This window comes from Coturnix japonica, chromosome Z, assembly GCF_001577835.2.
Source record: "Coturnix japonica isolate 7356 chromosome Z, Coturnix japonica 2.1, whole genome shotgun sequence".
NCBI classification, from domain to species: domain Eukaryota; kingdom Metazoa; phylum Chordata; class Aves; order Galliformes; family Phasianidae; genus Coturnix; species Coturnix japonica.
This window is the reverse complement of record NC_029547.1, coordinates 64,646,275-64,755,277: the sequence shown is the minus strand read 5'-3', so window position 1 is coordinate 64,755,277 and position 109,003 is coordinate 64,646,275. Positions and strand designations below refer to the sequence as shown.

The 109,003-nt window shown below is 38.8% G+C and overlaps 1 protein-coding gene across 5 annotated transcripts; it reads left to right on the top strand.

Moving 5' to 3' along the window:
- The first annotated feature begins 39,298 nt into the window (after positions 1 to 39,298).
- On the top strand, positions 39,299 to 97,618 carry KCNN2 (potassium calcium-activated channel subfamily N member 2). Of its 5 annotated transcripts, XM_015850014.2 has the most exons (9): positions 39,299 to 40,576; positions 40,715 to 40,810; positions 54,142 to 54,560; positions 76,510 to 76,651; positions 89,181 to 89,291; positions 91,109 to 91,236; positions 93,705 to 93,713; positions 95,293 to 95,362; positions 96,722 to 97,618. In XM_015850014.2, the coding sequence occupies exons 1-9, from the start codon at positions 39,506 to 39,508 to the stop codon at positions 97,007 to 97,009; spliced, it is 2,334 nt and encodes a 777-aa protein (XP_015705500.1). In that variant the 5' UTR covers positions 39,299 to 39,505; the 3' UTR covers positions 97,010 to 97,618. The 5 variants fall into 5 exon arrangements, 3 of the variants coding, with proteins under 3 accessions (XP_015705500.1, XP_032297198.1, XP_015705503.1); XR_001552239.2 differs by lacking the exons at positions 93,705 to 93,713; positions 96,722 to 97,618 and adding an exon at positions 92,276 to 92,382 and having other exon boundaries at positions 39,418 to 40,576; XM_015850017.2 differs by lacking the exon at positions 89,181 to 89,291 and having other exon boundaries at positions 39,420 to 40,576.
- The last annotated feature ends 11,385 nt before the right edge of the window (positions 97,619 to 109,003 follow it).

Genomic DNA, 109,003 nt, shown 5'->3' with positions numbered 1-109,003 from the left:
GACTGCCTTGGGAAAAACTGTAGAAAACAGAATGTGACATGTAAAATGAAGCAAAAATCTGTTTTGAGAGAATGTATTGACTTGTGGAATCAAACTCAATAATCACAAAGCAGTTATAAAGTAGGTATGTTTATTGTACACTGGGTGCAGGGGGATATCGCTCCTCCCTAACATGTACACCAACAGCAGGTAAGTACCTTTATTTATAGAGCAAATACACGCATGTTCATAATATTTCTATGCAAAGATTTGGTTATTACAGTTATTTTTGGGGCTTCATTACAATACTATGCACCCATTCTACGACCCGAACTCCACCCCTAATTAATGCTTACACACATGTGTGGTGCCTCCTGCTGGTCGTCTCCATGGTTGTAAGGATGAAGCCTGCAGAGAACTATCAGTTAAGCAGTGGCTGCAATGCTAAAGAGTCAGCTTCAGTCATTTGGATGCTGCTTTGTGTTTTTTGAGCTCGTGAAGACACAGCTCTGGTTCTCTTTGACAGCTGTGACACCTTCTGAGGGACCTGTGTTGACCAGATGCACGTTGCAGTGCTCAGCAAGCAGATAGATTGCATCCCATTGCAGCTCATCTTTTTGATATTTTCCCCCAGGTTTTGAATAAAGCTCCAATATACACAATCAGCAGAACCTCTGGGCAAAATGCTTATTTGAAGTGGCTGGTTACACATGATCAAAGAAGTCTGCTTATTAATCTTGACTGAATTTTTACTTGATAAATTATTCAGTTATAAAGAAAAAAAGAGCACTGTGCTTAGAGAGGTGTTTGCTACTGGATTAGTAAGTAAAAGCAATACTAATAATTGCTTTGGCAAGGAAGTGCTACAGTGATTGGGCTTTCCTGGTATCTACCTACACATTATTTCAGTGGTGTGTTAACTGCAGTGTGGAGGCAGCACTGGTCTGCACAGTGGCAATGGTTCTGCTTTTCAAATGCTTTTATCCCCTTGTGCATGCATAAAACAATACTCATACATGAGTGATTCTTACCCAGTAAGTGCACAGGGAAATAGGTAGTTGTGGAATCTGCAAATGCACAGGAATAAACTTCTATTTCTTCCAGTTGCCTGCATTATATCTGACAAAGCAGCATAGTTATATCCACCTGTTTTGCAGAAGTCTTTAAGTGATCAAAGGGATTTTGTCTGATCATCTCTATTTTGTTGTTGCGCTCTTGTACACGTTCTTTTTTTGAAGCTGTATGCTGAGCTGCAATCTGTACGTTCTAACATCTTAAGAAACACTAAGAGTTACCACTCATAAAATCAAGAGTTTTGTTTTGAGTCAAATACTTTGCTTCAGCTGATTAGTTGCGATGTGTAGCGATAACAGAAGATGGTAATGTTAGGACAAACACAGGGAGGAATTAGTGAATTTTCACATTTTGCTCAGTAAAAGTGAGCGAGTATCGAAGACTATGAAAGCTCATATCATTCTGCAGAGGTTAGTAAGGAGTTTATTAACAGAGAAAAAAGCCAAGTTTTGAGAAACAGTGCAGCAATTTGTTAACAGAGTATTATACATAGTAGTCTGTTGGAGAAGCAAAATTATCTGCTCACTGGGAATTTCTCGTGCAGACAAATATTGCATGAATGTTATTTTATAAGAGAATATATGCAAAGCTTGTTTATGTTTTATGTGTCAATTACCATCTTTAATTTTTTCCTCGTGTCCCCTAAACAGTGAAGATGTTCATAAAGCAAATTATATCCATGTCTGCAATTTTGTTTCTCCAGCCTTTTCCCATGAATCACCAGTGAACAACATTCAGTGCATAGAAATGTGTGGGAGAGCAGCCTAAAGAGAGAAGAAAAAGAGTAAGAATAGTACAGAAAGTAAATGGCAGAAATACAGCTCAGCTGTATTCTTCTGTTCTTTTCTTGATTTATTGATTGACTTTTATTTAGTTTAGTTTATTTAGTTTGTTAAGTATAAAAGACCAATGCTAATTCTTGGGAAATAAAGAAAAGATAACAGTTGTTAGTGTGTAATGCAGTGCTCTCTGAAATTTGTGAAGAAAACTCTCTAACTCCCATATGGAACTAGAAAGCAGAGTTCCTTTATTCCTTGTGATGTGTACTGGCAACCTGGCAAGTCAGGTGTGTGCTCTCAGAGTTCAAGTTCTACAGTTGAGATGCACATATGCAGTGCACTGGCATATATATCCATTATTTCTCAGGAACTCATCAATATATGCTAATGTCCCTCTGGGCATGCATGGTAGGGACCTCTGGTGGTCTTAGACCACTTACTTCCTCCTCATTTTTCCATCATCACCTTCATCACATTCAGGCTACCTTTAGCTGTTCTTCTCCAATTTGACAAGTTTCCATTGCTTGTCAAGCCATAATGAGCAACTTTCTATCTTGGTGTACCACAACTCCAAACAACATACATGAAATCCAAGGGAAAAGTCCTTGTGCCTGCACAAATGAAGACAAAGAATATTTGTCTGTAGATATGACTTTATTCTACTGGTGGGCACTTCCTCAGGAATGAGAGATTCAATAAAAAAAATTATTTTGGTTTCCAGTTCCTAGGTAGGGTTATAATTTATTTTTTAATGAAACTGGGCTATGAGCCATGAAGAAACTAATGAGACTTTCACTAAATCTGGGAGGAAGAGATTTTGGTGCCAGCATCATTATTAGCTGGCAGCTAAGGCATGTGCCTAGGTGATGATGGTTAGAAAGAGAAGGCTTTAAACAAAGCAGAGAGCAAACCTGAACTCAGATTTTCTGTGAGATGGAGGCATGATCAACACAGTAGGCTGAAAAGGAGCACTCTTTTCTCTTTAATGTTAACTAAATATCTTCTAAGTCTGTCCCCAATTAATTTACATTTTGAAACGTGAAAGCAAGGTGCTTTTATGTATTTGTTTCTGTTTAATATCTGTTCTAAACTTCATGATTTTCACTTAAGATCAAAGCAAAATATCCATGCAGTTTTGCTTTGAACAGAACATTGTCTGAAAAGGTGGGATTATGATGTCTGGGAAAGCACTCTTTTCACAACAGTTTTCTAAATGGATTTTCTATGCTTATTTGTTATCTACATCTTGTGTTACTGAAGTGTGACCACAGAAGAAACCCGTAGTTTTGTGATTAATCAGTTTTGAAAGAAGGAGGTATGAAGGAAGAAACCAGAGGTAGGCTGCTGTTATTCTACTGGCTCCTGAAAACTTGTCTTGCTCAGGGTCCTCCAGCAAGCAACTTATAATGCCAAAGTCTACTGGGTCCATCCCATACATTCACTGGTCATCCTACCTTCACTGACTTGTCAGCTTAGAGCCAATTTACTAAAAGGCTGTGCCTATTGTTACAGAATGTATGCAGCAAGCATGATAGAAACATTAATAGAATAGTATGTGAAGCAATGAATGTATGTTTTCAAGTGTCCCACTGTGTTAGAGAATATTAAATTACCTGTTCAGGATATAAATTCTTTATATAGCACTTTCAGCACTGTGCTAACAGTTCAGTTCAATTTAATGAGTGAGATATTTTAAATATAACAGGATGGAAGCCATTTAAATAACCTTAAGTAGCTATTGGAAAGTTATATTCTAAAGCTAAGTGACAATAGAGTAAGATAATTTGGACTAACTTTAAACTAAGAGATCTGTGTAAACAGCCATTTCCTGACTATAGCAATTGTTCTAAATGGCTTCCCCATGTTGTGGTTTAAGCCAGAGGGTAGCAAAGCACTGCACAGTCCTTTTCATTCTCCCTGTGCTCCCAGTGGGATGGAGGACAGAATCAGAAAAAGAAACACAAAGTAGAACTGTGGGTTGAGGTGGAAACTATTTGCTACAGTAGAGAAAAGGAAGAGGATATTAGTTATGATGATGATGATAATAATACATATACCCAAAGCAAATGATGCACCAGCAATTGTGCACCACAGGCTGACTGATGTCCAGCTAGTTCCCAAGCAGTAGCTGGCTTCCTGACCAACTCCCACAGCTTTTAAGCTTTTTTTTTTGGCACATGATATTATGTGGCACACCAAATTGCTTTGCCCAGTTTAGTTCAGCTGTCCTGATTGTGTCACCATTGTTCCCCACTCCACCCTCACCATTGGCAGGACACTATTAGGTGCTGTAGCCCTGCTGAGAAGGACTTTATTAGAAAGGCAGTCCTACAGAGTACTTCAGATGGCTTACAGTTACAAATATCACAGCTCCTGTTTTTAAATCTTAGAATATATTTAATGCTACAAGCAAGACAATTACACTCAATACATTAAAAGCGGAGAATCTGTATTTTGAACAATAACTTCATGCTAAGTTTGCACATGTACAGAGATCTTCTTGAGAATGAGCAGAGAGCTGCTGTTGGATCAGGTTGGGCAGAACATCTAGTTCTGTTGGTGGAGAATGGTATGCCCTGGGCATCCTACACAACCATCCATAGCAGCAATGCTTGGTTCTCTGTGACAAAAAGAAATACTTGTCCTTTCTTTTACTCGGTCTATGCTCTTCTGCCAGAATTTCTGCTGCTCTTTTAGTCTTGTGCTACCTGGGATATAGCTCAGCATGTACAAACCTGCTGTTATGAAATACTGCCAATATCATACACCTATTCTATACAATTGGGATAGGTATTGGGAAATAAGCAATTTTTTCCAGTAATATTTATGGAGCTGTGAACAAACTTGTGAGAAAGTGGCTCGTGGCAAACAATAATAATGAGGTGACAACTTAGGTAATTCTGGCTTTCTGCTTGGATGCAAGGGACGCTTTGTCTTTAACAAAAGGTTTCTCTATAAATCAAATGGATGGATTAGTATGGGAGGCATCTTACCCTGTAAGAGAGCATTTATAGTCAGCTGAGGGAGATTACTGCTATTCACAGTGAGCATCTCCATCTCTCTGGGAGAAAAACAGCATGAATAGAGGCATAAAGTTAAGTGCATATTAGGATAGCCAGTGTTCTGTAATTTCATGTGCATTTGGAGTGCATGTCATCAGTTTCTCTGCCTGGATTGAATCCTGTTGATCTCCCTGGATTATGAACATGTTGTCTCTGCTACTGCACAGTCAGAGGAGTTTTGTGAGCACTACAGCATTAATCAACTACTTGAGATGTTTCACAGGTATTCACAATATTCCACATCAGAGATGATCTGGTCATTAAAGTCTCCTGCAGTCTGGCATTTATTCATGACTTTTGTCTCCTTCATGAAGCGATTATAAAAAGAAACATCTGACAGCAAAACAGAAGTCTTTATGGCATACATCCCAGGAGAATTTTGCTATTGCAAAGGCCTGGCAATAACTTAATGGATGCACTGCAGGTCCTCTTTCACGGGCCTGAGCTATCTTTGGTACTGTGTTTGCCTTCCAGGCTCACATCCAGAACAAGAACTGGAAAGCAATAGTACTGGAACATATTCTTATCTTTCAGTTATGGATTAATTCAGATTAATTAAGGCTGTCTCCCAGTGCTGCTTGGTAATGGGCAGACAATAAATACATCTAGCAAAACGTGATGTGGATGTATGAAGTGCATGAATTAAGTTCTACTTGTTTTATGGAACTGGTCATTTTAATCCAGGGCCTTACCTGACTACCCTCGATATTACCAGAAGATTGCAGCATTTAGACAGATCTTCCTCTGATGTAAAGGGGCTTAGCATTGTGATTCTGTGGGATGACAAACCGCATGATACAGCAATATCACCATTGCTGAGGTTCAGAGGCCTAAAGATCCTTCAGCAGCACCAAGCTAAAACAACTCTCACTGTGTCTCTAGTGCACTGAAATGCAATAGACAATCAAAGGTGAGCTAAAGTAGAACATGCGGGACATTGCGAGACCTTTACTGTTGCTCATTTACCTGGGATAAGCTTTACATGTCTTAATTCAGGTTGTTTTCTATTGATTACTTCTGCCTTTAGGATTTTGTGTTCTTGTGCAAAATCCAAATTTATTTACTTCAGGCAATTTTTGCTGAGCTCTTTTTAATTCAACTGTCCTTTCAATGAAGTATGAAAGATGAAAGTAAGTGATGTTATTATAAGAGCCCTAAAACAAATAGAGAGAGCTCAGTTCTACTCAGTTATACATGAAGTTTTCTGTGAATCTGGAGGACTGTTGATTTCATTGTAGTCACTGCTTGTAATTGCCTGGTGTGAACAGTAATGGTTGGGTTAGATGAGTAAACTCTACTGGTTGCAGCGGTTCTGCAGGAAGAAAATGTGTGCAAGAAGTTTTCTTTACCTCAGGAATCATTCCAGGAGATCTTTGAGGTCAGTTGTAAACACTGACATTATTGATTTATCTATTCACTGCCATGGAGGGGCACCATTAACACAGCTGTGTGGTGAAATAATTTCTGACAACTGAAGCCCAGGAAAGTTCAGTTGACAATGTAGAAGGAATTAACTATTTGTTCCAACAAAGAAAGGAAGCATTCAACAGTGAGGTTAAAAATAATCCTTAATTGTATAGTGTAGACAAAGACAGTGGAAAATGAGTGCTCTTGAGCTAATGCCACTGAAATGAGTAAGTTTGAAATGCCTGCATGCATACTGAAAAGAGCACGGAGGAGGGAAATGTGTGACATCTTTTAAGCAGTTAGTTAATTCCTTTTGATTCTTTAAAGTAACATTCTTCCTCTCTCCTCCTCTCTTTTCCCTGCACCTCCTGGAAAAGTAGTTTATATTTGTTACATTTTATAGTTGAAATTTCCCCACTTTTATTTTAAAACTCTTCTCCTTTGTCCTACCATGATCAGGTATTGTGAAAAGTTGCTCTCCCTCCTACTTATGAGCTCCTATTAGGTACTGGCTTGTTACAATGATGTCTCCCTGTAGCCTTCTATTCTCCAGAGTGAACAACCCCCAGCTCCCTCAGCCTTTATTCCTATGAGAGGTTTGGAGAGGTTTGGAATGTCTTCTCTGCATCAACAGGGCCTATGATGAAACAGGAAAGTCAAGCATTAATAAAAATATAAACAAGTGGAATGGGATATGAATTCATGTAGGTAACAGGAGACTGGCTCAGCAGCTATGTGGTTTCTCCCAGAGCTATGTCCTAGTCAAACCATTTGAAGTATTTTAAATGCAAACAGCAGAATGACAGTGTTTTGTAGCAGAACAAGGAACGTGTGAACAAGGGTACTGGGCTATGTAAGGTATTATAATGGCTGTTTTCTGTATTACTTAAGAAACATGTCATTATTCTGCATCTTGTGTCCTTGGAATTCTAGGTGGGGGTCAGACGAGTGAAATCTTCCCAGTGTAAGAGCAGAGCAAGTTCAAGAGCATCTCATGACTCTGAATGTGGACAAGCCCATGGATTTGGATGACGCACATTCCAGTGTGATGCAGTAACCACTGATCACTGGTTGATGCAGTGGTGAGTAGTGTTCCCCAATGATTCCTCTTGGGATTGGTACTCTTTAAGATCTTTGTCAGTGACATAGACAGTGGGGTCAAGGGCACCCTCAGCAAACTAGCAGATGACACCAAGCTGAGTGGTGCAGTTGACACAGCAGAAGGAAGGAATCCTATTCAAAGAGACCTGGACAGGCTCGAAGAGTGGGTCTGCATGTACCATGTATCTGCTTATAGTGGGTTTTACGTTCCTACAACTTTCTATTATTCCTCATTGCAAAGAGGAATTCCAAAGAGTGACTTGTCTTTTTTGACATTTTTGACAGTGATAAAAGATGGAAGTTAGAAATCTCGGATCAATGTCTTGAAAAGAAAAAAAAATAAGAGATAAAATGAGCAAAACTAAATAGATTGTTGTGACAGTGTAAAACATAGCAGTCCTCCGCATGTTTTTCAGCTCATTATTGAAGTAGGAATCATTAATAACTGTTGCAGCTATGTGATATCCTACAAGTTAACCTAAAATTACCTTAGAAGAATTCCTAGGGTAGTATTTAGATATATTTCTAAAATTTTGAAGACTCAGTATGTAAATAATTCTTTAATTATACTAATGAGAAGATAAGTTAAAATACCAACGTCAAGGTTTGGGTTACTTTGATTCACCAGCTTTTGTAAAGATAAAAGTGAAGTTGATGCATTTCTATTTTGTGCCTTCTTTTGCTGAGAGTGAATGAATACAGCCTTCATCATACTGCCATATTTACCCAGTATCTTGTCACGATTTCCTACCCAATTCAGAACTTCATATCCAGAGACTGAGGGAAGAACAGCATGGTGCTGTTTCTGGCAGTAATGTCCTAGCAGATGCACAGGCTTCTGTTGAAGGGACATGTGCGCGGCTGTGTAAGCAATAGAGTGTTCATAGAGTGCACTATAGAGTGTACAATTTCTGCTGTGAAGGCCCTAATTTCAGAAAAGGCTTTCCCATTAGGAGAGCATTACTTATAGTCTTTTTTTGCTGAGAGTGTAAGCATTTCATTTGGCTCCGCTGTGAACTTCACCAACATTTCATTCTGTGTGCAATGTGTATGCTTGATTCCTACTTCCCATGTTAAACGAACACCAGAAAAATTATCTTCAGGGGTAACCAATTGGGTCAAATGTATGCATCTGATATATTTCGAAGAATAGCTATCTCAGGCATTGCAGCCCTGTAAGCAGTTTTCTATAAGAGAGAGAAATATTCCAAACAAATAATTTTATTCAAGTCACAAAGCTATACATATATCAGGAGTCTGCTGTAGCACAGATGTAAATCTTCAAGTAATGAATAGAAGCCTGGGAGGTAAGTTGTCACAGCCATTCATCACAGGCTATTTTTAATTAGGCTCAAAGAGGCTCAAGAATTTTTGAATGCCTATAGAAATAAATTGGCTTCCCCTAAATAGTTATTCTGGGGCACAAATAGGTTCTGTTGAAATGATGTGGTGATTTAGCTGTGCTCTGCATGAGTTCATTTTTCTTCACTGATCATGCCCCAGGAAGAGGCAAATGTATCAGAAATGGAAATTGGCTGTCAGTATGCAAATTGTTCCTGAATCTGTTTCCAGCTAACATATTACGACATTATTGATTCAAAGCTGGACAGGATGCATCACTGAGAAAGACCTCAGCATGTTTCACAGCAGAAGTGTCCTCTCCACAGTCTCACAAGTTTATAAATATTTAACATTATTAGGCAATTTTTAAGGATATATTTCATGGATTAACTTTGTGTAGCTAAAATGTGGACTGCACAGATCACATCAAAATGCTGTGGAGGGGAGGGAGCAGTGCAGTGCTAACTCTGCCTCTCCTGCTCACCACACACACTCAGATCAAAACCAACTTGTATTACACTTGACATGCACTTGTACCACTTGTGAGTATAGCACAGTGATTACTAATGAAAAGTCTTCCAACCTATCTACGTGTGTGTGATTGTGGAGATGTACATTTCTTGTTAATAAGAGGACATGAAAGTCTATAAAGCTGTGAGATGCTGGCTGGGGCAGGCAGCTGGCCAAGGGTGTTGGTGGGTGGGTAGTGAGACGTGTTGTGGAGAGACATATATATATGTGTATATAAATATATATAGTTATGTAGTTAAGTAGAATTATCATCACTTCTGTTTTGTTTTGTTTCTATTTTTCTTTTCTGTCTCAGTAAATATGTTTTTTAATCTTAACCCACAGTTCCTATTTTGTTTCCAGTTCTCTTCGTCATTAGTACGGGGAGGAGTAATTGGATGGCAGTGTGGTGCTTTGCTTCATCCCAGGTGAAACCATAACAGTGCAGTGCTGACAAATTTTGTCATTATCTATGTCTAACAAGCTCACACAAAAATATAAAGTAATATCTGTGATACATTTAAAAGTAGTTTTGTCATATGCATTTAATTTGCATTTCCTGCTATCCTTTCATAATCCCTGTCTTACCAGAGAAAAATATCCCTTGCTTCACAATCATGCCTTGCTCATGTCATCACTTTCTGACAATATTTACATTTTGTGAACAACCGTTTCCAAGGAAAAAGTACAGGAAAAGTATCAAAAATCTCTATAGAGTGCCCTGAAAATTCACTGAGAATTGCAGTCCCTTCCATCAAACCAGACTTAGTTTCACAAAACCAAGGTTAAATATCCCACTACTTTTACGTTTTCATTGCCATCTCTTTCTTCATGTTTTTATTAAAAAAATATATGAAAAAGATATATTAAAAAAGAAATTTTGTTACTTATATGCATTAACTATATTATAACATTTGCATACGGCCCAATATAACTCTTCTTCACTATGTGTGCCCCAGTCAAGCCCAAAGATTTAATACTCATGTTTTACAGCACGATGGATAACTTCCTACTTCAGGATGTTGCACGGAACCAGCCTGTTGCCCAGCAATCTGCAGGCAGTTCCTGAGCATGTCCTGGACTGTGCACAGGTTCTTTCTCCTCTCAGCACCCTTCTCCTACAGAAAGAAAGCTCTGGATTGTGTATGCAGAATACATCCTTCCCAATAGCAGCAAGGCAAGACCAATAAGCTGCCCTTAAAGGCAGGCTATGAGACTCCTAATTGCAGGGTGCCATTATAAACTCTAACTGTTTTTATTAGCATCCTGGGAATAGCTGCCAGAGTCACAGTAATTATCACTATCTTTCATTTATTGATGCACAAGGCAAGCCATTGGTCAGAACCCAATCAGAAATACTGGAATCTTTTTATCACAAGCATGAAATTTTATTTAAAAAAATAGTAATAGTGATCTAATAAAATTCTTTAGTTTCTCTGTTTATAAAATATGTGAAACGTGAATTATGAATTAGGACAAATCAGCTGCTTTTTTCGTGCAGAAAGGCCTCTCCTGTACAACAGCCTTTTCTTGAAAGAGGTAAATGGATTATTCTGCTTCAAAACTGTTAAAAAACACACAAGCAAATAGAAACTTTGCTAGCAAATTACCTTAAGCACAGCATATCACTACTAATGCATTCAAATAAAAGAGTGCCTTCATTAGTGTTCTCAGCATGTGAGAGTAAGATATGAGAATGACTAAGTATATTGAAATGAAAAAAAGCAGATCTGCAAGTGAACAGCAGTGGTTTCTGTCACCTGCTAACCATTATATCAGCGATGTAAGATGGTTTCCAGAAAGTAAAGTAGGACATTCCCAACTGAAATGCTTGAGCGCTACTTTTGAAGCTGTGAGAAAAGCCTGGGAATCTGAATGTTGTCAGACAGGTTAACAGATGCTTAACATGACCTGAGTCAGATCATAATTATTTTTCCCCCCAAAAATCCAAAAGACTTCAAAGCTCAATTTCAAACTGTCCTTCTCAAGTTCATATTTTTACTACGTGGCTTCTTCTGTTCATAACCAGCGAGGGATATTATAGTACCTGATACTTCTATTTCAGCAGCATGCATTAGAAATAATACTCCTGAACTAAATTAAGCAGACCACTAATATAAAATTGATGGCAGTCAGAAATCAGTGTAGATAGAATACCATCAACTTGCCCTTTCCAAGGGATAAGTGCTGATTTCAACATTCAGATGCAAAGTGACCAGGTACAACCACTATGCTCTATCAGTTTCTTGACAGCTTTATTTTTCCTTCTCACTTGTGTCATTTTTGTTTGAATAGCTCCAGCAATGGAGATGAGTTTCCACTTGGAAAGCTTGCTTTATCTGAATTCACATTGCCCTGGATAGGTAATTTTATAAGGAGATGATCTAGAGATGATATTTAATAATGCTACTAAAAGATACACAAAACAGAGCGTTACTTTAATCTGAGTTTATAGTGAGCACTTTCCCAGGAAACTTAGAAATCTCTACAGAATTGTTCCATGATTTAACATCTTCATGCCAGATGTACTGTTCATGTTACTGTACTCACTCATACTCTGCAGACAGTGTATTTATCACTTGCAATCCAAAAGAATCTATTGCTCCAGTACAATAACTTAACTAAGCTAAATTAATAATTCTCAATAAGCATTGGCAAAACTCCTCAAGGCTGGTGCTGAGAGACTATTTGAATGTGACTGGTCTTGTAGCACCAGACTGAGTATATACCCTTTATTACAACACCAGCAGAGTTCAACTTGTCCAAGGCAAAACCAAGCCGAACGGTGCTTTTGTATATGGTGTGTTAATAAGCACGTGTATTGGAATCTGTTCTGTCTGTACTAATGAGGAGGTTACCAGGGATCAAAATGCAAGTCAGTACCCTACATGTAAAGTACCCTATTTGTCACTGAAATCCTAATAAGAATAGGAAGCCAAAATTCTACATTATATACATGAGCCTTAGTTACCCAATCATTAAAGAATGAATGAATTCAAGTTTTGTATGGTGGCTAAGATAGTTACTGTGGTGTTGGTACAGATCAGTCTGCACTGGACATGTCACAAATTGTCCTTGGTTTTTCCACTCTGCTGCATTATGGGATTCAAAAAAGACTCTTAACCACAGATGATACTCCTTACCATCTTATTTCCTTCCCTCATGAAAGAACAACAAAAATGTAGTGACTCTACTGTATAAATTAATAGCATTGTCTGTAATACGTTAATGATTAAATGCAAAACTTCGGGGTCATTGCTATTATTTATTATAATTTCATAAGAATGCTAGCAAGAATTTGCTTTTGCATGAGTGTTAAATATCACTTAATCTCCTGTCAGGATAAAACCTTACTGCCTCATCTTTCATGATAACAACACAAATTCTCATGCAATTATCTTCTCTTGAGTGTAACTAAGCTGGTTTTATATCCCAGGAGTGTTTTTTCAAAAGAGAAGTGAATGAGAGATTTTAGTTCTTTTATCAAAGTGAACCTGTGTTCACTGTGTGGGCACCGATGTGTTTTCTAAGGAAATGTCCTTTGTTTGCACAGGTGCCCAGAATTTGAATAGTTATTTTGTCAAGTATATGTGCATTTCAAAAGGAACCTATAGCTCTCTACAGCTATAGAAACATGTCTTACATTTGGGCAGAAGCTGTAGCAAAAAGAGCCAGTAGTCACTCTTTCTTCCGCTGGGGCAACTAGAAGATAAATACAAGACCAGGCACTGAAATATTGCTTTGGCAATATATTATTTGTCAATAAGCAGCAGGCTGAACAGAGCAGAGCTTCTGCAATGACGTATGCCTATCCTACCCTTTTAACTTAGAAAAGCACATCAGATGGTTCAACTTCTTATTAACTCACCAAAACCTTCTACAGTGGGGACAGGCAGCTAGAGGTGCACTCTGCCTTCCCTCCCCATTGGGAACCATTCTATAGAAATCTTGCTCAGCCACAGGAGGGGCAAGTGGAGAAACCACCACAGCTCTTGAGGATTGTATCCAAAAAACCTCTTACAGCCTCTTTCTTCATTTCATGCCTGTGAGGGATTTTTAAGTGCAACCCTATTAACAGAAAATGCCACATAAATGAATCTGCATATACAGGGATGCTACAAAAGTAGTTTATCCTATTTTATTTTGTTGGCCTACAATATGAACAGTGGATGATGGCTACATGGCAATAGAGGTTGACCCTTGTTGCCAATATTCCATTACATTTTGTTCCCTTGCAACAGCTGGAAACAGAGGAGCAGTGTTTAAGATGGCATCTGACATAGAATTGTGTATGAAGGTCTCAACGTGGAAATAACTGCACCCACTGAAATTGACTGGTGATAGCTGAATGTTTATCAAGTCCCAGGAGTGAGTGTGAGCACAGTGAGTTGGGGGGTGGTGTGTTTCAGCAGCAATGACAGTGACAGATGATCACTTCTGGTGCAGATTTTCACAAGTGCATCATGCGGGCTCCCATTCTTTGTGGTAAAAATGCATAGCTGATGGTTTTGACTATGACATATGAAATAACTGAAGAGCATAAAAACATGCTAAGTGGCTTCCTGAGCTACTATAGGATTCCTGAGCTACTATAGGATTCCAGTAAGGAATTTTGTAATGTGATGGAGGTTCTCCCACTGTCTATTCAATCATATATGTAAAACACAGTATTTGAGAAAATTTACTGGAATGTCACAGAATTACTTTTGAATTTCCATTTCCAGTGTGATTAAAGATTGCAAGTTGGAACTATAGATTTCAATTTAGATGGTCACCGGTTATCTTTCACTTTGCTAGGGAACATGTAGTGGACATAGTCTTGAATCCCACCGAGAACTAGAAAACCTCAGTGTCACTGCTGATGCTGTGCATTATTGAGATACCAAGCTAAAGTTACAAGTGCTAAGAAAATATACTGAGACATAATTATCAGTGTGCTTTAAATTCAAGATGAGAAGTGATGTGTAAGTTACATTTAGTTGAATTATTCAGGAACTTGTTGATACCAGGAAATTAAGTGATGCAGTACATTAGGTGACTTGTATTCAGGTTAGATCCAAACAAGGATATTAATTCCTGGCTAAATTGTTTTTCATTTTGAATAGGACTCACATATAGATGTTATGCTTGAATACTGGGGTATCACTAGTTACTCCAGAAGGGCTATGCCATTCATTTTAGATAGATAGACAGATTTATTAGTATTACTTCAGGAAATCTGTCAACAAAATCCCCTGTCAGGAAGCTTTCCTCAGAGCACAAGACCTCTCCATCCCCAAGTATAGCAAGTCAGGAAAGGAAGGAAAGAGACTGGCTGAACTGAGATCTGCTGGCTAAATTGGAAAGCAAGAAGAAAATGCACAGGCAACAGAAGGGACAATAGTAAAGGGATGCTGCTAGTCTGTGCAGGGATGGGGTCAGGAAGGTGGAAGTCCAAATGGAACTGGACTTGAAGTGGAATGAAAACAAGAGGAGGAAAGGCTTCTGCGTGTATGTAGACCAGAAAAGTAAATCCAAGGGAGTGTACCTCACCCAAAAAGCAATATAGACATGCTGGTAACAATGGACAAGAACTCAACAGCATTTTTGCCTTAGTCTTTAGAGGAAACAGCTCTGTACAGACTCAGTGAGTGGGGGGTTTTGAAAGGTTGGGACAGGGGGAGCAAAGTCCATCCTGCTGTAAGTAAAGATGAGGTTTTTGACTTCTTGTAGGACCTGAACGTCCATAAGTCTACGGTTCCTGAAGAGATGCTTCCAGAGTCCTGATGGAATTGGCTGATGTGGTTGCTTTCCCTAAGAGAAAGCTGAGGCTTCTCATCCTGGAGAAAAGAAGGCTCTGGTGAGAGCACAGAGCACCTTTTTTCAGTATCTAAAGTGGAGTTACAAGAAAGAAAGGAACAGACTCTTTAGCAGTGTTGGTTGTGACAGGATTCTACAATTCAATGATTCTACATAGGGTTTGGACTCTGCTTTTTCTGTGTGGAGCCAGTGATTGGACCTGATGGTCCTTATGGGTCCTTTCCTACTTGGTGTGTTCTATGATTCTATGGTTCTACTGACTCTAATACATTCTTCATACTCTTCACAGTGTTAAGTGTAGCAAACCATAAGTCTAAGGCACTGCAGCAGAAGAATATTTGTGTTTCAGGACCTTTTCCTTGCAATATTTCTCTCTTTGTCTTTTCTAGCTCTTATTTTAACTTAAGTCTTAATTCCTAATCAGCTGTGGTTTTTTCTGTGATCAAATCCATCAGGATGTTCCAGAAGAGAAAAGCAGGATATAAAATGGATGTCTCACTTGAGTGATTCTCAAGAACACTTACCTTAAGATTATTTAAGTTGCAGATGTAATGTATCCATTAATTTCAACATTAATTTTCTGAGTTGTGAAAAACTAAGAATTCAACACGGCCGTTTAGATGACCAAAAGAAAGAGGACAGCACTCAAACCAAATGCTGCTGAGACTAGTGCTTTGCAGAGTTCTATGCCTTGCTGGACACCAAAATATTTTCAGTGATACTGCAAACAAATACAAGTTTTGGTTTCCATGACTTTCTTGTATATATCCTTCAAAAGCTACTCTTGCGTCTTTTTCTCCCTGACTTGTAGGGTCAGAGCTGAATGCATCTGCATCCTATCTTTGCTTCCACTTGCTTGGCTGCCTGGGAACAGGGCCAAGACTAAGAAGACAGCTATGCATTTAGCCTTCCAGGAGGTTTGAGAGGCCCTGGTTAGGGATCTCACAGTCCCTTCTCTCAGAGCAGGCTTCTGGGTTGAGCTCTTTGGTTCCCACCTGAGCTGCATTGCAGGGACTTGTGCCCTTACATTGCTTTTCTTATGTGGCCCTGTAGGAGCTGTACCCTTGTTGATGAGTCACTGCCTCTGTTGCCCTTGTGGTGCTTGGTTGTGGTTTGTCTTCCTTGCAGAACAGCCTGACCTTGCTGCTTCTGGACATGCGGGTGCAAAACTGCCAACAGGAACGAATCAGTTTAAAGCGGTGAACACTGTCTAAGAGAAGCAGAAGTGCTTATTAATGCACTATTCCTAAGTATGTAGCCAGGAAGAGCAAAAGGGCAGAAGAGTGAGATCCATTTTATTATTTTTCTGAGTTGGCTGTTAGCACCTGGCAAGCAAATCAGGTCTATTTTGAAAGATTTTAATTTCCTTTATTTTCTTTCTTTCTTTTTTTTTTTTCATGTAAGTTTTTTTATTTGGTTGGTTGGTTGGCTGGTTGTTTTTTGACACTGGAAGTATGGTTTGGTGAGCTAACTATTGTATGAAACATACAGGGAGCTTCAGGGAAGACTTTTTCTTTAAATTTGGCGTTTTTCCTCCATGGAGGATTCTAGAAGATGAGGAAGAACCATTATTCATGGGATATGCAAACTGAAATGTCATCCTTCATTTGAATTTAATCTTTGACATTTCCCTTTTAAAGAGACTGCAGTTGGATATTAGCACAAGTTGACAAAGGTCTGCAATAATTAATATGTATGAGAGAAGATGCTAACAAAACAAAAAAGGAAATAGCTTGTAAATATTAAACTCGAAAGGGACTTTGATATAACAGTTGATGACAACACCTGATTACTGATGGGAAAACTGAATAGCAGCGAAAGGAAGAGTAAGACTGTATTTGTCTTAACTTTTTCTACTCATAATAAATTTTCATTTACTAGTCAAAATTGATGCCTACAGATATTAAGCAGGAGGGCAAATAAAGCTTATTTTTTTCGAAAGCCCCTATATTTCAGAGCTTTTGTTGAAGGTTTGGTTAGATGCAGTTACGTACACTGATCCAAAATGCACATTCAGCATTGTGTTACCAGAAAGCTGAGATGCCTGGTGACCTTTAGTACTCTATCATGGTACCTTTGTAGGGAAAAATCTGGAAGGGAGGGAGGACTGCTTGTTCTTACCTCTTGACTTGATGGCCACGCTTAACTATAGATATTATTTTCTTGATCAAATGTGAGATGGATGTCAGGCTGTCCATCACAGCAGCTTTGCACAGACATTAAGGGCCCTCAATCCTTCTTTTTATGACCACCTCTTTATTCCTTTATTTTTTTCCAGCTCAAATTATATGTACATACATGCATACTCCTTTGCACATCTGATGGAAATAAGATATTTTTGCATCTGAATTTGTCAGTGGATCACCCAGATAGAGTTTCACTTAGCCACAATGCATTATTGTCTTCTGGAATGCTAATGGGGGAATAAGAATTATGTGAAAAATAACTGTCTGTCTAGGCATGTAGTCTACTAAACCTGGAGTCTTTTGATTTTCAGTGTATTTTATAGGCGTACATCTGATCTCATTTACGGATATGTGCAGTGAAACAATGGTGGTGGAATAACTGGGAAATAAATTTCATCTTTCATGTTCTCTGGATAACGTTCCCTATGAAGGTAGAACCTAGAACTATTTGTGAATGAAGTTGATGTCAATTTCAGATAACGAGTCAAGCCAACAAGTGTTTGATTATCTGACTATATCACTGACTTAGAGAAAAAGGAACTTTTTGGCAGCCCCCAGGTGATCTAAAACCAGATTGATTTCTGGCATTCAAAAATTACACAGTCCTAATAAAACCATAAGCTTCAATAAGTAAGTGTTCTTGTTATCAGAAGCAATTTCCAATTCAATAGAAGCCCTTTGTGCATTTCGAATTTTGTAATTATTCTGCAAGCTTTAAGTTGATGAAGTATCTACATTCCTCTGCTTTTGAATAGTTTTGTTCTTGGCACATTTCTCTGATGCAGAGTATACATTTCCCTGTGGAAATTCAAATGTGACTGGGAAATTTATGTATGGAATAGAGTTTTACGGATCAGCTTATCCAGTGCGGTGAGAATAAAAAAGCAGTATGTAAAGACTGAGTGACAAAGCTCACAGGTGCTGTGACTAATTACTGAATGACTGATGTGGATGAGAATAGAAGGTTGGTTATCTTTGATAGGAATGATTTCAAGGAGGAAGTACGGGTATCAGACTCTCTTAACAAGAAGGCTGGATAAAGTAAATGTTTTCAGACTGAAAGAGGGGAGATTTAGACTGAATTTAAAGAGGAAGTCTTTACTATAAGGGTAGTGAAGCAGTGGAACAGGTTTCCCAGAAAACTGGTGGATGTCCAGTCCCTGGAGACATTCAAAGCCATGCTGGACCAGGCTCTGGGCCACCTAATGGACCTGCGGATGTCCTTGATCATAAGAGGGGAGTTGGACTAAATGATTTTTCTTTCAACCTGAATGATTCTATGATTCTATAATTCTTTATTCAGGCATTTCAATCTCCCAACATAAAAAGAACATGTTCAGTCTTAAGAACTGTAGCATTCATTGATTTGGTTATGTTTATAACAATTTGGCTATCTTTGAATGTTGTTAGCTGATGTATATGCTGATACTGACTGGGAAGAAGGGGGTTTTCAGCTTACACTGACTCTTTTATAGCAGGTGATAATGAAATACTGAAGTTATGTTTATCTTTATTTTACACTTTCTTTGTGTCATACAAATTCTGTATTAACACTCCACAGTGCAGAAGTGTACCATGGGGATATATCCTTTTTTCCCTCCTCCAGGAGAATAACTGCCCAGGGTTGCAAAAACTCCATCTGCTGTAGGGAACAGAGCCAAACAATTGCATAATTTATAACTTGGCTCTATTGGAATTACCTGCTTCTTCTTCTTCTTTTTTTTTTTTTTTTCCCCTTTTTCTTTTTTTTTTCTCTATTTATGGTTCCCTTTTGAAAAACTGTTCTTTTCCTCACTTTCAATTTTTTCCTTTTCTTCCTGACAGTAGATCTGACCTTCCTTCCTAACTCAGCTAATATAGAACTACACGGAGTAAGTAAAACAATGAGCAATACAGAATGGATTATATTAGGATTAGTTTTATTTCTCAAAACAATTTTTTTTTTTTATTATTCCCCTTGGATCAGAGATCTTTGGTAATACAAAGAAAAGTCTGGCAGGCTGTTGCATCAATACAGAGGGGCAGGAAGGATGAGAGATTCTGTATGATTTATCAGATAGTACAGTTTTTACTCTTTTCTTTCCTGACTGTAAATACCCACCTTCCCAGCCTGCTAGAATTGACCACAAGTTATGGACATCAGTGTGGACCAGAGGTCTCTTATTATCTTTTTTTTTCTTTTTTTGAAAGAAACAAACTATTATGAGAAGTGTAATGGCTGCTGCAATTGATATATTCTTCTTCGTTTTTTGCTATTGCAGTATTCAGATACCCTTACTGAATCCATGGCATTTAACAAAGGCCACGTAGAATTACTTAATCAGTTAAAAAGGTTTTTCCTACTGGGTAATAATAGGAAATAGCTCTCTATCCTCTCCCTTTCTCTCCTTTCTCTCCTTTCTCTCCTTTCTCTCCTTTCTCTCTTTCCTTCCTTCCTTCCTTCCTTCCTTCCTTCCTTCCTTCCTTCCTTCCTTCCTTCCTTCCTTCCTCCTTCCTTCCATTCTTCCTTCCTTCCTTCCTTCCTTCCTTCCTGTCCTTCCTTCCTTCCTTCCTTCCTTCCTTCCTTCTTCCTTCCTTCCTTCCATTTCCTTTCCTTTCCTTCTCTCCTTCCTTCCTTCCTTCTTCCTTCCTTCCTTCCTTCCTTCCTCCTTCCTTCCCTTCCTTCCTTCTTCCTTTTCCTTTCCTTCCTTCCTTCCTTCCTTTCCTTCCTTCCTTCCTATCCTTCCTTCCTTCCTTCCTTCCTTCCTTCCTTCCTTCCTTCCTTCCTTCCTTCCACTTCACTCCACTTCACTTCACTTCACTTCACTTCACTTCACTTCACTTCACTTCACTTCACTTCACTTCACTTCACTTCACTTCACTTCACTCTGCCTCTCTGAGCAAACATAGAACTCTGAGGAACGGTTGTAATAACTAGAGTTTACATGAAAACTACAGCAGATAGAAAGACTGTTTTATCTGACTGCCCTTCTGCTGCCACCTATTGCATGGCAACAAAATATAACAAGGATACTGGTGGAAAGACTCAACATCTGCTGTTGCACTACCAACGCCCATCTCTGACATCCCAGGCCAATAAAATAAAATAGGAGGCATTACTTTTGGAATGTCCCAGTGCACTGTGTGTATTTGTATATATCTGTATGAGCTGTTATTCATTTACTAATAATCTGTTTTTGGACAGGCAGGCCCAGTGCCTTCTGGGCATTATTTGTTCCTTGTTCTTCAGACTTTGCAATTCCTCCCTGAGGGTTTGGGGTGTCTTTCCTGACAGTGTGGAAGTTAAAGTCCTTCCAGGGTATCTCATCTCTGTGATGCTTTTTAGACTTAAGCTAATGCCAACAGGTCGATTGTAAATCTTGTCCCTAGGATTACCTAAGGTTTAGGCTTTCTGATTTCACGAATAGTACTTTCTATTGATGCAGGAGATTATAGACTCTTTTTGTATCACAGATGATAAATACACTGACTGCTGAGTATGTGTGTGTTCTGGTTTCACCTGGGACAGAGTTGATTTTTTTTCCTTCAAACCATGCATCAGCTTTGGGGGAATAAAAGGCAGCGTTGAAAACACAGCAACATTTTTGTTGTTACTGAGTAGTGCTGCAGGGAGCCAAGGACACGACAACTTCTTATACTGCTCTACCAGTAAAGAATGCTGAGGGGGCACAAGGAGCTGGGAGGGGACACAGCAAGGACAGCTGACCCAAACTGGCAAAAGGGATATTCCACACCATATGATGCAACACAAATAAAAAACCCAACAAACCCCAAATCATTAAAATCAATGGGAAGTTGGCAGGGGGTAGGGAAGCAGCAGCTGCTCAGGGGCTGCATGGACATTGGCCAGTGGGTGTTGAGCAATTGCACTGCACTTCACTCATTCTGGAAACAGATATTATGTTGTTATAATTACTATTATTTTCCTTCACTTTTCCTATTCTGTATTAGTATCTCTCACTTTAGAAACATATTATATTATTATAATTACTATTATTTTGCTTTTTCTCTTCCTTTTCTGTATTATTAAGTAGATTTTATCTCAATACAAGTTGTAATTTGTTGGGTTTTCTTTCCAGTTCTCTGCCCTGTCCCAGGGGTGATGAGGAGTGAGCAAACGTGTGGTGCTCAGCTGCCTGCTGGGTTTAAATGACAATAGTCTTTTTGGCTCCGAGTTTGGGGATTGAAGGGTAGAAATAATGACAGATCTGGCTAGAGAGCATTAAAAGAGGATTGTTATAAACATTGCAGTAGTTTAATAACTGGTGATCGCGATCTTATTTTTCAGTTATTTTTTAGAGTTTGTTTGCTTTCAGAATCCTTTATTGAAACTATATTATGTATATAATGTTCCCCGTTGTACTGTTTATCGTCTCTGGATAGGTATGAATGGCAGACAGTCTGGAATGGTACTGGCAGGTACTCAGAGTGGTGGACACTCCCAGTGTTTTGGAATTTCATTCCTGAACAACTGCAGAACCCTGAAAAACTGATATAATATTTGGAAAAGGTGTGGTGTGGCCCTGGTGTTTCTAGAGAGGCACAGATCACTGCACTGTGCTGTGGACTGGCCCATGCCAACGCTATTTGACACTCCCAGAGGAAAGAGAACACCTCTGGATCTGATGACAATGCGATGGGCTGCTCCAGTCCCTGTGATGGGCCTTGTGGTTCTCCCAGCTCTTGCAGCTGGCCTTGCAGTTCAGCCACAGAACTAACCTGTGCCAGTATCAGTTCTGACTATACATAAGAGAAAAAAATGACTGTGAAAATCAGCTTGTTTAGTGAGGAAAGAAATTCCTACTTAGATGGGATAAGAGATGAAAATGAGGCAGGACTGTCACAAGAATGGGAGCGGGGAGAGGAAGAGCACATAAAGGAGGCAATATTAGAAGTAAGGGCTCCTCTGCTTAAGAGAAAAAAGACATAGTGGGTACACATCACGTACCAGTGTGTGGATTTACCTGCATGACCATGGAGAGGATATGAGGAAGTGGGATGGAAAACCCACCTCAAACAATGGGACATAAGTATGTAAGTTGCAAGGAATAAATAGTGGCAAAAAAGTATAATCCCTGGCAGTTCCAATTTATTTCAGTTTGTCCTCCAGTGTCCATGCCTCCACGTGGAGGAAGACAACTTGTGCCTACTGCAATATCTGACATAACTGTGCTTCTCTCTCTTAATGGCTCTTTTTGAGAGGAATGCTGCTGGATTTGGACAGTCACATTAAATTCATTAGTACTTGACCACACAGGATAGCATTCTCACTATTTTAACTTTCCTTGTTTATCTGAAATTTTTGTTTGCTTGTTTCTATTTCTGTCCTGTTGCAAGGTTATTTACAACCAAAGCCAAGTTTTCCAGTGAAATGTTATCTGTCTCTTGCTCTTTGCTTAATCTATTTAATCAGTTTCTATTCTTGCTAAATTCAGCTTCTGAGGGGAGGACAGGGAAATATTTGCAGTTCTGCTGCTGAAGCAATGCAAGCTTGACCCCTACAAGAATCACTGCAAGAAGAATTACTGAGGAGACAAGATAGAACTGCAAGCCAGGTCCCTCTCCTCCCAGTAGCTAGATGCAGATGCTTATTGAAATATTCATCACCAAAAGAAAACCAGCTTTAGGTCTTCATATCTATTGCAGCTTGGATGGCCAACTGTGTGCTGGGCTGCATTAAAAAGGGGTGGCCAGCAGGGAGAGGGAGGTGATTGTCCCCCTCTACTCAGCTCTTGTGAGGCCCCATCTGCAGTGCTGCATCCAGGCCTGGGGTCCCAGCACAGGAAGGATGTGGAGCTTTTGGGGTGGGTCCAGAGGAGGCCACTAAGATGATCAGAGGGCTGGAGCAGCTCTCCTATGAGGAAAGGTTGAGGGAACTGGGCTTGTTTAGCTTGGAGAAGGCTCCAGGGAGACCTCATTGTGGCTTTCCAGTCAGTACTTGTAGGGAGAGTTTAAACAGGAGGGGTAAATGGCTGTTCCCGGTCAACAAGTTTAAATGGACCAACTCTGCATCATGTCTGTGAGCCTCAAAGAAAGGAGTCACACTCCTGACCTGCTTTGCTCAGTGGCAAATGTGCTTTGACTTTCTTAGTATCCCCACACTGCTGGCACACTGTGAGGCTGTTGCATGGTGTAGCTCACTCCTCTGCCTCTCTGTCTGGTCAAGGACAAGGGGAGCACCCCAGCTGTTGTTATATTAAATGTCAGAGGCTTGTATAAACAGGCTGCTGGAAACAGCGGGCTTAGGAGCACTGCATTTTGAACCTGACATTTTCTCCATCTTTTTTCTTGAATCACTGATGATATTTCCCATGTGTTCTTCTAAAAAGCTACTTGTAAAACACTTCATCAGCACACTGTGGGCATCTGTACCTCTGGGATTTCAGCGGTGGGTTGTACTGCTTTATTACTGGAGTCCCAAGTTTTGCTAAATTTAACTACTGTTAACCTAATTTCAGGACAGCTGACCTGCTTTTATGTCACTTTTGTTCCCATGTTGTACTGTTTCTTTTACTTTTTCCTTTTTATCTCAGCCTTCACAGGAGACAGGTTTCTCCATTGCACTGAATTTTCTTTGCTAAGCACTTCCTTTCCAGATTTGCTGCTTTGCATTTGGATTTGGGCTTATTTGCATTTGTTTCTTTGTTTGTTTTACTTCTGGCTCAGAGGTTTATTATTAGTTAGTATCTTCCACTTTTGTTGTCAGCCTATTTTTACCAAATGGCTTTCTTTCATTTGTTTATTTCAGGAATCTCCAGAAGTTATTCAGCTTTCCTTGGTCTAAAAATGTACAGAAAAAAGAGTAGACTCATTGAGAAATGAATTTATGATTACTGTAGAAAATAAAACCTATGATCATTAAAAGGGAAAAAGAGTTCTGTGCAGCCCACTGAAATATGGCATCTTAAATGACAGGCCTGCTAATAGTTGTTTCCACCAGGAAGTTGATTGGTGTCTTATCTCAAACATAATAGCTGTCACAGTACAGTGATTACCTTGCTTGGCAGGGATAGAAATCAGCAGAAGGGTTTTCATCGAGAGCACTTTGAGTGTAAGGAGACAATGACAAAAGTCAGTGAAATACAGAACAGTCTGTATTGTTAACTTGCTGAGGAACTCAAGAAGTAACTGATTTGTATTTATTTATTTGTTGAAAGAGTATTTTCTTTTTGTTGGCAATCCTGACTAGTTTTTAAATATAATTGGGTGGGAGGTTACGTTTCTGGGTAGTCTGTGTGACAAATGGCAGACTGGACTCCTGACAACAGGCCAAGGTTTTCCTTTAGCTTTAAGCAAGTACTTATAGCCAGATGCTGCACTCTCTCAATGAGAATTTCAAATGGTTTAAGCATCTCTACTGAATCTATGACAACACTTGATACAAGATAGGTCACAGAAAGATAGGAAACACTGATTTGTTGGAGCAGTTTAGAAGCCAAAGAGACATCACTTCTTAAGGATATGAAAACAATGGTTATTTTTATATCCAGGTGCAGTTGTAGGACAAAGAACAGAAATCAAAAGGAAAATGGTTCTTCAGGCTGCCAGTCATGCAAATGTTTTTATAGCCATCCCCCTCCACTTCAATAAGCTGTTTTCCTGTCAGATCTCTCTCCCGAATGCACAGAAGTTCCCCAGTTCCCCATTGATATTTTTCCTTATTTCTCTCAGTAGGAGTTGATCAAATCTGAAAGAAGCTGGTCTTATTTCTCAGAAGGTTTTACTATTACCTTTTATTTATTTATTTTTTATAAAAGAAAACAAATTTACATCTTGTGTACAACTGATCACTTTTTCTTCACCTGCTGTTTTTTCACCACAAGGAGACAAGATAATGCTTCAGTTGGAAATGGGGAGTGGGTGAAGTAAACCTACAGGTTATACCCCCTTGCACTCTCACAGGGAGCTCCTTAAGCCACAGATGCATGAGGAAACTGGAAGGCTGTGCATGGTGGAAGAGGCTGCATCCTATGGTTAGTCACCATATGCTGGGAGTAGGAGCTCTTAGGGGACAGTCTGACCAGTCTCTAAGTGGAAAGACAAGGTGTCAGAACAGGACCGCTCTGGACTGACAGTGGGGCAAACAGGTAAGCTGAGAGATGATTTCATATTTAGGTAAATGTAGAGTTTGCCAGTTAGTTCTTTTTATCAGCTGAAATGTCTTTTGAGGTGAAGGCTTACACAAGGGAGAACTGGGTTATATAATTCTTACTTACATTCCTCTTGAGCATTTGTTATTATTGTGCAATCTATTTTTTCCTAAGGCACATCCAGCTCATTGCTTATCTGCTGTTCATATAATTTGAATGTGATTTACTTGTTAAGATTTTCCTTTTCCAAATCTGTGTTTCTTCTATGTGTTGAGGTGAGAAAGGATCTCTGGATTGTGGGGTGCTTTTCATACAAGTGGAATGGCTGCTTTGGAGCCTTCCTGCATCAACAACACCTCTCAAATGTTAAAAAAAAAATATTGCTCAGTTTGTAAATAATGAGAGTACATTTATACAATAGCTGTATGTGTGGATAGCATCACCTCTAAATGTGTTGAATACTCTGTAACACAAGAGGAAGATGGAAAATATGGTCATTTATCTTGTATTAGCCTATGCCATTTATTTTCAGTCACAAAAGTTAAGTGATGAACTTTAAAAGTTCTTTTTTTCCCCTCTCAATTTAACTTGCGGAGAGGACGAAGGAAGCATTATGGGTGTTAGGAACTGTTACGAATGAAACAGAAACAACATGAATTTTCTTGCTAGGGGCATTCAGGCAATGGATATGATTTACTTTAAATTTAAAACAACACAAAGTTGTAATCACAAGATTAATTAATAAGTTTGATATCTTTACCTTTTGTTATGCCTCTACCTTGCTTGTTGAGAAACCATATCAGTTTTGTCACTGTAGACATTAGATTGTTTCCAACTAATTAATGTATACACCAACATTATTCTCTGTCTTGTAGTCTCAACACAAACTTATCTTGACCAAACTTAATTTCATCCTGATGTCACTTTTCCATGGTCTTCTGTAATTCTGAGCCTTCATACACTGCTATAAGATTAAAGATATTCTGTTGCCCAAGGATTCAAACAAGATCAAAGCTGTAACATGATGTTTGTGTTTGTCAGTCTGCTGAAAATGCATCTTACAAGATTTAATTTGCAGGAAATCACTTCCCAAATTGGGCCTCAGAATACATCCACAGAAGTTTTTATAGGTTTTGATTTCCACTGGTGTAGTACAGTGTGGTATACAGTATACTTTCATGGTGCTAACCTGATTGAGAATGCTTTCACTAATAACTTTTCATTATCAGTGGTCGCCATACAAACATATCTGTAAATTATTAGCACAGCTGCTACCACTTGTTCACTCTTAAAATCAGTTCAGTCATTTGTGCCCTACTAACAAGCACAACACATATTCTACCAAACAGAACCTGAGGGTATGGGAAATTTGGAACAAGTGCCTCACAGCCCGGTTCTTCCTCTGCTCTCAAGAAGTGCAGAAACCAATGGGCACTTGATGTGGTCAATGGCCATTTGCAATGCTGTAGTAGATTCTTGTGTTTTTCTGTGCTAGTGGATAGCTCAAAATGCCATAAGATGTCTTCATATTGCAGTGCCTGGCTATTTTGAAGCCCCTGTGTGCCAAGTATATGTATGGTGACTGCTTTTTGTTTGTTTGTTCGTTTTTTACTTATTTATTTTTTATTTGGCAGTATACTGTATTAGAAAAGTCAGTTATTGTGCTGCTATAGAGGAGAAAAAAACAACGCTGTAATAACTGCCAAAACAAATACCAGGGTTTCTATTGCATAACTGCATACAGGCTTTAGATATGTCATTCAAATCCCATCCTACTTAGTTTAAATATGCTGTGGCTGAGGTCTATTTTCTCCATCTTCTGACACAGATACCATTTTTCAACTATATGTAGTAAAAGTTAAGATATCTCTGTCTCATATCATAGGTGAAAACCTGGTGGCTGTTTAGAAGGTATGTAGAAACTTTCATAAAACCTAAGTTTTAAGGCCTTTTTCCTTTTTTAATCCACTCTTGCAACAGCTAGGTCTTTAGATTGGACTGCAGATGATAAATCTGAGTGTAAAAATAACAAAACGTTATTCTGGCATGGCTGCTCAACACTCTGCTATTTATATGAAATGTTGCTGATGTGGCCAATGTGCCAAAAGTACTTACTGAAATCAGCCTCTTCAGCCCTACCCATACGGTGCCAATGCAATGCTTCCTTTGACTTTGGTTGAAGCACCCGGAGTCACAGGTTAGCCTCAGCATTAGGGCTCTTGTCTACTGCTTCCTGTCTGTACTTTGATGATGTTTGAAATGATAATATGTAAAAAATATGCAATATTGTTCAAGTAATTTCACCAGAGCTCTGTGTGTGTACAGTTTGTCTGCAGCTGTTCTGCAGGTACCTTATGTAGGCATCCTGTATCTCAGACATCTCACTAAAAGATAACTTGTATTCAAAACTCACAGCATACAGGAGCTGATAGGGTTTTTTGGGGGAAGTTTTACCTAATCCCTAGAGATAACACTGTTCAAATACACTGTTTAAATATCAAATTAAGATAAAGTGACTGTCAGTGATCTTTGTATTAATACAGGAATTGATGTGCTTTCCCTGAAAGGAGAATGGTTTGCTTCAGGTGCAGTCGTAATGATGTGAGTGTCACATATTAGAAGCTGAGGACATCCTCAAACCTGTCACTTGTATTTCTTATGGACTCTCTGTGTCAGGTATTAAAACCAAGTTTCCTTTGAATTTTGTTTTGCACGTTATCTTCCCCTTTTACTTCCAGGTATAAATGATGAGTATGCTGCCAGGTTATCCACTATGTTAGCCAGCTGGTCATTATTAATTATAAGTTAGAATCATAGAATCATAGAATCACAGAATGGCCTGGGTTGAAAAGGCCCACAGTGCTCATCCAGTTCCAAACCCCTGCTATGTGCAGGGTCACCAACCACCAGACCAGGCTGCCCAGAGCCACATCCAGCCTGGCCTTAAATGCCTGCAGGGATGGGGCATCCACAGCCTCCTTAGGCAACATGTTCCAGTGTGTCACCACCCTCTGGTGCACTCCCTCTCTCCCTCCCTGTCTCCTTCTTCCTTCCTTCTCTGTCTTACTGAGTTTATAACTGTAGACAAACTGAAACGCCACCATTGGAGACTTCTACAATGACCACATTAGCAGTCAGCATCGTCTTTGCTTGGGAAAAGCTCATCATCATCAGTTTCATCATCAGCTTAGGAAAAGCTGATGTTGAAAATGCCTTTAGATGGAAAGTCATTACAAAACAAGCCCTCTCTACAATGACCTTTTATATATCTATATAGGCTGCATTTCCTTTTTAATAAGTTTATTATTGAAATACTGAAATAATATGTCATTATTATTATTATTGTTATTTATATTTCATTTTCCATTTCTAGAACTATACTAGAATACCAGTATTTGTCATGAAAACAGAAAAACAAAGGGTTTGTAAGTCCTGGGTGCTTTGTACATCAATATAAAAGCAGCAGACAGTCTCCTCTCAAGGAGTTTGTCATGGTTAGTCTACTATGGAGTTATTTCACCCCTTACCTCCTACTGTACTGCTTTACCTTCTAAGTTATAATATATTCTCTGATAAGATAGTTCTTGTTACTCCTCCTGAATCTCCTCTTTTTAATGACCATCCTACACCATCAGCTCCATTCGCTCTGGAATATCTCCAAACAACAACAAGAGAACAAAGCTGAAACACCAGTGGAATAAAATTGGCTGGTAAAATTAACAAAGTTCAGTGCACACCACCTGCTTTCCTGCAGAGCCTACAGTTCACTTAACACTGGCTGGACTGAGTTTAAGAGCACCTAAAGAAATGTAATTGCTGCTGCTGTGATGTCTGAGCATTTGGAATAGAATGGATTCCAACTGTGTTTGTGTCTTTTTTAATAACTCACAGTCTATTACACTCCAAGGCTACTTTATTCAAAAGTCTTTATATTTCTGAACCAATTTTCTGAATGCAGAAGAAGCCACATTTATAATTCAGAGGCACAATAACTCTGCTGCTCAAGGAAAAGCAGCCGTACTGGAAAGCCTTCCATGAACCCATGGTACTTTATTTCTTTTCTGAAGACGTGTGACCCAAAGCTGCCATGACCTGTGGTATTTTCTTCCTGTAGACTCATGGAAAAATGGCTTTTTTCAAGATGTATTCAATAAAAAATAATGTTCACATCACTGAAAATATGCCCACACAAGAATAATGTGCTCCTCCTTCTGACAGCTTTGGTGGGAGGTGTGTTTGAATCAGATTACGAATCTCTGTTGCTGTTCACTATTGGAAAATGATTATTTCTTTTTTTATCATGATAGTATGACAGGCACTATGAAATACTCCCTTTCTTCTCAACTCTGGCAATGATTCTGAATTCAGACAAGAAGCAACACTGTTTAATTCCATGCCAGATACTTCAAATAAGTTGCCAGTGTGGCTACTTACACACACCACAAGGTTATGAAGATGGTGATCAAATCTATTTCATGCTGTATATATTTGATTTAACCCATCATCTGTCAGCTATGAGCCCAGTGCCAGGCATTTCCTCTCCCTGCCCCCTGCATTTTATTATAATGCAGTTTAGAAAGCTGCAGTCCCTCCAATTTGTTATTGTCACTAGTAGCAAGGTGTTCGTGCTGGCATTTGGTTGTTAAATTAGGGTTGGTTCTGATAAATGTTTAACTACTTTTGTCACACATGATTTCAGGTTAGAAAGTAGAAGTATTATTTTCTGCTGGTCCCCTCCTAAAACTCCATGCTCAGGTATTGCTGAGCTTCAGTAACTCTGCCCTTTATCGCCTTCCCGTCCCTCAAACTCCATTGCAGGTGCAGTTTTTCAAATAAGTAGAAAATAATGAACATCAGCAAGGACAGTAGCACCTTAAGTCTCCCCAAACTTGTTTATTTTGTAGAGCTTTTTTTTTTTTTAATGATTCAGATAATAGGAACCTATTATGTATATTTTCCACCCACAGAACTGCAAGGAAGGAAAGCAAGCAGATGCAGAAATGTCCAGAATTTAGGACTTTCAGACAAGGAGTTTAAGTTTTGTTCTCTAATTTCTGTCAAGCTGTAAATCTTAAAGCCAGATTGTACTGAACGATTTTTTAGTTCAGCAGATATGTGTGACAGTTTGCTCTCAAATCTTGTTGGAGGAAAACTGATTCTATACAATAAAATGCACTTAGGTCAGGGAGAAATCAAAACTTGTTCTTCAAACTCCCACATCCCAGACTGATACTTAAGTAAATGCTTCTACCCCGTTTGTGTAGCACTACAGAGACATGGGTGAAGTTCTTGGGTATTCCGTCTCCCTATAGAGAGCTTGTGAGTGCAGGGTGTGAAAAGTAAAAGATCAAGCATGCAGCCCTCATGAAGCAAAGCTGCAACTGTTAATTATTTTTGATGGAGTTCCTTTCATGAGATGAGAAGACACATTAGCATTTTAATTTTTACTTTGATTGTTGGCTGATGCATGCACTTAATTAATTATTCTGCTTACCCATATGACAATTTCATCAAACAAATAAAAGAATGAGGCACGATGCAAAAGAAGAGGGGCTCCTTTAGAAAAAGTGTTTTCAGAGCAGCTGAAATGTCACTCAGGTTGTGGAAAATAAATGATGGAAAGTTTCAGCAGGGAGATGTAAATTCCTTTTTTGAGTGCTCAGATGAGACATCAGTGTGCAGAGAAACAACAAAATTAATGCTCTTCAGCTATGTAAATCTTAAACACACTTAGAAGGATAAAAATATGATAAGTAATTGTTATGTGTTGCAATATTGCCAGCGAGTGTTGGGTCAAAGACAATGGAAAAAGTTGATGATGTGTATCACGTTGCAGTAATGAATCTGCTCATTAGCACACACTTTTGTGTTCCAGCTTGTTGGCAGAATAAACAGTTCTCAGCAGAACTGCAAGAGGCCTCTATGCTCACAATTTGATTCTGAAGTACCCAATAAGTTGTTCCCCGCAGTGTTAATCTGCACTAGGAAATTTCTACAACAGCTGTCACCTAGGCAATACCCTAGCAAGCAAGGTTTACAAGGCAAGAATGTCTGGTGAGCTGTGAAGAACTTCGTTGTTTCGCTCTTTGCTTGAAGGATGTGCTTCCAAAGCAACTGCATCTTTGAAAATCTGCAGTGAAAACAAACCAGAAATCTTTCAGCCAAATTCTTGTCAGGTTGTGCAATAAACTTTCCACATTTCTATTCATTTCTAGATGTATGTTATTATGTTTCTGATTTCTTTTCATTGTATGGTGCTTTCCACCCTCCTGGATAGAGAAGATGTGTGTGGCAAGATCAAGGTGGTTCTCTTTGAGGATTAGTAGTTTCTAGGCAAACAGAGATAAAGGGTAGCTGTGCCATTAGTATCATACCACTGCTTTCGTTTACTGTTGCACTTCATTCCTTTTTCATAAATGTAAGCAAATTGCACAAGTTGAGTTTGCATTTTAACTAGTTATTGTTTGTTTCAGGTTTGTTAAGCAAACCTGGCTTGACTGATATGGAAATATTAGGTATTTCAGCAAGGTTTCTTCATATAGGAGCACTGAACTTAGAATGAATTAAGCAAATGAACATAACGAATGCTTATACGTGTAGCAGGATAGAAAATACACCATGTCATGCAGCTCTGAGTTTATGAAGAGATCTAGAAAAACTACCCAGTTCTCTGATGCCTCAGTAATTTTCAATTAACCTCCTCTAAATTGAAACCAAAGCTTTTGCAACTCATCTGCAGAAACAAATAAAGATGTATAGAAGTAGAAAGCAGGTGGGTTTTTGTTTTTTGGGTTTTTTTTTGTTTTTTTTTTTTCAGCAATACTGAGTGCTACAAAAGCTGTAACTAATGTAAAACAGATCCTTTTTGTTTGTTTTTGTACTTTGGTGTACAGCAAAACAAAGGGAACAGAGAACAATTTCCTGTATACTTATAGACTGGATATAAATAAACCAGCTGCAAATGTTAACGTTCAACTTTTTTTTTTTTCCATCTCTCCTTTATTTTTCAAAGGTCATAATTGGATTTGTGTAGGTTGCCAGATTAAATACAGAATTTGATGAAGAAACCAATGTGGAGAGTGGATTTGACTTACTTTCCATACCTCCAATACAGAAGAGGTTATCTTTCCAGAAAATCAGCATTTCTGAGTACTCTTCCTCTTTTTCTCTATCAGTAATCCTTTTACATCTTCCCTGTTAATATAATTCACAAAAAACATTCCCAAATCCATTTTTTCTAAAGGAGATTGTCTGCAATGGAAAAGCAGTAAAATCCTACAATCTGATTATTATTTTTTTTCCCCTTCATGGCAAGTACATGGTGGTGAGCATTAGATTCCCTTTTGGAATATGAAGAAAAATGTTTGCACATTTATGTAAATAAATACATAAAATAGGTGTACTGTATTTTAGGGCAAACCTTGTTAATATTCAGGTGCCTTTATTTGATATACAGCAGAGAAGACTACAAGGGCTGCTATGCATTCCCTTTGTACTTCCTAAAGTAATCTCAAAGCCCATATGCAGAAACAAAGAAACACTGAACAACCCCCTGCTAGAATTAGTGTTTGAAATGCTTTCTTGCAGTGACTCACTATTCTGCCTCAGTAAACAAGATTATTTAGTAAATATTAGTGCATTATGTAATAGTCTATTTTAATGCTGACGAAAAATTATACAGCGGGGGTGGGGACAGAATGATGCCTTGCTGCAGAAAGAAATTGATTTCAAGTTCTCTCTTGAACTGCCTTTTGAAAATCCAAGGATATTAAATGGTTCTCCTTTCTTAACACATTTCTGTTATTTTTATTTATTTTATTTTTTTTAGGGAAATCCATCAGATTTTTAAATATGTCTCCTCCTTAAGGGTTAGAGAAACTGCTGATTTTTTCCCAGCATCAAACGGATCTATGTGTAGACTACCTCCACCTTTTATTACTGTTTCCACTCAGTTTTGTTGTCCAGACATCAGGTTTTCTGGTCTGTTGTATCACTCTTCTTCCAAGGAACCTCAGAAACATATTGGCTGTTTGACAGCCGTATGGTGTTGACATGATACTAAGCACAAGGTTATATATTTAGCAGTTAGTAATTCAGCTATTTTGACCTGATCCACTGAGCACATATAGATAAATACTGACCTGTTATACCATTTTTGCACTGTGTGTGCCTTTTCAGGGAAAGTAACTGGGGATCCAAACATCAGTTTGGACGCCTTCTTTACTGAGGGCTTGCTGAAGTGTGTATGATCAGTATTCAAGGTTTCAAGGCCTTGGGTCTGGGAGTATCTAATAAATCCTGAATGTGATGATTAGATAAATCCCCAGCTTATGTCTCTGGCTGGCTGGAAACAAGCTTCTCTCAAAATTATGGCCAACCCCAATTTGTATAACTCACAGCTTAGTTTCTCTTCTCACGTTCTTCCTTCTTCAGAGGTACTGCTAGCCATTCCCCAAAATTTACCTATTAAATACTCCATATGGCTAGGTCTGTCCCCTAGCATCTCACGCCATATGATCATAGAATGGCTTGGCTTGGAAGGGACCCCAAGGATCATCAAGTTCCAACCCCCCTGCCACAGGCAGGGCTACCAACACCCAGATCTGGTACTAGGCCAGGATGTCATTTGCTTTCCAAGCTGCAAGAGCACACTGATGGTTCATGTTCAGTTTTTCACCTACCAGGATCCCCAGGTCCTTCTATGCAGGGCAACTCTCAAGGAGTCCTGCCAGTCTATAAACATACTTGGGATTACTCCCACTCAAGTGCAAAACCATGCACTTTGCTTTGTTGAACCTCACCATGCTGTATGTCTCTTCTGTGTGCTGACATCTTAAATCCCTCTGAGCTGAGTTCCCTAATTGTCAGAATATAAAGGTTTCCTCAATTACTCTTACTTTGAACAAAATAATTCAATAGCTGTTGCAAAGCTCTGCAGACTAATGGCTGAGGAAATTGCTTGGGTCTTGGAAGCCAGGATTCCTGTCACTGTACTAATGAGTGTTTAAATTATATGCTATTAATAGCCCAGTTTTAGAGGACTGTCTAGGTTAGTGGCTAGAGCAGTGAGCTACAAGATACACATTGCAGCTCATCAAGCAGAGGAAGATATTTGTTTTGCATCTTGGATGTGCGCTGAGCAGACAAAGCATGGTGCAGGCATCATCACATTGTATTCTTCCCTGCATTTTGTAGGGAGCAGCAATGAATACTGTGCCCCAGGAATCAGCTTGGATCTGGGAATGTATTCTGAGCACTGTGTGGTGCATTCTTCTTCCTTTAAGTGCCACAATCCTTCAAATGGAATTTCTTTGCTGAGGAGATCGGATTGCCATATTTCTTTTCAATTTCCCAGTTAGATGACTAACTCAAAGTTTATAGTTGCAACATACAAGTAAATATTATGGATCACATTAGGTGCCTGGACAACAGAGAAATGTTACAGTGCTGAGATATATGGCATTTAATTATATGGTTGGTGTGGTACAGAGTTAATAAACCTCTAGTTCTTGTCACAGAGGTTTAAGTGATTATCTCTGGAGCAGAATGGGTATTTTGAAGAGAAAAACATCACTAGTTAGACATTCTTGTATTAAATAGTTTGTGTTCTAGTGTAGTAGAGTTTTTGCACAGTTACTGCAAAGATTTCCTCAAGTGAGAGATAATTAAAAACAAACAAACAAAAAACACGATTAAAAAATCCATCTATGATGGAACATTTGGGTACCAGTAATTTACACCACAGAAGGTGCTGAGCTACTATGCAAAACAGCAAATGTTAAAGTAAGACAAGACATCCCAGGATACATATATTACATACATCTATCATAAATGAGCACCTTCTCAAATGAATTTTTGAAACCAAGTAAATACAGATTTGTAGATATTAGACAATAAGATTGTAAAATGTTACTGAGCTACTAATCTAGATTCTTCTGTGAATGGCTTCTAATACAGTGATGGAGTGGGGAGGGGTGAGCTGATCCTTTACCTTTTCAATGTTTCCCATTCATTTCCATGGAAACTTCAACAGATACAGTAATGAAAAAGAGCGTGCATACTGCAGTTGTAAATATCTGCATTGCCATCCAGAATGTAGCTTGTTTATAAGTTTCTGTCACAACCACTGAAACACACCATCCACTGTCTCAGTGTGCCCACATCCACTGTTTGGTCTCCATCAACATTCAGCAAGAACTGATGGATGATTATGGATGCAACTTTTTCTGCATGGAGGAATTCAGTTAGACACCTTTCCTTCACATACAAACCCATGTCAGACACTGTGCTGTCAGACTGCTCCTCTGCTGCCATCTGTACATGACAACAACGTGGAATGGAAAATACACAACGTGCACTCCTCACTCAGCTGTTCTGAGTCATCTTCTAAGTATCTGCTCTCTGTAATGTTAAATAATAAAGCCTAGGAGTAAAATACAAGTTACAGAAAAACAGAAGAGTGAGAAGTAATCCCTCTGCCTACTGCCAAGTCCTTAGTGCTCTTTTCCTTTGGAGTCAGATTATCTCCCAGGGGAGAGATACTCATCTAAACTTGTATTCTGGCCACAGAAGAGGAACAGTTTGGTGCTCATGAGATTTATCCATCCACCAAAACTGAGCAGAAGAGGAGGGATGTTGCAGCCCTCGCCTCTGCCTGCTCAGGACTAGGATTATTTGCGAAGTGGCAAGATCAAAGGTAGAACCATTTTCAGGAGAGCATATAACTTACGTCAGGCAAGCCAACTTTTGTTGCTCAGGACTTGGACCAAAATGATATTTGTATTCCACAGGGATAAAATCTGTTCCTAGAATGTGTCACTGTTATTTAATTACTGACATTCTTGTTGGTGGCACATCAAGATTAGACAGTTTCTTTTGTCTATGTGCTGTTCTTTTCACCAAAACATCACCTCTTTTTATAAATCTTTTAATCAATCTTTTTATAATTGCACTTTTCAATTCAAGTGTCCCAGATTTTTACTTTTTTTCCCCCAAACATCTGCTGTTACTCCCATTTTGGAATTGGCCTTGGCTGTGGCAGGGGGGTTGGATGATCCCTGGGTTCCTTTCCAACTCAAGCCATTCTGTTATCATAATGACTGTTGTCTTCATTCAATTTCTGTCTCCACTCTCATGTATTACTTTACCATTGCAGGCCAGAGATGAAGGAACAATGACCATCCATTTGGATTGATTGTAACTACTTATGAAGGTTTTTTTACAAGCATACATGTGGGCATTGCTGTGCAAGTGCATGTACTGCCTCACACAGCTGTTAAAATAGAGTCACTGGTGGTAAAGTACCAATGGAAAAGTATTTATTTTTCAAATAGGGGTAAATAAAAATTGTTTATTTAGGATCAATTGCAGCCTGAATTAGAAATGAAATGTAGGAGAAAAACACAGCTAATATTGGCTAATGCACTGCTGACTCTGAAAGGCACAATCTTATAATTAGATGAAAACACTCACTAGCCTTAATAGATAAAAATGTTTCTAGTACTGGAATCCATAAAGTTAAAGTTCTCACAGCTGATAACTGCTACACACTGAAGTCTCTGTGCGTAGGTTAAAGCAGAGATGGTGTATGATGTTAGGATTTCAGTAATTGTGCTGAGTCAAAGGCCTGTTACAAAACTGCAGTCAGATTAAAAGTAATGCAATAGTCCCCAGCTGAGCACCTGTGATGGCTGTGCAAGGAAGTATGAACTCTGATGCCTTTAGCTAGATGAGAAATACCTTGTAGATGGTAGTATTCCACAATAATTAAGGGGGAAAAACAGCAGGAATGTGAGAGGAAGTCATTAAGCTTGTGTGACATCCTAATAGTTTAAGAACACCCAGAATGCTCGGAGAAGTAACTTAAGGAAAAATACTTTCCCAAGATGTTTTGTGGACCCCATTTCCTATTTTCAAAGAGTTTAACAGTAATAAAAATTTTGCTGGAAGTAGAAATAAAATTAGTCCCTTTAGAGGGAAAGGCATACAGCAATTAGGGATATTTCTTCAACTGCAGCCCCAAGAATTAAGGATCTTGCAATATACTATTCCTGTTTGTGCTAGCTCTGTTTCTCTTACTGTGACTCTGCTTTCACCAAGGGAAGCTGTGTAAATGCTCAGCTATGTACCTGCTTGCTTTCTGTTTGCTTCAGTGATCTGCATTCCAGAAAACCCCAGGCCTTGTGAGTTTGAGATACTGAAGAAGGGAATTTCCTAGCTTTTTGTTGTTGTTTTTGTTCCTTTTGTCTCCTCCAATTTATTTAATTTTTACGTTCTTTGACATTTTTACAAGTGCAGAATTTTCCATAGTTTTAACAGGGGGCTGGCAGGAGTGCGGGCAACAGGATAACAGCCAGAATAGCTTTCTAGTACATTTCGTTGTGGCCTGCAGGTGTTCTGTCTTCATTGTATGCTATGTGAGCTTTTCAGATGACCAGCTAGAATGAATAGCTGCCACCTCAAATGCTTCACAGTGTTTTTTCCTCCCAGAAATATAATTGTTCCTGCATCTGTTGATCTTCCTGTCCCACTGTTTTTTTGCTTCAACAGCATTAATCTTCATCTGGCAATCAGCGAGTTTAGAAAAAATAAATCTGTTTTGCAAATATAGCCAATAATTATCATTACAGAATGAGAACTGCAGCAGCTGTCTTATTTCACACAAAGATGCATGTGCACACACTGACACACACGCAAATACGTGTGTACAAACTGCCTATTTGACAGAGCAGCAGCAGGACTTGGGATAATCAGTGAGAGCAGTTTCCTCCATTATATATATATAAAAAAAAGGTGGAAAAAAACACCCAACGGAGCCTCCAAGATTCATGTTTTATCACAGGGGCTCAGGGTTACTATTTCAGCATGCTTTAGCAGCTCAGAGCTGCTCATGTGAATTACTTTCTGACACAAATAAACACAGCAATGAAATTTGCGTGAAGAATGTATTCTATTTCTGAAGTTAAATACATCCGTTTTTAAAAAGTGAACTTTAAAATTGCTTCAAAAGGGGAGACATTTGATTAAACAGCATCTGTGTATTTACCTGTGTCATAAAGAGGAAGGCTCATCCCCTGCCTATGAAGAAGTGCTCTCATCAATTTTCACTATGGACCTTGAAACTGCGGTGTCCCAGACTTTAGAGCAGAACTGAAACAAAACCAGCAGCAGATTAGTTCCACAACATGCAGCATGATTAGTGTGACCTCTTGTGTTAAACATGGGAATATTCATTTGTTTAGTCACATAATGAATCCACCAAGCCAGCAGATTGAATATCCACAAGCAAGTAACAGCAGTGTCCGTGCCAGTTCTACTAGTAAACAGGATACCAGCAGGGCATTAAAACTGGGATTCGTAATTGATACATGTGAATCAGATAAACAAATGCAAATGTTTCAGTGTAGAGAACATAGCTATTCTGTATTTTAGTCCATCGAGACTCTAAAAAGATTTCTGTTCTTCAGGTTCTGTGTGGTTCGTGTATCTATGGAAACATAGACAAAATAGGATGACTGGGATGGAATTGAATCTGTTTTGTTGGTTTTCTTTTCTGACTTCCACAGAGAGCATCCGAATACAGCCTGACATAGTCTGAAAGCACAGAGCGAGATGTCTGGAAAGTCATTCACAGAAGAATGGCGGTGGATTCTTCTTCAGAACTTCATTGTTGAGGAGATGATGTATTATCACAAGGTGTTATGACACCCTATGCCACTATTGCGGGTGCTTCTTCCAAACAATCAACGCTATAACCAGGGATTTGAAAGCCTTCGGTCACCCTCAGAAGTAAATAAGTAAACTAAATATTGCAACAAAGCCGAACTCTGAAAGGATAACGAACTCTGGACGAGGTGCAGCAATTACACAGCTATGTGCTGACACCGGGTCGGAACCGAGCGGTTCTGCTGGACAGCTCCGGGGAGCGGCGCTGCGCCCTCGTTCCTCACACGGCGCAGACGTGAGCGGTGCCGGGCGGAGGGAGCCCCGTCCCCGTAGCGTTGCTGGCAGGGCGGGAGCTCCCGGGCTTCCTCGGCTCCGGGGCTCCCCGGGAGTGGCGGCGGGGCGGGGGCAGCCCTCATACGGGCGGCGGGATCCCGGCAGGGGCGGAGCCGAGCGGTCCCAGCGCCGCCCCAGCCGTCTCACGCCACGGCCGGTCCCCCCCGGCAGGTGACGCCATGCCTGTTGTTTTGGTCCGCCCAACCAATCGGACGAGGCGGCTGGATTCTACGGGAGCCGGGATGGGCCCGTCGTGGCGGCAGCGGGACTCTCCCTTACCGACCATAACGCATTGCGCAAGGTGCACCACCGTCCGGTCCTCCTGCGGCTTTAACGGCACGGACATGGAGGCGCCAAGACACTTCGCGCCGGGGTTCGGCCCCGACCACCAGCAGCAGCAGCGCCCGGCGGCGCCGCCGCACTGCCGGCAGAAGCAGGACAAGGCGAGTCTCCTCCTCCAGCAGCAGCAGCAGCAGCACAGCCCGTGCCTCCAGTGCAACAACTGCGCCTACTACGGGGCTGCGGCGGCGCCGACCGGCGGGGATAACCTGCCGCTGCTCCTCCGCGCCTCCTCGCCGCTCTCGGGCACGTTCCGCACCCGCTCGTCTCCGCTCTCGTCTGTCGCCTCCTCCCGGCAGGGCAGCCAGCTGAATGTCAGCGAGCTGCCCTCCTCCAGTCATGCTGGCGCAGCGAGGCAGCCTTCCCAGCACGCTCCACACCACCAGTGCCACAGCCTGCAGCAGGCAGCGAGTCCCGGCAGCAGCGGCAGCGGCGGCAGCGCCCACCACCACCACCACCACCAGCAGCAGCGCCGGGAGAGCAATCCCTTCACCGAAATAGCCATGAGCAGCTGCCGGTACAACGGCGGCGTCATGCGGCCGCTCAGCAACCTGAGCTCGTCCCGCAGGAACCTGCACGACATGGACGCTGAGTCGCAGCCGCTGCAGCCGCCGCTCTCCAGCCCCAACGCCGCCGGCCCGGAGGTCGTGGTGTCCAAACCCGAGCACAACAACTCCAACAACCTGGCGCTATACGGACCCGCCGGACCCGGACCCGGCCCGGGCGGCCCCAACAACGGCGGGAGCAAACCCAGCAAGAAGAAGAACCAGAACATCGGCTACAAGCTGGGACACCGCCGGGCTCTGTTCGAGAAGCGTAAGCGCCTCAGCGACTACGCGCTGATCTTCGGCATGTTCGGCATCGTGGTCATGGTCATCGAGACCGAGCTGTCCTGGGGCGCCTACACCAAGGTACTCGGCCCGGCTCCGGGTCGCTCGCTCTCCGCGGTCACGCCGCTCCGCAGCCCGGCCCGGCCGTCAGGCCACTGCGGGTTGGCGGCGGCCTCGAGCAGGGCCCCGCTGAGGGACCGTGGTGTTTTTGTGTTGCAGGAATCGCTGTATTCCCTCGCTCTGAAATGCCTTATCAGCCTCTCCACGATCATCTTGCTCGGACTCATCATTGTGTACCATGCACGGGAGATCCAGGTAATGTTTTCTTTGGGGCACGGCCGTGTCGGCGGGGCAAGGCGGTAAGTAGCCTCGGGAAGCACGAATTACCCGTAGGCACTAACAGGAATCCAGTGGAGAGAAGGGTGACAGGCAGCATGGTCACTCAGGTGCTGGGGAGCTTTGCCTCTCTGGAACTGGCAGCAGCAGTTACACTGTAGGACCACTACAGCCATAGGCTGTAACACTTTCTGTGTGCCGTGCCTGCTGCCTTCTGTACTATATATACAGCTACACTCTTAGTTTGTCAGTGAATAAATTCCATGCCCTGCATTTTTCTCTCGGTGGCAAGGTTAATCACCTGTGCTGTGTGAGTTATGTAATTTTTGCCGTGCTGTCTCGTGTACAACATACTTTAAGAGTATATTTATAATGAGGAGGAAGACTCGCATCTGACCTGCTTTATTTAGTGCCCGGGGATGGGATGAAGGAGAACTGTGAAAGGTAGGGAAACATACCAGCTGGAGCTGTATTAAGTCTAACAAATGCTGTTATAGATTCTGTCCGAGAGATATTATTTCTAATATCAGTTGTAAATATTATCAACCAAGAAATTAAAATTCAGTACTTCAGTTAAACCAAAACGTAAGATAGATAGGTTTCAAACTTCTGAAGTGAAAAATACCTTACTCATTGGTGCTTTCGATTTTTCTAATTAGAACTGCCTTCAGCTACAGGCTGAAATGACAGGTTTCAAGGGCAAAGATGGTTTTCAGTGGTAGCGATCAATAAAAAAGGAATTTGACAGATGAAAGGCCTGGTTAAAGTGTGAAGATTGGGGATAGCATTGGCTGCATCAACCATGAAGTAACGGAGGATCTTGCATGGGGGGAACAGAACAGTAAGTGGAATTGCAACCCTGGACTTCAAGAGAGACAACTTTGACCTCTTCAAGGACCTACTTGGAGGTATCCCATGGGTTAGAGCATTGGAAGATAAGGGAGCCTAAGAGAGTTGGTTGACATTCAAGCACCACTTCCTCCGTGCTCCAGCCTGGTGCATCCTTAAGAGTAAGACATCAGATAAAGACAGTAAGAGACCTCTGAAGATGAGTAAGGAGATAATGGAAAAAGTTCAAGTAGAAAATGAAACTTAATGAAACACGAGAAAAAGAATCTGACCACTTGGAAAGACAATAGGGATGTTGTCAGGACATGCAGGGATGCGATGAGGAAGGCTAAGGCCCACTTGGAATTAAATCTGACAAAGAAGGTTAACAATAAAAAGGGCTTATCTAAGTAGATCAGTAGCAAAAGGAAGACTAGGGAAAATGTGGATCTGCTGCTGAATGAGGTGGGTGCCCTGGTAACAGAGGACACTGAGAAGGTGGAGTTACTGAACACCTTCTTTGTTTCAGTCTTCACTGATAAGAGTGGCCTCAGGAGTTTCAGACCTTGGAGTTTAGAGAGGGAATCTGGAGAAAGGAAGACCTTCCCTTTGTCAGGGAGGATTTGGTCAGAGATCATCTAGGCAAACTCCATACACAGAAAAAATCCATGGACCTCAAAGGAATGCATTCAGAGGCATTTAGGGTGCTGATTGGAATTATTGCTGAACCACTCTGTTGTCTGGGCAAGGTCATGGAGAACAGAAAGGGTACCTGAAGACTGGAGGTAAGCCAGTATCACTGGCAAGAAGGAGGTCCCAGGAAGCTACAGGCCAGACAGGTTCACCTCTGTCCTTGGGAAGGTGATTGAGTTATTTATTGTGGATATCATCTCCAAGCAAGTGGAAGGAGGGAAGGTTATCAGCATGTCAACATGGGTTCACCTAGAGGAAATCATGCTTGACTTATATGATAGACTTCTGCGATGTCTGGCTGGGTAGATGAGAGGAGAGCAGTGATTGTTATGTAGCTTGACTTCTGCTAATGTTTTTTATATCATAAACATAGGAAGTGTGGGATAGATGAGTGAACAGTGAGGTAGTCTGAGAACTGGCTGACTGGCAGAGCTCAGAGGGTTGTGATCAGTGGTTCAAAGTCTAGGTGGACGCCTGTAGCTAGTGGTGTTCCCCAGTGGTTCGTACTTGTTTAACTGACTTCTTCATAAATGACCTGGATGAGGGGATGAGTGCACCTTCACAAAATTTGCTGATGATATAAAGCTGGGAGGAGTGGCTGACACACCAGAAAGTAGAACTGCTATTGAGAGAAAGCTGCATGGAGAGGAACTTTACAAGGCTCAGGAAGAGCAAAGGTAGAGTCCTGCATCTGGCAAGGAATAACCACACTCATCAGTGCGGGTTGGAGGCTGGCTTGCTGGGAAGGAGCTCTGCTGAGAAGGACCGGAGTGTCCTGATATGGAGCAGGTTGAACATGAGCCATTAGTGTGCTCATGGCCAAGAAGGCCAGGGGTATCCTGAAGAGAATTAAAAAGGCCGTAGCCAGCAAGTTGAGAGAGATTATCCTCCTACTCTTTGCTACCCCAAGAAGGCCTTTTCTGGAATACTTTGCCCAGCTGTGGAACTTCTAGAGGGAGTCCAGTGAAGGGCTACATAGATTTGTTAGGGGCCTGAACCTTGTAATGAAAGGCTGAGAGACCTAGGGCTGTTTATCCTGGAAAAGAGAAGATGGGATCTTACAATGCTTATAAATATTTAAGGTGCAGGTGTCAAGTGGAGGAGGCCAGAGTTTTCAGTGGTGCCCAGTAACAGGGCAAGGGTGACAGGGCCAAACTGGAACACAGGGAGTTCCACCTAGATGTGAAAAAGAACAGAGGTTTTGAGGGTGACAGAGCACTGGACTAAACTGCTTAGAGAGACTGTTAAGTCTCCTCTGGATATGATGGAAACCCACACAGACACTTTGCTTTATAACCTACTGTAGAGAACCTGCAGTGGAGTGGGAATAGACGGTCTCCAGAGGTTCTTTCCAACCCCTATGATTCTGTTTAATTCCCTTCTATGCAAATGAATGGTGTAGCTCCAGTGTTAGAGGGTATCATAGTCTTGTGCTATAAAGTTGGAGAAACATTTGCATTAGTATCATAGGTGTCAAAAGGTGTTTTATAATATAAGCAAATATTCTCCTGAAGTAGTATTTCTGTGAACTACTGACAGAGAAGGTTTTCTTAATCTGAATATTGCTGTTCCAGGGTGGGAGCCTTCCTTTCTGATGCACTGTCCTACAAGTGGTGCTGGAGGCATTAAGAACAAAGATTACAAGAAAGCACTGCAAGTAACTCAAAGCATTTCCCAGAAACTTTGGAAAATTTAATGCAAATAGTTGTAGGTCTCTATTTGCATCAGCTTTCACCACGTAGTTACTTTGAAACTTAGGTTGTGGGTTTTTTTCATTGTTTTGATTTATTTATTTATTTTTTTTCCCAGAGAAATAGTTATAGATTTTACGTTCTTTCAGAGATATGTCATGGATCGGAAGACAACAGTCTTTAAAAACTTTAATAGAAATTTATTTATTTATTGGTTTTTTCAAACAACTTCTGAAGAAGTTATGCTATCATGTGATTTAATCAAGGTTAACAATTTTCAGTGCTGCCTGACTTTGCGGAATGCAACTATACCTGCTGGTATAACAGTAGTGGCCTGTGTTTATGTCTGAGAGATTCTGAGGACTGCTGTAGCCATGGCAGGGCCTGGAATGAGCTGCAGGTCCCCAAAACTCTCATCATTCATCTTGAAAATAAAAGCTCTGTGTTCAAGGAGCCTGTTAGAAGGGAAGGTCATAACGTCCCCCTGAGCTGTCCAATATCTGACAGCTTTTTAATTTCAGAACAGTGTGCTTTTGTGCACAGATCTGACTTTTTACAAACAAGGTGAAGAAGATGCGGAGCAAAACTTAGACCACTCTACGCTGATAAATTCATGTTGTACATGGCATCTGAAAACAGGAAGTTCCTTTAAAATACTTAGGCTTAAATGGATATGGAGTCTAGTCTAGATGAAAGAAAATATTCTATAGCCATGATAGTTGGTGATTTTAAAATAATCTTTAAATCTGACTGTTTTCTGAAGGCATGCTCATTTTTTTTAATTCAAGCAAATGCATGAATTATCTGTAGAATCCTGCTCACAGATGGCTGCCTGTGTCCTAAAGGCACCAGGTTTCTGTTTTAAACTTTCTGTTCTCATTCTTTTCTGAAATAGACTTAGAAATTACAAGGGAATATTGTATAATCAGGATTGATCTGAGAGGAATTCTTCTGTAGAAGGAAAGAACGTCAGTATGTTCTGTTGAGCGTGGTATGTTTTTAATACTTGAGTAAAAACAAATCACCCTAGCTAAAAGTAGTTTTTTGTTTGTTTTTTTTTCAAAATACGATGAGTAATAAGGTGATGGTAGTAATTATTACTGCTTGCTGATATAATATTCAGCATTGGAAATTGGATTGATTGGAAATGCCCATTTGTGGCTACTCACTTCTCGATTCTTTTTAGTAGTCCATGACCTTAGTGAGGAAGGAAGTCCAACCTGCCGTGCTGCCAGCAAGTCAGTGGGAGTACCTAGCAGCACAGCAGGTGACTGCAGTCTTTCCACTAACATTCCACATACGTTTTGCTTTGGATACAGGTCAAGCAGGCAGCTAAACCAAACCCTTGGATTCACTTGCCTCAGACCTGTATTAGGGGTGTACTGGAAGGGAGATTTAAAAAGGCTTCCAGAGAGCTAGGAGTTTTACATGTGTGCGGAACACATTAGTGTTTTATTTATATATATATATATATATATATATATATTTTTTTTTCCTGCTTAGAGCGCAGTTGATGAGTGGTTGGGGAGCGGTAGGAACTCCGCAGCCTATCGTGGTGCTGAAAAGCACCACGGACAGCTCCGCGCTGTGCTTCGCTCGGCGCTGCCTGGCGGCGGCACAGCGCCGTCCCGCGGCTCACGCACCGCCGGCAGGGCGCCGTGGTTCTCCAGCTCCATCAACCTGTCCACAACTCTGCAGTGGGAAAAACAAAGTCTCCTGTGAAGTAGCAGTTTTCAGGCAAGAGGTATTTGGTCGCTGTGTTGTCCAGTGAAGTGCTGGGGATGCTAAAATATTTACTTCAGTATTGATGTTGAGTATAGGAGCAATCCCAAATTGGTTTGTTCTTTTAGCCCACTGATGTCGTGTTTGTAATGTTATAAAAACACCGATTTATGACACAAATTTATAACTGTCCTTCCAAACTTTTGTGGTTGATTAAGTTCTTCAAAGCAAGTGTCCTGCGTTTGGAAGATTGCTAGGAAAGATGTAAATCATCATTATTGCAGCCTGAAATGGGTTTTTCTCTTACTGTTACTTCAGTTGAGAGTTTGGAGGATATGGATGAGGGAAGAATAAAGAAAGCAGTGTGATCCAATTATCATAATAATGTACGCTGCTGTAATTACCCACTTAATGCATAAATAGTTTTTTTGCTTGAATGCTGTTTTACATAGCTAAAGCAGCAGTGTGTGACTTGGTTACAGCTACTGTTTCTCGACAACTTACTATTTTGTTCCACGTTTCTCTAATGGAATTTGCTTTTAGATTAATAAAGTGGAATTTAGAAAACTCATGTGGCAATTTAACATGCAGTTCACATAATAGAACTGCATGTCACTAGGTAGGAGGTATACATCCATGGAGATACTTTGCTTTGGTGGACTGCTTAGGTTATCCATTTTGTAAACATAGGGCTTTATGTGCCTTTTTGTTACATGTCCTGAATAACTTACCTGTGCTCTCCTGGACAGAATGTGAACCTCTTTTTCCATATTCCTGATATAAATGCTTCACATTGGTTGCTTATGCTGACTTTTTGCAAAAAGCAGTGGTCAGACATGCCTTTGCCTAGGTTATGCTGAGTTATGAGGGCTGACAGACACAGACTAAAATTTCTGCTGCTGCAAAAAACAAAGTGTGTTGAATAACAGGTGAAAATTAAGAAGTAAACTTTGATATTTCTCATCTAAATTCTGTTGAGAAGTAGTGATGTCTTTCTATTTACTATTGTTGATCTATGTTTCAGCAGGTTATTTTATTGACTTGAAAAACACTTTCTACTTGTCAACTTCCAGTCTGATTCTGTTTGTTTAATATACGTTCCATGTAAAAGAAAATCACATAGGATTCAAATTAATGCAGTGAGTATTTTGTGAGAAATACTTGGTTTTAGTTCTGTTCAATTCATTGTGGAGTACCATATGGCTTCAGAGCCTTTTGACCTGCAAGATGTTACAAGTTCCCGGTGTCTACAGAAAGGAGCACTATTCAGCACAAGGTGTGGAAGGCAGAATTTGAAACCCTTTAATGTTCAACATCTGAAAGGATTTGGAGGCCTTTTGCTCTGAAGCTATATATGTAAAATGCTTATTTCCTGCAGCCTCTTTTAGGATTTAGGAAGAGTTTGTTTATGATGTTCAGGCCACTTAATGGTTGGCTTGGCAGTTCTTATAACTATTCATACACACTTTTATTTTGAGCATCTCTAATGAGGAAGTGTCTCATGAAAAGAAGTTTGGCAGAAGGTAAACAACTTTGCTTTCCAGCTTTTTCTCAGATATGAGAGGGACTGGGGGTGGCTGAGATTAGAATTTGAGTGATACAGTTCAGTGAAGTAAATCAAAACTGCTGGCTTGGGAAGGCAAGGTCGTTTATCAGTTCCAGAAGCATCAGCAAGTCTTCATCCTTGCAGGATAATCATGGAGTTTGACCATGGGATTTCACCGCACTCCACACTGTCACAAAGTCACTGTCACATATCCTTACTAGAGGATGAATAACTGCTCTGAGCCCATGAAGTTCCTTTAAAAACATCAAACACCTCTCAAAGAAGAGGCTGTAATTGATGTTATAATTAGTTTTCAGGTAAACTGAGCACATTGTTCATTCCACAAACATTATTAGCTGACAAGAAACTCTAAAAGTTTGCAGAAAAACAAGTAATATTGTGGGGAAATAAATTATGTTCTGTTTAGTTGAAAAGAAAAATATTGTGTGTTATGACAACACAATGAAAAATAGTACTTAACTTTTTGTGATGTTTTTTTGTTGTTTGTTTGTTTATTTGTTTTTAATAATATGAGCTACACAGAATCAAAAATATGAATGGAAATAGTTCCATTCAGAAATATCATATGTGAAATATCTATATGTCAGTTTATTTTTATTAAAGTTGTGTAAATTGGTTTTGCCCAGTTATTTAAATGAAATCTGCATTGGGTAATTTCTTCTTAGGGCTATCAGAAGATCAAAATAGATAATCAGAAAGGTGAATCTGTAACTTGAAAAAAATTACTATGTAAAGAATGTGGTAAAACATATGCATTTTACGCTTGAAATTGTTGTATTTAGTAACCAAAAATGTTCAGTTAATATAAACACAACAATATTTTATGTAGTACAGTTTCAGTGTAGATGCTGGGCATCATACATTTGTAACTTACTGGATTCATTCAGCTCTTGTCTCCTGGTGACTTCAATTGCAATCATTCACTGCTGTCAAAAATGTTCCTTAATGAAAATAGTTTTATTTTGATATTTTAAGTTAGATACTCCATGAAAGAATGAATAGGGATGAATTCTGAAGAGAGATGTGCACTCCTAAGCTGCTTCATCATCTCATTCATTTCAGTGAGGAGTGACAGATTATTCATAATTAAATGCCTTTTGAAGAAATAAATACCAATCTTTTTTTTTTTTTTTTTTTTTTTTTTTTTGTGAATGAAATGAAATACATCTGTGAATTGCATGTAAATTAAAACCAATGGGTGGGCTTTTACTGTCTTTATGTTTTAGAATACCTACTCACTCTTAGTCTTCTTATGAATCATTTTCTGTGGTTTTTTTTTGTTTTTTTTTCCCCCTTAAAAGAAACAAATTTTTGAAAGAAAAGCTCATTCTGCCAAAGGGCCATCTTCTGAGCTTTTATGCTTGTTTATTTGTAGAGCTGTTGTAGTGAGAAGGGGTGAGCTGGGTTCTGTGTTTCTAAGCAGTAGGATAACTTAAATGATTTCTGATTGAATGCACATAACAAAGTTGCGGGCAGGAACAGGAGCTATGGGCATCTTAATAGATAGTTTAAAGGGTATTCAGGCATAATTCCCAGTGTAATATGTCTTACAAAACCACAGCCAGTGATAAGGATGCCACTTCAGGGAAGTATCAAGTTTGGTGCTGAGTCTGGTTATTTATGAGAGGATACCAGAGGCAAAGAAAGAGCTTAGGCTTTTAAGCAGCATATTTGAAATACAGATTGAGAAACAAATGTGTATGGGTTCCTATGGCTCCATTTTTATTGTCACCTGTGAGTGTTCACTGCTTATCATTGAACTTCTTATTGCTGTGTGCTGTCTTATGGAACATAATAGCTGTGAAAACAAAGCTGTTTAAAACATCTTGAGTAGCAACGTTTTGCTTAAGGCACTAAAGATAATGGTTTTGGTAGCACGCAGTTCAGGCTTGTTTCACTCATTTGATTGAAGGCTCTTTTGAAAAGTAGTAACTTAGGGGATGGATTATTTTTATTTCCTGTTAACCAGACAGATTTGATAAAGCTGTAACATTCAGATAATTAAAGGGCAGTAACCAGAATGATGTATGCCAAGGGGCGTTTGAATATGCTGGTTGTTCAGTTTTTTTGCTTCTGCTGTTTTTTGTTTTAAAGGTTTATTTTTTTATTGTTTGTTTGTTTATATTTTGTTTGGGTTGGTGAAGCAACTTCAGTCATAATTAGTAGTAATCAAATGAAAGAGCATTTTGCTTATGAACAAGTCTAGGTAAATACTTGTAAAGAAACTTGTGTTGATGTTATTTAACCCAATGTTGAAAGTTGCTTTTTTAAAGGTACTTTAACTTAATCTTTGAAGCAGCTTGAAGACTTTATCTGCTGCATGGTTTAGCCAGAAACTCACATCAGGCCTTCAGAAGTAAAAGGTATGAACTAAATAGTGGCTGTTTTTGCTTTGTCCCAGTTTTACCTGCCAGGGTGAATTATAGAGGCAATTGTTGCAGGGATGCCTCCATACAGTCAAGATTTGTGCATGACTTGGCTCAGGTAGATTTTTAAATTCAGAGATAAATCAAACTCCACTCTCACCTGCTGGCCACTTCTTGGTTTGCAGTAGTTGAGTACAATGCTTCGTATGCTTCTATATTTGGAGTTTCTTTAAAATTAATCTTAAATGAAGTTCCTGGTTTGAATGTTTCTGAGGTGGCAAAGGCACTGCCAAAGCAACTTTATGATTCCTGTGGTGCAGATATTTCCCGAATACCCAAAGAATTTATGTCAAATGTAAACAGAAGGGAATGGGAAGAGAAGACTGATACTTGTATATGCAGTGTGATACAATGTGTTGGAGCCAATTTTTCCTTAAAGACAGATTCTAACTTTAGAATTGCAGGTGCTCTCCCTTGGAAGAGTGAATGAGTAAGCTCATTTTATCGAGCTTCAGATTCAGTGGTTTGCTCTGTAATTTCCATGTCCCTTATGTGTGTACAAAAATAGTGCCAAAGTATTCAGCAAATGCATCCCTTTCTTAATGGGTTGCACTTTCCCTAGTAGTAAGCTGATCATGTTTGAAGATGGAGGCTTCTCTTGCATTGGAAACATTAGCAGATGGCAGCCATTTTGTGCAATGTCAGTTCTTCATGCACTTTTTTATCCTGGTGAAAGTGCAAAGAGAACCTAAGCGACTGATCCAATATTTCTTTGCAACTTTCTCTTTCAGGTGTAATGAAGCTGGCATAGCTCCTGTCTTGCTGGGCACTGAGAGCAAGCAAGGACCAGTCAGGAGAAGCAGAGTGTAGTATGGGGTGGTTACTGATGGGAGCTGGGTTTAGAGCAGGCTGTATTGTGGTTAGCTTAGCTGGTGATATATTTCCTGGGGTCCTGCTAGATCCAGACAGCCTTGTCTTATCCTTAGGTTGTTGGGAACAAAGCTAGGTTTTAAAACTGTGTATGTTTTTTTTTTTATTCTATCTCTGTTAAGTTTATTAAGCAGCTGTTCTGGATTGGTCTGGTTCACCCAATGTGTTCTCTAGTAAACATGTCTGTTACATAGTAACACACGTTTCTTTTTGTTTTCTTTTTCATTTCTTCCTTACTTTCTAAAACAAAGCAAGAAATGCTATAAATCAAGAAAACTGACTTTTTTAGTTTCACATTTTGCAAAGGGAAGAAGCAGAAGTGTAATCTCCACTCTTCTGAATTGCTCTTCCTGCTCTTATGCTGTTTTAAGATCTTCATTAGATGCTGGGAGAACATTTTTGACTGTCGGCCTCAGGCACAAGAACTTCTGGGAACCCTAGCTGCCACATAGAAGTCTGATTCTGTATTTGAAGAACATTGCTGGACACTGCTTAAGTGCTTACCTTGGATTTAAACACTGAAATAATAATTATGATAAATTGGAAAGCTATCAACAGATATAACATCTTAGACCTCAACTAGAGTTTGGCCTTGTCTGTGAAGTACTGGACTCAGTTCTATAGGAGGAGTTTGTTCTCTCCTTTGTTGTGTTCTCTTTTTTATTACTAGCATGATTCACCAATCAGTCAGGAGTAGTTTCTGAAAACTAATGCATGGTTGTTGCATGCATTATTATTAGGATGCATTATTATTATTAGGATTGACTGAAAGCAGCTGAGAGCGTTTGTGTGTTTATATGTGCTGTTCTTTCCCTTTTTATTCACTCACCTTTTTCCCATTCTGAATAGGAAATCCTCAAAAAAACCTGAAATTTGTATTTACTAGGTTACATAATTTCAAATGTATAAAATGTACAGGAAAACCTGCATATGCTATGTTTTTTTTTTTCTTCTGTCTGTCTCAATTTAATTGTTACTCTCAGCCTTTTTTTACAGGCCAGTATTAGTTTGTGAGCAATGGATAGCCATCATGGTTTGAATGTAGAGACGCAGAATTTTATGGAAATCTACCTAAAAACATGATTTTGAAATGTTACTATCTTTATGAAATATGAATGTTTATTATCTGCAGTCATTTGTAGCTTTTGCTGTTTTCTACCTTTCATGTTTTCGCCTTCTAAATGTCATTATATGATAACTGAAGATACTACCACTTTCAAGTGCTATTTATCTTAGAAGCAATTGGTACATCTGAGGTCAAGGGGAGTTGAGAGGCATCTTCAGTGCCTGCAAAGCAGAACCTATTCTGATGAGCAATATTGAGAAAATTCTTTTTTTCAGTATGTTAGGATTTATTCTACTGCCAAGCAAATATATTCTCAAGTATTTCAAAATGGCACTTCAAATCTGTTGTTTTTTCTTTTCCAAATCAGTGCTTAAATAACATTTTCTTCCATAAAGATGGTAAGGTCAACTTTTAATGTAGACATTCTTTTATTCTCATTTTTAAATTGAATCTATACTTAAGATACTGTTTTTCATCAACTGCTTCGTGTATATACTGTTCTTTTTGAAGACTGTGGAAAAGTTAGGTAAAAGGGGGCAGATGGGAGACCATTACATTTTTAAGCTGATTTTTTTAAAAGACATTTTAAAACACTGCCCATTTAGGGTATTCTTTAGAATACTTAACCCTTTTCATCAGAACACTGTACAATATTTGAGAGATTTGGCTCTATGTATATATTTATTCTTTTTTAACATAGGTCATTGTGAAGATAATGCGTCCTGTGTATTTCCATGGAAACTACAGCAAATACAAACACCACAATAACATTATTTAATACAGAGAATTCAGCTGCGGGACACTTTTTTCAACATAGCTACCACTATCAGCAATGTATTTCTGCCAGCAACAAGCAACAGCCTGTGTGATGCTCTCATAAAAATCTACATGAGCAGAGGTGACCCACAGTCACTCTCAGCTGAAACGCAGCACCCACCACCTCACTATGCTCACATCCAGCATAACCTCTCCGTAAATGTTCAGCAAGCACCAATATGTCAGTGGATACATCATTTATTTATTTATTTATTTCTGCATGGTGGAATTCAATTATTCACCTTTTTTCATGCATGCTTTCCTGTCACATGCCATTTTATCAGACTTCCCATCTGCTGCCATCTGTCGCGTGGCAACTTACTGTAATGGAATACTGGTGGGAAGGTTCAACCTCTACTGCCGTACCAACATCTGCCTTTGGCACTGGCCTGATGTAGTAGAATAGGAGGCATTACTTTCAAAGCAGCCCTCATGTAGTTAGTATCTGTCTGTATTACAGGTTCACCTCTTGATAGCTGTTTTACCACTGCTGTGATATGACTGGCCTTTAGAGGCTGATCACAGGAGCCAACTGGGCTTGAGCACTAATGTAATTTGAATAACAAATAGTACTTCCGCTAAGTTAATAAATAAATAAATAAATAGATTGGTCTTCCTACCAGCATCAATTTTACATCTGTTTCTAGTATACAAAATTGGCAGAATGGTCTCACATAAAAGAAGATGGCAAACACTAAACCAAGTGTGTTTCTTTAGCGTAATTTAACTCTTTGTGTTTCTTTGCTATTAATACTGTTGGAGCGGAGATAAGATCTATACATCAGAGCAAGGGGTATTTATGGGCTGAGATAACAAGGAGGTCACTTATCAGCTGTCACCACTGCCGAAATAGACTTGAATTAGGGAAAATTTGGTTTACTGTCTATTAAAAGTAGAGTAGGGTGTTAAGAAAGAAAGACTAAAACTGAAACCTCCCTTCCTGTTGATTCTTCTTTCTTGTATCTTACTTTGTTGTTATATTCCTTTTTTGGCACATAACCCATTTGCAAACTTTTACATAGCCCTACTCACTACTAGTGAAAAATATTAAGTAAGTATTTATTTAACAGTTTTCTAGGAATTTACTGGAATTTGCCCTGGTTATGCAAGAACCAACAGGTACAATTTGATTTTCGGTTGCTAATAGATACTACCTGGCTGCCTGGTCTGCCTTGGTGTTTGCAGGCTTTTCAGGTGTTCCTTGTGAGATATCTTTTTGAGTTGTTCAGCTTCTTTACCATAGAATGTTCACTTCTTTATTTACCTCTCCATCCTGAAAATAACTATTTCATTTTTTCACAAGTTTATGAACTTTAACAATTGATTTCAAGGTTTAATTGATACAGAGTTTTGTTTTATGATAAATGAAAAACAACGAGGAATTATATGTTAAAATACATTTTTTTTTTAATGTTTGGAAATATACAAATTTTAAAAAGGTGCAAAAATATTTTTGGCATAACCAAAGTTATGTTTCACTTCAAAGCAATGTCATAATGTGATTCATTGAAATGGCATACTTATTGTCTTTTTGTCAGTCTTTGGTAGCTCTGAAAGCTATGGTGTGTTAAAATGGAATTAATGATTTGTTAATGACATGCTAAAGTTAACTTTATATTTTATTATTTCAGTTGTTCATGGTGGACAATGGAGCAGATGACTGGAGAATAGCCATGACTTATGAGCGTATTTTCTTTATCTGCTTGGAAATACTGGTGTGTGCTATACATCCCATACCTGGGAACTATACGTTCACATGGACAGCCCGACTTGCCTTTTCTTACGCTCCATCCACAGCAACAGCTGATGTGGATATTATTTTATCTATACCAATGTTCTTAAGACTATATCTTATCGCCAGAGTTATGCTTTTGCATAGCAAACTTTTCACCGATGCCTCATCTAGAAGCATTGGAGCATTAAATAAGATAAACTTCAATACTCGTTTTGTTATGAAGACTCTAATGACAATATGTCCAGGAACTGTACTGTTGGTTTTTAGTATCTCATTGTGGATAATTGCTGCATGGACTGTCCGAGCTTGTGAAAGGTAAGGTTATTCTGCTTTTTTAGGTTTGTGGGTTTGTTTTTTTTTTTTCTTTGTATCTTAATCTCTTGTTTTGCTTTCTCAGTTTTTATTCTGGGGGACCTAAACATGAAATGGGATGGAACTTCTGGGTACTGCCTATTTGAAGTTCTGGCTATGTTTGGTCAGGAGCTCTTTGCCTTTTAATCTTAAGGAACTGTGGAAATAACTTGATGCTGCACTGTTTACAGCAGAATTGCAATTTGATTTCAATGTTTTTGTTTAACTTCGGATATGTTGACTAAAACACAAGGGACAGGTGCTATGTAGTGAATTTAATAGTAGTTGTTGGTATTCTGCATTGATATTTGCTTCTGTTTATTTGTGTATGAGCAGGAATTTATTGAGACTAAAGCCGCAGTGTAAAATTCCAATGAATATATTTTTGTACATGCATTTGTGTGGTTTTTGTCTTCATTCCTGAGTTTTATTGTCATGTTTAAAGAAAATAGAAAGGAAATATGTCCTTCTGGGAGCCGGCAAAATCAAGAAAGGGGAAGAGCAATAAGTTGCAATTATGTAACATTTCCTTCTTCCCTTAAAAATCAGAAGAATTGCATTTTGAGAGTTAGATTATTCATGTGACTTTTTTCTAACCTCCCCCTCTCACAGTCTTCAGTGTAGGTGCACAATCAGTTCTGCTGCCTTGATAATGAGTTTTTCTGAGCATACCTTTAACAACAACACCAAAAAAAGAAATTAACTTTTGATTGCATGGAATTGCCTAGGAGTATGAGAGCTAATTTTAAGGAGAAATGAGGATTCTTTCTGAGAGGCTTAACAGCTGGAGCAGTTGCTGTGATAAACTTCTGCTAATGTAGATTCTTCAACATATATAGGGCATTACTATTGCTGTTTGTTGACCATTTTGTTTTTCCTTTCCTTACCATGTCTGCCAATTTTGGAAACCAGGTAGGGGAGTTATTTGTGTAGTTACCACAATTAAAATCAGCAGCTAAGTTGTGTGCCAACTGCCAGGTTACTTGTGGATGTTATTCCTTGTGGTTTTATTCTCTTTGTAATAAATTAAGAAAAAAGAAAAAAGCCAGCAAAATACAACTGGAACAAGTTGAATATGGAAGCGAGTGTTAGATTGATATATCTGAAGCATAACTGTTATCAGTGGAATCTCGTCAAAGGTCATGCTTCTTCTAATTTGACTAAGTTGTCATTTTTATATTTCATGACACTAGAAGAGATATGTTTTGGCTTTTGGAATGAGTTACTTGTGTCATTCATAAACGTTTCATGCTCAGTTTTGTGTGATCTGCCTTGTAGTTTTCTTTCAGGTATTATGTAAGTATTTTTGCCAAATAAATGGTAATGGCTCTAGCTTCCAGTTACTAATTAGTCCACTGAAGAATAGTAAATTCATAGCCCATAGGTTTAAAAAACTCCACAACTTCCGTATGAGAAACTCCAGACCCCACACATGGGAATGCTCTCAGCACTCTGCTGCCTAAAGTGAAATGTCCTGTTTGGCATAGCTGTAGACAGATATAAATGCCATTTGTCATGGGAAAGGGCAAACATGGCCACTAAATCTATTTGCGCAGGGGCTACAGTTCCAGAGGATGTCCCCTGAGAGCTTAATGGCTTTGATTTGCTCCACAGTTAAAGTTTAGTTTACACTAATAAAATATATTTATTTCATCTGTTCTTTCCCCCCCCACCCTCCTCCACCCCTCAGTTTTAAATAGAGGAAATCTTTACAGGTTAGAGTGAGCTATTTTGTGTACACAAAATGACTCTGAAAACAAACGTGACCATTGTAATATTAAAGAAACATGAATAATATATTTATTTATTATTGTTTATTATTATATTGTTACATAATATAAATAGTGTGTAATTATATTATGTACTAATAGAAATAGATGTTACCACTGAAGTATTTGCCATTGTGTTTGACAGACAGACTATGTGGAACTGTAATGTGTTTTGCTACAGTTAGCAAGAAATAAGAAATAGCAAGCAGTTTGGTGCTTAATTTTCTTTTTTTGTGAGGGGGAAATTTATATCAAGTGGAGGTGAACAGTTCTGAAAATCACTCATATTGCTGCTGTGTAGTAGTTTTATGGAAAGCTTTGCACACGTTGTTTTTGTATTTCTGTCCATCCAAATCAGTGATATGACAGAGATAAGAGTTAATAGTCAGATTAAAGCTGTAACATGACTGAATAGAGATTTAAAATTCTTATGCTGTTTCCAGTATCTCTGATGAGGAGGCAGGTGGCTGCAATTAATGTCCTTACAGTGAAGCTGTGGGCTTTCAGCAGGTAGCCTTGTTACTGAATGACAGCAGGATTTTTAGGCTGTTGTTCTATTCAAAGTCAGATTTATGTCCTCGCAGGCTGTCCTTTGAGTAGGAAGAGACGTGGAAGCACTGCATTTCTTGGTGAGGAAGATAACACAAAGGTGCATCTTTATCTGTTTTTCCAGGGAGAGACAGTTGATGTGCTGAGGCAGATGAATTCACCTTCCTGTGTTGCTTTAAGTGAAGACCTCACTACTTTCATGATCATCTGACAGATCACTTGATGTATGCTGAACTAAGGCTGGGCATGTGTCTATCTCAGTGCCTTAATGGCTGTATTGTTAGCTCGCAGAATGCTAATTATAGCAAGTGACAGTTTGGGTTGATGAGCAAGGTATTTTCCAGGATTGCAGTTTAAGGTCATCCACAAGGGCAAGAATGTGGCTGAGATAATTATGGTGGACAGCCCTCATGCACATTGTGCAGCTGGGCTGCTAGGGCTCCAGAGTAAAATGCCTGCAGAGTCTGAGAGGAAAAGGTGCTGAAAACACTGAAGAGTCACTGTGTACTCCAAGTTGGGCACTCCTGCTTTTATGTCTCATTTACAGGGAAGATTACATTATATGTATAAAATATCTGCTTGTTTATTGCCAGCATTAATATATTGCCACCTACCATATGTGAACTTCATAACAAAAGCCTAATTTCTTATTAGTGCATACTCAGTTTAGATTGTTTATAAAATCTGTGAGACTCGTGATCAAGAATGCTTATGATACATTGCTTTTGTAGATAAATCATGAACTGGTAAGCAGTTTGCAGTCGCTTATACTTGTTACTGAAATACCTCTATGCATGGTAGTTAATTGTAGCAGTTAAAATAGAAGTATTTGGTTTCTCAAGAATTTGTGTAACTATGCATAGCGTTTATGCTTGAAAAGTCTGACAAATATGCTTTACACTTGTAGTAAAGTTACCTCGTATGTGAGATTTGTGTTTTCCTAGGTTAAGAGAGTGCAGTTGCTCTTTGCTTAAAAATAAACCCACAAAACCCTGCCTTCTAAATGCATATGTGGCTGTAACATACCCTGTGTATCAGGATGGCATGTACCACATTTGCCCACATTACACTGTTGTATGTCCATAATGGCTCATATCACATGCCCAGAGTTAGTGTGGATTTACAGTAGCAGAACTGAAAGCAGAACTGGATTTTCTGCTTCCCCAGAGACCTCATTTCTGGCACGATTTTTGGTTCTGTTTGTACCTCTCTCTGACACCTGGCAATGAAGTCACTTCAGACTAAGTTTTATGTTCAGTCAGCATTTTTTTCCCTATCAGCTTCTGCTATGTATTTTTTCCTCAGTTTAACAAAAGCAAACCAAAAGAAAGAAATCCATCAGTGCATGCAGGTGAAATCACATAATCATAGGAGCTGGAAGGACCCACTGGAGATCATCAAGCCCAACCCCGTGCTAAAGGAGGTTCCTTATAGTAGGTTGTATAGGAAAGCATCCGTATGGGTTTTGAATATCTCTGTAGAAGGATACTCTGCAATCTCTCTGGGACAGCAGTGCTGTCACCCTCACAATAAAGAATTTCTTCTTCATGTTTGTATGGAACTCCCCGTGTTCCAGCTTCTACCCATTGCCCTTTGTGCTGTTGCGGCGTGCCACTGAAATGAGCCTGTCCCCTTCCATGTGAGTTTGGCACTTAAACTACATATAAGCAGTGCTTAGATCTCCTCCCAGTCTTCCCTTCTCCAGGCTGAACAGTTCCAGGTTACTTATCCTTTCCTTGCAATGGAGATGCTCCAGACCCTGACCATCTTTGTAGCTCTCTGTTGGATCCTCCTTAGAAAATCCATGGCGTTCTTGAACTACAGAGCCCAGAACTGGATGCAGTATTCACAGCACTGTGATTTCATAGGTAAAAAGCTAAATATTAAAAAAAAAGTGAAACCCACTTTTTCTGTCCCAGAAGTTCAGAAGCAAAGATGTATTGTTTTAATTTATGGTAGCTAGTAAGTCTAATTACTGGCAGCAGATAAAATAATGTTTGTACATTGGTGATACTGTAAATTATTGCTGTTCTTTATCCTGTCTTGCTGAAACTAACGTATGCTACTTGTAGTCTGATATCTCCACTCAAGGTAAAAGTTAACTGTTTAAATATTCAACACAATGGTGATTCAGTATGGTTCATTATCATCTTTAATCTGTGCTATAAGAGGCTAAATTATTCTGTTTTTAGTCTTCATTTTTGTTTTTTCAAACTGAGTGCAGATTAGCTGTAAATGTTAGGTTAGCCTTTTATTGTATTTACATCTCAGACCAACTTCTAAATAAAAACAGAGGCAATTTTTAATAAAATTACCATTTTCTTTTAATGCCTGATATTAGCAATAGACATCAGGTTTATTGTTTGATCAAACAATGAAGGCAACAAAAGAGTTCATCATAGAAGTACTTCAGTGTATGTTCAATATATATAAACCAGGCCCAAAAGAGAAGAAGTGATCTAAATAAAAATTTTGTTTCCCCAGTGTATCCAGAAGGAATAACAGCTAATTAATAGTCTACAGCTTTTTGAAGGCAAGAAAATATTTCAATGGAAGAAACGGAGGCACCTACTTTTAGGCATGAAGAGTTTGACTACCACTCTTTTAAATGAGTTATTTTCTTTGCTGTTTGGGGGGACTTAAGAAGAATTTTGGCAATATAAGAACATATTCTTTAGTTCATTTGGATTTGTATGGTTAACCTTGCAATTGTGAAAAGTAGCAATAAGTGGTACAGTAAGTCAGGAGATACAGTCATCATCCTTAAGATTGTCAAACCAAGGTAGATGAGTCTTTCTGGAGTCAAAAATAGCAGGCCTACCTTGGGAGAATAGAGTGCAAAAGGCAAAATACAATAGAAAAAGAAGAACAAGCAGATCATACTCTGAAGAAGGAAGGTCTTATGACTGCTTTGTATGTTTTCAGGGTCATATATCTAGAGTAGGAAGACTTTCTATTTATTAATTTATTTAAGGTCAAATTCCCTTCTATTTACATGCAACATTATAATAACAGAATGAAGTGGGAGTGTGCAGACATAGCTGCAAGGTCTCATGATACTGTTTCTCCAACAGCATTAGGCTGAAGAGAATACCTATCAAGGGCTAATTATCAGCTTTCAAGGACAAAGTGCTTTTTTTTTTTTCCCCCCCCATTTGTCTGTAATCTGAAAAACATAATACAGGGAACGATCTATCTTCTGTAACAGTGGTCACTCTTGTAGCCTTTCCAAAAACTTTAAGATAAGACAGCAAGTTATGGACCTTTTTTTTTTTTTCTTTTTTTTTTTTTGTATCATCATATCATCATCAAAGATGGAACCTCTGGCTCTTGCATTGTTACAGTTTTAAATGGAGTAGTTCATTTTCTGACCCTCTCCTCCCCCGCCTACCCCATTCTAACCAACACATTAAATTAGTCAGAATGTCTTTCTTCAAAAGGAGTGTTATTTACTGTACTACTTTAAAAAAGCAGCCCTTAGAAAATATTGTCATACTGAAGCAGAAATCAGTTTATCACTTAAAAATTGATTTCTTGCTCTAGTAACTTAGTGCATTTGAAAATACACCAGAAATGGCTTTACCACTTGTTTCATTAGTTCCCTAATCTGGCTATCAGACTACAGTGAGAAGTTTGTATCATGGTAGTGAGTTCAAAGCTCACTCTATATATCAGAATGCTGGTTGAATTCAGACCGTAGGCATCCCTTATATTGAGAAATTCAGGTTCAATTGCATAAATCCAAGTCTGTAAGTTGAATTACTGATGAATTAGAGATGGTTGGTGTGGGAGGAGTTTAAAGAAATAAAACAAAGAAAGGAAACATTGGAAGGTGCTCTTAATATATTTGATATGTTCTTTATTTTCTTGTGCTCCCACTGGTTGTTTCAGCACATTCAGATATGCATTTTTTTTGTTGGCATTGTAAAGTTCAAAATCAGCTACTGTTCTTGCTACAGCTGATCAGCCAATTGGTAACTTATATTGCAGGCACGTCATTATAGTGGCCATCCTGCTTCCTACAGAAACAGCTGTAACAGTTAAGTATGGCTTCCTGTGTATTCCCCGTATAGTTAATGTATATGTATAAGTATGGTCCCATATATATGGAAAGTAAGTACAGCTTAGCAGATGGAACTTTGCTACCAATAATTCCCATAGCTTTATAGTTATATTTTGTGTATACGTATATATTCCCCCAAGAGCTTTCACTGACTTCAGGGGCCTGGAGGATGGAGCAAAAATGATTGCATCCTAACTATAAACATGCAGATCATGCCAGGTCATTGGGAAGAGCCTTGGATATAGATATAAGTATCTCTTGTAAGGAATTGTGTATAGATTTGAAAGCAGATGTTGCAATGCTAGGAAATAGGGATACATGATTGAAAAGATCTGCAATTTTCTTACTGGTACCAGTGTATATGATAGGCAGTTTATAATCACCTTGTGATGTCTGTGTGTATTTTGTGAGAGATAAGGGTGCCTGGCAGTAACATCTATTACTGCTAAACAGCTGTTTGGTTTCTATGTTGTTATTTTAAAAAGACTCATTTTTCCATTAATACCATAAGTATTTAACTAGGACTTGCAAGGCAGCTTAACAAGGTGAAAATAGTAAAAGTACTCAACAAAGGCTGTCTTTGATACGATAAAATGTTCTAATGCATAGAAAAGAAATGTCAAGCTGATTAAATATGTAACTAACTGCAAGACAGAAGATTTTTATTAATGTTAATGTAGTTTATGATCATGATCACCTACCGGTATAAACGAGTAATTCACTTAGTGGAAACTGAATGGGATTTATATTACCAAGTATTATGGCTATGCCAGGACTGCAAAATTATATCCCACTCTTTGGAGTGCATTAGATTGTTCACAGGTGTTTATTTTGTTTTGATGGCATAATAAAGCAGAGGGTCATCATGTTAGAGATTATTTTTAATAGTCGTAAGCTCAAGTAGATATAAATGTAGTCACTTAGCGTATGTTTTGTCTTATTGGACAGGTTGCACTAGTAATATTTCCAATTCTATGCAATTTTGGAGCACAAAGTTAAAAGGGTTTAAAACCCTAGGAATTTAGAATTGTATGGGCTGAACAAATGGATGTACCCTGACAAAGACCAGGATTTTGTAGAAGATTAGCATAGTAAAAGCTATCATTTCCTGTGTTTTTGCAATTCAGGGTATGTCACTGCAAGTATGCTTTAATTTCCTTACTGGAAGTGCTGTGACCCATCTTTTGGGTAAGATTATTTGGGCGTTGTCAGCAGGTGCAGAAACTCTGTAAGCAGGTTGTACAGTACTTGAAAGTGCAAAGCCTTTATTACTTGCTGGTGCACCAGAAGCTAGCTGGGCTTTAGTGCTCTGATAAACTAACAGTTGAGGTACTCACCACCTCAGAGAGACTCCTGAGGAGCATCTGCTGGCCAGGGAGCCACGAGTTAGATGAAGTGGTGAAGGGTCATCCTCCTCAGCACCCAGGAGTCGTCCTCTCTGCTGCTTCATTGCCACCTCCTGTTGTGGTACCAGTGCCAGTGGATGGACAACCCTTGCTGATCCCAACTAGACCACCAAGCTGGGCTGCCATCCTATTTCTGTCATATATTTTGCTTCTGTCAGTAGTTTGGCTTTCTCATGGCTCCTTTTTAGGAGCCTGGACCAGCAGAACACTACTTGGCTGCTTAGAAACTGCCACAGAGGCCACTAAACCCCAAGAGGAAGGATACCGTATGTGGATTACAACTGAAAGGAGATAATTTTCTGCCCTCAAACTCTTTCGTGTTTATAAAATAATCTCAGAGTGTTTTAAGTTGGATAATTTTATGACTGTTGGGAGACCGTGTGTTGTTAAACCTGATGGAGTTAATGAAAGGCTCCTTCACAAAAACCTTATTAATTTCACAAGAGAAGTTCCAAAATGGCAGCTGCCACTTCTCATGCCAGCTGTTTTGCATTAATGAAGTAACTGTAAAGGCAGAGTGTGGTTGCTGGCACTTATGTATTGGAATTCTAAGTATCCTATGTTGCTATGTCCTCTGAGAAACAAGAGTTGGCATGTAAATAAAATGTGTCCCTGTCTAATTTATCTCACTTGATGGCTCAAACATATTTTTGTGGGAAGTGTTTGTCTGCATTGAGCGTAATTTGTCTTAGGTCATAAAAATATGTCTTAGGAGCTGTAATTGGTAGGTGACAGCATTGTGAACTGCTGTTAGCATCAGGGGGTGTCAGTCCTGCTAGTTATAGGAAAACTTAGTTATTATGGCCCAAGACACAACTATATTATTTATGCCCATTTCAGAATGGGTGCTTCCATGTTTTTAATTTGTAGAAAAAGTATTTTGCATCTTATCACTCCAATGGAGTAGCAGAAATTGTGATTCCTTTCATCCTTGTATTTCTGATTGTTTCTTCCTTAGGATCAGTGACAGAGCAACAAAGCTGTGAGGCACACAGCCTCCCAGTCCTCAGGCTATTATGCAGTAGAGCAAATGGATAAAAATTTTTGTTAATTGTTTTAAAAGTCTGTGGCTTAAGTATAATAACATCCCATAATTTCTTTATTTACAAACATGAAAGTTATTGGGGGAAAAAAAAAAACAACCCCAACATTAAACCCTGGTTTAGTGTTGTAGTTTAACCCAACAGGTAGCTAAGCACCACACAGCCATTTGCCCACTCACCCCTCCATGTGGAATGAGAGAGAGAAGTGGAAGCAAAATAGAACTAGGAGCTGAGGAGTTTGGCTGGAGGCATTTACCTTTCTTTGACTTGTATTCTGCTGCACTCAAGGACTCACATAGGACATGATGTTCAAAGAGATTAAGTTGCTTCCTTTTTCCAACGTGGGAGAAGACCATTGAAGAGCATGGAAAGTACTTAGTTAATAATCAGTGGCTTTATTTTAGAGTTTACTATTTGTTTACTGAGGGTATCACTTAAAGGTGGGCTTATAAAACATTGCACCCCAGCCTTTGGTCTCACTGTGGTGAATGTGACACCCTGGTGAAGAATAAATGAGCTGTCCATCTGGTGCTTCAGGCTTGCTTCTGGTAGCTCGGGTTATTTTGTCTCTTGTTTTAATTAGTTTGACCTAAGAATTGTATAAAAAGTGGGGGTTTTTTTTGTGACCTTATGCCAATCTGGTGGCTGGACTGCATCTTTCTAGGCACACGGTAACATATCTATGACCCTGCACATGATTTTACACTGTGTCATCTAATGAAAGCAATTCTTCACTGTGTTTCAGAAAGTACAATGTAACCTGCAAAGGTTATATCCAAAGTCATAGAGATGCAGCATTGCCTGAAATTGGACTGTGAGATTTCAGATTAAGTATTCATGCTGAAGTACCTGTCTTTCTGTTTTTAATCATTCATCCCTTTGGAAAATCGTTATACGCCTTCAGACTGATAAGATGCTAAAACTGTAACCTTGACCATTTAATCTTCAGTGTTAAATTGCAGTAGATTTTTTTCAAAGGTATCCAAAAGAAAATTGTATTTTCTGTCTAGTTAATTTAACAATAATTTGTCAGCTCTCAGTAATATTTTCAGCATTACTTTTCTATCTGTTCTAAGCATACCAGCTTTTAACAAAGGTGGTGCACAGTAATTTTTAATATTACATGATATTTACTCAAAACAGTTGCATCTCCTTGCAGTCAGATTGATTTGCTTGCATCCTTTGTTCTTTGTGTGCTGGAAGGCAGAAGAACTGCTGATGCAATCAGTGTTCCACAGCAGGATGCTGTTGTCCTTCACTGATGTATTTCTGGAGGAAAGAAGTGTGATTTCTCTTAATTTTTAGAACAGGACATTTTGGCACAGATAACTCATCAAGAATCAAATGCCGTGGATGGATGTTCCAGTGTGTGTTGGGAGTACAACAATCTGTACCTGGAAATGCATATTGGATCAGCTCATTTTCATTTCCTTTTTAACAAAAATAAAAACTTATACTAGAAATAATGTTAGTGTAGCTTTAGTGTTATCAGTCCTGTTTGTTTTGCTGTTGTTGATGTAACAGGCTGTGTTGTGGGTAGGATAGAACATTGAATGAAGGTCTTAGTATACCAACATAAAAGTACACTGAACATATAGAAATAACTCATGCATTTCTAAAAATATAAAAATGTGAAAAACTTCAGTGGAAATTGCAGTTCTTTATTTGGAATATATAATATTTATTTAAGAATGAAAGGGAGAATCTGTTTTGTAGTACTGTTGTGACCTTGAACAAAGTCATTTAAGCATTTTGTGTCTCTTCCATGAAGAGAATCATATTTGCCATTTGGTGTGTTGTTTTTCCAGTGAATAACAAGATGGTTCAAACTTAACCAGCATAAAGTTCTACTGTTATGCTACATATGGGGTTGCACACCCAGTTTGCAATAAACCAGTTTTACATACAGATTTTTATTTATTTCGTATTTGTCCCAAGTTTGGTGCTAGGTGGGAATTCCACTAAGCCAGCACTTCTTAAGTTTCATTTTGTACCAGTTTCACAATGTTAGTTATAGCTAGGATCCACTCAGATATCTGGGTGATTAGTTCGTGATTTGCTCACAGTTAAAAAACTACATTTGCTCAGTATGTAAGGGTCTCTAGAGGTATAATTTTCATGGCAGAGTGAGCTATGTTCATCTAAAGGATACTACTTTAGAAGAATCCACCAAGCTTTCATAAACAGTATGGCTAATTAGGCAGTGCTTATCTGGTTTCTAGGACATACATCCTTCTGTTGTGCTACTTTAATAAACAGTGTCATCCTGACCCATACCTTACCCAAATGGTTTCAGTTTGGCAACACTTAAAGAATGTTAGAAGTGCTGGTGTTTTTATATTGTAGGTAATTTAATTTGTTCTGTACCTTTACTTTATGATTTCTCAGTCTTTGGGAAAAGACATTCAGAAAACATGGGCTATCCCAGGCAGGAAGCTTTGTGGCTGTACCTTAGCTCTGATCATACTTCTATTTTGTCACAGCTCATGTAGCTAAGGGAGGAGTTAAGAGGAGATGGGTGGTGTGGAGAATTAAGACACTGGATCTGATGTATTTCCCAGGGACTTTAAATTGGGTATCATTGAAGGTCTTTGTTCTTCTTCACTATGAAGAACTCATGATTCAATTGCTTGAATGCAAAAATCTAGACAAATCCAGGATCATTGCTCTAGAAGTTAAAATAAGAAGTAATTTGACTCAAATATTTTTTTTTACTTACTATGTCATATTAGTACATTTAAATAATGAACACTTTGTAACTGCAGAAATACAACTTAGGTATGAAGTGGTCCCAATAGCAAGGGAACATGCCTTGAATATATCTCGTTCTTTTCTTCCTCTACTAGAGCAAACATTGTCTGCTGTGCATATCTGATTATTTATTCTTTAATGTTATGGACTTCTATTGGAGTAAGGTGTCTTGGACCTCCATGTTGTTTGTCATCATTACTTACTTGAAATGAGAATCTAAATAAATAAATAAAAAGATTTTTTGCTGTTCTTTGGAATGCTTTCGAGCGATAAATATCAGAGAAGGACAGCTGAAAGTTAAGACACCACAAAAAGTTTTTCTGCAGCTGTGTATGTAGAGCTCCAAAATGACTTCTATTTATTTTTTCAGATGGATTCAGTTCCCTTTTTATGTCAAATCTTAGAGAAGGACAGTTCAGCCAGTGAACTGAGCGGAGGTGCTACTACTAGTTGTAGCTCCCCAGGGGCTGTTCTCTAGAACTAGACCTGCTCATGTGTATGCAGTTCCCTGTGTCTGTCCCATCCGTGAGCTCACCTCCTGTGTGGGGCTGAGAGACCACTGTAAATTAGATTTCAGATTTTAGCAGGTGTCTTCTTGCTCCTGCTGTGTTGAAATTTAATGCTTATTATGTTGACATCCTTAAAGAATGCAATCTGGAAAAGGAATAGTTAGCAACAGGTGAAACTAAAGAAAATATTCATATCAAACCAATAAAGGTGTAGAAAGATAACAAAGATGTGTTCCCACATGTGCATCCTTAGTTCATCAGGAACTAGTTTCCTTGTTTTGTGCTTTCTCACCTGAATCCTGTCCAGAGAGTTAAGTACGGAAGTATGATTTGCCTAGGAATTAGCTCTGTTGGAGAATCAATAGATGCTAGGTAAATTCTGTATCATTAGAGGATTTTACCAACACATTCAGCTTGTAAACCACAAAATGAATGCTATAGATGTTGATAGTGAAAAAGGTAAGCAAACTTCAGGTGACTGAAAAGTATACAGACTATATATTTGGAACTGCTTTTTGAATATGCAGTAAAATCTGTGTGCCTAGAACACTCTAATGAATCTAAGTATTTTTCTTTTAAATTCTGACGGAAATGATAAAATCTCTCAGACCTTGTTTTGGTCATCTGTTTACAACATGCTTTTCTTTAGAATAAGTACTTATGCTGATAACACTGTTGATGTTCTCATGCCATGAAATTTGGGCACATAGAATGGGCTTTTGTATTTCTTTTTGGTTAGAGGAAATACATCAGCTTCTGCTGTGAAAAGTAAGATACTGAAAAACAGTAATTTACATACTGAGAAATGCTATTAGTTCCATGGGAGCAAAACACCTTCAGTGTGCTTGGTTTGTCACAAAGCCTTCTTTGAGAATTTGGCATCATCTTTGCTCTGTAATTTGTAGTTCTCGTGTTTACTCCCGTTTACCCACATGCGTGTCCAGGAGAAAAGGAAGGCTGACCTTGACATTCTGGCAAATATGGCACAAAGGAAAGATAGTGGGCTTAATTTTAGGTGCATAAAGACTAATTCTGCAAGCTTCTACTTCTAAAATTTTTCTTCAGTAAATTACTTCATATTCTTTAGTCGTCAACTGATTGTATTTGGCATTCTGAACTTTAAAAATGAACCAACAACCAACAACAACAAATAAAACAAAGTGAAAACCTCCCAGTGGGGGCTTATGAATAAAATAGTATCAAGATGCAAAATAAAGGAAGACTTTAGCAAGGAATTAGTTGCTACTGAATATGAATATACAGAATGATTAATTTTAGAGCTCATTAAGAAGCTTCCTTTGATGTTTCAGAGATTGATATTTCAGTAATTATACAGCTTCATCTACTTCCATTATTAACTTTGAAAAACTGCAGCAAATCATTGAAATAATATTCATTCTTACTGTATCCCCAAATTTCAGACTTTATAAAACGAATGGCTGCGGAAGGGAAATATACATGAATGTGTGTCTTATTTTGTAAGACTACAAAATACAGCATTCAAAAGTTTTGCTCCAAGGTTGCTTTACTTTGGGCCAATTATATTCATGCATTAGAGCATTCTTTTAACTGAGTGTATGTTTACAGTAGCCTCTGTTACTGAACCTTGTTTGGTAACATATGATATACTGAACTATAGGAAAAGCATCTACCAGGTTTTGGTTTTTATTTTTATTAGCGAGTGTGTTTACAGTCTCAAGACTTTCTGGATTATTTTTTAAACTTGGCTTTGAAAGCAGAGCTGTTATTTGCCAAGAAGTGGTTTGTTAAGGTTTGGCACTTGTCATGGTTTTGTAAATACATCCTCTTCTAAGCATTTTAGGCAGTATCTCTCCAGTAGATTGAAGAGTCATCCTCTCTCCATCTTGAATTCAGCTCAAAGTTGAGGTAGCTTCAAAAAGACATCATGAGGTACTTTGACAACCTGTATCATTATGGGTAGAACAGTGAGGTGAAGATGTTGATATGACCCAGACTTGCCACTCATAGTGAAGGCTCTAGTTATTGACCTTGTAGGTACCAACTATTATCCTGCACCTGTGAGAAACCTAATTAATTGGTTCATCCCTATGCATCCTATTGATGCATGTTGCTTTACCTGTAGATACCTGAGCATCTTATGTATGACACAGCTCAAGAATTAATCTTATTGTGAAACTTCTGGATGTTTAGTTTAAGAAGTCAATTTTTAAACATACATGTTGTTATAGAGAACTTTGTTGGGTTTCATGCAGTTCTGAGCATCTGGGACTTTGGCAAGTCAAACTCCAAAGTGTGAAGGCTGAAAAATAGGATATGGTCATGAAGTTACAGTATGCACAACACATACACCAAAGATAATGCATTAAGGTTGTTCCAGACATTACCATAAGTATCAGAACCTGTAACTATTCTCAGTCCAAAACAATTCTAAATCCAGCTAACAATAATTATTAGAGTTCATCTCTTAGTGCTTCAGTGCTAAGAAGCACACTGAGTTTCTCTGCACAGTCTGAAGCAAAAACTGAATCCCTGAGCCTGCTCCATAGCATAAGCAAGTTAGATCTATTCAGAATAACACTGTTCAAATAAAATAAAACATACAACCCAAATAATAAACACTAGGCAAAATTTTACAGTAGGAATAGCCTATGTAAATTTTCTCTAATGGGAATAACCAGTCGTAACTGAATAATAGCTGCTACCGTTAGTCCCAGCTCTTCTGTCTGTTCCTACTGGACTTCCTTTTGTTTCTGTTTTGTTTGTGCATACTTTATTTAAATTGTCCTGTTCGGACACAGTGAACCTGATGCTTTTTCCTCTGCCTTTGATTGACATTCTTGTGAAGAAAAAGCAGCTTTAACACTTATGTTTTACTTCCACATCACCAGTGGAGCATGACTGAGGAAGGCTGGGAGAGTTATTTTGGTAATTTGAACAGCTGCATACAGTATTTAGAGGCGTTTTCTTTTTTTTACTGAGTTTGTGAGGTTGTGTTTCTACTGTTTATTCCTCTTGAGACGGATCACATAAGATCTCCAAATGAGACTTGTGAAGGAAAAGAATTCTGAAGTAAATGAACTGCATGAAAAACATAACTAATCCTGATACAAACTTCAGATGTTGATGATTCAGGATCAAAGAACCCTTTGAACCTGCAAAACTGGTTCTTGCTTATTTGAACATTCCACTTGGTGAGACCTGAGCCTACCATGCTTTTTTCAGGGGCACACTCATTAGGGTCAGACTACGGTGTTTGTCTTTCTCTTTTGTGCCAGGCACAACAGAACCTCACTCTCCTCTTCAGTCAACCTCTCTGTGTCCCTCAAACCTTTTCTATGTGGGTTGTGCCAGAGTCCCTATGCAGGCTGAGGGCCTCCTGGCTTCTGCTCACCACCTCCGTGAGCAAGTGTGGTGCCATGGATCTGGACCTTGCACTGCTAATAGCATAGGTTAGTCAGAAACAAGGCTGAGCCCCAGCCTTGTCTGTGGTGGTAAGCTCCTGCTTGCTTGTTCTGCCTTCCTGTTCTGTGCTGCAATGAACCCATACTTTTCAGTCTGTCTCCAGCACTGGACAGTGAAGATGATGCTTGCGATGCTGCTGCCCTGCCATGAGGTATAACTGTAGCTCACTCCTTCTGCCCATGCAGATAGTCATGTGTATTGTTCATTTTTAACATCACTTCTGCTTTAAGTGAAGTGTGAATCATAAAGAGATTAACAGATCCATCATATGTGTTTATAGGTATAACTTCATCCTAATGCCTGACATTTACCATTTGCCTTGCATTTGGAAATTTGAGGATTAATGTCTTGTATGCATTTTTGTCTTGCTACTGTAACCTTGGTTATTTTTGTTATTCATGTTACCAAATTCAGCTAGATATGTATAATTTCTGTAGATTCTTTTCATTTAAAACTGATAAAAATTGACACAGGCACATCTTAATAGAATCTTAGACAAAGCAAGTCTAAGATTAATATGGTATCACATGTGCTTGTCAAAATGTTCAAGTTTATATTCTTTTAGTTCATGCCTATATGGCAAATTGAGCCTGTATTGAAACTATAAGGAATATTTGTCGTTCATAGTAACCATTATCCTTCTCCTTATCCAAAAACAAATGGAGTTTTCTGCTGCATTAAAGTAGTAAGTGGAGAGGCACAGACAAAAGAGCAGGAAAAAAACAAAATAAAACAAACTCTGTTTGGATGGTGATGGTAGCTTTTCTTCTGTGGGCAATGACGTAGTCTGAGGAGGCAATGAGAGCTTGCTTTCTAGGGTGAAGTATGCTAAAGTTCCAGTAAAGTATTTCAGGAAGTTACACTAAAAATCCTTCTGATAATCATTTTTATCACTTATTAATATTTTTCTTCAGAGATTCAGCAGTAACATGACCAAAGATGTAATGTACCAAGAAGTGAAAGGGAAGTGAAAGCTGTTAACACATTGCTGTGGGAAGTGTGGGGGTAACAGAATTAATAGGGAGTAACAGTGCTGCTTCTTAACGGGTGCAACTGGATGACTCCAGGCAGTTTCTCAATGTGTTTTGTTTTGGACTGGTTTAAGACTTAGAAGATAGCTTTCCAAGATCCTTAACTTGTTCATCATTCTACTGAATCTCAAGTGCACTGGAAGTAATGATGTGTTGTAGTTAAGTCCCCAAATAAGCATTTTATTTTGTTCTTACACTTGTAAATGTTGAAGGGGAAAAGCATCAAATTTTACATTTCCTATAAACTGGAAGTTTAATTAGCTTAGCAGTTTTCTTGGAATGTTTCTTGATAAGCATACGCATAACAGTGGAGATTTCCTGGCTCAGAATGTGAGATGAAAAGAAAGGCATAGTAAAAGTTCTGAGATGATTGATCATGGAAGCACTGACTGGAAACATTTTAGAAGATGCTCAGCTGAAACTTTGACAAAAAGAAATTGAATTTCTATTCCCCATTCCCAGTGAAGGCAATGGGGATTTTGCACCTGACTTCAATGAAGATAAGGTTTCTCTTTGGTTGCACCACTACAAGAAACAAACAAGCTTGAAATTTTTACATTTATCTAAAGGTAAAGAAGAAAATGTAGGTAACATTTCAAATAACTTTAGTAACATTCATGTATTCAATTAGATTTGAAACCAAATGGCTCTTCTTGGAAAAACAGAAACTCTTTGCACCTCCTAGTGCTGCAGACAGGTATACCGATTTGGAAGAGCATCAGCTCTTCACAGTCCCAAGAAAGCAAGGCAAGACCTTCAGGAGTGTCAGTCAAATAACTTGTGTGCCTTCTGAAAAGAAAATGGCAAATAGTTTCTACTTCTCTACCCCATGCCCAAGCATTGATATATGAAGGCATTTAGGAGTTTAAATCCCTGTATGTCTCCCACTTATGTTTGAACTGTGATTTATATTCAAGAATAATGATAAACCTTCTTAAAACGTGCCTTTTCACCCTTCTGTTGTTGTGTTGATTTTTCTTTCTCTCTCCTCTGTCAGTTGATGTCTTTTAGATTATTGGTTCTCTCCAGCTTGTTAGTATAGTGCACATAATGCTCATATCACAGTGCTTACGTAACACTTCCCTGTTGGATTTGTTAATTTCACATGTATTTGTCCACTGACATTCTTAATAGTAAGATAATCATCATTTTAACCTCTGTAGAAGGCCTCCGGACTGCTTGATCACAGCACTTGTTTTGGTTGGGCTCAGTAGTGCTACCTGTGTGAATCTGCAATTGTGAAATGCAGGCAATTGCCATAGTGTTTTCCACTTCCATGGATTAAGTTTGTTGGTTTTCTGTGGTTTGTTTGTTTGTTTGACAAAACATTTTTGCTGCTGTTTATAAAACATTTGGAGACTTCAACAGATGTGACAGACAAAAAAGGAAAGGTGCAATATCCCCCCATAAAGTTAGGCCGCATTTCTGATAGTGACAGGGTTGGATGAGTCGATGTTCCTGTTTCATCCAAATGCAAAGATAGGTTCATTTTATTTTCTTCTTTATTTAAGCAGAAGGAAATTCTGTATTAATAGGAAAAAAAAAAAGGGGGGGGGGAAGTTACAAGTGTCTACTGCCTGAGACTAAACAGGCGCTTAGTAACAGAATGGCCCAGTACTGTAATTGAGTGCTAACAGATAGTTAAATCAATCAGCATCTGTAAGTACTGAAAATCATTATGCTGATAGTGAGAGCAGCAGAAAAGGGCTGTTGTTCAATAAGGAATCTGGAATATTGCTTTGACAACCCTAGCAGCTGAGGAATATATTTATATCTTCCTGAGATGAATGGTAAAACTCCCACGCAGTTTGGCTTGGAAGGGCATCAAGTTACTCTATTTTTGCACAAGTCTAACCATTCAGCTATTTTTGGTTTAAATTAGAGTAGTCTCAGGAATGATACATGCTAGTTAGTGAGAACTGACTGATGGCATTTCACAGGAGGCGGCTTTTCTGCAGAGTAGCAAGTTCCAGCTGTAGTGCCACCTGCCTGCCAGCACATTCGTTGTTGGAGAACGAAAGCAGAGGCGATAAATTACTCTTCTGCTTGTGCAACTTCAGCCAAGGATTTTCATGCCTCCAGGGAGTGCACAGCTTTACTAACGTCCCTTTATTCTGCTGCTCTGTGAGGCTGGATGTCATCCAGGAAACCTAAGTGTATATAGCTGCAGTTTTAACATAATTAAGTGCTAACTTCTATCTTCAATTTTAAGTGACTCACTGTGTTTCTAGTCCAAGTTTTTATTGACTAGGAATAGTGGAATTTAAATATTTTTTATAGTGATTAAAAAAAAGGAAAAAAAGAGCTATGTTAAACATAATAGCTTTTATCAAACTGAACTTTAATTCCTAAAAGCATAAGTTTTAGAGTTTGTTGCTTGGAACTTATTTTCTGAAAGAAGATTTTTCTTAATTTTTTATTTTATTCCTGAGCTTTTGAGTTTCCAGGTGGTTTTTTTTCATAGCACTCAGAGTGAATGGGTAGTTTAGGAAGAGTGTTTTTTGAATTCTAGTCTATTGTACCCACCTATCTTCCATGATCCATCCAGAATGAATAAATGTCTGTAGAGGTTGATGACAACTAACAGCGAGTGAGACAACGTTGTTCCAGCTGTTCGCTGTGGGTAGCTTTTATCCTCAGCATAGTCCATTGCACCAGTTCTGTTGGAGGTAGTCACAGCAGTGAATATACAGCGATATGGCTGGCTTTTCTCAAGCCTTGAGAGATAGAGGTGCACTGACAGATGAACATGCTTGTTTCCCTGCATGAACAGAGAAGTTCAGTCTTCATATTGTTGTAGTTTGAAAGCAAGTCAGAAGGGTAAATTTTCTGTCTGCCTCCTCAAAACAAAGCTGAAATGCCTCCAGTGTTTCTTTCCAGTGGCTCCCGTGGCTGTACAAATATATCATTGCAATTCCTTCTCTTTTAAGAAAATACTTTTCCTTTTTTTTGGATTCGGAAGTAATAATTCCATTGCAGACACAGTATAGCCAAAATCCAAATGTGCAGATTCTGATGTTGCTCCCACTCCACTGAATGGAGACTCCTGCCAGCTTGGTCTTGAATCCCAAGTAATCATGCTGCATAATGACACGACATAGCACTTAAAAGGATATTCTTGTCATCTTACCAAAATCAGAAGGGTTTATGCATGTGCCGGAACTGTTCACCACAGAGACGTAAAAATCATCAGACAGATTAGAGAGAAAAGAAAACAAAAAAAACCATGACAAAACCAGTCCATCTCCCTGTAAATCTGGCATAGACCAGGGCTATGGGACAGTAACTCTTCTTTACATTGCCTCAAATTACCTGAGGATGTTTGATATGAAAAGTTCCTCATTGTACAGCTGTGAGAGGCTTGTAGGTGGTGTGCTTTGCCATGCTTGAACAGTTGAGCACCAAGCAGGTGATAGGCAGTATTCTTTGCCTCTCAGTCACAACAAAATCACAAGGACTGATGATGATTTTTAAACAGTGTGTGTCATTTCTGAGCTATAACCTTAAAATCCTAATCAGATGAGAGATTCTGGCAGTTTATATGTCCTATCAACTTTTCTATAGTTAACACCACATAGTGCTGAAAGTTAAAAAGATGTAAAAATTCAGATAAGATGTAGGAAGCATGCATGTTCTCTTTGTAGGTTAACTGATTTCTATCTGAACTACAGAAATGACCAGGTTCAAGACCTGAAGATAAGTATTAGGGAAATGTGAGCATTTATTATTATGTAACTGACTTGCTAGCTGTGGAGTATGTGTTGTGGCTTCAGCTCACTTCTGTGAAGCTCATCCAAAGCCTCTGGGTCATATCACTTATGTGGTACTCCATAGGGACTTGCATGATGCAGGCTCTTTTCTTGCCTCCTGAATGGAATAAATGTGTCCCTCTCTCTCTCTGTGTGCGTATATTTTACAGCTGTTATATACTAAGTTTGCAAATCGAAGTTTGAAAGATGTGGCATTTAGTGCAGACTGGAAAAACGCAATGTCAGATCCCTTTTTGTTGTGCAGAGCTTAATGGAGTTGAGTTAAATCAAGTTTACAGCTCTGCTGTCATTACTGCCATTGTTGTTCTGTATTTATTTAAGTCACTCTTATCATTAGGAGCTATATACACTTCTCTAGATGCAAAACACATTCAAAAGTTTGTTTGAAGTGTGTGAGAAGAACAGCACTGACAGAGATGAGGACACAGGCAAACAGTGAAACAGATCAATTGGGATCAATTGATGTAGTTTCTGGAAGGTAAAGTGTTTGTAGATTGTTGTAATCATCAGTGCATAGGTGAGACTTCTAAGAAAATAACAAAGTCATTTTGCAGATACGTGCCGTAAATGTAAAGAGTTTTTCTGAATGCTTCTTTCTGCTTATTCTGCATTCCTGCTCCATTTCTGAGGGTGAGTTCCAGGAAGAAGAAGACTGAAGCAGTTATTTTGGTGGTCAGAAGCAGGTTGCTTTAAGGTTTATGAGCACATCCTCTGATGGCACTCGACCTCCTGATTTGGAAACTGGCTGAAATGATACTTGTGATGATCCAGTGGCATCAATAACTAACCTAATGTTTCACAGCAGCTGCAGGCATTGCAATTTTGAGGCTGCAGACACTATTGCAGATATGTTACCTATACAGCAGAGCAGCTCAGTCCATCTATGTTATGCTGTTATACCTTTTTCCCCCACAGGTTGAGTGTCAACCTGTTTTATTCCTAAATCAGTTTTATTCCTAAAATGTGCCATTATGGCTTCTCAGTTGATAAGATGTGTCATGTGAAAATGAACTTATTCATCAGAACTTGTCTTCTTTGAAGGAGACAAATAATTGTATTAAATTTGAATTCTAAAACTAAGACAAGAAATGGCACATAGGAAATTGTATTTAATAGCATAAGCGGGAGATTTTTGTAAATGTAAGGTGAAGATTTGCTTTGAGTTCAGCTTGCCCACACATCCTTTTCTGACTTCCTTGTATGTCTCTCACTGCAACAATAAGAGTAGACTGATCCTGCAGAGGATTAGCAGGTCTTGTGCCCCGGTGGAAAAAATAATAATTAAAACCAATAGATTTATGCTATTTTAAGGATAGTAACAGAATCTAATATAAATAAATACTAACGTACAAAATGTCTGAAGGATCGCTACTGCTTGTGCTGTTATTGTGTCTTCAGTTTCCTTACAACTTACCTTTTTTTAACAAGCATTTTATGAATTCTTTGTGGCTGTGTAAAAAAAACAAACAACTGTAGGATACAGGAGTGGTTATATGACCAGCTGCTGAGATTTCCTTATTATAGTACTAAAAATTAACTGAAATTTTTGTAATGAAGTCTCTGTTTTCTTCTTTCCAGGTACCATGATCAGCAAGATGTTACTAGTAACTTCCTTGGAGCCATGTGGTTGATTTCGATAACTTTTCTATCCATTGGATATGGTGACATGGTACCTAATACGTACTGTGGGAAAGGAGTCTGTTTACTCACTGGAATCATGGTGAGTGTTTTTGAATGTATTAGTTGGATATGAGATTGTTTACTGCAATTAATCCCAAAACGTGGTAGTCATAGAGAAATTTTTATTTGATAGCTTCTTAGAGTATGTAGACTCACTTGCATCCTTCTCATGGCCCTTCATCCCATGGTAATAAAGGGTTTACTTCCTCTTGAGGAAAAATTTAATATATGTGTAATGAAATACAGAGAAACAAATTCCACCATGACATAACTTTCATCTTAATCCTTTAATTAAGTAGTAGTAGATTGCATCTTCTCACTTGTCTTTGATGTGTGTAATTGGACTACTGCTACAATTCTGCTTTCTACTTCTGAAATTAGTTGCAAATATAGAAACATGATGGTTTGTATTCTGATAAAGCATCTTACTTGTGCCTAGTTTTTTGCAGTAGTTCTTATAATTTTTATGACATACTGTATGCAGTATTCATTGCTTTAAGTGGGCTTATGTAGTACAATTGTCAGTGTATGAGTTTTTGTTATCATTGAAACAATGCATCTGTTGCTAGGCCATGCATGTTTTCAGTATATTTATTAACTGTTCTGCATATGGATTTCAGTTTTTCTGTATTACACAGAATTAGTCAAACTTGGGGAGTCGGACAATATACGAGTACATATTACAGTGTCTGGTAAATCTATGCGTATCTACTGTAAATAAGAAAAGCTCCTGATCATGCCATTCTTATTTGTATTGACTCCTGTATAAATGTGACTGAGATGATCCCTGTATATATTATGTGTGACAGATACGTATGTGTTTTGTGAACTCCTGCCACTGATCAGAAACAATTGAGCTTGAGGATCTACCTTCTCTTAAAACAGATATATTGGGATTATGGCTGAAAACAAATGGTAGCAAAAAGAAAATTTTCTCAGCTAAACAAACTTTTTGAAAATCTCTTTTTTCTTTTCTTTTTTTTTTTTTTTTTTGGTAAAAGTGCATTTTATCTGCAAAGGGTAAAATGGATTAATGCATTTTTGTGATGTCTTACAGATCTTCCTTTTCTTAAAAGCAAGCAAAGAAAACATCTAATAGGCTTTGGGTCTCTGACCTTTACTACAAAATACTATCACCACATTTTTCTGGTAGAGGAAAATGCACGTCTCTTTAAATACAGAGTTTACAATTTATTTGGAAGATACAGCCTGAACAGAGAGGAATGACTCAGGTGGTTTTTAAAAGGTGGTTATCTAAACTCAGATCTGCCACCTTGTGGGTTGTCTTCCTTTCTTCCTCATTTTGAGCCAGATTTTAATGCCTAAAAGAATGAAAAGTGGTCAGAAGTTCATTAGGAAAGAAAAAGGACAAGCAGAAAATGTTGCCACGGGGATGGATACAGAATTGTCTCATAATTTCCTTCTTTCTAAGCACTATAGAGAAATTAGAAGCAAATGCTTCAAAATGCAGGTATCAGATCATTACTCCTCCTCATTATCATGTCTGGCTAGACTTTCTGATCAGAAGCAGCTAAATTCTGGGTTAGCTTGCAATGAATATGCACTCAGATTTTTCAGCACTTTTTCAGTATGAAAAAAATTACAGTAATAGAAATCTTACGAACTTCAGTGCTATGCAGAAGTGCAGGGAGAACTGATGCTAATCCAGGGGTTTCAGACTGCTATTGGGATTGTAGCAGTGTAAATGACAGCAGCATCCAATCTGTTATTTTACTGGCTGTAGGTCAGCGTATTTTTTTATTATGGTGAAAACAAGGTAAAAACAAAAACACAAGAACAGACTCCAGATTATTGCACATATTATTCTGTACACCTTTAATCAGATAGAAAGTGAACCAATAGGGCATATTTGTCATTCTAGTTTTCTCAGTACTGTTTACGTTCAGATGTGAAGTAATGTGTCTGTTGTTTTCATTGTTTGGGTGAAAAAAATGAAGTGCCATTTAGACGAAAAACATTTATTTTTTTCACAGCAGAAGTCAGATATGTTCCTTTGAAAACTAAGGCTGTAAAATGTTCTGACACCTTTTATTGGTTTTGGGTTGTATGGTTTTTTGTTTGTTTTTTCTTTTCTGGTTGTTTTGGGGTTTGGGTGTTGGGGTTTTTTTTGGTGATTAAATATTCTGCCAATACTTTGGAACTATTAAGTCTTTAATCAGGGTTGCATGGTAATGAGTTTGATATATTTAACTTCAAGAGAGATGTTCTTGACAAAACATTCTAAGGGGCAGAGTCACTGGTATGTTAAAACGTCTCTGAAAGCTTTACATCCCTAATTGCATTCTAGAAGACTGTCAGCAAAATGGCTTTGGCAAGTGATGATCTTTCAGAAGAAAATTACAGAGCAATGACAATTTCAGATCTTGGAATTACTCCTTTTCCTTTTTCAATATTTTTTATTTCCTGGGAAGGATCTGAAAGATATGAAGAATGACACATTGAATGTAATAATGAACTATTTTGCAGCCTAACTTGCTAAATACAAAAGCTTATATGTTTGAAGGTAGCTATTTAAATACAGCCACTCTTCAAAAGCACTTCTTGAAGCAAGCAATTTGTGTTTGTTGTGGAAAAAGCGGGATTTTAAAAGAACAGACTTGCCAATTCCTATTTCAGTGGGGATGATTGATAGTCTGCTTAAAAGATATACCAGAATAACAGTGACTGTCAGGAATAAAATCAAGCCAAACATGCTATTTGAAGAGGCGGAATATAACTCCTTTACATTCAGTAGCAAGTGCATTGTTAGACTGATGGACAACCAATGCAGTGTTCTTTTGGATAGGGTCCCTGTTAAAAAAATAAAATTAAATTAAATACATATATTAATATATATATAAAGGAGAATGAGTAGAAATACGAATGCAGATGAGTAGGCTGAGCTCAACAGCAATGGGAGCACTTTGTGCTGGTTTATGTTTGCAGCGTTTTCACTCACTTGATGACTTTACAGATGCAGTAAACCTCAGAGTGGTTTAAAGGAGATATTGGTAGAGGGAGAAAGTTTGAAAATGGATAAGAAGTTTTGTATTTAGTGACCAAGATGAAGAAGACTTTGAATCAATTAATGACCTCAAAGGATATTGAGTAGCACCTGCTCTCATATGACAACAGGGCATCTACTTTTATCAATTCATAGTTTTTATGTTTAGAAAAAGTAGAATTGACTCTTCCTGCTGTATTATTGCCATCGCATGGCAATTGTGGCACAATTGCTAGCAAGTATGTGTTTTGATTTGTTTTTTTAATAATATTACATGTAAAAACTGTATGATGGATTAAATAATAGCAGTCCATTCTTGTGACTGCAAGATACAAGCAACTGCTTGTAAGGTCTGAGGATTCTTTTCCTTTAATGTTGAGCAGTATGTAGTGAGCTTGTGCATGTGCTATATGATGCAGAGATGAGGATCCAGAATCTTCTTGAAGGGCCAGCTTCCCATAGTGGAAAAACCAGACATGCTGAACTGGTAGGCCAAATTTATCCTGCTGGAAGATTATAATTGGCAATTGTCCTGTTTCAGGGTATGCAAAGTTGTTGGCTGTGGCTGGGATAGAAGATTGCTTTAGATGAAATAACTGTTCTTTCAGAGTCTTGTTATGTTGTTGCCAAAACTGCAACTTAAATGGTTCTGTTATTGAAAGGAACTCCAAAGAGATCATTATCCCATGAAAGAAAAAATTCAATTATGAAGATTTTCTTAAATTTAAAAAAGTGGCTAAGATTAGATGTTTAATCTGGAACACTTTTAAGTAGCATCTTTTAACTGCTGAATTTGAACCCCATTTATCTGGGTGAAGAGTTCCTATTTGTGTAGTTACAGTGTAGTCAGTGTGTTTCTAGATTGTAGTATCTAAGTAAATAAGAAGCTGGTAGATAGCACAACTGTTTTATAGAACTTTCTATGGAAAATTTACTAAAATTGTGCATAGAGTTTCGCATAAAAATGCCTAATACATTGTGGGATGTTTTACCAAAATAATAATAATAATTAAAAAAAAATCTTTACATTGGTTCTGTGATGAGCTGCAGAATTACGTAATTTTTTATGAAATGCAGAAATGTGCTTTAAATTGCACACCTGTATGCTGCTTGGTGGGTTGAACTGATGGTTGATATATGGCTGAACTGGTAGAAGAAAGTCCATTTTTTTTATGGTAGCAGTACAGGAATAATAGTTTGTGTTTGCACTTAAAGGTTTTCCTAGAAGGAGGAAGCAGAAACAGAGATGAAATGTTATGTGCTGACTGCAGCCCCTAGCCTGTGTTCCCCTACACCACTCTGTCTTGCTGTGAGGCGGTGCAAGAGCACAACTGGGCAGGTGCCTGGTGAGCAGCCACAGTCAACCCAGCACAGGTTTCCAATTCTGCCTCTTTCACTGCAGAGCAAGGACATTTGTGAAGCGTGAGAGGACAGGAGAACTGATCCCCACTCATATCTCATTAGGATTTGTGAAGTTCATAGGCAGACATTTACTGACTAAAACGAGAAGCATTCTAGTTGTCCCACGATATCTTTATTTACATAAATATGACTGGAGCTGATTGTTGTAGGCTAACCTGTACTTTGTTTTCAAAAAGTATGTAAGTTGGCTTTGTTTCACCTGCAATAACTTCAGATTTAACACATTACTGAACTAATGTTTCCCATCAGCTTTGTAGGCTGATGAGCCTGCTTGTTGAGCGCAATGGAATTTTGTGTCCTTGCTCAGTAACAAGGTGCTTTTTTTTTCATGTTAAGTATGTAGCATCATGATGGCCAAAAGGGAGGTAGGTTTCCCAGGAATCCAGCCACCACAGTGCATTCAGTTGCTGGACTTGTCTGGGTTAGCACCACTGCCATTTATAGGTTCCCTCTTAGAAGTGAAATTATCTTTCTTTTTTCTGGAAGCCTTTCCCAGTACTCAACTTGCATTACTAAAGAAGAGTTCACTTCATCCCCCATTGCCACTTCCCCTTACCGTATAGGAACAGTGAATCAATTTCATTATTTCTGTATGACATGAAATTCTCATTATTTCTTTATTTATTGCAGCATTGCTGAAAATTTTATGGGCTAATGGGAAGTAAAAGAATCTGCTCATCTGCTGTTTCTGGATGAAAAATTTATATGTTCCAACAAAACTCTAGCTGCAGTGCATACTCCCCTGAAGACAACAGTAGCCGTGCAAATACTGAATATATGAAAGTATAAATAATGCAAAACTATTTTCAGTCATATTTTTGACTGAGACAGTATAGTTCTTGTCCTATTACTCATCCTCCTTTGGTTCAGTGTTGCAAGGTTACACATCTCTCCCAGTGAGCACTGACAGATGCAGAATACATCCATACAACACCTCTTCCATAGCCTCTTGTCTGTCTTGTGGATGGATTCCTCCCTCAACTTTTGCATTGCTTGTTTTGGAGAATTTTCTTTTTTTTTACTTCAAGCAAGATTTTTTTTTTCTCCCTTCCCCTGGTGGTCCACTAATTCCACCTTCCAGAGAGCCAAATAAACAGAGTATCTGTTTAAATTCTTACAGGCTTTTCATTTTATGCAGAGCAGCAGGAAGAATGTTGTGCCTTTTCTGGTGCAGAGCTAAATTTCCCACCAGAGCCATATGTCTGCAAAGCGGACCTTCTCTCTCCCACAGTGGATCCCAAGGGAAATGAGCAAGAAATGTGGCAGCTGTCTTCTTTCAGCTACAGGCAAGTATAGCAGGACGATTTAATGACATCTACAGCACTAAAGACTGCACTTCACTTCCAGTCCAGTAAACCAAAGCTGCCAGGAGACCTTTAGCTGAAACACTGATACACCATATTGCTTCCTTTCTCACCAGTAGCACCCTTCAGGCATATATATATATATGTGTGTATGTGTGTATATATATATATATATATGATCTCCAGGCTGTTGTAGAAATTTCTCAGTTCACTGTTGCCTTGTATTTTGGAACCTTACCGAAGAAAGAACCAACTGGAAATGCCAGATGCATTTACTTGAAGTATAGGGTTTCTCTGAATCATAGCCTTCAGAACGGCTGTTGTTTCAAGTGCAGTTTATCAGCCAGACTTTGAAAGTGATAACAATAGTAACCACCAAACATAACCCTTCAGCTGAAGATTTTCAGGAACCTCAGTTTTTCACTGGCTCGGGGCCCCTGTGGGCACTCATTGCAAGCACTAGATTTTATTGATTTTAATTTGCACTCTCCAGTTTTAGAGTCACTGTGTGTTGTGTCAGTTGGCTGGTAGGAAAGGCATGATCTCAGTCAAAACTTCGTAACCTCACTATCATCAGATCTGACTTCTGTCATGTTAGTCACTCTGGGCAACAATAAGTTTTACCTCTAGCTGCCATGGCTATGCCTGCTGTGGTTTGCCATAGTGTACAGTTTCCTACTGGAACATGAGGTTTGCCAGCTCAGGACAGGCAATCCTGATAAGCTGAGGGTGGGCTGCTTCAGCAAAGAGAATGATAGCTGCAAAAGGCATCTGCTGTATGTAAGAACATTGCAAAATCTCAGCAGGATCTCGAGGAGAAAAAAGACAGTCAGGTCTGGCATTATGATGTGTACAATGTGTATAATGATGTTGGTTAATACCCACCATATTCATGTACTGTCATTTATATCACTGCAACCCTTCAGTAGTTTAAACATGTTATCCTACTGATACTGTATAAAAATACTAAAAATAAGATACTCCAAGTTCCTGAACAGCTCAGCATCTTAGTTATGTAAAATGAATGGGGAATGAGGAGGTGGTATCTTAATAGTGATCTTAGTGTACTAGGATTCCTCAGTATTGTTTTGTTTGGGTTTGTAGTAATAGCCTAAAGAAGACTGGGATGCATGGTGGGGAGGATATAACTTGAAAGAAAACTACATATTGGATTTGGGCTTTTTGTAGCGAAGTTTTTTTAGCCAAGGGACAATGCAAAGAATTTTGTCTGAAAATGGGATTATCAGAACCACAATACATTGCTTCCATACTGATAAGTTGGAAGAGCCTAGAGGCGTAAAGTACCGAAAATGAGGTCAGACATTCTATGTATGATGCCATTGAGAAGGGAATTTGCTTTATTAAAGCAGATGAAGCAGTGCTTAGAATCATTCAGATCTAAATACTGAGAAGAGAGTTTTAACTGCCTGAGCAGTTAGGGAACGTTGCAGTTTGAGGTCCAGTGGCAAAGTGAAAGGCAGTGTCAAGTAACAGTTACTTTGTTCTGAAGAGAATATTTAGGGTTTTTTTGTTTATTTTTGTTTTTCAGTTGGTAAATTTAAAATATAGCTTAAAATTCAATAAATTTCACTTCTTTTTTCTTTTTTCTTTTTTCTTTTTTCTTTTTTCTTTTTTTTTCTTTTTTTCTTTTTTCTTTTTTCTTTTTTCTTTTTTCTTTTTTCTTTTTTCTTTTTTCTTTTTTCTTTTTTCTTTTTTCTTTTTTCTTTTTNTTTTTCTTTTTTCTTTTTTCTTTTTTCTTTTTTCTTTTTTCTTTTTTCTTTTTTCTTTTTTCTTTTTTCTTTTTTCTTTCTTTTTTCTTTTTTCTTTTTTCTCTTTTCTTTTTCCTTTTTTCTCTTTTCTTTTTTCTTTTTTCTTTTTTTCTTTTTTTCTTTTTTCCTTTTCTTTTTGTAATAGTATAAGCTTGATGGCAAAAAAGCCAAGGCCTGTTAACATACTGTATTTTTTTGTCTGAACTTACCCTATTTCTCCACTTCTTCAATCTTCATCTGCACTTGTGAAACTGCGAAAATAATTAGCCTACCAGTATTTAACAAGTGTGTAAGTCCATATATGAGTCCACATGTGTATAGCCACACACTTATATTCATGCAAATTTATTTTGATTACATGCACTAAAAATAGCTAAAGAGAGCTTTCCTGGACTATTGCTTACTTGTATGAGTATCTGAACTTGAGTTGTCATTCTTTGTCCTGGATAGGAGCAGCATGCTTAGAATTTAAGATACAAAGAGTGTCCTGAAGTTGTTTGCAGATAAATCGAATGTCTTCATACAAGACTGCAGCTAAAAGGATTGTCAGTCAAGGAGAGTTCTGCCCAGTGTAAGTGGCTGTAAATCTTATGCTTTAAGATTTTACGGATCATTAATGCAAGTTTTAAATTAAAAAGAAAAATCTGATGATCAAAAGGAGATATATGATGACACTGTGCAGTCAAATCCAGGCCAAGGTTTGCTGCTTAGCCCATTTGAAAGGCTTGAGGATGTGCTGTCTGTTTGTTTTCAGACTCTGTGCTTCGTGAATGCCAGCAGAGAATGTTTTGTATCAATCAAGCATTCAGGAAGTCTGTGTCCATCAGTGTTAGATCTTTACAATAATAGTGCAGGCTTTACTGAGTTCATTAGCAGAGTCCTTGTCAGTTTAGAGAAGCCAGTTTTCAGCTCAGATCTTTTATGCTTCTGCTGGCTTGGTAGGTAAGTTTGTTCAGCTAGCACATTTTTGTGAACATAAACAGATTCAACAAGGGCAGATGCAAGGTGTTGCACTTAGACTGGGGCAGTCCCAGGTATGTAGTATAACAAATTGTCAGTAGACGTATGGATAAAGATTTAGTGATCTTTAATCACTAAATCACTTTGATAAGGAACGTGAGCTGGGATTAGACCGTCGTGAGACAGGTTAGTTTTACCCTACTGATGATGTGTCTTTGCGCTAGTAATTCAGTGACTTGGGTAGTCACTGTTTCTTGGGTGATGCATGCTCCCAGCATCCCATTGACTTTGAAAGTCAGAATTGTCAGTGGATGAATTGTTTCATCCCTTTTCCCCTTCTCTGTGGTATAGTCATAAGTCAGGACTTGTTATTCTGACATACATGGTTATGAACAGTATTTAACAACCAGCATAAACTGATGCTTTTTGAACATCTAAAAAAAAATATAACATTTGCTTTTGCAAACTTTGCATTCTTCTTTTCCCCAAATTTTGATATACTGAAGTCCTACGTGCTCTTGAAGTTGATCTGCTAACCAAAAAAATCCAAACCAAAAAACCCCACACAACTAAGGAACAGGATGGGGGACTGAGTGAAGAATACAAGATCCAGACAGAATTAGTTATTGCCTTGGCACTTGGAAATATACACTTTTCAGCTTTTCTTCATTTTTACTTTTGTTGATATATAATTCCTCTGAAAGATATGCAGGAGTTTGAAGCAGTGATTTAGTCTATTATCTACTTTGAAACAGGATAAGAAGAGTGATTTAGCAATCAAGTATAGGGCTTATTTTAGAATTTTATTCTCAAAAGAGCCTCTCTTGCACTTAAAAAATCAGCATGATGTGGTTTCCTTCGAGGAAATCTGCAAAAACTAAGCATTCAGCATAGATTTCTCTTGTTTTGCAGAGATGCTAAAAGTGGTCGTTCTCATGTCCTATGAGCATGCCACATTCTCAAAAACCAAGTGGGGTAATTGCATCTAGAATACTGCACAGTTGCAAGAAACTGTTCAGGTGCTAAGGAAGACAGCGGCCCTAATGTGCCATTGAGGGAGCTTTCATTGCATGCCAGTGACACTGTTTTACTGCTGTAGGGGCTCTTACTCATGCGATATACAGCTACACTTTTCAGCAGCTTTTGGCCCATGTAACTGCTGTACCACTCTAGAGAGGTAATAGAATGGGTCTTAAAAGCTTAATTGCAACTCAAAGTATGTTCATATTGTCTGTTACCATTCTTCCAGACTTTTTATTTCGGGAGCAGTACATATGGGGAATCTAGCGTTTCTCTTTCCTTGTCATAAACAGCAGTTTTATATTAATTTGCCAGACCACGCTGTTTTAACCGCTGCAACCCATTTTAGCATTCTTACTGTAGGCAGGCAGGAATCAAATTACATCACTGGAGCAAAATTTGGCCTGTTATCCTGAGTGGGACAAAATATTTCTGTTCCCCCTCTCCCTCCCCCTTCTTCCTATTGTATGGAGTTGCTTTTATTGTTTTGCCCACAGGGAAGTGTCTTGCATTTTAGCAGTTCCCTCCTGCTGTCCTTCATAAGAAGGAGACTGGAAAAGAGCTGACTCTCTGTGGGGGGTGTAGGGCACACAGTAGAGCAGCTCCTGCCCAGACCCTGAAGAGCTGGGTGCATTTCTGAAGCCTTCAGTCTGCATTGTTAGCTGACTTCATACTTTCTGTCTCAGAATGGGATGTGGGGATGCAAAAAGAGTGTCCCTGTTTTGCCCTTGTCTCATGAAGAGAGAAAGAGACTTCAAATATATGAGAGGTTTGCTCAACACAGGGCTGGTGAGCAGAAGGAGAGGGCACAGCAAAGCTTGAAAGCTTGGGTGGAGGACAGAAAAGAAGCCAGGCAGAGAAATGCAGCAAAATCACAAGGGATAAATTGAAGAGAATGTTGAGTACTGTTGGGGGCAGAAGCTTTGCAAGGTAAGAAGTGATTGCAGAGTATCAGGTCTGTCTGAGAGAGCAGGTGATTTTCTTGGGATATCTATCATTGGAATGGAAGCTTAATTGGAGACACTGTGAATAAGGGTCCCAGGGAGTTAATTTATGTTCTGTTCTCTATGTGTTTAGTAGTGGAATCTGTACTTAGGAAGCTAGTTCCTGAGGTCTACTGTGCATCTTCTGAAGGCAGCAAGGCTGATACTGGAGCAGGGAGAAACTGACAGAATAAATGACTGAGAGAAATACAGAAAGTAGAAGGAAGTTTTGTGGTTGAAAATTGAGTAAGTTTGAATGTGCAACGAAGGACTGCTTTACACTGGAGAATAACTGATGTTACTGCTTGGAGGTTGGACTGAACATGCAATTTCAATGCAGCCTTATTTATTTAATGTGATTTTTACACTTAAAAAAAAGAAGAAAAAAAAAGGGGGAATGTAAAGATTTAAGACAAACAACAAATAAAAACCCCACAGACCCAGCTGATTTTAGTATTGATGTGCAAGTAAATGATACCTTGAGATGTGTATAATACACGCTGTTTCTCATTATGTGACGAATTGTTTTTCCAGTGTCCTTTCCAAGCACAAAGGACACCAATACCGAGTTTAAAAAGTGAGTTTATCTTTACTTACATTTAAAGCAATAAAATAATAAGTGAAATTATACAGCAAGAATAAAACAAAACAAGGTGAAATGAGACAGCAAGAATAAAACAGAACAAGGCAATGCACCTAATCATTACTACATAAGATTAACTATAGTGATTAAGAAAGATACATCACCAATTGCCCTTAATACTTTACCATCATCCAGATCCACAGTCACTGGGGTTAAAGCAAGAGTTTGGACAGTCTTTCCTAGTGACTGGGATGTCCTATATGATGTGTCCATCCATAGGTAAGGTCTCCTGCTTTACTGCAAGAGAGTCCAGCTTTTACACTGTTGAATAAACTTTCCATCACTTCAAGGACAGAAACATCTGGTTTCATTCTCCTTTTGGATTCCACCTCAAGCCTGGCCAGTTCTCAAGGAGGAGCCAAGGAAGTTTGTGTACTATGTCTTCTTAAGGCATTAGATACCGTACTTCTAAACAAGGAAAGGTTAATACATTCTCATAACATTTTATCTAAGCTACATCTCTTGCTAATGAGACATTTTATCTAAGATACGTATTTCACTAATGATCAGATAGTAATGTAATATAGTGCTTGGTTGTGAGGTTCATCTAGAGGTCAACTTTGGTTTGAGATATGTTGTTAAGGTTTTATTACATTACACATTTAAGTCAACTTATTCTTCCCATTAACCCCTTTAACCACCCTTCCCCACCCCCCAACCTCCATTAAAAAAAAATGTATATATATTTATATATATAATGGTAACAAGGATACTGCCTTTTCAAAGGAACTGACACTAGTTTAAGTCTGTTAGGAGCATGGATGTGCACATATGCATGTCTATGCATATGTACAGGCAGCACCAGTTAGGAACTTGGTATTTTCTCTGTTTCTAGTGAATGTGTTGTATACATGTGCTGTTTTAAATGGTGATAAGCAACGCAGAAGTATTGTAGGAAAAAGTCAGTGAAGCCTTCAGACAGCAAAATTAATAAATACTGCATTTATTGTAAGTTTATTTTTGGCCCATAAATCAAATTCTAAGAAACTTCTTGTTCGTTTGATTTGTTTTGGTTTTTTTTTGTTCTGGTGCCCTGGATGCTCATTTAATCCTATTTCATCTTTTGCAATTGCTGTAACTTTGAGACAGTTGTTAAGAGCAGGGTATATTTTGTATTTCTTTACTAACATTGTGGGTTTTAAAAGGTGTTTTGTTCACCAGCCTCCCTTTCTGATGCACTAGAAACGGGATGTATTCAAATTTTTGATCACTGCAGGAAAAAGAAAAAGCAGGATTTTTAAAGACGCTGCTCACTAATTGTTTCGATGCTTTGACAGTTTACCAGCCTGTAACTGCTGACTTTTTCTATTACTTTCAATAGAAATAGCTGTAGCATCTTCAGTGTATTTAACAGGCTTGAAATACCTGATTCTTGCTATATTTCTGCAACAAAGGAGAAACTTCCACTAAAAACTCTGCAAAATGCAGTAGTAACATTTTGGGGGTTTGTTTTATTGTTTTCAGGGTGCTGGGTGCACTGCACTGGTGGTAGCTGTGGTGGCAAGGAAGTTAGAACTTACCAAAGCTGAAAAACATGTGCATAATTTCATGATGGACACCCAGCTAACTAAAAGAGTAAGTCACACTTTATATTCACAACTGAAAAGGAAATGTATGTTAACTTATTTTTGCATTTGTTTTAAGTGGTCTCCTGCTCCATTCTTCTACTGGGCTTTTTCATAAGTGTGATTTTGAAAGGAGGAAATCAAATGCTCTGAGCTTTTATTGGAATTGAGGATAAATGCAGATTTTTGGTGATTTTAATATTCTTCTGTGGAGGGTCTTCCAGCTGTAAGATGTTTGAAGTAAACAACAGTACAATATGGTAAAAACAGTGAGTAATATGTTAAAGAAATCCATACAGCATAGGAGAAGGTTTATAGCTAAAATAGGTGAAATGACTAATAAGTAAGAATTTCAAACTATACAGGATATTCTTTTAAAAAAAATCCCTTTTCATACCTTGTGAACAAGGGAGTCTTTGCAATTGCTTGGTCTGCCTAGCACGGCACTTGTTCAGCTACACACATTCAGCTGAAGCACCCTGAAAGATGTCTCATGGATAACAGAAATACTTCAAGAGTGATCATTTAAAATAAAGTAAAATAAAATAATAAATAAATAAAACCTACAGAAATTGTTATAATTCATTATAGAAATGGCTATTTCAATTTGTATGAGACGTTCCTAATTTTTTAATTCACAAATAACATCTTGGGAAATGAAATAAGTCCTTTTTAAAAGAAAAAATACAGGCCACTGTTGAGGAAACACAAAAATGAGTTGGAGCTACAGACAGGTCCAGTGCTTACCCATGGTGAGGTAAGAACTTGCTGTTAGGGATATTTCTCAATTGAAACTGACAGTTGAACTCTTAATGTCCTTTAGGAGGAAAGAAGGCCTTGTGAAGATTGGCCAGATTTTGAGCCTTGTGTTCATTTGTGCCTTTTAAAGCTTTTCCTTCATGTAAATCTAATTATCAGTCTCATAGTGTGCCTGAGTGGTGCTTTGTAGCTTCAAACTCATGACACTCAAAGCTAATGCAAAACACATACAAGGTGGGAACCTCCTGCTGGGTGGAGCTACTGCATTGCATTCCTACTGTATGGTGGCTTTCTCTCATGCTGCAGCAACCTGGATAATATACAGTTGGAAGGATACAATATAAAGAAGGATAGCCTTTGCAACTAACCTACTAATTCTGTTAATAAATACTGCAGTGAAATTCTTTGTCTGTTGTTTTTAGCCATGAAAATATTGGAGGAAGGAACTGTAGGTACTCTTTAACATATTATGGAAAGCCTCATTAAAAAAAAAAACAAAAAACAAAATAAAAAAACCCTTAAGAAACAAAGCACTGCATACATTAATTAGGGAGAATGCTTTTTTCATCCCCTCTGAGGATGGTAAGAAGGAAACAAGATGGAAAAGATGTAAAGAATCAACAAAAACACACTCAAACAGCTCTGGATGTTTAAAAGGCTGTAAAACTGCAAAGAGAAATAAGGTACTAATAATACAAGAATAAGAAGAACTTTATGATCTGATAAAATACTGTAGTGAGTTACCATCCAAGTAATTATCAGTATTTTCTTGCTGTGGTTTGTATTGCCATAAATACCAGATGGTGCAAGCTCTGTTAAAGAAGGGCAGGTGATTCCCAGATGCAAAGATAGCTGGTGCCATTGTCATAAGTAACAGCACAGAAATTGCTCAGCAGTGCCTTGGTCCAGCTTCTGTTTTCTGCTGTTTCTGCTGCAGCTTCTTCGTGTACCCATTTCCCATGTTTTGGCAGGATCTTAAGTGTTACAGAAGAAGAATACGCTAGAAAAGATAAAACATGACATAATAGTATTTTTTTGTCAGGTTGGTGTTTTTCTTTTATTAAACAGGTGAAAAATGCAGCTGCCAATGTACTCAGGGAAACATGGTTAATTTATAAAAACACAAAGCTGGTTAAAAAGATAGACCATGCAAAAGTAAGGAAACATCAACGCAAATTCTTGCAAGCTATTCATCAGTAAGTACTATTTTGTTTTGGTTTTCCTTTTCAGCTGTTTTCTCTCCCTTTTCCCCTCCTTTTCTCTATTTATTTATTTTTTAGTTTCTGTTTCCTCCTCTCTCTTTCCCCCTTTTCACAAAGTATTGCTCCTGAGCTTTTTGTTTGAAAATGACAAAAAATAAGTTTTTACTGTAGTACCTGCTTACAACAGAAGGTATGTTGACTGTGTGTGCCCAGCACAAGTTAAATCAGAATTGTTTGTAGTTTTGTTAGTTTCCCATGCTTCCTGAAATAGCTAAGACATATTTGTCCTTTGCCACTGTAACTGTCCTTTGCTGTTATGTATCTGTTTACAGGTAGTAAAATACAAGCTACAACAGATAAAAGAAGAGAAAAAAAGTAATAGAAATCATTTGTACATTTGGTAATTTCAGATCAGAATGATATAGTGGAAGAGAGGCTATGAGTATGTATGTAGTATTTAATTAAGTTATGAATCAAGCTTCTTTCTTACAGCTCAACAGCAATTTCCTTATTTCCTCAGTAGATCAGGTCAGGTGTTGATATGTAAGGTATTAACCCAATATACAGAAAAATATCGTATTCCAACAGACATGGTACAACCCTTGAATACCTGTGCTGTAATTCTGATGAGTTCTTCCCCCCTAATGAATTCCCAGAGGCTTGAAGACAAGTATGAGAACTGTGAGCAGTAATATAATAACGCCAGACTTGAAATATTCAACTAAAATTCATAGTATGTATTCATCATAAAGCACATAAAGCCCAACAGACCTCTGTGATGATTGCTTTTCTGTGGACTATATGGGGGGCAAAGGAAAAAAGAGACTTTTGTCCACAGGAACTACAAGCTTATCCTAAGAAATGGTCAGCACCCGTGCTACTATTTATCCATTCTTCTAGATGTCTGTATCCAGTCTGAGGAAGCCATTTGTTGCATGGCCTATGAAATGGGTTTTCTGAGATACTTGGGGAAACGTAGATCAAGTATTTAAGGTTCATTTTGAACTGATATTTTGATAACTTCTGACAACAGTTAGTCTGTGTGAGCCAGCCTGCAAGGAGAGTGTCCAGGTGATCCACTTCTGTGCAGTAAAAGGATTCCCGTCTCATCTTCCACGAGGGAGAGAAAGAAAAAGACAGGTTATTTTACTTCCTCTTAGTAAATTTAGGCTTATTGACATTGCCTCTAAGTTTCATAACAATGTTTTAAATAGCTAAGCCTTGAAGGTATTAAGGTATTCAATAACCTTGATTACTATTTCATACTTAGCAATCTTGCAGGATTAAATGTTACTGTGCTGCAGGTATACTTGAGGCAATAAAAGGACTGCAAAAGCTGAGGCGTTTTTCTCATAAGTAAAAAGTGTATTAGCCTAGTTGAGTTATCCTTCTCAGCTTAAAGGACTGGGAGACAGTGAGAGGGTGGGCAGGGGTTTTAGGATAGAGGATGGCACGTCCCGTGTATCCTTTGCTGCATTTGAATGCCTTATTGCAAAGGTTATTCCTTAACATTTTAACCTTGCTATTTCTTGTGTGTATGTGTGTGTGCACATATGCAAAGAAGAATCTAAAAAGCACAGTAGGCCCAATCTGCAGCTCATATATCATTCAAATCCAGAAGAGCTTCATAGGGTGTAAACTGTTGTCCTGCACCTTCCTTAAAAATTCATTAATTGGGCTGGGTGGATAACGCAGCAGCAGTAAGTTTCTTCCTTGCTGTGCCAGCCAAACTTCAAACAGGTGTGTTAATAATACATATAGCTCTGCCCCCTAGCACTTTGTATCCCATTGCAAAATGTGTTCTATTCAACCACAAGAAATTAGACAGTTTTCTCAGTATGCTAAAGAATGCCTCATGGATGAAAACACTGCTCCAGCAGCTTGCTTTCCTCAAGCTGCAGCTGAGTAGCTGAATGTGGTTTATTTTCTGTCCCTTCACATCTCTGAACTTTCTTGAAGGGACCAAGAAATTCATGGTAGAATATGGTTCTCTTCTATCGTTATGGATTCTTAGGTTTTTTCTTTCCTGGTCCCCTTCCTTCAGCTTCCCAATCATTTGGCTGAAGACAGGAATAAAACAAATGAAGCTTCAGGGCCAGTTCCATATATGAAACCAGAGCAGATTGCGATAACAGTTTCAGACTCACAAGTTCAGTCCTAAAATGGTGTTCTCCATGACTGGCCTGGTTGATTTTTCTTCTCATGCATAGTAAATAAGGTGAATTAACATTTTGACTAAACAAATGTACAGATGATAGTTAATGGGGAGGTTTGAAGGTTCCTTCATCATGACTTCACCTGTGGCAATTACTGACTGGAAGCAGTGGCAACTCCCTAGTACTTCTCACTTGCTGAATTGAGCTCACTGTGCTCATCTGGTTGTTTTAGTATCTTTTACAGTTTTTGTTTTTTGTTTTTTTTTCCTTTTGTTTTGTCTTTTTATTTCAACAAAATGAAAATAGAGCTCGGAAGTAAGTTTTATGAGCTATTCCTTTCTAAACTTGCAGAATTTACCACTGTCTGCATGCAAAAAATAGAATTTTTATTTGTGAACTTCAGTGGTCTGATTGCTGCCATGGAAACGCGATACAGAATCATGATCTTTCGCTGTGATAAGTGAAGTTTATAATGTCAACATGTTTCATATTTCTTCCTAGTGAATTTAAGAACAAAAGTCTGACAGTTCTCTTTAAATCTGGCTGATGCAGCTAAAAACTTGCCATTACCTAAGGATATGTCTTCTGGGTTGGCTGTGGTTAGGAATTATCACACTGATCAAGTCATTACATACTTATCTATTCCTAGTTATCCTCCTCTGAGACTGTTATGATACACCTCCATGCTTGGGAGATACTTCCATATTTTTGCCTTAGAATACCTCCAGCTCATAGCCTCTGAGAGCACCATTCCTACAATCTGAATATGTGCGTAACTACAGATTTGAACAAAAGATTCCCAATTGTAGAGTATTTTGACGAAGACTTCCACTGGAAAAACATGTATCTTCATCTGCTTCTGAGTTATTTGGAGCCATCTTCCCCCACAGGAAAATAAAGCACCACAGGAACGGACACCAGTTCAGCCTCTAGATTAAAATAAAATAACTTAAAGCCCTCATAGAAACATAAAGCTACTGAAGATAAGACATGTTGTTTAGTTCCAGGGAACTGGTGAAACAGTTCTGATCCCAATGAAGACTTCAGCAGTTTTGTCATTAATTTAAAGGGGATCAGAATTTCATCCCCTACATTCAAAACACAACAAAGTCAAAATTTACTTTTACTCAGGGAATCTATAAAAAAGTTTGTGTGTGTATCTTCCAAATACTGTGCATTGCTAATTAGTAGTAATGCAGATAGCAAGGTATTAAAATCTTCTTATTGCATACTTTCTCAGTGTTCCAGTTTAAATAGCACCTTGTAGAGGAATGTCTAGTGTGAGTTTAAAATGTAAACATATTTAGATTCACAAGTTATGTAAGAAAATTGAGTGTATTGGCAAGTATGCTGGTTATTTAGCTGCTAGTCAGATGGAAGTTGTGTTTAACTAATGTGAAACTCACTTATCACTGTATTTCCATCAGGTTCGAACACTTGCTGATCCAATCCATTTCCGACAGAACAGGGCTAATACCTGTATCTAGTCATGTAGGCATGGGAAGATTCTTGTTTAATACAACACTGATGGAAAAGAAAAAAACAAGCAGTTGTTCTATGTTTCTTCCTATATCTACTTGTCACGATACTGAGGCTTTGAGGAATGTTCTGGCTTTCTTTCATGTAGTCTGGATAAACTGTTACCTCCCTTTTTGAACTTTGATCATGGCAAGCGGTTTTCTCAAGGACATCGCATTTCCTTGCTCTTTCCTTTTTTTGTGGTGTTGAAGAAGCATGCTTCCCATCGTAGCAGGCACATGAGCGGTTTTGACTTTACACAAAGTACTCAAGGCATTGTCCATGCAGTTACTTGTTCTTGTGAGTTTTATGCATGCTTTTTAGAAATCCCCATGTGATCTCTCAGACACGTCTGACTTAAAATTCCACTTTTTAGATTAAGAAGTGTAAAAATGGAGCAAAGGAAACTGAATGACCAAGCCAACACTTTGGTGGACCTGGCAAAGGTTAGTAGGCAATTGTTCTTGCTTTAATATTCATCCTTTCAAAATGTAAGGGTTTGCAAGTGCGGGTGTTGTTGACAAGTGTGTGTTGTGGGTTTTCTTTTGTAAAGAAGTAAAAATATGGCTTAGTTTGGGGTTAATCATCTTGTTTATGTCTCTGACCAAAATTCAAGTTCATCTTATTTATTTATTTATTTTGGATATTTGAAAAAGATTTCACAGTCAAGAGCGTGATCCTGAGAGCTGATGTGACTGCAGTGGTGGTGGTAAATACTGAACTGCAGCTGGGCCTCAGCAGTGCAGTACTGTGTATTGAAGAGGCTTCCTGTCCAGTGAAAGTGACTTTGCCTTGAGGAACCGTAGTATGTGGCCCCTCACACAGATATTAACAGTTCAGTCTTTATTTTTCCTTTGCTTTAGAGAGTCATCCGGCAATTTGAGTTACTGACAATACATTTCACTCTACTGCTTCTTGATAAGCAACTGATAAGGACTTTTTAGAGGTTATGTAACGTGGAATACTTTGCCTTTGGGGATCATGTTGGTATCTTGAAAAGAAGGGCAGAGAGATGAGTTATCTACACTCATCTGATGGTGAGGTACTTTATACTTCAGGCAGTCTGTCCTTCAGTTAATCTCTTTGGGTGGTTTGTAAACTTCAGCCAGTTTGTCTGTTGAATTACATGCACTTTTAGTTGGCCTTTATGATGTAAATTCTGCCGAACACTGTGCCATTTTAAAGTTCACCCTGTATAATTCCTGTAGCCATATGCTGTTTTGTCGAGGGAAGATGGATGGGAGAACACAGAAATGGAGGAGCACACAATTCAGTTGTACTCCTTGCACTGCAATTCAAGGCCAGCCCACTCAACTACTGTTACTACAGGCAGTACAAGGAACCTTGGTCAATTTAAGGAGAAAACAAATGAACAAAATTTCTGTTCTGCTTAAAAGAACAAAACCTTTTAAGATGAAATGCAGAAGAGTCAAGGGTACATAACTGCTTTGTCGTGCTCAGTCTTCTCATGGCTTACACTATTGACTTTGTTATCATCTCATTCTGGTGCATTTCTAAGCACCTGAGCTTCTGGGAAAAGGGCCTGGTGTTTTGTCTAATTCATTTACATTTTGACTTTCAAAGTACTTCTCAGAATACATTACATTTCTGTTCAGCAAACTTAGTAGGAAGTTTATACTGAATACTAAACAGTTTTCCTCCACAAGTACAATTGTTTCACAAAGCTCGTTATACTTTTCATTTCCTTTTTTTGCGTGTGTGTGGAGTGCATGAGTAGATTTTACTGCATGTCAGAATATTTGCAAGATCCATCTAAACCTTCGTTCACGTCCTTCTGCTTTCAGACTCAAAACATCATGTATGACATGATTTCTGACCTAAACGAAAGAAGTGAAGATTTTGAGAAGAGAATTGTTACTCTGGAAACTAAACTGGAAACTTTAATTGGTAGCATTCAAGCTCTCCCTGGACTGATTAGCCAGACGATCAGCCAGCAACACAGGGATTTCCTTGAGGCTCAGATACAAAATTATGACAAGCATGTTACCTACAGCGCTGAGCGATCACGATCTTTGTCAAGAAGAAGGAGATCTTCCTCCACAGCACCACCAACTTCATCGGAGAGTAGCTAGAAGATAATAAGTTAACTGCAAAATAAAGACTTTTTGCCATCATATGGTCAATATTTTAGCTTTTATTGTAAAGCCCTATGGTTCTAACCAGTGTTATCTGGGTTCTGATGTCAGAGTCCTGGAAACCTGAACACAATGTTTTAGGCCAAAATGAGTGAAAACTCTTTATTTTTTCTTTTTTTTTCCCCCTCCTCCTCTCAGATGCACAGTGAATGCACCTATTATTGCTATATTACATTGTTCCTCCTGTAATTTCACTAACTTTTTATTCATGCATTTCAAACAAACTTTACTTACTAGAATATATAATATAATAAAGAAGTTAATTTCTGCACATTGTTTCTTGGTTACTTGAACTTTAACAGTTTTTAAAAACAAAGCTCACAATCACAAAGTCTAGTTATAAACCTTTAAGGAACAAAATTGAAGCGTAATCATCATCCCTCAGAAGGAATACTAATTCTCTAAACTTTGCTTGCAGTGGAGGGGGAAAAAAATCTGTGTTCATCTAACAGTGTGCTGAATGATGTATAGTCATTTTAAAAGGTCAACAACAGCTTCAATTTCAAAGGGGATTAATTAAAAATATAGTTTATCCTAGAAAATGAAGTATGGTGTGTTGTGTTTTTTTTTTTCTAAATCCTTTTAGGGTTGTTTGATATGCATCTGTACACACAGCCATCGGTAATGTATACATGCACATATGTATATGAAATTACTTGGGCAGTAAATGTGGCAAAGAATTTTTAAACCAAATATTGGTAAAGCTGCTGGTGTGCAGAAAGCACATGTAAGGTCCTATGAAGAAACACTCTTACTCCCGTGGTTATGCCAGGTAAGTACATACAGGGAGGAGCATCGCTTTTAAACTGGAAGTCTCCCATTAACCCTGTCTGTGTTTTGACACAGACGATATCTTCTGCATATGTTGCATGTAGGTAATCCCTGTGGCTTCTGCTATGCAGTCAAAAACTTTGCAAGGAACTTTTAACAGAATTTATTTCCAAAAATCTGGGGAAATTTTCTGCCTCTTCTCCTGGTTTGTGTTCCAGAGGAGCAAATCAAAGTGTGTTTAAATGCTCAGAAACATGCAACTTGCATTCCTGAGTCTTCTTTATAAACAGAAAGTTATTTGACCTCTTATAATATTTTTTAGTATTTACTGTTTATGAAATACAGTTGCCCAGCCCGTCTCCCATTAAGAGCAGTTCTCATACAACCAATGTAGATGCAAGCTGCATCCATCAGCAGAGCTTGCTGATAAAATGTCCAAGTGTTTCTCTGTCACTTCTAATGTCCATGACAGGTGATGACTTCGCAGTATTTTACCTCCTGGATGAGCAGCACAGTTACCTGTTTCTGGATTGCCATCTTTATCGATGGTGGTATTTCATGACTGGGAATAGAGCTGTAAGTGCAGGATTTGCAGCCCATCTTTTGTTGTTGTTTTTTGCTTGTTTGTTTTTCAATTTAATCTCTTCCAGTTGCCAGTGGGAAGAAAAAGAAAGAAAGAATATAGTGATATTACATAGCACTAATGGAAAGCCCAGCCTTAAACTAGGTGAGATTTTGAGAGGTCATGAGGTCACTTTCTTTAATTTGTTGGCAGAATTAGAGATAGTTATTAATAATATCAGAATTCAGTATTCAAGTTGCAGAGTTCTTCCTTAAAGATCGCTCTTTTTCTCCTTTGTTTGTTCTCTGTGTGTGTGTGTAACTGAGAATCTTTCTCCTACGCAATGGTACTAAGAAGACCCAACCTACTAACTTCTTACAGCAGCTCCATTGGTGCGATGTGGCCATTCCCTTCAGTAGGTTTTGTATCAGTCTACCAAGCTCTGATGGATATTTTTTATTTAAGCAAACAACTGGTGACTCCAGTATCTTAGTTTTCTCTAAAGCTCACTACAGATACCTTTGTGTTTTGTACTGATGAGTCTCTTCTTATACTTGGGTTTGTAAAGCATTCAAAGCACTACAGGAGAATCCAGTTCTCGAAAACACAGATATAAACTGATATTCAGCAGCGTACAAAGCACTGTGGGTTTAATTTTTCTTACTCCTAATGTAAAATTTCCTTTAATCTTTCCTTGTTTGAGCCTTGTACCTCAAAGATATCTTGCCTTTGAAGATTGAAATGTAAGATCACAAGTTAGCCCATTTACCAAGCTTAAATCTACACTCATCAAGTGGTATTTTTAGATAAATTTATATCATTGCAAGATTGAAATAATATAATCAAAACATAACATCTAGTCTAGCAAAATCCTCCACAGTTTTTAATTCTGCAGATAATTGTCCATTATATGCCTGCAGATCTTCCCTCTCAGACCTGTGCAACTCAGCCATCCTTCACCTCCACTGCTCCATGAAGATGGATCTGTTACAGAAATGCCTTCTCTACTTAAAAAGTTAAGCAATACCTTAGGATCCCTGATCATGTGCTGGAAGTCTGTACTTTTCCTTGTGAGCTGGTCAATAAACATGAAATTCCTAGGATGGGTCTAAGTCATTGTCATCATGGGAGGTGGAAGATGGCTGATAGGCAAGTGGCTTTACTGCAACTCAGTTTGTAGGACTGTATCTATCTCAGATCACAAATGGACACTGAAGTTGATACACTGCACACAAAAAGCATCTCTAAATATAAAATGGTTTGAATATGAGCGTCTCATATTCAGAATGAACCTGTTACCATTTCAGTACTGCAAACTGAAATTGTCTGAAAGCTCTCATCTCCTTGAGAGTTATAAAACAGTATCAATGTTTTATTTTCACAGGGGTTTTCTGATTAATAATCTGTTCTCCTCTTAGATTTTTTTGTTGCTCGTATGACAGTGATTGGGATAGAGTGTACTCCTTAATGCACTTTTGACTTTTCAGACAACTCCAAAATAATTATAAAGAGGTATAGAGTAGCCCAGTGAAGGGAGAAGAGGACAGGAAAGCACTAACACAGATCACCCAGTCCCAGTGTCCACCTACCACTAGTATTTCCAGCTAAACCCACATCCCTTAGTACAACATCTAAACGTTCCTTGACACCTCCATCCCTGACACCTGGGAAGTCCATTCCAGCACCTGACCACTCTGTCAGAGAAGAAATATATAATGACATTCAGCCTGCATCTCCCCTGGCACAACTGGAAGCCCTTGCTGTAAAATAAAGAGATGTGGAAGCGACATATTGCAGTTTGGTGTGTACTGATATGCCTCTGACATGCCTGACTGCCTCACTGCCTACTAGCCCTCGTCCAGGAGCTCTGCAGTGAGCAAGCACATCATGGAGCCTCACCTATCACAGGCAGCATGACGTGCAAGTTGAGAAGAATTAAGCAAAAGAGGGGAATTCTGTTAGTTCATGCACATGATGCAGGGCTTAGCACAGCACCAAACCTAATGCAGACATTTGACTTCCTGCCAAGGAGCGCTTGCAGCCAGGCAGCTCAGCATATGGGCGGAACAGGTGCAGTACGGTCTGATCTAGCATGTGTAGACATGCTCTTGAAAGAGCTAAAATGGAATCTCTTGCCAGAACTGGCGTGATGTATGTGCTGTGTGTTAGGCTTTGTCACAGCAATGCAGTTAAAAGTCTGACTAGGCCAATAATTTCCAGCAGTTTCTTCTGTAGATGTCTGCAGGCCTTTCTGAATAATGTATGGTATGCAGCACAGCTGGAGGGCTGGAGAAATGGTAAGCCACAAACTTGAACCTGTTGTCATCAAGCATGGCAAGTATCCAAATGAGATGGAGAAGTGTAAAATGCTTCATACTGAGTTCCCTTGCATCCAGATTTACTTAAACCCATTAGTATCTTCAAATATTCAGGAGATTCAAGGCATTTTTCAATTATAGATGGTCAGTGCAACAACCTTTTATTGAGAGTAAGAGGTTCTACTTGAGAAGGATGTTTACTCTCACCTCACTGGCTTCCAAACCTGCATTTCCAAACATGCCTAAGTCTGAAGAGAAGCTCCATGTTCAGCTGTGTGGTTTCAGCATATCAGACCACTGAGTAGAGAACCATCTGCACTCCAGATAAATGATCAGACATCACATGGCATCGGGAATAACAATGAAGCGAGAAGAAAACACCGAGGCAGGTGAACTGAACAGCTGCAGGCTTCAGAACTTAGAGAAGATTTATGTGAAAATGCTTCAGTTCTGGAATTCATAGGCATCAGATGAAGGGATGACAATGTGCAGTTATGTTTCACGGTAATGAATGGTATGGACACACTTTGCTTAGCAGCATCCATCACCTGGTAGACAGGTCACCAAAGTATTACGAGGGCCCTGTGAGGAATGTGTTATTGTCAGGAAGAGCAGCTGGAAGAGTTTCTGTTCTTCAGCCTCTTACAGTTTACGCACAGATAAACCTACTTGAGCACTAAAAGTGCAGAGGCAGGGAAATAGGCTACACATATCACGGCTACCAAATGCGTAAAAAGAAACATAAAAGCTGTAGACTGCTTTCCCAGTAGTCCAATACTCATGATTATATTTCCAGGTTGGCCGTTTTCTCCAATGTATAAAATATGTTGAGTGATGAAGATACATTCGTTTTCAATTTGAAGCAATTGCTGTAGTACAGCAGCGTGAAAGATGCGCACTTCCTGAACTGCAGATACTCTTTTCAGTGGAAGCAGAAGAGAGATGGGCAAGCGGTGGGCAGGCTTTGCAATCAAGCTTTGTGACCACTTTCATAGAGGGAGAAATAGGACAGAGGGCACAGCTTGGACCCTCTCTGATGGTGATCAGATAGGTCCGAATTTCTTTTGTAGGCCACATGCATAGGTGCCGTGGGACAGACATGGGCTGTCTCTGCAGACATGCAGACAAGGTTTGGGGTGTTGTGGCAGCATGTGAGTATCTGTAGCCCAGAATTTGCCAGTGCAAATATCGACTCCCTGCCAGCTTCCTGTTCAGAGATCTCCAGCTGTTCCATGCAACCTTCACAGATGACAAGACAAAAGAGAGAAAAAAGACAAACCGCTACAACAGAAAATGATTGCTTTTAATTGTTTAACATTTGCCTTCTTTCCTCTGCATAAAAAGAAGATTAAGAAGGAAGAGATGTAGGACAGAATTGGTTTTGCTCAGTAATAACACATCGTTTCCATGACATTTATGAATTAAGCTTTTTCTAAATGACAAGCAGACTAAATAGTTCATCTGGTTTCAGACTCACATACATTGCTCATGCTCAGCTACTGTGTTTTCATTCACTTCAGTTTTTCCAATACTTGCTGGTCACCCTTTGGTCCAACAAGGGAAAGAAATGTGTAGAGGAAGATTTTGTTTACTAGCAATGCATTGCCGTGTCTTATTCATGTTGCGGTGGGAAAAACAGACAAAACATAGCTAGATCAAGCTTTGGATATCACAGTTTGTTGCAAATGATGAGATCAATAGGTGACCTCTAGAGGTCCCTTCCAGCTCCTTGAATTCTATGATTCTATCTGCAAACCTACGAACACTTTGCATCACGAGACAGGAGCCCTCCTGCTCGGATTAAATCTCCTCATTGCTGAAGTAAAATATTACCACTGTTTGGATGATCCACATTGAACAATAGAACAAAGTAAGTTAATGCTGCTTACATACACTGCAATTTCCTTGGGCCTGGCAAAGAACTTGAATGTGTATCAAGTGCCATCTGCCTAAAATTAAGAAAAAAATAATAATAAGCTCAGATCATAGACAAACCATAGAATCATAGAATTACCCAGGTTGGAAAAGACCTCGAAGATCATCAAGTCCAACCGCAGCCTAACCATAGTACCCTAACACTAACAACATGTGCAAGAATAAAGACAATAACATGTATTCATAAAATTAATTGACCTACACATTTAATGATTGGAACTTTCTTTCCATTTCTCAGTTCCTGTGGCCTTCATCTCCTTCTGCTTATTTCCCACGCTGCATGTGTTGACGTAAAGATGCTTCAGCACAACTACTGGTAGCATTATGTTCTCAGAGGAGCCCTCTTTAGGTCCCTTGGGGCAGTTCTGAGGCTTTTCCCTGCTGTATCCTGAAGTGACAGCATTTTCTGGTGCTTCACACAGGTGTTCTGCAGCTTCCCTGTTGCAGTCTCCTGAGACCCAGCTGGAATGCTAATGAATAGACAGTAACCATTCTGCTTTATCATTCACCATCCTAGCATATATATTAGAAGCTAATGCATTCTCAAAGCTCTATCAAATTTCTTGATACTTCACTCAATGTAATTCTTGTAATATGTTTTAATACAAAACAAACAAATAAACACAGAATTGTGTCTAATTTGATCAGTCATTTATATTCTCTTTCACACCTTTCAGAAAAAACTAAATTCAAAGTGTATCTGAAATCATCTGCTTTTGTCATTGGAAATACAAAGTTCCCATTCTCTTGAGTAGGTTTTTCTGTATCTGTTCAACACTAAGGACTAGTGACTTTTTTTAGCTCCCCATAGTGACTTCAGGACAATCAGCAGCACAAGACGAAATGTTTCTTAGCAGTAGAGTACATAAAGAAGACAAATGTCCCCCCGCAAGGTCTCTTGAAATGGAAGTTTACTGTTGTCTGCTAATAAAGTTGGTAGCAGAAAGGACAAGAGTAGCCATCCCTCCAGTCAGTTCAGTGATTCCTGGATGTAAATGGCAGGCAAAAATGCAAGAAGAATCTTAAAAGCATTGACTTTGTTTCTAAACAGTCTGTTTCAGGATAGACGTGGATCAGAGTCTTTATGTGAGTCTTTGTTGTTGTTGTTTTTGTTGGTTTTTTTTTGTGCTTTCTCTGCGAGGTAACGAAGGAAATAATGGTAACCAGGGACAAAACCAAATCAGGTTCATCTTTGCACTGCCCTTTTGAAGTCGCACACTGAGAACTGTAGGTCAGAGATGCTTCATTTCTTCAGAAGGTGCTAAAATTACAATTTTAGAAGATATATATATCAGTGACTGCTGGTGAAGCTTCCTAACAAATAACCCCTCAGCTGAGGCAGTGATACTCCTGGATAGCAGTATGCTCCTTAGTGGACTGTGTGCTCCCATAAACCAGGCTTCTGCTTTTCCCAGGACCACTCAATAGCGGAGCCTCTCTGTTCAGAGATAAAGTCTCACATGCATTCAGAGTGCATCTAGAGTAAGAAATACACACTGAGTCTGTCTGTCCTCAACACAAAGCAGTAATAAAGTCCAAGCCCTCTGTGACATTATCCTGTTGCTCTGCAGTCCTGATCAGAAGCTACTGAGGCTTTGATGCAGGCTTACTGCAGTCATGAAATAAGGTTCAAGTTTCTGCAGAAATACTGAATGTACCACATAGTTCTGTTCAGCGGAAAATGGAGATGTGGTCTGGGTGACACAAATGTGTATCTGGATTTACAGAGCTTGGTGGCTGCTGTTAAACCATTGGCAATGGTTTTATGGCCTCTCAGTTTGCTTTGTGAATGAGGAATCACTCAAGGAAAATAAATGAGACACTAACATACTGCCCTCCAACAGAGCACAACCACTGCCTTGGGACATATGTGCATAAAGGGAGGAACAATATAGAATTAATTTGTTTTCCTTCCTTCAGATTTCTTCCACAAGCTTGTGACAAGTCTGAGGAAATTTCCTGCTATGTAACTGTGGGCATATCAACATATCAACATCATTTATGTGACCACAGAGCTGTCCTTTGGCACCTGGCTGAGCACCAGCTTACAGCAGCCTTCCTATCCAGGAAAATGAGCCTCCTGTGAGATCCAAACCCTTCTATACATTTAATATTAACAGCAGATCCACTTGGGGAAGTGAAAACTTAAATTAGGTTGCTATAAATACCGCCTGTCCCAGAGTCATAAGACGGAAGTTCAATTAACTCAGATAAGTCCCAAAATTTGTATTCTGAAAATAGTGATGAAACTTCACAAGATTTTATAGGGCTTTTTATTATTGTTTTGTGCATGTGTGTGTGTTTGGTTTCAAGTTATCCATTCTGACAGGATCTCAGAGGAAAGCTCATCAGAGGCAGAGACCAGGAGTGTTTTCTGTCCAAAGGCAGCAGCTGCTTGTGAGGCCTTTTTGAAATAACCATGAAACCTGAACCATTCTGGAGGGGAGGCTGAAATAAAATAGCCTGTAAAGAGCAGCTGTATCTGAGGGGTTCAGCCTCAGTGTTGTTGGACTTTCAGCTCCTCTGGGAGAGCTTTGTCAGCCTATGAAAAGAAATCTCCAAAAATCAGAATTGGAGGAATTTGTACAACTTCCCTTTCCCAGGAAGCTCTCTGCTTTGATTTCTGCAGCCCGTGGGGTTCTCCAGTATTGCCATCAGTCCTCTCACTGGTATGTGGATGAAGCAGCCATCTCCTCGCCTCGTGTATTAAATGAAGAAACTTATCAAATTTATACAAATTGCCTGCAGTGCAAGTTCAACCATCTTGAGCTCCATGCCTCTCCTCCACTACAAAGAATAGCGCACAGGACTCCCCTAAAAGCTATAGGCTATAAGCATAGGGCTATATGGTGGTCATAGCTGTCAAAATGACTGAGAGAAGGGAGAAGGAACTCTTCAAAATGCTGCAGACTGGTGGGACCTTGTGTAACAGGGGGAGAGAGGAGCCTCTCCTACCTGCTCCTCAGGGTTCAGCTGCCATGGATGGAATTCCTATAAAAACAACCATGTGGTGAGGAAGAGGTGTAAGATACCTCATAGAAGCCTCTTCCACTTTAGCTCAGGTATTGCATTTAAACTCAGGAACTGTGTTTAAATTCAAGTTCTTCCTCCTCGCTTTTTGACCTGCCTTGAAGATGTGCTCTTCCTGGCCTTGCATCTTGCTGGCCCTGAGCAGCTCCCTGTGTTCACCTTGGACCAGCCTCATCTGAGGGCTGGTCTGGCAGACATAGGTCTCTTCACTGTCCCTTATTCATGCTTGAGTAGGAGCAGAGAGGTGGGTAAATCCACGGAAAGCAGAACTTCTCATCCTTCCTGTAAACCTGCCTGCTAAGCAGCCCCTGCAGCCTGTGCAGAGTCTGTACAGCTGTACAGCTCCATGCTGTAAAATACAATACTTTTAGAAAAAGCACAGGGAACATTAAATGAATATCTGCATTAAAATAGTTTTGAAACATGGTTAGATGATCATTCTGCTTCTCCTTTGTTTTGTGCAGCTACAACCTGAAATGCCAAACAAAGCCAGATTTTGGCAAAGAATCTATGAAGTTTGAGTTAGAAGTGTGTCGACTCACTAAGAATGAAGCGGTTGGTATCAGGAGGCAGAGGCTTAGAGGGGATGCTTGGGTCTATAAGAGGCTGTTGGAGGGCATTTTATCCAGCTGCCAAGTGTGACTGCTGCTGAGAAAGCCACGACGTTGTACTGAGACTTTAACCATCGTGTTAGAAAAATCAGTTTGTGAATGTAATTTGTGATCTCCTTCACGGCTGTATTTGAGAAATCTTGTCAGCTTTTATAGCTGTAAACACTGTCTCTATGTGTGAGCCCACCGTACAGTTCATTTCCTTACAAAAACTGTCAAATTTTGCTGCATGTTCTGCAATTGTAACTTGTCTGAAATAAAATTCCTTAAGCTACATCCCCATTCCACTGCCTCATTTTTCATATCTGCTATTAAAAAAAAAAAAAAAGTTATTGGTGTTGGTATGCTGAGGCTCATTTATGGTACGATTCCAGTTATCAAGTACATGTGGTACAGGGATGCATTTGCATAATTCTCTTCTTGTCTCTGTTTAAGTAGGATTTATTGAGATCATTAACTAAGTCACAGCTGTGGATCACAGGGTTGAAATATGTACTCAGTGCCATACCAAATAGAGCCATCTTCAATAAATGGGAAGTCGAGAAGGCTAGGACTTAAACAGTGATCCTATGTAAAACATTGCTACAGCTCATTACTAAGCTTCTGTGATGCTTAAAATGTGAGTGTTCTGATGTTCACGTTCCCCGGTCATTATGATAAGAGCAATACAGCACCTTTAAGTTGCTGTGAATAAAGGAAATGTTTCTGTTTGTTTTTTTCAGGCAGCTGAGAGGGGATGAGACTTTCTCATCCAGAAGCTGCACATGGGGGCTACAGCGATCCACAGCCCACGAACCAGCAGGATATATTCATCATAACACTGACTGACCAAGGTAGATGTCTCTATCACTTTTTTCCTAAGACATGACTGATGTGTATAGAATGTGTGTCAGTGTTTTAGGCCTGGTTCAGCCCTGTTCTGTGACTGATGGGGTGGGGGAACCCACAGAGCCATGCCCTGAGATGGGCTTAAAAACAACACAGTGGCAACAAGGTAAAGGGAAAAGGGGGGGGGGGGTCACAATCTTAACATCCCTTAAACTTTAACATAAACAGTGAATACCACAAAGTGAGATTTCACAGGTGGTGTATGACCAGCACAGGAGTTGAGCTTGCTAATAATTGGTTAAATTTTTAAAATTGATATAATAAAATTGAGTGTGATCATCGTTGGCAAAAGTATATATACATACATACAAATTCCGACAAATTGAAGTTTCATATCAAAGCTTAAATAACTTCTGTGCATGAGGAGCTGATTGTACCTGTCCAAACCATGGGCTGCTAGCTTTTCTAAGAGAATACTGTTGGAGGCACTGCTTGTCCAAGGCATTGCTGAAGTCTGAAATCTTAATAAGGTCATCACTCCCTTTTGCATTCCATTCAGGTCACAGTCATATGAGCTGAATGAATCCGTATGCCTGCTTTTACTTTTTCCCCTTTTTGGAGAAGTCATTCTATTTTCATGTGTATCATTCTACTCAGTTATGGCCTTAGAGAAAAAGCTGTTTTTTTTCTCCAACAGAAAAACCTCAAGAGCTTCTACAAACTCTACACTAAGTATAACGAGATCAGACAGTGATTTTTTGGTGTATCAAACAGAATTGATTGAATTTGATATCAGGGACTGTTCAAGGTAAATTAATTAAATTGGCTAAGTAGCGCTCAGGTGTTCTTAGACAGGTCATGACGATCTCTTGGTTGCTGCCAGCATGCCAAGTTTGATTAAAGCGATAGTTTCAAAAGAAGAACCTTCTTGCTATGCACAGAACAGAAAGAAAGAAGGTAAAAAAGAAAAAAGTTTAATCAACAAATCATAATCACATAAATGAGCACAGCTCGTGTTTGTTTGGAAGGAGAACAGAATGTGATATTCGCATCCATTTGCCTCAGGTCTCGAAAGAACATTGTAAAATTGAAGTAAATGAGAACAAGGAGGTGATACTGACTAATTTAAGTACAGTAAATCCCACACAGCTGAATGGTGATTATTTCCAGCAGCCTGTGGCTCTGAAACATGGGGACGTGTTAACCATTATCGATCGTTCTTTCAGATTTGAATATCCTCTCCAATCAACTCTGAAGAAGAGACGATCCAGATCTCCAAAAGATGAAAAGCTGCAGGTTCTTCATGTTCAGCAGGTAGCAGAAGTGGAGCTGTTATCCAAACAAACTTCAGGATCTAAAAGTCTTTGTTCTTCAGATAGTGCTGAGTGCAAAGAAAAGAACACCGCTGAAAACAAACAAAGTACACAGGAAAACATTTCCAAAGCCATGCCAGCTAAGCTACAAACACTCAAGTCTTGCAAAATACAAGGAAATACTAAAAAGGAAAATGAAACGTCTCCTTTTAGTAAACTCTATGAAAAGCTGAAACATGAAGTTAAAGGGAGAAAAATTCTACAAGAAGGAAACTTACTTCAGAAAACTGGAAAAGAAGATGGGAAGAGTGTTTTGCTGGAACCAAATGCTCACATTCCATCAAGCTATGCTTATGAGCTGGGAATCACAACTAAAGAAAAAGAAACAGGTATGAATGAAAATACTGAAGAATGTAAAATGAATGAAGAAGTGATCAGCTCAGAGTTGAGTAAGAGCTTAACTTTAGGAGGTGCTACCAGGAAGAGTCTTACCAAAACTCCTCAAGCTTCTGTTTTAAAGGAGATGAAAAAAGATAGCGGTAAGGGAAGTCAATTGCAAGATC

Coding starts and splice junctions, on each gene's coding strand:
- KCNN2 (XM_015850014.2), top strand. CDS start 39,506: ATGCCTGTTGTTTTGGTCCGCCCAACCAATCGGACGAGGCGGCTGGAT. Junction 54,561..76,509: donor ACTGTCCGAGCTTGTGAAAG/GTAAGGTTATTC, acceptor TCTTCTTTCCAG/GTACCATGATCAGCAAGATG. Junction 95,363..96,721: donor CTTTGGTGGACCTGGCAAAG/GTTAGTAGGCAA, acceptor TTCTGCTTTCAG/ACTCAAAACATCATGTATGA.